The 144,179-nt window shown below is 35.6% G+C and overlaps 1 protein-coding gene, 3 non-coding genes and 1 pseudogene across 5 annotated transcripts; 2 read left to right on the forward strand and 3 right to left on the reverse strand.

Moving 5' to 3' along the window:
* Positions 1-8,836: 8,836 nt before the first annotated feature.
* Positions 8,837-95,074, reverse strand: LOC150099292 (DBH-like monooxygenase protein 1). The gene is made up of 15 exons (XM_090404304.1): positions 94,751-95,074; positions 79,895-80,041; positions 67,758-67,931; positions 66,378-66,464; positions 66,069-66,260; positions 64,052-64,151; positions 50,130-50,296; positions 38,836-38,893; positions 37,100-37,185; positions 32,908-32,946; positions 24,065-24,124; positions 15,641-15,774; positions 9,314-9,479; positions 9,047-9,233; positions 8,837-8,925 (listed from the first exon to the last, which is right to left on the reverse strand). Exons 1-15 carry the CDS (start codon positions 95,012-95,014, stop codon positions 8,837-8,839), a joined length of 1,950 nt encoding a protein of 649 aa, XP_090260430.1. The 5' UTR covers positions 95,015-95,074.
* An 8,320-nt stretch (positions 95,075-103,394) lies between these two features.
* Positions 103,395-103,467, forward strand: TRNAF-GAA (transfer RNA phenylalanine (anticodon GAA)). Its single transcript has one exon. It is a non-coding gene; the product is annotated as a tRNA-Phe (tRNA).
* Positions 103,468-112,497: 9,030 nt separating this feature from the next.
* On the forward strand, positions 112,498-113,258 carry LOC150099294 (large ribosomal subunit protein eL36 pseudogene; annotated as a pseudogene). The gene is made up of 2 exons (XR_016549351.1): positions 112,498-112,631; positions 112,864-113,258. The product of XR_016549351.1 is annotated as a large ribosomal subunit protein eL36 pseudogene (transcript).
* Positions 113,259-113,632: 374 nt separating this feature from the next.
* TRNAF-GAA (transfer RNA phenylalanine (anticodon GAA)) lies at positions 113,633-113,705 on the reverse strand. The gene has a single exon. It is a non-coding gene; the product is annotated as a tRNA-Phe (tRNA).
* An 18,939-nt stretch (positions 113,706-132,644) lies between these two features.
* TRNAF-GAA (transfer RNA phenylalanine (anticodon GAA)) lies at positions 132,645-132,717 on the reverse strand. Its single transcript has one exon. It is a non-coding gene; the product is annotated as a tRNA-Phe (tRNA).
* Positions 132,718-144,179: the final 11,462 nt, after the last annotated feature.

Consider the following 144,179-nt stretch of genomic DNA (forward strand, 5'->3'; position numbering starts at 1 on the left):
CGACAGACTCATCAACGGAGGCCCTAACATCATGTCAAGAACAACTATTCGACATTCATACAGTATCTATTATACCTTGCCTTGAACTCATTCACAGTCGTAGCACCCACAACAGACTCTGGCAGCTTATGACACTCATTCACCACTCTCCAAGTAAAAAACCTAGCTCTAACACCCTTGTTAACCACATTCTTTCCCAGCTTCCATGCATGGCCCCTAGTCCTCCCACCACCAGTCCTATTTTCAAAAATATCTTCTTGATTAATCTTATAGTAACCCTTCAGTAATTTGAATGTCTCAATCATATCACCCCTTTTTTGCCTATCGACCAATTTTTGCAACCCAAATCTTCAACCTATTCTCATAAGGTTCATTCCACAGACCTGTTATCATCTTGGTCACTCGTCTCTGGATCCTCTCCACTTCCTCCCCATCACGAAGAAACCCTGGCGCCCATAACTGGGCACAGTAGTCCAGATGGGGTCTTATAAAGGCTCGATACAGAGGAACAATAACTTGTTTATCTCTGCATGTTAAAGTATTTTTCAGAAGCCAAGTGGTTTGATGAGTTGATTTAGCCACTTTTGCAATGTGCCCCCTAAACTTCAATTCCCTATCCACCAACACTCCCAAATCCCTGGCCTCATCAATCTCCTGGAGTATAGTTCCACCAATGTGATATACTGCTGCTATTCTTTTCATCCCAAAATGCATAACCTTACACTTTGCCACATTAAATTGACATCCATTTTAACTAGCCCAGTCCTCCAAACTATCCAAATCATCCTGTGCACTCACAATTGCTCTACCCAACTTTGCATCATCAGCAAACAAGTGAACACTTCCTCTCAGATCCTTTCCTATATCATTGATGAAAAAATTGAAAAGTAGTGGTCCAAGAACAGAGCCCTGCAGCACACCACTAGTCACAAGCTGTCTTTTAGACTCAACTCCTGAATAAACCACTATCTGGTATCTCTCCATCAACCACCCTCCTATCCATCTCCATCTGCTCCAGTTTACTGATTAGGGTTCCATGTGATATCCTGTCAAAGGCCTTGAAGGTCCAGTAGAATCACTGTAAACCCATTACCCCTATCCAGTTCGCCGTCACTGTGTTATAAAACGTGAGCAAGTTACTGAGGCATGATCTACCCTTCATAAAACCATGTCGTCCCCCATACAATATCCCATTTTCATCTATCCAATCCTGTATTCTTTTTTTTGACTAATTTCTCTAAGACCTTGACAATGATTCCTGATATGCTAATCAGTCGGTAATTTACAACAGCAGTCTTGGAACCACCTTTATGCAGTGGAACTATTTTCCCCTCTTTCCACCCCCTCGGGACTAACCCAGACCTGAGACTTAAATTAAACAAAATGGTCAAGGGTACTGACAATTCTTTAGCCGCTTCTCGTACGACACAAGCTGGTATACCATTCAATCCCACAGATGTATTGACATTGAGGTTATGCAATAGACTACTCACCTCCACTTCATTCACCACAATTCCCATATAATCTACTGGTTCATTCATTTCTGCAATGTCACCACCTGGATGATATATTCTTGCAAAGTGCTCACTCAGTAGTAACTCAACTATATTAACTGATTCAGTTACCTCCCTACCATCGGCATTCTTTAAAATCATTCTGTCATATACATTTTCCCTTTTACTTGCAACATATTGAAAAAACTGTTTAGGATTCTCTTTAGCCTGCATGGCCAATCCTTTTTTGCTTTTCTTACCACACTCGTTACCTTCTGGCCTGCGCTTTATACCTTTCATGTGCCTGCTGGTCACCTTTCTCCTTAAATTCTCTCCATAGTTGTTTCTTTTTTTCCAGCTCAAGCTTAATGGTGTTATTCATCCATTTAACCCCTACTTGATTTATTATTCGGACTCTAGGTATACAGTCAGTCATTGCTTCATGCAAACGCTTCTTAACTGCCTCCCATGCACTATCAACTTCTAGTCCTTGCAGTTGTACATGCCATAGCACTGAACCAATCAAACTCCTAAGCTTGTCATACTTTCCAGCCCGATAATTCCACATGTACCCTGTCTTAATTGTAAATTCCACACCTTTAGCCACCTCCCAAGTCAAGACCCTATGATCACTCTCACCAATTGGTGGCAATGCGGTCATATTTGTTACAGCCAAATCCTCAGATGTAACTGCTAGGTCAAGCACTCTCCCCTAGTATTTTCCATTACATACTGTCGCAGATAGTTATCCCTTAATAACCACATAAAATCCAATTCCTTCCTCCCATGTGTCCTCTCCTCACTCCAATCGATGCGACCATAGTTGAAATCTCCCATAATAATTACCCTCCTTCCACTCATTTCTTCTATTTATAATAGATTTAGTTTAATCCTTTATCCCAGTGAGAGCAAACAAAGTTTGCGCCTGAAAATATCTTCAGGACTAAATATAGTGTTGTACTATCTTATCCAGTAAGTAGTGCAACACCAAGGCAACTCGTGGCAAAGGTGGAGCAAGCTACCAGGCACTTCTAACCCAGTATCTCCCATAATGCAAAACACATTTCCTATGTGGATATGTATACTGTTATGCATTAAAGGGATTGGCCATCTACCCAGACTAGTTTCGACCTTTATTGAGGTCTCTTCAGTGGGAGCCAGGCCCAGAGCTGGAGATACCAGGCGGAAGCAGTAGCAAGTCTTGCTCCACCTTTGCCACGAGTTGCCTTGGTGTTGCACTACTTACTGGATAAGATAGTACAACACTATATTTAGTCCTGAAGATATTTTCAGGCGCAAACTTTGTTTGCTCTCACTGGGATAAAGGATTAAACTAAATCTATTATAGTCTAACCTAGTGATAAATAAATTTTCAATTTCTTCTATTTGCTTGTGCATACTGTCTCCACCATTTTTTCCATCACCTGGTCTATAGCAGCACCCAATTGTATATTTTGTTCTGCTAGCCACAATCTCACACCAAATGGCCTCAAATGTGCTCTTTTCTCTATCCTGCAATTCAACTTATATTTTCTTGGTTGCAGCTCATCAGCTATCATCAACAATACTCCTCCCCCATTTTATTCTCCCTGTCATTCCTGAACACACTATACCCATCACATTCAATTCCACTAGCTATATCATCTACAGTCAGCCATGATTCACTAATGCCAATAACCTGTGGTCTGGAAGTGCCAACCATGGCCAAAAACTCTTCCTTCTTGTTCCTAATACTCCTAGCATTAGTGTACATAAATTTAAGACCCCATTAGCCCCATCCCTACCTTGATGCCTTATATTAACTATCCCATTCTGATTTGTTGTCCTTATTTGCTCTGGCATATTATACTCATTCATACATTCAACTGCCTCCCTAAGGACTGTATATCTACTCACCCCCTTAATAAATCTAGTTTCCCTGATTTTGCACATCCACTACATTCAGCAACACTTTTTCAAGTCTCCTTACACCGTATCCATTCAAATGCAAGCCATCCATCTTATATAGATCCTTTCGCCTATCGAACTCACTCCACACGTCCGCAAATTCCACACCACTCGTCATACATAACCCACGCATAAAGTCATTTTCAATTATGGCCCTCCTTTTAAACACTTCACTATCATAAGACTAATCATCCTAACTCTCTCACTCTTTTCTTTTGCTACCTCAAACAATTCATTCAGGTTCTCTATCATTTCCATTTTATCTTCTTTCAAATCATTCGTACCTGCCACAGCAATCATTTCTTTCACCCTTTCCTTTTGCTCTCTAATAGACTCAGTTACATCCTTTATGGTCGCACCAGGTTGGTACGATTTTGTCAAATCCTCTACTAACACACCTCGTACTAATGAGTCTCCATACAGCACTCTCTCCTTCATTTTGTTTATGTTCACACTCATATGCTTATTTTTCCTATCATACTTTTTATTATTGGCTGGTACACTCAGTCGACTTTTGTTCATACACTCTAGCTGCCGCTTTGCCCTTTGTATCGCTCTGCTCAACAACGTGATCTCACTCATTGCATCTATCTCATCTTTTTTATTCTCTGTAAAACCATTAATTTGCTCTGAATTAATACCATCATTCACACTTTCTACATTCACGCCCTCACAGTTCTCTGGTACAACCTCGCCATTTCTTGTCATATCACTATTTTCTTCATCCTGAAGTTTGACAAAAATATCACACTCACGACCTGAAATACACTTTAATTCCTCATTCTCCTTACATTTTCTACACACATTCACTCCTTTATTATCATCTAACCATATTCCGACCGCACTCCGCAAAGCGTTTCGCAGATAGTACAATGAATCATCTCCTTTATATTACTGTTAATGAATAAAGATGGTGAACCATTATTACTGGCCATCATTTTCCTTCGTACGGGAGCCATACTCACTTCTAACGTATTTTATCAAATTATAAAATGAAACACCAAAAACACACAAATAGCCACACTAAGATATGCAAGGCAAACAAAACTACGTAATATTCAAGTAAATTTATCAATGATAACTTAAAATAACACTTATCTTATCAGGAGCTCTCAACAAACACAAACGACTACGAATCCCTCTAGCCGCAAACTTATATAAGCAAACAAGTTTGTGCATGAAGTAACTTTACGACTGAGCTACCTGAATATAGAGGCTATTGACTTCACATCAATTGCCTTAGTATCCCATAATGCACATAACCTTACGGACATGTATAATGCTACGCATTGTGAGAAGGGCCACTATTCAGACCACTTTTGATCTTTATTGAGGTCTCATCAGTGGGAGCCAGACCCAGAAGAGATACAAGGTTGAAGTAATGCAGAAGTCATATATTTCCCATCTACAAGTAGTCAAAAGGTGTCACACCTTATTACTAAAATACTCTGGATTAGAGATAGATGTCGAAATTTTTTTTCACTTGGTTATTCTACAAATTAAAGATGGCAAGAAATTATATTTCTTGTTTTTATGATATTTAATGCCAATTCCTGTTTTAAAACTTGTAACTGAATAAGTACCAGAGAATGGCTAGCTTTTAGATGATATTTAAGAATAAAGTTTCCACTTTCAAGTGGAGAAAACTTTCAACAACTTGCTAGTGAAATGTCAGCTTTTAAATAAAAATTAGCTAGTAAATTATTTATTTTCACTCCATGTCTATACTTTCTTGTTCCAGAAATTTTGACATAAATAATGGGAACAACTGCAGAAATTTAAACATGGAAATACAGCAGAGTAGCATTGTGAATTTTGATTATTATCATACACCCATTTTGTCATTCATCATGAGAGGTCTTTACTGTCATTCACAAATCGCAATAAAATGTCTTAAATTTCAGCCTGGTTGGCTGAGCAGGTAGTGTATCTGTTCTCCAGCCAAATCCTGCCATGGGTATGGATGTTTGTGATTGTCTGTGAAAATACTAGCGCTGGTGGTGGGGGGAAGTAGATGCAGTTCACTGTAGTTGGGTGGACTGAGTGGTGGAGATGGAGAGCTGTAGAGTAGGTGCCCTCGCTCGATGAGTCTTTAGACTCCTTGGAGGTGTCATGTAATAATAATAAATTCATTCACTACTTGCTGTTTCAAACTTACCATGCTCTCAGGCAATACATTCCTTCCACCAACCATCCTCCATGCAAAATAACCTGCTCTCCACTCCTTATACAGATTTCAGGTATGGCTTATTGTTCTGCCTGCCCTTCAGTTCAATGAAAAATGACTTCCACGTCACTATAGCAATAATTTCTTACCAACTTTGAGTTAAATGACAGAAAAATAAACCTTATCTATATGTTTTTTTAACTTAGGCTGCAAATTACTACACTAGTCAACAAGAATTTTGTAATCAGGATCGAACAGGTATATTCTGTGTATTTAGGGCACAGGATTTAAAACATGGAACTTTTTGTTTACATAAAATGAGTATAACTTTGTCTAAGTATTTTCAGTGATTAATAAAAAGTATTTTGTAAAATTAATATAACCAGCCAAAATTGAACCATTTGCATATTTGTATATTTATCTATATGAATCTCACACACAGGAGGTTTCAGAATCTATAGCACATTAGTACTGTGTAAGAAAATGTTAAAAATAAACCACTGCATCTCTCTTTAAAGTAACCAACAGTAGTCTCTGCCATACTAACATTCTGTTTACCTTGATATCATTGCTCCATTATCACTCCATGCTTTTCAGAAATCCAAGTGGGAATGAAGGAAATGCATTTCCAGTTGCATTCTGCTTCCCCCTCCCCAGCCTTTTATTACTTTGCTATAGGTTGATCACCTGTAAAGTTTTATATAATTCTCACATTTTATATATCTGCACAATTTACAGATTTAGTTCTGTTTTAGTGACACTATTTTTAAATTATTCATCTTTTAATAGTATCTAATTTAATTTCTAAATGGCAGCCTTCATTTAGTTCTTTAACATAGCTTTGAAGTCAAAAAAATCTCAGAGGAATAGAAGGAAGGAAGGCAAAATAGTTCCACTTTACAAAAGTGGGTGATAAGACTAAAGCTTCAAAATCACAGACCAATCTGTGTATTGAGTTTGCTGTTAAGAAAGTTGGTGAGAACTCGGAGCTAGAACTAAGTGATAACTGCAGGACACATTCTTATAATATGTGAGTAAATTGCTAAAATACAACGTCCTCTTAACAAATCCTTGCTGACAAATGTATTGTAAAAATAACTATTACAGTAGGATAGTTAGATTTTACAAAGGCCTTTTGACATGCTACTACATAAATTGATATTTGAGTCAGGGTGGATAAGGTTAGATCAAATTAGCAAGTTGGACAGGAGATAGTCTCTGATGGGTATCAAGTTGTGTTTTTGAAACAGTTCTGGGAGAGGAAAACCACTAATGGTATGTTGCAGGATGTGTTTTAGGCCCATTATTGTTGAATTTATTTTTATTTTATGTGAATCCCACTCATAACAGGCTGTTAGCCTATAGTACATTAGTATTAATACCATGGGTGGGCATAGAGTAAGAGAATCCACAACGTCATCTGTTCTAGAGACCAAACAAAAACTTTTTCAAGCTACTTTAGGCCTTCAATAAACAGGATGGTAGTCACATTTCAATAAACAGGATGAGAGTCTAAGTGGGAGATGAATGAAATTCATCTCCCACTTAGACTCTCATAAAACATCTATGCCTACAGTGATTTGAACTCGCATCCTGTTGGTTAGAAAGCAGATATGCAAACTGCTCAGCCAACTGGGACAAACTTAAATTGAAAATGTAGTGTGTGTGTGTGTGTGTGTGTGTGTGTGTGTGTGTGTGTGTGTGTTTTGCTTACAAATCAAATGTACTGAAATCTGCTTAGACTGTTGTAGATTTATAACATAACATTAAAGTTGAGATATAAAAGCTGCAAGCACCAATTTGTGTAAAATTAAATTATTTTAACTAAGTTCTCTTAATGAGAAAAACAACCCATAAAATGACACCTCATTTGAAGGTCCTTGCAACCCTGGATTTTGGGAACCACTGCCCTCAGCTGTCATCTAGTGCCAACTTCCAAATATGTCTCTGAGCTTATTAATATTATTTTTAATATTCTAAAACATAATATGAGCTAACATAGGCATTCTTAACAACCTCTTCTTAAGCTTTCCTCTGTGATATTTGAGCTTGCAGTACTGATGAGATTTGATTAAAAGTTAAACATATCAAAAAAGTGACATGCTGTAATACAAGGCTACCTCCTTAGAGCAGGGTTTCTCAAACTGTGTTCCGCAGAACACTAATGTTCCACGGAAGGTGAACAGGTGTTCCGCAAGAAGTTCTGGAATTTGTCATTTTAGTTTTCTAAGCATTTTTCATGAATAAATATTTTATAGTAGAAACATTCTGAAGAGAATAATATTCATGAATATGTTGAAAAGCTCAGACCCAGAATGCCAATAACATCTGTGTATCATTAATTTTCACACATCGAAACCTTTCAACATTTGGGAAAGGGAATACCGCTGTTTATGATGGGTCATAAAAATTGCCTGCAAGTGGATTATAACAATGGGTGGCATGTTCTCAAAACTGAACGAAATAACATCTGTGTTGCAAATATCAGTGACCAATCAGCAAGGAAGTATAAAGAAAATTTTTCCATTGAAATTGAAGATCAAGATAGTCTGTATCCGGTTCTCAAATCTATTAATACTGAATACTTTCTTCGCAAGTTCATATTGCAGTGTGTAAGTGCTTGTTCTGAAACCGGAGTGCAGTGATTTTTTTAAAAGTAATAGGAATACAGATTTAAATTCTAATATGAATAAGAGACAAGGCACTTTGTTTAATTTTGGTATTAAGAAATCTCTTACTGAAGGTGTTTGTGACAGAAACAGATAGTGAGTCATCCACCTCAAGCCTACAAAGATCTCCAGGATGTACAAAAGGAGGGGAAAACTACCAGTACACAGGAGAAAAAGTCTGCATTCACTCGTAAGTACTTTGAATAATATTATAAATATATTCGGTGATCAGAATGGGATATGTCAATGAAAATCAGCACAAATTAATTTAATGATGTTTATGTTTCATTGATGTTTAATTCATTATTAATTAATAATTAATAATAAAAATCAAGTAAATTACCAATTAATTATTAATTAATACATTATCAAATAACCAAGGTGTTCTCTGAAAATTTCAGGATTTGTGAAGTGTTCCGTCATAGAAAACGTTTGAGAAACCCTGCCTTAGAGAATGCACTTTACAATTTATTTTTATAGATGGAAAGTAGTTTGATTCGCCATTAGGTATCCTATGTATTTGTTAGCCTCCATATCTCAGATTATTATGATGATGTCCTTTAAATGTAAAGAATTAAACTGAATCCTGTTTGTGAATCTTTATAAGGGCATTCAACTGAAGGTTTTGATCCTGAAAAATCTGAAAAATCTGAAAATCTGACAAAATCAGCCAGAAAATACACATAATATATGCTCAGCAAAATGAACATTTAGATTTCTTTGCTATCTACACTTTTTATTTTTTCACACAATTTACATGTATTACTTACAAATGAAACACAGTATAGTAGGCAATAGGACAGGAATGATCTGCGCATGATAATGGTGTCCTTGATTTCCAATATATTTATTTACTTTTTCCAGTGATGGCGTTCTCTTGGTTGTTGAAGATCTCTTGCACACTGAAGGTTCTTGATATGGGTGAAATTTCTTTGGATAAGTAATAAGACTGGGCATCTAGTAAAGCAGAAAAGATAATTATTAAAAGTTAACATTCAAAATGTAACACAAATAGAAATATTAATATGAATTCTTACTTCTAATCGCTCTCCATTTCCAAGATAGCATTCAGATCGATGATATCCAAAACGCATTGCATCCTCAACAATATTCACAAAACTCTCTTCCCATGGGGTTGTTAAAAAATAGTCATAGTATGAAAGGTTAGCAGCACTCTTTGGGGATGCTACCAACCCTGTTTCCCTGAAAAAAAAAATCTATTTAATTGGCATATATATCATACTAGTACATTATACACTGGTTCTCTTAATAACTGCTCATTTATACTAATAATTTTTATATTTATTTATTTAATAACAGATGGTAGATGAACTGCACTGCCCAGTGAGACAAAATCACCTTGCTTACTGGAGGTCTGTTTGGTTTATAGACTAAGGACCAGAATAAAGGAATGCTAAACATACTGTGAACCCTTCCATTTAATGGAACAGCAGTAAAACAGTTCTGCATTCCAGATGCTAGATAATAACACACAGAAGGTAACTTCCTAACTAGTTACTGTATAATCTCACTACCATGTGCTTTGCCAGAATCAAGTCCGGAGAGAGTGAGGAGTGGGGGGAAATAACAGGTGGTATATGGGAAATCTGTTCAAAGGCACATTATGACCAAGAAACTCTGTGCTCTCTCTCTGTATAGGAAACATGTCTATCTCTTCACATTCCATGTTCCTCTTTGACTCTTCCAACATCATGAAGACAGACACAAATAATTATAGTTTACAACTAATATGTTTATTAGAGACTTCAAGTAGTTGAAAAAAGTTCCATGCTTGGTCTCTAGAGCAAGGTTTCAGATATCTAACCCTTAATCGATTCATGTCACATAATGCTAGTTAAAAATTTTTATTTTTAGCTGGCACTATGTCAATCTAGCACAACAGCACTTTTAACCAGCACTATTAGAAATTTCAGCATACAATACATTTACAACATTTCTTGAGTGGAATGTATGTTTAAAAAATAAGTTACCTCCACTTTCCTTTGCACTGTATAGCACCTACAACATCCTACGGCAAGCTTTTCTACTATGGCTAATTAGGCTGGTCAGTTGCTATAAAAATGCTATGTCTTCAGAAATGTCTGACCATTCCAACAACCAATGCTATTATGTAAGTAGACCCATAAGGTGCTCCAAATAGGATACTAAGCATACTTCAGCACTGCATTTCCTAAACTTGACAAAGATGGGGACCATAATTTTTCGCTGTCCATCACATCTGTATGTGCAGTTTGCTAAACTGAATATGTAAATTTGTTAATACAGTAAAAATAACATTCTTACTGGTATCTAATATCAGTTAGGCAAGAAGCCCAGATTAAATGTTTTCCATGTGTGTATTGTGCATATTATTAAACTATAATAAACAACAGTTACACATTTCTGTTGTTTGACTATACCTTTTATCCTTTAAAGCTTGGTCTCTACAGATAGTTCAGGTGTTATTTGAATTTTGATATTTTCTGAGGACTGGTAACTTTTTTTTTTTTTTTTTTTTTTTTCAAAGGGCCACTTTGGGAAACTGTTTTTCTATATGACATTTTGGTCTAAGTTAGAGTATGCAAAACAAACTAAGTGAATTTTAGTTCCATCCATGTTCTCTTTGATTAAATCCTTAAGTAAAATTTTATTTTTAACCAGCACTGTTAGAAATTTCAGTTCCAAAGCCTTTTGTGGTGGGCTACCATTAAATAATCTGGAAACCCTGCTCTAAACTAGAATGAGAATGCAAGATGGACAGGAAACGAGGGAAGTCAGGATGGATAGGGAAATATGGTATAGGAGAGTGGATGTTGTCAGTAGTAGTGAATACGTGTATGGGAATGGTCAGTATGGTAATGGGATGGGCTGGTATGCATGGGATATAGTTGAGTCTGAAGAGATAGATAAGGTAAGTGGTAATAAAAGCAACTGGGAATAGTTAGGTGTGAAGAAATCACAACCTACAAGTGGCATGGGCAGAACTCATTATATACCTAAAAGTAAATTACCATGTTTATTTACAAATGCCAAGAGCAACAGAAATAAGGGAGATGAAATGGTTTTGCTGACTAAGTTTATTTGCTCCAAAATTGTTTGGAATAACTGAAACATTGTTAGATAAGGAACAGAAATGGAAGGGCATGATGTTTTCAATGAGGATAGAAAAGACAAAGGACAGGAGTGCTACTGATGACAGAAAGCAAATTATGTCCATGCAAAATGAAGATATGAGATTTAAATAGTAGCAATGATTTTGAGTCAGTATGGTATGAGATGGAGGTTGACAAAAAGAGATATTTAGTGAGATGCTGCTATAGGCCAGAGAACATAGAGGGTAGTGATGAAGAAATGTACAAGTAGCTTCAGTTAGTGAAGAAAGGAAGGGTGATTATTATGGGTGATTTTATGGCAGCATAGATTGGGAATTGAATATACAGCATTTGGGAATAAGGAAAATGAATTTCTTGAGTTCTTGAGAGATAACTATCTTAGCCAGTATATAAAAGAGGGTACACAAGGACTGAGAGTTTTAGATCTGATCATTTCATCAAAAGATGTGACCATGAGTGAGGTTTTGCACTTTTGTCTAGTTTTTGAGAGTGATCACGAAGTGATCACCTGGGTTGTGGCTAGCCGTATGAAGACTTCTGTGAAGAAAGGATATATATGGAATCACAGAGCTGGTGATTATGAAAAGCTTAGGAGAAAGCTTGGAGCAATAGCATGGAATGAGGTGTTAAGTGGGAGAGAGATAAATACTGTGCAGAAACTCATAAAAAGATATTTAACAATATTGATTTGTGAATGTATTCCAAAGGTCAAAAGACTGAATAAAGTAGGTGTCAAATAGATGAATGAAGCAATTTGGAAGAAGAGGATAGTATGGAGGCATCACAAGACGAATAAAAGTAGCAAACAATTGCAGAAGGAGTATAAAGAGCAGGCCACGAAGGTGATTCAGTTGGTAAGAACAGCAGCACTACAGTATGAACAGAAATTAGCAAATTAAGCCAAGAAAAACCTTAGAGAGTTTTTCAGATGTGTGGCAAGTAGAAGAAAGAATGATTATGATAAGATGTTAATGAATGAAAATGGTAGAATAACAACTGCTGCAGAAAACATTACTGAGGTCTTTAGTGAACAATTTATAAGGGTGTTTCACCCACATCAGGGTGAAATCATGAAAAACTCAAGTGTACAGGACATAGAAGAGAATGGCCTAATTGCAAGTGAGAAGGAAGTATATGAGAAAATAAATACTTGATGTGAATAAGGCAATAGGATTTGATGACATATCACCACTGTCTTAAGGTAATGTTCCAGGGAATTGGCAATACCATTGGAATGCCTGTTTAATAAGAGTCTTACAACACCAGAAGTTCCAGGAGTGTGGAAAGAATGTAAAATTGTTCCACTGCATAAAGGGAATAAGACTGTGGGTACAAATTATAGGCCAGTCTGTACATCCAGAGTTGTGTTAAGGTACAATAGAGATTGGTGAGAACTGCAATACAGAAATGAGTTCATAACAGCAGCATTCTCTGTGCTTGTAAGCATAGGTTTATAGGTTTGTTAAAGGGAGATCATGTTTTAGTAACTTAATTTTAGTAACTTAGTACAAGGTGACATTTGTCACCTTGTACTATAACAAGGTGACAAATGTCTTGGACAAGAGAGATGCGTATACAGTAGTGTACTTAGATTTTGTAAAGGCTTTTGATAGATTGCCACACCACAAGTTGGTCATTAAACTGAAGCATATGGGATTGGATGATAGATTAGTGAGTTAGATATGTGAATGGCTACCAGATAGGCATCAGCAAGTTGTGTATGAGAGAGCAGTATCCTGAAAGAGGAGAGTCACTAGTGATGTGACACTAGGATCTGTATTGGGGCCATTGTTGTTCAATTTGTATATTAATGATAATGGGATGGGTTTAACTAGTGATATGCAACTGTTTGCAGATGATGCAAAATTGGGGAGAGGAATGCAGAGTCAAGCAAATGTTATGGCCTTATAGGAGGACTTGAATAGATTGTATGAACACGCAGGTAAGTGGAACTGTCGTTTCAAAACCTTACACTTGCAAAGTGTAAGGTTTTGAAATTTAGTGAGACAATGGGATATAAAGTAAACACTTGGTGGGGAAACTTTTAAAAAGGTAGAAGAAATGAGAGATCTGGGAGTGGTAGTGGACAAGGACCTGAAATTCAGGGGCCACATTGCACAAGTTGTGAAGTCACCACATTGGATAATGCAATAATCTAGAGGACCCTGATGTACAGAAATAAAGCAGTTATGATTCCATTGAATAAGTCTTTGTAAAATTTCATATGGATTAGTGTGCACAGATTTGGTCACCTGGTGACAAGGATATGGAATGTGGAGTATGAAGATAGATTGAAAGAATGTAAATTGCAAAGCCTTGTGAATAGGAGGAGGAGAGGGATATGATTGAAACATATGAGTTGGTCAGGAGGTGGTTATCAGATTGACATGAAAGAAATTTTTCCCAGAATAGGAGAGATAGAACAAGTGGCCATCCCTGGAAACTGCATCAAGAAGGTGTGAGGAGAAGGTTCTTTGCATGGAGAGATTTTGGTAAGTGGAATGCATTGCCTGAGTATGTTGTGAATGTGGATACACCGAATCAGTTTAAGGTATGGTTGGATGTGCTTCATGTGTTATAGTGTCTACCTCTCACAATGAGTCTCTTACTCCATGGAGTTCAGATGTTAATAATAATAACAATACACTAAACATGATATTTTTTCAAGCCACTTTATGCAAGGTGGTGTTTCACAATACTGAAATTGACCTATCAACTAAACACAACTGCCCACAGTGGGATTTAAATTATCAGAGCAGATATGCCAACCTGGAAACACATTATAGCACCCCCCCCCCTCCCAAGAAGATTGTAAAATCATGATTTATGATCACTACATTGCTATAATCAGTGATAGATGTGTACATTCTGTACTTTTAAATAAGGTGAAATAATTTCTGATATATGTCTCTTACAGATTATTTCATTTGGCTTTGATAGAATTAACAGAAATTGTTTTCTTTAAATAGATAAAATAATGGGTGTTCTTATATCTATTCATATATCTGCATCAAGTTACTCTGGATGCAAGTATAATTTTTTTAATGTTAATCCCAAATACAAGATCTTAACCTTAAAGCCGTAGTGCATTAATAATACATAAGCTAATGCATAAATCTTTCTTTAATATGTGTACTTTTTGCAAACCACTTTAGAAATCCAAGGTAGTGGTCTCACACTGCATGAGACCACATTTGTATGTAAACTACATAGATGGGACACCATATTTTTAAATATGGTGTCCCATCTTCCATTAATGTAAGTCCAATGGCCTATCATGGCCAAGTAACTTATTTTCATAAACCTATCAAATATTAAATATTAAATATTAAATAGCTATTATAAGGCAGTTAATGTTATCACTATAGTCTGGTAAGTCATTTGTCAATGTGTATATTCTCTGGAATGATTTATTTTTTCTTTTTATTTTTTTTTGGCAGGGGGGGCACTTCCATATCAGATTGGTTGAAGACTGCTTATAAATATTTCAGATGGTGCAGATGGCTGAAAAGTGCTTATAAATATTTCTTGTGTCCTCAATAGAATCCAAAGGTTTTTCCAGCAAAAAGACATTGTGATTATCAACTGTGCTATGAACCTAATTATTTTGTTTTCACCCTCTCCTCTCCAGTGCTAGTGTAAAAACTCTTTTCTATAATATTTATCTATTTTAAAAACATATGCTAAACTATAAAATTATTATCTCAGTATGAACTATAGCATACTGCTAAATGAAGCTGGAGTGTAGAAGTTAGTTTTTTAATACTCAAGAAATAATACAGCACTATGCAAAATACAAAACACATGCCTTTTTTTGTTATATATCAACTATATGCATTATATAACTTCTGATGTATGGCAGCTTGTATTTTCTCATCATTATATTTCACTCCATATGTTGAAATTATGTTAAAAAAAGTGTAGCATTGTTAGTTAACAAAGAATGGGAACAACAGCATATTATTACAGTGGTAATGATGAATGTAAAAAGAAGTTACATATAACTTCTTTTCAACTAAGCAAAATCCACACAACTCTAAATTTAAGCCCTTAAAAGAAAGTCTGTCTACTCCTGACATAGATGCTTCATTTAAAAATAAAATGTCTCATACAATAAAGAATGCAATAAAAATAAATAAAATAAACATGTTAAAATAAAATTCAAAGTATGTTTAATGGCTCCATTCCTAAGAGTCTGCAGCATGTGAAAATTTCTAAAGCAGATAGTTTAACTTTTTTTTAATGGCTTACGTTAAGAAATTTTCAATTCCAGCCAAGCCCATAACCAAGCTACAGGTGGCAGCACTTAATGCTCGTGCCCTTGCAATTCTTGGGTAGTAAAGAAGAAATGCCAAACACATTTCCTGTTTAGTTCCAAGTCCTCCCTAAAAGAGAAAACAGATAAATAAAAACTAGATTTTTTTTTATTCAGTGTTATATGCAATCTGCATTCGATAATACAAATAATACAATGTTATATGCATACTGATTCATCTTTAACTGGAACTATCGCATATTGGATTATATCTGACACAAAAGTTACAAGAGATTTAAGGGTCTGAACACTAACCATTCAATCATTAATAAAGTTTGAAAATTTGTCTACACATTGTTACATTTGATCAAATGTTTAAAATCCAGTAGTAATGTTTATTTTGCTGATGCTGTTGCAAGATATGTGCAATAGAACCAACACTCCTGAGCTTTGCAAACTTTATTATTATTATTACTGTTATATAACAATAATAATAATAAAGTCTGCAAGTGCCTGGCCTCCCTGGAGGTGTTGAGTCTTTGGACTACTCCAGGGAGTAGTCCAAAGACTCAGCAAGGAAGGGCACTTTTCTACAACTCTCCGTCTCCAGCACCCAATCCACCAACTACAATAAACTGCAACTACCTTCATCATCTACACCAACGCCATCTACCACCATCCACCACCACCACCAGTATTTTCACAAACAATTACAAACATCCATGCCCATGGTGGGATTCGAACCTGCAGCCTTTTGGCTGGAGAGTGGATACGATAACTACTTATTGATATCAGCAATAATCAAAATTGATATCAGCAATTGAAAACATTTAAGAAAAAAAGTATTTAGCACAAAAATATAAAAGCATACACCTGTTCAGAACAGCAACTCAGTTTTTTCAGCTATGCTTATGAAAGTTCAGTGTGCATAGCATGTATCTCCCTGCACACATCAAAAGGTACTGTATTTCCTGCCAAACAGATAATAATGTCTGGTGCTTAAGTGTTACAACAATCCCTTGTATGTAATTCTTCCATGTATGGTGGTACATGCAGTGTCCTTTACATAATGCCAAAAGAAAAAGTCGAGCAGAGCTAAATCTGGTGACTCTGCAGGCCAGGCACTTGCATATTTGAAAGGATCATTACAGTATGATGAATGTGAGGGATGCTCCATCTTGTTGAAGATGGCATTAGGTTTGCTCTCAAAGAGCTGTAGCATATCACAGTATGCACTTCTAGGTACCGTTTTTTCAAGAAAGAAAATGACAGTCCATAAACTTTATTGTATGTCTGGGCATAAAGAATTAACTTTTGAATTGTCCCTTGAATGTTCAACAGCAAATGTGTGGAATTTCAGAACCCAATATATAGATATTATGTCTGTTCACTTTTCCTGACACATGAAATACAGTTTTGTCACTGAAACACATTTCCTCCTCTTTGATGCAGGCCATCATGTGCTTGCACATAATGAACAAACTATTGTGTTGTTTGATGTAATGCAGTGGGTGGATTACAAGGCGCTTTTGCAGAGTTCACTCTTGTGCCCATGTAACTTTCCACTCATGGCTACACTGCCATGTTAACTTTTGCAGGCTTCATATAAATGAATTTCAAACATGATCAACTATTTCTTCATTCACTCATGGTCAGCCAAGAGACTCTTCACTTTACAGATGTAACTAGTCTCCTGAAATTTACACTTGAAGGATTCTTTTCATACTTTTTTCCAAATGTTCGCTGAACAGAGACAACAGAATTCATGGAATGAAACTCCAAGAGACAAAAAAAAAGTACAGTCCTGTCCACTCACCATCATTTACTTTACTAAACTGGCAGCACAGTACATTATGCATTCTAGTAGTAACCATTGGAAATTAATTCTTGTGCCCATCTAACAGAAATTCAAACATAATTTGGAATTCAAAGACTTTTGAGTTCCTATTTCAAATCATGCATGTTGCATATTTTTGCTACTGATAATTTCTTCATAAAAAAAATTTATAATTTTTTTTTTATGAAGGTGAAGAAGAGGAGATGGTGAAGGGTGAGATGGAGGAGATTCACTTTTATTCTGGAAAACATGTCTTGAGAGTACATGTTATGTACTGCATATCTTATGCAGTGCATAAGATGATCCCACTCCCTAGTCATAAATTTGAAAGGCGCATTCTATACCTTAAAATCCCAATAAATATGAGCCTGGAAACATTGCATTTCTAAGATATATTCCTTTGTAGTTGCAGCATGAACATCGACCGCATACAAAGCAGATTGATGCAAACTCAATAAATCACATGACTGCAAACAACTCAGAAGCACATGCAAGACATGCCTGTTTGTGCTCATTATAATAGGTTCACCTCAAACAAGTGGCAGTTACTGGTTGTTGCAGTGTTTCTAAGTCATACATAGTGTTCTGTGATGGAGGGAGAGTTCACGTTTACTGAAATGGATGATATGCACTTTTAGCATGGACTTGCCAACAATAATGCACATGAAGCACATTGACTTTATCAAGAGGTTTTTCTTGCTCATTAGTCCATACTCTCAAAAGTTCACTATTTCACTAAATTTCATCTTTATTTTCATCACTGTGCCATGCTCACAATGGTGAGCATGGCATAGTTTCTGAACCATGAAATGAAAGAGAGAAATTAACTGTTATGGTAACAGAAACTGAGGAAAGACACACTGCATCTAGCAGATTCATGAAATCCATGCACATGAGAGAACTGTAGTGGAAGAGTTTTGGAGAATGCAATGTCTCCAAAAGAGTTGCATGGAGGTTCATTAGCTTTAATTGAAAATCGGCTTTACTTATGTCATTTTCAGTTTGTTCAAGCACTTTATCATATGATTAAAACAGAATCCATATTACTATGTAGATTCTATAGATCATCATTTATTGACTGGTATTTTCTCAGTTTTTATAACAGCATATGTAGAAACAACAATTTCTCTCCTATCTCTTTTTCACAGATGAGGTGATGTTAACTCAAGTATTTTTAATTATCACACAATCATATGCAGGATAATCAAAAAATCTACATGCAGTTATTTAGTCAAACATTAGCAGCATTCTCCATCCACATATGACAAGGTATCTACAAAGGTCCTGTAAGTTTGCCAAAACAAACTTACAGGACCTTTGTAGTATGACTTCTTACAAAATTTGGTGGAAAATATCTTAAATGATGTGCTTGATAATGTTCCCTTAGCAGAGGAGAAAATATGTGGTTCATAAATGATGGAGCTCCAACTACCATAGGATATGTGTATACTTATGTATATATAAATCTACCATAGTAAACGTGTAGACTTATGTATATAAGGGGCTCACAGAAGAGAAGAAAAGGAGAGAGAGAGAGAAGATATGTCTGTTTTGAAAAATATCATACAATTGCTAATTTTGAAAGGTTGATGGAGGTGGAGCATAATTTTCACTATTGCATAAAAATATTGAGTAAGATTTTCAATAAAACATAAGTTATAACAGTCACAATTCTGGTTAGCTCTGATTTGAAAACAAATTACCTGAAGTTTTATATGTTATATTTTAATTTAAATTATAAAAGAAAATTTGAATTCCACAAAACTGGCAAACCAACCAGAAGAAAATATATGGAACAAATATATAATAATATCTAATACATTAATATAATATATAATATAATAATATACCTCATAGCTTTAGTTGTTTTAGCTGTAAATCAAAAACAATGATCAAAGATTTTCATGTGACCACAAAATTAGGAAATCAGATCTGTTGGCCTAATATTTCAAATATGAACTGATTAAAGCTTAATACAATGAAGCAATCACCTTATTTCTACTTGTCAATATACTTTTTGTCATAGTAGCCAGAATCTGTGTTAACTTCACTATCTTTGCAATGTACTCTCAGAACGTTAATGTTCTTCCTGCTATTACTCCAAAGACCTCTAACCACCTCCTCCTCCATTACTTCCAGCATAAACAGATCATGTAAGAATCTAGATCAGTAAGTAAGTAAGATTAAAATAAAAATCATAGTAGAGAGAAAGAGAAGCACATAGCATGAAGCAGCTACTGCAAGTCTAAGGTATCAAGTAATGGTTGGAGTATTGCTATGCAGAAGGAAATGGTACCAACTAAACAATCCATATATATTAGTTAAAATTATAAATAAAATACCTGAAACCTTGTTCATTAGTCCCATTGAAGTTTTTAATATCCAAGGCAGTGTTAAGAATCTACAACAATACCAAAATTAACATGCAGAATGCAAGAAGGAGCGGAAACCTGCCAAACCTTATAAAAAAGAAAAGAGACTACTTTAAACTGAATTCAATTTAGTGAAAGTGAAATGAGATGTATTATATTCGTGAAACTTCACTCCAGAAGGTGGAGGAGGTAAAGCATCTAGGAGTGATGGATGGAGAGTTGAAGTTCAGGAGACACATTGCAAAAAAACGACACTGATAAGTAGGGATAAGGAGGTGATAGCATAGTGCCACTATAAAACACTGATCATATTGCATCTGAATTTCTGCATAGATTTGTCTGGATGATAGGAAAACAGAGTCTAGAGACAAGTGATGCTCTCAGGACTGAGGCATGTTGAGTATGAAGACAGAATGAGGGAATGTACTCTACAGAGATTGGCTGATGTTACTGAGATATAAGTTGGTGAGAAGATACTATCAGAGGAAACATTTCATAGAATAATATGTAGTGGGAAAACAAAAAATCATCCATGGAAGCTGTACAAGGATCATGTGAGTAATGAAGTGAAAAAGAGATTTGCATTTATCTTGGTCTTTTTCCTGGAATCACACACCTGTTTTGCTAACCTTTCCTCTCCTGATCTATTTAAGTGACACTACTATTTTTGAAAAATCAATGTTTGCATATTCCTAAATGATAACAATGTCAAGTTTCTTTCTCCTATCTTCATTTTTAATATAATTTTGCCATTGTTGTTATCTGTTCACTCCTCATTCATTTTTATTAAAACTTTTATATCTTGTAATCGCTAGTGTTTGGTCAACTGTTTTATTTCTAACCTAACATTCAGATCCATAAGTTAAATCACTATACTGTAGTTCAGTGCTTTGGCTAATTTCTCTTATTCCATTTAAATTAATTCAATTGGCTCTCCATTATATGAACTCAGCTTATTCTACTGTCTATTTCCAAATTTTATGCAGTTGAGGTTTTCCATGTTCCTGACTGCTATTATAGTTTTTGTTATTTTATTGCTGACTTTCCATACCAAATTGTTACTGCACTTATTCAATTTAGTTAAAAATTCCTAAAGACTTGTACTGGATTTACAAATGTATTGAGAAATCTGCACCATTATCTGCACAAAGTTAAAGAGATGAGTTCACTATTTCTGATTTTCATATCAGATTTAATACCACTTTCATTCATAAAGTGTTTCATTTAGATGATGGACAATGTCATTGATGAAAGCTATATCTTCATGCCAGTTCAGGATAGATACAAGAGCATATAGGGATTTGAAAGAGAAATGACCACTATTTCATTTTTCATTAGTAAAGCAATGATAATCACAATGAAAAGAAAAATGTGTATGAAAGTTTTTAAAATGATCAAAGTCAATCAGCTTTGAATTCATTGACATTGAATTCAATATACAAATATTATTGATAAAAGAAAAAAGCTTGAAAACAAGAAAACATTTTGCCACAGTCTTGGAGAGAGAGTGACAAAATGTAAAAAACATGCTGACTGATTCACTGAAGCATGCAGCAATGCAATCATCGAAAAATATGAAATTCATGGTGGATTCAAGAAATTAAGAGGCAATTACAAAAGAGAAGAAATCACAGTGATTTCTACACTGGTGAGTCAGCAAGTGCCATTTTTTCTAATTAGTTTCACTTCTTTTCAATTGATACATCTTACATTTATGATGCCTGTCTTCAGTTCTGCTGATGTGACTTTGTTCCAGTAGCTGAATTTTCGCTCTATGCCTTAATTCTCTGACAAAAATAAGCCCATCTTTGTTTATTCAGTCTCTACATGGATACCTAATAACAGAGTGCACCACAAGAAGCTAAGGACTGGACATTGGATAACATGTGTTGTTTCTGTTCTGCATATTCCATGTAAGTTATGTGGAGGTCTCCTTCACATTATCTAGCTCTGATCCTTAAGTGACCTTTAAAAAATAAGGTTATTTCTTAACCTAAGTGACCTTTAAAAAATAAGGTTATTTCTTAACCTTCTTTCTTTCTTAAGAAATAATGATCCTAAACAAACTCCTGTGCACAAACCACTAATTGATTTCTACTTTGGGGACAATGCTTCTCCATACATAACTTACTGATACCTATCTTATATCCAATCTCCTATTCCAACTCATTATCTTTTATTCAATCTCATCTGCACCAGTTTAAATTCTGTTAGTTTCAGATCATTTTATTTAAAGAACAGCAAGTGTTATTGTAATGTCTTTTCTTATATGGTGTATCTGAAGGATGAAGGAAAGTATAAACAAATGATGAAGCAATGGAAACAAAACATGAGTGCAGACTGGAGACTGCAGATATGAGACTTCTTAGGAAAATTACAAAAGTCAACAAATGGAACTAATAGCAGACCCATATTAAAAATTGAAGACATCAAAAAAGAACTTGAAATTATTAACATTCAAGTTAATAATTTGTAAGCAGAACTGTATGGTCACTTAAACATAATGGAAGAGAAAAAGATAAGCAAGACACATTCTTAATGCAGTAAAAAAACTCAGAGGTAGACCAAGAAGACACAGAGGGGTTGATATGATTAGAAGTGCTTAGAGCAGTGTTTCTCAAACTTCAGATATCTGCATACCTCCTTCTTAAATTTTCATTATTACCAAGTACCCTCTTATCAAAATAATAAATAAATAAATAAATAAAGCATATTTCATTGTAAATGTCTATTTTATTTGAATTTATATGTTCATGTAAACATAAAATATGATTTATTTTTAATAGAACAAAATTTGGAATAGGTTGCTCTTCATTTCCCGTCCATGAAAATCCACATTTCAAGTAATTCGTATCATACTTATGAAGATTTTTCATCTTCTTCCTAGTTGGTTCTCTAGAGATGTCAGACGACACACCCTTACCAATTTCAATGATCCAGATACAATATCAACGTTTTCTTGTTGCTTACAGCTACTTGTATTTGCTATATTGCTCTCTTTTGTACGTTTTATAAATCGTCTTTAACTAATGATCCATACTTAAGAATTTGAAAGCTAAAAAAATTACCATATTTACTCGAATACAACTCGCACTTTTTTTCACAAAATTAAAGCTAAAAAATCGTGGTGTGAGATATATGCAGGGATTTTCTGAAACTAAAGTTTTCAGAAAAAAAAAAACAACTGAAAATGGTGTGACTTACCAAGAAGCTCCTGTTCGCTATCGCTACTTTTGACATCGAGAACAGTTTCCTTGTGTGCATCGTCAAAGTCATCTAGCCAAATAGCTTCATCTTCTTTCCCATTATTTCAAGCAAAAATTACCAGTAATTTACAAGACTTGAGATATGTAATGAACAATCCTACGAATGATTAATGAGAAATCATTAGTATTCTTTGGTACAACGACTTATAAAGTCATTGTGCCAAAGAATACTAATGACTTCTCATTAGTATTAGGCAAGCCAACAGTTGAGTTGAAATATTAATTCTCTTCAACCGAATTCCATACTATCTGAAACACATTCACAATATATTTCTTAGTTTTAACACGTTCACGACAGGGTGATGTCAAACAAAACCATATGTTGCACTGGCAACATATGGTTTTGCTTGAGTCCATACAGCAGTTTCTGTTGGAGGGGAGATGCGATTCATTAGTTAGTGCCGTTTTTATCTCAGTTGTCAAATAGTTGCACTATTTGTTGAGAAATATATTACACAGACTGCAAATGTCTCTGTACCTTATTCAGTGATATACAATAAAACTACTTGTTTTTCTTGCGTCTTCAGTACAGTGACACTGTTGGGGAGGGCATGTTGTTTACCGCAGGGAGCGAGTTACTATCGCTAGGACGTGAATGCTGTGCCAATAGTAACTATAAATTTGAGTAGGAGAATTCATTCATAATATATAATTTATTGAGAAATATATACGTTTAAAATAATTATTTTTTTCTTAATAATGATTCCATATGTTAATGATGCATAGCCGAAAATTGCCACATACCCCTGAAGACCTTTCGCGTATCCCCGGGGATACGAGTACCACACTTTGAGAAACACTGGCTTAGAGGATCAAAATATAAGAGTTGATCAAATCAGAGACCTGACAAATTTCAATTTGGAAAGCTGCTGATGATGAAAACTAGTCATTAAATAATAATTGTTGAACTATCATAAAACAGCAAAACTTATAATTAAAACTTACAAAAGTGGTGAAATTTCTTTGGGAAGAGTCATAGGTACATTCCACTACTAGCTGATCTCCCTGAAAAAAAAAAAAGTAAGTAATGTCATAAGTTATATTACTGTTATTTGAAAAACAATACTTTTACATATACAATATAGGTATTTTATGGTTACTTCATTCATATACGGTTGAATCTCACTATAAAAAACTTAATACCACAGAATTGATTCATTATAATGAACACTATGCTAAAGTGAATTTTCTTTTTTAGTAGGCTAGAGTCTCGTTCGTTATCGGAATTAACCAGACAAATCGCTCCACCAACTAAGAACGGCCATGCACCACCACCCACTGAATCAAGAAAGAGCTCTTAATCTATCAATCCTTCCAGTGTCCGGGCCGGGTAAGTTTTCCCATGTTGAGTCAAATTAAGCCGCAGGCTCCACTCCTGGTGGTGCCCTTCCGTCAATTCCTTTAAGTTTCAGCTTTGCAACCATACTTCCCCCGGAACCCAAACACTTTGGGTTCCCGGAAGCTGCCTGCCGAGTCAGTTGAGGAACTTAAGCAGATCGCTGGTTGGCATCGTTTATGGTTAGAACTAAGGTGGTATCTGATCGCCTTTGAACCTCTAACTTTCGTTCTTGATTAATGAAAACATTCTTGGCAAATGCTTTCACAGTTGTTTGTCTTGTGACGGTCCAAGAATTTCACCTCTAGCGTCGCAATACAAATGCCCTCGTCTGTCCCTCTTAATCATTACCTCTTGTTCTGAATACCAACAAAATAGAACCGAGGTCCTATTCCATGCACCATTATTCTGGCGTTACGCCTGCTTTAAGCACTCTAATTTTTTCAAAGTAAATGTGCCGGTCACCCAAGACACTCGGTGAAGAGAATCAAGGAAAACCAGCGAGATTGTTCAGGCCAGGCAGTAACCACCAGAATTTATTTATTTAGCATTTGGCTAAGAAGAATAAATGCATATTCCACCACACACACACACACACACACACACACACACACACACACAAAAAGGACATACAAGACAATAAAATGTATAAAAGAATAGAATAGTGTGAAGTGACACTGTAGTCATATATGCAAATAAAAATGTACAAATAAGCATAAAATTAAAATTGAATGTCTAAGTTTGACAGCCAATCAACAGGATCTGTAGAAACTTATAAAGTCAGTTACAGCTCTTGTGTAGGCTCTGTGAGGACAAATGTGATATGTTGTATAGTTTGATTATCCTCACCACAGTCACAAGATGAGTTTGGTCTTATTCCCCAAGTAAACAAGGAAGATCTGCATCTACCATGGTTGGTGCGAACCCTATTCAGTGAGGCCCATATTTTTCAAGGTAGGCCAAACCCTGATGGAGGGCTGTTTGGGTTAAAGACAGTCTGCCAGATTATTGGGACTTGGGCAGTCCTTTCTGTGTGCCATGCTCTTATTGCATCATAGCCCTCAGTCGTTGTGCCATTATAATAGGTGGGTGTCTTGACTTAAGCCTCTGTGATGTAAAGCTGTCAATATCAGAGTGTATAGGACGCAGTGGACTCCGTTAAATTTTTATATTCGCGAATCAGGTTGTCTTGGCATCATAGTTGTGGTAGTTGTATGTGGCTTAAAACTGGTAACCAATATGATGAAGTAGTCTTTATTGTTCCAGAAATGATATAATTGTCTGATACAGGATGGTATCAATTAATTTAATGTGTGCACTGTTCAACCAGATAGCTAAGTTATTCTGCAGCTCAGTAAACTAGGCCCAGAGCAGATGTCCTTAATGTGGGAGCACAATCCCCCCCCCAGGTTGTTCCAGCAAGTTTATGCAGTATGTTATTTCTAGTCCTGAGTTTGGCAGCAATATTGGAGAGATGTCTATTAAAGGAGAGGATTCTGTCCAGGGTTAGTTATGTCCAGATACTTTGGATTAAAATTGTGCCGTAGTATGTTCCCATTTAGTGGCACTCTTAAGATGTCACATGCCATGCTACTGTTCAAATGGAAACAGCATGTTTCAGTCTTGGTAGTGCTTGGAATAAGATGCCATTTCTCAAAGAAGTGGTTTAGCTCCTCCAGGTCACTAGTTAGCATGTGCTCTATAATACAGAGGTTCTGGTGTTTCATTTACATTTGCTTTACTAGTATTATTATATAGTTATTTCCATGGAGTCAGAAAACTCACTGCAGGAGATCCACACTAACCTTTATACACACAATACCTATCATACTTCTCCTTAAACTTGTTCACTATCATGGTGCTCAACTAATTCTGGCAACCAATTCCACTCATTCACCACTATCAAAGCAAAAATGCTAGTCCACACTTACTAATTACACTCATATACAACTTCCAAGGGTGATCCCTAGTTCTCTCTCTCCCTATTCATCACATATTGAAAAATTTCCTTTGTGTTAAGCTCATAAAACTCCTTTAATAACATAGGTTTCTATCATGTCTCTTCCTTTTTTTGCCTATCTACTAAACTTTGCAACCCACACACTTTCACATCCTATCCTCACAGGGAGTATCCAATAGACCTGTCACTAGCTTGGTCACTCATCTCTGAATCCTCTCCACCACCACCTCCTGATTCCCCAAGAAACTTAGGTAGTCAAATCTGTGCATGGTGGTCAAGATGCAGAAGAATCATGACCTAATAAAGAGGATAATAACCTCCTATCTTTATTTGTTAGTGTATTTTTCAATGTCAAAATAATCTTCTGAGCTATTTTGCTCTCTGAATTTCAGCTATTTATCATTACTCCAAAGTCCCTAGCCTCATCAATTTCTTGTCATCCAGTACCATCCATATGATGCACAGTATATAACCTTTTCAACCCAAAGTGCATAACTTTACATTTTGCAACATTAAATTGATTACCATTATCCTTCATCTACAATACTAATTTACTTAAATCATCATGCCAGATATCTATCACCTTTTTCAACTATTGCCCTCTCCAGTTGCATCATCAGCAGGTAATTGAATCTCCCCACCCCCAAATATTTCCATATACCATTATTGTACAAATTAAATAGTAGTCCCTGGTACAGAACCCTGAGGCAGACTACTAGTCACCTCAGGGTGACTAGTAGTCTGCCTCAGGGTTCCTAGATTCCTCTCCACCACATACTACCCTCTGGTGTCTGTCAGCCCCCTTCTTCCTCCCCCCCCCCACCAATCCATATTACCAGCTCTTATCCTTAGCTGCTGCATTATTCCAAACTACCACAGTCCAAGATAATAATTTAAGAATAATTTAAAACTTTTCAGTTCAATCTGTTTTTCACTAGATGTCAATTAGATGCAACAATTTTTACCCTAAAAAGAAAAAATATTAAAGTGTATTAAAACAAATACACACATATTTTATTATAGACTATCACATTTTTATAATTTATTATGCAAAATTTGTTTCATTTACAGGAGACTTATTTATTTATATAGGGTTTCCCTGTTTCTCCCCATCTCTTTGGGGAAGCAGGTTGAGCCCTCCTAATGAGGGAGTAGGTATATATATTTTATGACTGTAAATCCATGTGTGTGTTCACAGGACTGGTTTGTCTGTTCTGAGGGATGAAAAACCTGAGTTTCCAAGTTAAAAAACCCACTACCTCCATATGAAACTGATAACTCACCTTTAGTGAGTTAGTCAATGTCTCATGGTATGGTATGGTATTCAGAAACATCCATGTTAGCAGTTGTGGTACTTTTATAGCAATAATAATATTGTTATTGAGACTAATGTACAGATAGCTAAAAAATTACCTCTTTTGTTAATTTATAATGTTTGGAAAGTTTGGCTTTAACTCATGGATTTGAGAGTTGGGTTTGAAATAAAGTAGTTCATCAAAGACTAGCGATCACAGATATGGAGTGCTGAGAAAAATTAGGAGAGTGAACAGATAATATATATCAATGTCGGAGTCATATTAAAAATGAAGATATTAGGAAGAAACTTCACTATTAGCATTCAGGAATGTGTGAGCAGAGCTAATTTAAAGTAGCATGGACATGGAAGATGAAAGGTTAGCAAAACAGGTGTTTGATGCCAAGATTACAGAAAAAACCTAAAGGAAGATCAAGATCTAGGTGGATTGATGCAATAAGCAGTGCCATTAATGACAGAAGTATAAGATATGACAACACCGAGTGCTAACAAGTGATAGACTTGTTAGCACTCGGTGTTGTCAAGTAAACAAGGAAGGATATCAGTATCTTATTGCTGTCGTTTAGAGTAGTGAAGCGCGATTAACAGTAGTTCAGTTAAAGCGTTGGAGAATTTTATTTAATGTGTTCCGCTAGCTCAAATAAGTTAATTTATAAGTGTGCTCGCAATAGATTGATGTATTGAAGATTATATCTGGTAAGAGTAGTCATACATGTTCATTCATTCTAACATTAACTATAGCTTATTTTAGAAGTTCAAGGTCCGAAATAAGATTGCTTGGAATATCGTCTACCTTGATTAGTGCCTGCTGTGAATTTAAACATTAAGTACAACTGATAGATGTGTGCAGACTGATCAAATGAGAAGTTTTATTTTATTAACTTGAGTTAAGAAAACTTGTAATTTTGAAGCAGTGAATTGTATGTTAAAGTTTAGAACATTGAATTGTAATGATTGACTTAGTGAGATGTATTAAGTTAATTGTATTGTTTCATTTAAAAGTAGAATTCATGTATTTGCTATATATCATATATTAAATGTTTTATTTTGTTAGTCTAAATATTGTGTTTGCATGAACTCCTTTTTATTGCACCGTTCATAAAAAATTCGAATCTTGCAGATGTCCCAAGTAGAGAAATAAATAATTCGGCCTAATGAGAAGACTGCTAACTTAATTAAGAATTGATCCTACTATTTTCTATAGACTAATCTAAAAATAGGGTGGCGCAGTATAATTATAAATTTCCCTACTTTTGGATCGGTGATCAATTTGAAATTAGTTGTTATTTACAGGGTGTTCGGGATAAATTTGACAGTTTCGTAAGGAAAAAGAAAATCTTCTTTGTATCTATTAAATTTAATGAATTGACAAAAAAACATTACAGGCAGAGTTAATTACAATACTATCAACAAGATTTACTCAAAATAACCATCATTAGCATCGATCACAGCTTCAATTCTGCTTCGGAACCTCGAACAAGCTGATGCTACAGTCTCCCTGGGAAGGGCCGCAAAAACTGTTTTAATTTTATCCATTAACTGGGCTTTTGTATTACTGGAAGTGCGATTGGTGTCTTTTTCAACTGCGCCCCATACAAAATAATCCATGGGGTTAAGGTCTGGGGAGTTTGGAGGCCAAACATTTGTACTGGTGAAGTCGTAGAAATTTTCAGACAACCATTTTTGACTTTTCCCAGAGGTGTGGCAAGGGGCCGAATCCTGCTGCCATACATACGGCCTACCATTGGCTACCCTTGTTATCCAGGGCTTGACTACAGTTAGCAACTCCACGAACAAAGCCCGAATTCCAATGCCAGGGTTCTTCAACACCTGTTCCTGCAGATTTGCGAGGAATTCTGCTGTACGAACGCAATCAGATCGTCTGCTAGGGATCTTTCTTCTTGCTACATCCTCGTAGTCACCATTGCAAGTCTCTAGTTCATGCCTGATTGTTTTTACTGTATTCAGGGAGCATTGGGCAGCAGTCGTAATATCCTTATTTTGATGGCGGGCACGAATCATCATGATACAAGTTATTCTCTTCCATGATTCAGGTGGGTTCCAGCTATCCATCCTTTCTGACATCTTGTATATGAATGAAGAAGGGTCCAAACTTTTAAATGAAGAGAAGTGTGTGTTAATACATGTAACTTACGGAAAAATATAATTAATTATAAATATGTCAAATTTATCCCGAACACCCTGTATAAGAGTGACTTGAAACTAGATGGTAAATTAGAACACAACATGAAAATAGAATGTCATGACAATACTATTAAAAAAATTACGGGTATCTCCATGGAGTCAGTAGACTCATCACGGGAGACCCAAACTATCAAAACAATATCTATCATATATCTTCTTGAATTCATTTACAGACGAAGAACTCACAACTGAGTCAGGCAATGCATTCCACTCATTCACCTCCCTCCAGGCAAAAAACCTCGTTCTCACACCCTTGTTAACCATGCTTTACCATAATTTCCAGGAATGACCTCTTGTTCTTCCATCACTATCACACAGCTGAAACATTTCCCCTGCATCAATCTTATAAAAACCTTTTAGTAATTTAAATGTTTCTATCATATCCCCTCTTCTCTGCCTATCAACCAACCTCTGCAATCCACAAGCTCTCAATCTATCAATGTAGGGAGCATTTTTTACATCACTCACCAACTTAGTCACTCTCCTCTGAACCCTCTCCACAACCTCCTCATCTCCAAGGAATCCAGGTGATCAGACTTGAGCACAGTAATCTAAATGTGGAATGGCAATTTGAATTCAAGAAAAAAATTAAGGAGCTGGTGATAGAACTTCTCTTATATAGCATCTACTCCATATTGGACACCATCTGATTGTGATGACCTTACTTTCTGAGCATATGGTGCTTTAACGATGATGAGCTAGTCAACACTAGTTGGCAAGAGGTGTTTTTCTTTTTTTTTTCTTCCCCTATGGACTAGGCTTAATAGAAGCCACTTGCAGCAATATAACAGCTTATCTATGGCTGAATAATGATTTCAATTGTAATTTTATAAAGTGTTTAAATAAAAATATCAAAATCTGAACATATTCTATTCATCCTAGTTGTTCACAAGAACACAAATAGACTTGCTGAATCATATTGTTAAATTGTGAATGAAAGTATTTTGTAAATTATAATACTTCATTCATGTTTAACATAATCTTCCATGTCATAAGCAAGACTTGTAAATATTATTTGTTGTTAGTCTCTTGCTTATAATGTGTTATTCATATAGTTGCCTTGAGTTTTGTTTGTTATTATTTAATAATATAATCTTAAGATATGTCATAATAATGAAAAGGCTCTGTATTAAATGTCATTTATTTCATTACTTTATTCCTTTAATAATATTATAAGAAATGGTATGTATGTAACTTTTATGTGCCTTATGTGAACTGTGATATATGTTTTTTATTATTTTAAATGAAAATGAAAGTAAATTCAAGGAATTCTGCTAATGAGATTTAATTGGTCACTGTCAAGGAAACGGAGTTATTTTTAGGTAGCGTGTGATTGGAGCGTGGAGTACTGTATACAAAGGGAGAAGCGAGTTGTTATGAGCAGAACTGGTCAGAACCGGATTTTGGCAGGAAAGAGGAGAAAAGAGTTAATTCGAAAACGAAAGTAAGATATAGGAGAAGCCCTAGAGACAGCATAGAGATAGGTAGTGAGTGGCAGAAGGGGAATTAATATACGTCGATATTCGACTAGGAAAGGACAAGGAATTAATAAGCATTTTGAATTACTTCTATGGGAGTTCTGATACTATGATAATTTCCAAATGGTTAGTGGAAGAATAGTGCAGAACTGAAGTTAACTGTTATTGCTTCACACAGGTTATAGAAAGGACAATTCTTACCGGGCTACAGCTTTTACACATCGAATTTACATAGGCACATTTGAAATTCTTGTTGACTTATACTTTATGGCAACACAATTCAAAGAAATCTTCCACTATAATAACTGAATTATAGACACAGAAATACACAAGTCTTGATGCACTTGGTTTAAGTTATCTACTAATTCCTTATTGTTAAGAATTGTCCTTTCTATAACCTGTGTGAAGCAATAACAGTTAACTCCGTCGGACATGTTTTCACCTTGGCTGTAGATTATATAAATTAATCGTTGGATGTAAGATGTATTGAAGTACTTTGCCTTCGAAATGATAAGCGCTATGTTGTTCTGTTAAGTGTTAACTGACTAAGAGAGAATATAGAAATATTTGTCATAAGATTAGCTATTGTTACATTTGGAAAGTTAAACTTTTAAGAACTATTTTAAATCTGATTGACTGAGCATAAAGAACTGAAGGGTGAATGTTTGTTAGTTAATGGATTGTGATTATTCTGAATACTTTAAACTGAGCTAATATATTTATGATTTAATTCATCTAATTGGGTAGAGAGAACTATATGAAAGAATTACTGATGCTTTAAGAATTAAGAAGTGTCAACATTAGCCATAATCTTCAAACCTAAATAAGAAGTTACTAATATCTGAATATGAATTTTTGTAATTGTTCAATTTGATAACCTTTTGCAGATAGTTATACTTGAATGTATATGTTGTACTATTCCACATTAAATGTTTTCTTTTGTTGAGTTAAGCTTGGTGTTTGCCTGATTTTCTTTCATTGCACAGCTCATAAAATTAATCGGACCTTTGAGGAAGCCTTAAAAGCTATCAATAACCTCGGCCTGAAGATAAAGTGATAAAATAAGTATAGTTGATGATTGATTCCTCTGTATTATTAAGACTAATCTGAATATAGGGTGGCACAGTATAATATAAATTTCTTTATATTCAGATGAGCATCAATCAACAACTAATGAATAAAAACAGAATTTAAAGAGGTAAAGATAAGATTAACAAACCAACAAAAATGGAACAGTCAGTTAAGTGGGACATTCCAACAATATTGCTGCTATCATTTATTCTCTCTCATATTTCCAAATAACAGATGATTTCTTTTCTTTAGCTGCTTCTTTACAATAAAGATGGTCCAGGTAGAAAGTGTATCACATAGCATTGTGTAGTGTGGAGTAGTTTCCCACAATGAATCCTGGAATTCCTTTGAGGTGTTGCATGTAACAATAATAACAACAACATATAGATTTAAAAAAAAAAAAAAAAAAAATCATTTTCTTACCGGGAGTACTGCGACCTCTTCTGGTAAATATCTGTATTCCTGAAATGCGAAGTGCATGTTTAAGCTTATAACGATTACAACCTAATAAACTTATAAAACTATATGATTAATTTAAATTAGCATATGAATAACATTAGTCAACAAGGATTTTGTAACTATTGTTTAATGATAAAAATTAAAAACCTACTATGAACATTCCAGGTAACAACAGTGATTTTTTCATATATCTGTCCAGTATCTTATCTGTTCCCTGGTCTTTATCCAGAATGATAGCACAGTGACACTGCTTTTGAGACTTCAAGTTCTACAAGTTGGATACTAGCCAAAACAAATGTCATATGAAAGGTTATCCAGAAAGATAATGAATTATAGACAAAAGAGACTAAGAAATAGAGAAAGACTTATGAAATAGGCCACCTGGCCTAAATTCATGAAAGAAAAAAGGAACATAATTGTCACTGTCTCCAAAAAGGCTATCTACATTAGGACAATAATGAATTCTATTCTTTGTCTCAAAGTATAAAGGTAGGATATTTTTCCTATCTTTGTTCCTGAAGCTAATGATTTCCATTATTGAAGATGGATCCAAGCAGTTTCAGATTGTTGTTTAAAGAAATTTAAATTGGCAACAAGAATATTATTATTATAATATTCTTGCTGGTAATATGAATTATATTAAATAATAAGAATATTATTTAATATTATTCCTTCTGTTCAAGAAAAAAAAAATCTGTTTGACCACTTCATTATTATTATTATTAACATTAGACCTCCAAGTATTCAAAAAACTCATTGCAGAAAGACCTTGCTGTCATCACACATCTCAGGCAATGCAATTCACTTTACATATAAAGAATCTGATTCTCACATCCCTGCTCACACCCACTTTCTACAAATTCTAAAGATGGCCTCTTGTTCTACTTCTGTTGCTCTCCATTATATGAAAAATCACTTCCTCAAGTAAGAACCTCATACCAACTTTATATGTCTCAATAATATCACCCTTCTCCTTCTATTGACAAGGTTCTGTATTTGGCATTTCCTCAATCTGTAATCATATGCAATATTCCAAAAACTACACATAGTCTTAGTCAATCTTCTGTGGAACCGCTCCAGTCAATCCTTATCCTCTGAAAACATCTGTCCACACTAGTCCATGTGGCCTGATGAAGGCTTATACAATGAAACCATAACCTACTTCTGCATGTTAAGAACCTCCTCATCATTGTCATAATCTGTTCTCCTTCACTTCCTTCAAACTTTTCCTACCAATCATATGTTCAGCATCCCATCCCTGCACATCAAATTTAAAAAGCTTTCACTTTGCAACAATGAACTGAGAGATACACTTACATGCACACACACTCACACAGTCTATTCAGATCATCCTGTAAAGCCACAACATCTGCTCTATCCTCACAGTTCTCTCTCTCTCAACATTTGCAATAGCTGCAAGTCTCCAGTTAAACCTATTCATACTAACATATAAGTTAAACAATAATGCCTCCAAAAACAGATCCCTGTGGTGCACTACTAATGAATCTCCTCTTTTGGAATACTGCTCTCCATACACAACTTGCTATACCTGGCAGCCAATCACCTATCCGATTCACTAATCTAGTAGTAAACCCCATTTGTTCCAATGTAGTTAGTAATATGTTGTGTGGCAATCTATCAGAGGACTTTGAAACACCTAAATATACCACTGCATATGCATCTACCTTCTCCGATGCATTTGCTAATTTGTTGTAACACATAAGTAGATTGCTAAACACAATCTCCCTTTAATAAACCCATGCTGACTATTGCAGAAAAAATGCAGTTATCAAATTCTGGATCCTAGCTCACTATCTTCTCAACATCCTCAACACAACTCCAGACACTAAGATTGAAACATCATAATTTGAAGCATTAGCTTTATTGTTCCCTTTGTGAATTTACAATTTTATCCTCTTTCCATCTCTTTGAGGCTGATCCCATTGCAAGACTCCGGTTAAACAGTTGTGTTAAGACTACTGTTAACTCACTGGAATATTCCCTTACATGGTAACATATGAGTGAGTCCTACTGCCTTATTAACATCAGATTTATTTAATCCCTCATATACCTCCTGCTCTCTCATCATCAATCCATCCTCTACTACTTCCTATATATATATATATATATATATATATATATATAAATCACTGTAAGGATTGAGAACATTTATATTGTTAATGTAATAAGTCACCAAATAAACAGTGGTTTGAAGATATCCTGTCAGTATATGATGATCCAACCATGCATAAGTGATTTTAATAGTAATCATGACTTGTGGAAGTGAAAAAGGATAGCTTGTTTCAGTAACCTAATTGAATTTTTAGAAGTAACAGGTCTATTGGACAGGGGAGATACTTATACTGAAATTTTGCAAAAGCTTTTAACAGAATACAACATGACAAACTACCACTGAAATTGAGTTGGATAATCAAGTTGGTAAGCTGGTTACAGAGATGGCTAATCTATAGGAACTGTGAGTTGTGTATGCGGTGCAACGTCTCAAAAGGGAAAGGTGACAAGTAGGGAACTACAGGATTCTGTTCAGGAAATGATAGTGTTTAATCTATATATCAATGATATAGTTCAAAGTTTGAAAAGAGATCATAATGGATCATACTTTTAGGAAAGAAATGACAATGTAGATGGTACAGTAACTAAAATCATTTGCTTATTATTTCCTACATTTCTGCAAAGTCAAATTGGCAATATCAGGAAACAATATACATGGCAAGATATGTAAAGAAACCACTGTGAAGAAATAAGGCAAACTCCAAATTGTATCATCAGGCTGAAGGTCTGAAAATAAGTGTTTTTCAGATTTGAGGCAGTTTATGCATCCAAATTTATCTAGGTTAGTATTGTGTTTTTTTTAGGACAGAGGCAGACTCAAGAAGCATTCTTTCATACTAGCATTTGTTTTCTGTCAAGTAAGTGGCCTTCTTCCAATGGATTCTGTTGTAGGTATCCAAGATGTGGTCTGCAAACCTCATGTTACAAGAAGATTTGACACTTTGGAAAGATGAATGGGAATATCAATTCAGTATTGCTAAACATAAAGTCATACACTTTGGCTAGAGTGGATGGAATAAGATGTATTGTATTGGAGTAACTTTATTCCAGGAGGTGGAGAAGGTAAAGGATCTACTAGAAGAGCTGAAATTCAGAGGACACACTGCAAAAAATATAAAGGTGTCCAAAATGAGAAGGACAATAAAAGTAGAGATAAGATAGTGTTAGTTCCTGTACAAGACACTAATCAGACCACAAAAGAGGCCAGAGGTCACATCTCTACAGATGTGCAGAGATCTGATCACACCTAGATATTGGAAATGTTAGAGGATAAGGAAATGTTAGAGAGTGAGCAAGAAGAGATTGAGCACAAGAAATAGATTAAGGGAATGCGGCCTGCCGAACTTAGCATATAGTAGGAGATGATGGTATGATTGAGACATACCAATGCCAAGTTGAGGAGCAGAATTATAATAGATATAGGGAAGATATTCTTAAGATATATGGTAATAGGTGGTTGGAGAACAACAACAACAAAGTGAAAAACAGATTTTTTTTTGCATAGTGAGTGGTGGATGAGTGGAATGCATTGCAAGAATATGGTGAATGATCTAATAATGAATGCTTTTAAGGCTAAGTATAATATTATTTTATTATGTAACACCTCCAGGGAGTCCAAAGATTCATCGAGGGAGAGTGTGCCAACAGCATCGAACGAGTGATCCCCATCCAACTATTAACCGCGCTCAAACTTGCTTGACTTTTTTGTGAGCCATTAATAGCAGAGGCTCTACCAATTGACCAACCTTTGCTGGCTTGATACATATGATACAAACTATGATACATATAATAATATGTATCATAGTTTGTGAGAGTTTGCCTCCTGCAATGAATCTTCTGAATTGGTGGAGGCCTATAAATAATAACAGTAATACTAATAATATAACAGACCAAATTCACAAGACAATGACCAATACCAAAATATTTAAGTAATAATAACTGATTCAGAAATTAAAATTATAATACAAAAATATTCTAATTTTCATTTCTGTCATTCAATTTCTTAATATAATAGCTATATATATAAAGAATTGCCCAGTTTTTCATAACAAATATCTTTAACTGATATGAAAAGATATCTTACTTGATAATTAAAATCGTAATTCCTATCTACAGCAATAGGTGGCAATTCTTCTTGGTTACGAAAATGTCTCACAATCATTTTCCTTCCTGAAAAAAAAAAAATAATGATAATACTACTTCATGCTTACTCTTAATACATGAACTTGTATTAGTGTTTTAGTAATGCAATGAAAAATAAGAAAACAAAATTCATGCAGCAAGATTACTTTTACTTTTTCTTATGATTTTTAGAGGAATTTCCCTGTTGAGTGTTCATGGTAAGATTTATGTAAGTATGACTGAGAAAAGGCAAAGAAAAATTGTGGAAGGGAAGCTTGAAGAAGAAGAACAAGCTAGGAACAGGTAAACAGAGGGTGACAGAATCAGATTTTCACCTTAAGAAACAACTGTAAAATCTTGAGAATATAGCAAGAATCTGTATTTGAGTTTTGTAGATCTGGAAAAAGGCATATGACAAGGTGTCAAGAATAAAGTTTTCAAAATGTTACAATTATGTGGTGTAAATGGGATGTTATATCAAACAGTTATATATATATATATATACATATATATATATATATATATATATCTTGGAAAGGCTTTCATCCAGCAGTGGATCGATAATGGCTGCTGATGATGATGATGATGATATATATATATATAGTTGTAAGTCAACAGTTAGAATTTAAGGAGGTATAGGAAGATGGACTAATGTTAAATCAGGTGTCAGACAAGGGTATACATTGTGTCCACTGCCATTCATCATCTACATGGATCACATTATGAAGGAACGTGACATCAAACCTGATATCAATCCAGTAAAAGTCTGCAGTATTCCTTGACTAAACTGAATAACTTCTGTAATAAATTTAATATAAAAATCAACAAAAAAATGATAGAAATAATGAAAATAGGCAGAAACATTGAATACTTCAACTGTATTCTGAATGGAGAGAGAACCTATAGAACAAGTAAAACATTTCAGCTATTTAGGAACAATTTTTAGCACAGGTGGCAAATTAAATATGGAAACACAACAGAATTAGCAAGGTGGTATGGTAAGAAGTCAATGAAATAAATTTATATAGAATAACAGAGAAATTAGTCAAAACACTAAACTAGCTATAAACAAGAGTGCTCAAACCAATTTTAACATATGGACTTGAGAGCTGGATCAGAAATAGAACACGTGATCAAAGACTAGAGACCACAGATATGAGAGAGTTCTGAGAAAGATTAGGTGAGTGAACAGATGGCATCAATGGCAGTATCATATTAAAAACAAAGATATTAGGAAACTTGACATTGTCCGCATTCAGGAATGTGGTAGTAAAGCTAATCTCATCTAGTATGGTTGCTTAAACAGAATGGAAGAGGAAAGGTTAGAAAACAAATGATTTTTGCCAAGATGGCAGGAAAAGACCCAAAGGAACACTAAGATCCAGGTGGATTAATACAGTAAGAAGAAAAGCCTTAGATGACAAAAATACAAGATCTGATAATACTGAAGAGATAACAGATTATTTTAGAGAAAAATTTGTCGATAGGAAGTTAGTAATGATGTAACTTTTTCATGTTAGTATATTACCATAATATCCTGTACACTCCCTGAGGGTACATATAAGGAATTTGATGATGATGTTATTATTTTATTAATTTATTTTTAATATAGTTTTTAATCAGAATGTATGTATTTACATATATGAAGGTGGATGAACATACTTGATACTTTGTTAAAAGAAAAATTAACATACTTACCTAAAAGATGTGAATGTAAGAATACTGCAAAGATCTTGATACCATTTTGAGGTATAGCCTGAAAAAATAATGATGAAAGAATAAATATAAATATGCAATTGAATGCTTGAATTAATAACAGCATTAGAAAGAAAACGAAGCATAAATACTTTTTTTTTTTAAAAAAAAATATTCTATATTCTTTATATTCTGAAATTATTTTCACTTCCACTTACTTTCAATAATGTTCTGCTCTTCACACATGATCAATTTTTCTCTTCTTGCATTGCCTTTCACATCTGTAGCCTCTGCCTAAAAAAATCAAAAAACTTTGCGTTTTTTTTTGTTGTTGTCCCAAAATGCTTCTTGCCTGCACAAGGCCTGCCTCCTAGCACTTTATAAATCCCAAATCTGCCTGATCTTAGAATATTTTCCTCACATTTGGAATCCACCTACTACAAACACCACACACACATTATTTGCATGTGGACACACACGCAAATAATATCTGTTTTACATTGTCTTTTTAAGCTAGTTTCATGGCCACCGGTCCACTAAAATGGCCAACTACTATTACTCTGCTTTCCTCTAACCATGTAAGAACATGGATAGCAGAGTAAGAGTAACCACTGGTCAACATTCACATGCAATTCAACTCCAAACTTAGAATCAATGTCTTTGACCTTCATCTCATCTACCTCTGTTTTTTTTTTTTTTTTTTTTTTTTTTTTTTTGGAACAGCCTTCCTCATACCATTTTCCCCAATGAACACAATCCCCCAACTCTTCAAGAAACACATTAGGAGATTCTTTCTTTCTCTCTAACCATGTGCCTACATAGCACTATTGTGCTATAGGCTTTGGGTCTCTCCAAAGGAGAGACCCAAAGCCTATATATATATATACATATATATATAAAATAATAATCTTTGAGCAATTATTTTATTTCTTATTCACCTCTCAAATCTATATATTAGAACTTATATACTGCTGCTCAGTGTTTTTGGCTGATTCCTCTCTCTCTCTCTCTCTCTCTCTCTGTCTCTCTCTCATTCCATATTCAACTGGCTTCCCGGCCTTACTTATTCTATTATCTGTTTCCATATATTATTATTACCAGAGATGTCCTTTTGACCTATTCAAAATATTTCAGCTTTTTTGGAAGGACGCAGGGGACTCTGCACAGAATTAACTTTTGCCTTTAATCCATCCTGGAGTCTATCAAATACCTTGCCAGTGTGTGTGTGTTATCATACTTTGGCCAAACAGATATATCAGCAGCCATTCATCATGATGAATGGCTGCTGATATATCTGTCCCTATATCTTGCCAAAATATGAACACATCTGAAAGAATGTAATGAGTAGGGGGTGGACAACATATGAATGATACTATGAGAAAAATGATGGGAGATCAGGAAGAATGGCAAAGTAGTAATGATGGAAACTGTACTTATATTGTGTCTGCTCACAGAACAAAGCACACAGTTCAGGACTACAGAAATATCTGGCAAGTGATGCAGCAAAGAAGAGACATAAAGAGAAAGAAAGGTGCTAAGAAGACATGGTATGAAACAATAAAAGAAGGAGAGTAAAGAGAGAGTACTTTATAGTGATTCATAGAAAAGAGGAGTGATCAGTGAAGGTATAATAAAATTATTTCCCAGGGACAAATATTATGAAAAGTGTCACTCATAAAAAGTTATGAGTGACACGTTTAGAATATAAAGAGGGAAAGCAAAAGAGTTAATTGTTTTAGCAGGTACAAATGATTTGAAAGATGAAAAGTGTGGAATGAGAGAAGATATGAAAAAGTTACTGGAAAAAAGCAAAAGAGAAGAGTGAAAGAGTAAAGACTAAAGTTTTCTGAAACAGTATAATAGAAGTGAACTGAGGAGGAGGAACATGATTACAAATGAATCAAGGCATATGGTTGTGTTAGAGAAATAGTGTCCAGTTTTAGATGTTTGGAGAGAATCTGAGATGGAAGGCCTCATATAAGACTCACAGATTGAGCTTAAATGGATATAGAGTGAGCAGACTGGAGAAAGTATTGTAAGAAAGTGTTATTCATGGAAATTAGATCGATCTACGCGAGGAATGTAGGGTTAGCATGAGTGCAGGCATCCTTGAGGTAAGCGATGGAAATTATCAAAACACAACGAATGTAGTTCTTTTTGAATTTGAATGGGATAGTCGATACAAAATACAATAACCAAACAAACACAAGGATGCCAACATCCTTATCCAATCTAAATTCTTTAAAAGCAATATTCCACAAAAAGAAATAGTGGTTCTTAAGAAGTTATACAATAAAGGCAAGGAGATTTACTTTAACAGATGAAGATAAGAGTAATGCTGCTGCCATAAAAAATCAAACAGCATAAACAAAAAACTTAATTCTTTAAAAGATCATTATACAATTTATCAAATTATAGATCATGATCCCGCTAATTAAAAAAAAAGTTCACAAATTACTTTTAAAAAAGTTACTGCTTTACCCAGAGAAATCAAGCTGAAATCTCACTATTCTTAACCATTCTTGATATACATTGGAATCTCCAAAATAAAAATGCCCCCCCCCCCATACACGCACTCTTTTCATCTGGTCATTTAGAGTATGGAAAGTCCTACTTACAAACTTGAAAAATGGTTATTAAATTCATCCCACCCCAACAAGATTTCTATAAACAGAAAAAAATGAAAGATATGTGACTATTTGTCAAAGTTGACTTTCCATAATCTGTTTTTCTCTTCCATACTGTGCTGGTCATCCCACTTGCTAATGTTTTGTACTCGTTAGCTTACTGATCACAGCTTTTTTTTATAATCTCCCTGCAATCTTCTTTCTTTACAGCTCTTGTTTAATGAATGCTACTCATTCATTTTAACTCCTACCTTGCTTATCCTCCTGATCCTAGATATGCAGTTGGATACTTTTCCCTCAAACATTTCTCATATAAGTTTGTCATAATCACTGGCTCTGTAGTTCTATATACCTCTTCTAAACTGAAAACTCCACATACCTTACAGTCCCAAATCCTTCTCTCCAATAGAGACAAAGTTGATTATAGACAAATTCTCTGATGCCACCACCAAATACAATATTCCCAAACTTAATATCTGCATTACCATCATACTGTTTTTCAGTAATTATCTCTCAGTATCTGCATATATTCCATTTCCTTTCACATGTGTCTCCTTTTTCCACTTTCCAGTCTATGTTCCCATAACCATATGTTTTTAAGGAATAACAATTTAGACTAATATTAATTACAATAAATTTAATTAATATTTTCAATATTTTGGCAAAGTCAAATAGCCATCATCAGAAAAAACATGGTACAATACATGGTTAGGCAATTATAACAAGCTTTGGGTGAGCTTGCAGTCATCCCATGGCAGAACATATTGCAGAGGAAAGATGTTAGCAGTGCATGGGATAAAATCAGCGGGTATCTGAGGAAAGCAATATCAGATTGTGTCCTCATGGTCAGGAAGACAAACAAAGGTAGGCGTTAGACAGATGAGCAGCAGTATCAAGCTTGATCTGCAAGAAAGAAAATGTTATGGAGAATGTACAAGGAGAAATGTGATCAGTACAACCATGAGCAGTACAAGACTCAAGCTAGGAAGGTTACTAACATAGTAAGAAAAGCTAAATCAGATTATGAGAAGACCTTAGCCAAAGAGATCAAGGGTAATCCAAAAGAGTTCTTCCGTTATGTGGCAAGTAAAAGGAAGAATGACTTTGGAAGGATAACTTTAGTGGGTGCTGATGGTATTGAGGTGACAAAATCAGATGTAATAGTCGAGTTACTGAGTGATCACTTTTCAAAAGTCTATCACCCAAGTGAGTTTATCTCTGTACCTGTAGCAATAACTAATGTGAGAATTGAAGCTAAGAAATCAGAGGTATTTAATATATTGCAAAATTTAAATGCAAACAGTGCTGTAGGCTTAGATGGAATATCAGCTCGGGTGTTATGTGAATGTGCAAAGGAATTGTCAACCCCTCTTACTTAAGTTTGAACTCTGGTATCGTCCCTAGAGTGGAAGTTAGGCAAAGTGGTTCCTTTGCATAAGGATGTCTCTAAAACTGTGGTAGTTAATTACAGAGCAATCACCATCTCAGGAGTAGTGGTAAAAGTATTGGAAAAGTTGGTTAAAGACAAAATTCAAGAATGGGTGGATCAGGATATGATACTCTATAGAGGCCAACATGGTTTTGTTAAGGGTAGATCCTGCCTTAGCAATCTATTAAATTTTCATAATAGAATGACATCTGAGTTGGACAAAGGAACTGGCTATACAGTGGTGGATTTTGCTAAGGCATTTGACAGGATACCCCCATGGAACCTGTTACGCAAATTGGAGCAGATGGAAATGGATACTAAATTGGTGATATGGATAGGAGAATGGCTCAGGGAGAAATACCAGAAGGTGGTGTATGGAGGAGCCGAGTCCAGGATGAGGCAGGCGACAGTGGTGTGCTTCAGGGCTCTGTGCTTGGGCCATTGTTGTTTAATTTGTATATAAATGGTATAGGAAATGGCTTAAAGGGAGATATACAGTTGTTTGCTGATGATGCAAAGTTGGGTAGCGCAATAAAAAATCAAGCTGATGTTGAAAGTTTGCAGGATGATTTAAACAAGCTGGTAGAATGGGCAAAAGGTAATGGATGTCAGTTCAATGTGGAAAAGTGTAAAGTCATGCATTTTGGGATTAAAAGATTACCAGCTGTGTACTACATTGATGGAGCAGTACTCCAAGAGATTGATGAGGCTAGGGACTTAGGGGTGTTGGTAGATAGGGAGATAAAGTTCAGGGGACACATTGCTAAGGTGTCCAAGATTGCACATAGGATTACTTGGTTGTTGAGGAACACACTGACATCCAGAGATAAAGAGGTTATTATTCCCCTTTATAAAGCGTTAATACTTCCACATTTCGATTACTGTGCTCAGGTCTGGTCACCTGGATTCCTTTGAGATGAGGAGGTTGTGGAGAGGGTTCAGAGAAGAGTGACTAAGTTGGGGAGTCCAGGTGATGTAAAAAATGCTTTGATAGATTGAGAGCTTGTGGATTGCAAAGGTTGGTTGATAGGTGGAAAAGAGGGGATATGATAGAAAAATTTAAATTACTGAAAGGTTTTTATAGGATTGATGCAGGGGAAATTAAAGAAGAGTGTGGTTAACAAGGGTGTGAGAACAAGGTTTTTTGCCTGGAGGGTGGTGAATGAGTGGAATTCATTGCCTGACTTAGTTGTGAGCTCTTCGTCTGTAAATGAATTCAAGAAGAGATATGACAGATATTGTTTTGCTAGTTTGGGTCTCCTGCGATGAGGCTACTGACTCCATTGAGATACCCATAATAATAATCATAATAATAATAATAAAAATATGAAATGTGCATTCAGGCACTACACCGAATAATGAGATTGAAGCATAGTAACCAAAAATGAGACTAAAGTCCTAAATGTGTACTAAATTAGATGATCCTTTCAGATGTCTCTAATGCTTCAGCAGTTGAGGCTTGAAAACTCTGCTTTCAAGCCTCAACAATCTCAAGTAAACGTATCATCTTTCACCTTCAAGCTGAAGCAATTAGTGCACTTGATAACTATGCACTTGCACCTAAAAAAAATTCTTAGAGAAAAAATTTAGGATTCAGATTAAATGAGGGATTCTCAATCTTCCTACCCATATTGCTAACAATATCAGACTGAACGTGGCCAATGTACTGACAGCACAAATAAGCCAAAAAAATATCCTTCCCACAGGGAATATGAAGCACTACTGAAAATGAAGAACAACAATAGAATAGTAAATATGAAAACTGATAAGGGGAATGCCACTGTAGTACTGAACCACTATGATTGCACATTAAAATTTGCCTCTTTACTTAAAGATCATTCAACTTATCTTCCCTTAGACTATGATTCAACCAATACACAGATCAGATCAATTTGCAGGCATATCTTTAAATCCATATAGTTCTAGATTGCGCCCTCCACTTCCCCAGATATACAGGCTACCAAAAATCCACAAACAGAACATGCTATATGCCCAACTGTAGATGACACTGATTCACCCACATACAAATTAGCCATCACATTGAACCCACATATCTTTTAATGACTTTCTTATTCAGACCAGACCTGAGAAACCACATTTAGCATTCTTTGATCACTGCCATTCTCACTCATTTGCCTTATAACTACTTCTGAATCACATGTTCTCACACATAGTTACATGCTCTCTCACCAATAGCCCTGGTGTTTTGACCTCATGGGTGGCGAGTAAGTGCAACTTGCTATCACAGTTGGTAAGTGGAGGTAATAATGTGGATTTGTTTATTGTGAGATAGAATTCAGGATTATTATAGTGAGTCAGCACAATGAATCAGTACATCCCATAGAGAACATATATATGTGTGTGTATATAATATTGATAAATGTATGAGGGATGTCCAGAAAGTAAGTTCCGTTTTTAAATATTTTCACTGCAGCGCTGAGATCGCAATGGTGAGCATGCGTGCTTCGTTTGTTGATTCCTTAGCAAGGCGTTGGTGCCATTTTCACACATTCTCAGAGTGCATAAGCTTCTTGGTGTGTGTTTATAATGTCTAAGAAAATCGAATCGCCCGCAGCATGTGAAATTAGGTCAGTTATCCATTTCTTGAATGGGAGGAACGTTAAAGCATCCAAAATTCATTGGTAAATTATTGAGGTTTATGGAGAACACGTAATGAGTTCAGTGGTATGAAGATGGGTAAGACTTTTTAATGAAGGAAGGACAGGTGTGCACAATGATGAATTGAGCAGGCGACCATCTTTAGTAACTAACAATTTGGTGTGTTCAGTTAAAGATAAGATTCGACAGAATAGGGGATTCACTGTAAAATTCGATGCAGTAGGATTTTTTTTTTTTTTTTTTAACTTTGCATCGACTTTTACAGAGGTCACAAATATTGTACATAGAAGGATACTGAAATTTAACACTGATTATGGAATTTTGTTATTAGGAATTTTGTATATAAGGTTTATATTAACTGTAGTTATAATAATTTTTATGATTTGAAAAACCATGCAATTATGTATTGAAAAGGTAGGAATGTTAAACTGTGTATTTCAAGGGCAATGCCTTAGAAAGTGGCCTTTCATTTTTAAGTGGTTCCAATTTCAAAGAAAGAGCTTAGAAGCTTTGTTTATAAAATGTAAAGTGCCTTCAATTGTTTGAAACTTATCTTAATGCATGTCTCAAGAAGAGTGCAACAACAGGCAGCGAACAACTAAGGATCTCCCACGTGTAGTGAATAAGATTGTTTTTGTGTGTTCCGGGGGAAACAAAAGTAATCAACAACTCTGAAGGTCATATCCCCCTTTTGAACGGGAATGTTAAGGGTTCTCAAACCTTAATCCAGGGACCGCAAGATGACATATAAGAAAGGATCAAGAAAAGATCCAGGGGCTTTTTATTGAGGTATCCAGAGGCATCAGATCCAGTATGTAGTAGGCGGAGGCAGTATGCTGGTCTGCAGAGGCAGAAGCGAGGAAGGAAGCAGGTATGTAGAAGGAAACGCAGTCTCCTCTTGTAGTGTCTCAGAATCCAGCATCACGGGGTCCGTTGGACATCCGAAGAGAAGTAGAGAAATGTCTAAGGAGAAGTCGAACCGTGAAGAATGCCCATCAAGTCCTGGGCATTCTTCACGATGCGATGATGCTAAAGGAAAAAAGCCCGCACGAATGTTGAGGCCCAAGAAGGAGAAGCAATCGAATTCGATGTAGTGTGCTCCAGGCCCTGAAAACCCTTCAAGATGTGACGGTGGTAAAGAAAAAAAATAAGCCCATACGAATGTTGAGGCCCAGGACAGAAAAGAAGTCAGTGGAACCAGATAAGAGATGAAAGAGCCAGTTCAGATATATGTGTGTCAAGAGAAGAACTGTGAGTATAACCTTTATGTGTATGTTTAACAATTCAGAAGATTGACTGATATTTGGCGGGACAATTCCAAAGTTAATGTGTGGTTATATGTTCGGACTAAGAGGTTAAAGAAGTATTGGTATTAATTTAGATATGGTAAACTTGTTGCTTCAAGCATATGTATATATTCAGCAGGATATTTATAAAGTTAAATTATGATTGTTTCGGACTAAGAGGCTAAGGAAAATTAGTGTAATTAGATATGAAAAACTTGTTGTTTTAAGTATATGATAGTATTGCTGCATGTGTTTTTTTTTATGTATGTACAATGTATGAGATATTTTAATTCTTAGCTTAAAAATTTTGAAGAGCCAATTCATTCATTAAACTGTATTATTGCATCCTAGTTTATAAATATGTTTGTTATGTTTAAGAATGTGTATTCACTGATCCTTGATCCAATGCACTGTTTCTAAATAAAATGCGAACCTGTGTGCAAATTTAAATAAGAGTAGCCATGACTGTCAATAACGCTTGAGATAGATCTAAAAAGATATTGCAAGTAATCCTAATTATATTCAATATCCTTAAAGGGGAATCATGGTGGTGCAGTCGCAACAGTAAATAAATTTTCCAAGGTTTCCAAGGTATTGAAAATTAGATAACCAGTAGTAATTTAGGTAAAGTGTAAAGTAAGAATAGAGTATAGAGTAATAAAGCAAGTAAAGTAAATAGAGGGAAAAGAAAAATAAAGGATAGAGAAAGTTAAAACAAAGATAAATTAGAGAAGGATTAAAATAATTGATAGAGACAGCAGTGAAAAGAAATAGAGCATAAACGTTTAAGTAGAAGCATAAGATATACAATGGAAAAAAAAAAGAAACATCCACATTTTACAATGGCGCAACAGTTGACACAGCCAACTGTTGTTTACAATCTGCATAGAATTTTACATCACTATGACATCACTCTCACTGCAATTTTCAGAAGTTTCATGTTCATGTCTTCATGAAATTGTGTCAGAGAAACTGAATTATGAAATTGTGTGCACACTGGGTGCTGAAGTTGCTTAAAAAACAACACAAAGTGAATCGGCTGGGCAGTGCGTTAGAATTCTTGACACGCTACCATGAGGATGGCAATGCTTTCCTGGGCAGACTTGTCATCGGGGATGAGACTTGGGAGTCGCACGCAACCCCTGAATCCAAACAACAGTCCAGGGAGTGGAGGCACACCTCATCGCCAGTCAAGACAAAATTGAAGAAACGGTTTCCACTTGGAAAATCATGTGCACTGTGTTTTGGGACAGACAAGGAATTTTGCTGGTAGACTTCTTGGGTCAAGGCTCCATAATCAACGCGAGTACGTACTGCCAAGCCCTTAAGAAACTGCATCGTGCGATCCAGAATAAACGATGTGGCATGCTTACCGGGGGCGTTGTTTTGATTAATGATAATGCCCGCCCACACATGACCAGTGTAACACAACAACTTCTCACTACCTTCAGGTGGGAACAATTCCATCATCCCCCATATAGTCCTGACCTCGTGCCAAGCGACTTTCACCTGTTCAAACATCTGAAATCTTTCCTTGGTGGCCGACGGTTTCAAGAAGACGACGAGGTCAAAGAAACAGTCAATATGTGGTTTACATCACAGAGAAACAAGCGGCAACCTTCTATAACGAAGGTATACAATTCTTGGTCTGAAGGTATCAACACTTGGTGCCCCATTATGATAAGTGCCTGAACAATGGCGGAAATTATGTAGAAAAGTAGTGAAAGATGTCTACTTTAATTTCCAATATAGTTTTTTTTGTAAGTATATTTTTGTTTTTCTGACAGCCCATCAGAACTTACTTTCTGGTAGTCCCTCGTAGTTATATACAGTTGACCCTAGAACAACACAGGGGTTATGGGTGCTAACCCCGCACAGTTTGAAAATCCGCATATAGCTTTTGATTCTCCAAAAACATTACTAAGAGCTTACTGATCTGGAAGCCTTACAGATTAACACATATTTTGTATGTTATATTGTATTCTTACAATAAAGTAAGCTGGAGAAAAGAAAATGTTATTAAGAAAATCATAAGGAAGTGAAAATACATTTACAGAAATGTACTGTATTTATCAATACCATAAGTTTACGTCATCTGTTTACAAGATGAATCATCTGTCCATCAGTACCTACATCAATATTGTCATATGTGATAGAAAACACTGCAGATGCTATATGTATTAATAGCACTAGACATCACAAATGAAAAGATAATGTGAAAAAAAATTCATATTTATTTATAGACATAACGATGCATGCATTGATAATGAAGCAGTAGCAATATGATTGCTTTATGGTAGCCTAGTGCAATCGATACGACTGCGTCGCGGTAGCCAAGCCTATACACTAATGAATGAAAAAAAAAAAAAAAATCAGCTAACACCTTTTTATTCCCATATACGGAGAGTAGGTGAGGCCATTTAGCCATATCTAACTTTGGAGACTGAGTGGGCAGTTCAATCTCCACTGGTACCAATCAGAGATGGATGACCCAAGGCCATCGCTAACTAAGCGGTACACAGTGAAGAGAGATGGCTCAAATGTGCCGCCATCTCGTGGTCCCTAACACAATATATTTAATGTCTGAAAATAATGTGGGTTCTACGGTCGATTTTCTTGAGTTTACAGGACGAAAAACCTGCTTGCCCGTGCCAGAGATCGACTAACTTGGGAACCGGTCGAAAAAAGGCTTACAAAAATTTCCTCTAGTCGCCGACTAGACTCGAAAACAAATCTTCCTTCGTGCGGCCAAGCGGCGTGGTGTGCAAACGCCACATCCACTGAGCTACACAGGCTCCCACTAATGAATGAATCATTATAAAATTTTTATTTTATGGTAATTAATTAATTTAGATAATTAACTAATTAATAACAGTAGTTAATTTTATGCAGTTATGATTTAATGCTGCATCTTTACGTTTGTTTACATTTCTCTTGAATACGAATGGCCATGCCATATACATTCTGTAAGCATTTGTGTGCGTAAGGTTTGATAAATTTTAACTTTTTTATAATATATTTGTGTATATTTCATGGTAGTAAATTATAAAAACAGACTATTGCCTACATATATTTTATGCATTTATGACACACAGAACTTTTTCTTAATTTTTTTGATATTTCTTGGCTATGTGGGTTTGTCCGCAAGTTTTTTCAACTTGTCGCAAATCTCCAAAAAATTTTTCAATATATTTATTCAAAAAAATCTGCATATAAGTGGACCTGCGCAGTTCAAACTCATGTTCTTCAAGGGTCAACCATATATGCCATATAACTTATCAATAGTGCTATGACTTTCAACTAATTCAGAATTTCCTCAATAATTTTAAGACTTACTGGCTTCAGACATGCAGGATCAGAGTGTCCAATAATTACAAATTCCTTAGTCCTTGGAGGTACAACAACACAGGGATCTATAGAAGCTCCAATCATTAAGGTTGTTGCATCATATTTTCTGAGATCAGGAGTGAAGTATACACGAAATCCAGACTGATCCACGATTCCTGGGAGAAAAAAATGTTTTTAAAGAGTTCTGAAAATTTAAAAAAGAATAATACTATACTAACTGAGAAAATCTAAATATTATATTACCTTTATTTGGAAAGAGCACATTCAGAAAGATATGAGTGGATATAATTTACACTTGGTGAACAAGATAACACTCTGGTTTTTAATATCCTCGTTGTAGCAGTTCTTTAAGCTAAAGCAACTTTGATAATGGGTTTAGAGTTAGTTGATGAAGTGAACGATCAGAACTCTGTCACTAGTTCCTGCCAGTCAAAACTGTTATCTTTTGATGTATGAGAGATATGCAAATCTAACACAATATTTGTGATCAACAACTTTCTTCAAAATTTAACAGACTAATTTAATAGACTCAAAGACCTTGCAACTAATAGTTGTAAGGTCTTTGATTTGATCTTGTAAAGCAGTCTCAATCAAACCATTCCTATTAAATATGTCAATCATGATATTTTTCTCTCTCTTTTCTCCTTCATCAAAGGATGAGTTGAGTTCCCTAGTTAAGAGTTTAAGGAGATTTTTAATGAAGCTGTTTACCATTTCTCTACTGTCCCCTCACCAAGAGTGGATATGTTATCTATCTGTTGATATATGTGTTCGCAGAGACAGTTTGCCCATTTTGCAGGATAAAAAACCTGAATTTCTGGGAGGGGAGAAACCTTCTATCCTGAACTCACTTCATTTGAAACTTCTCCCTTATAAAAGGTATTTGCATTCCAGACAGGATTCAAATCCAGATCTTTAGCTTATACAAGCAGAAGAGAACTGTATGAGCTCACTCTTATCTTATTATCAGAGACCTCTAGGGAGGTGAGGACCAGTGGCGGCCTGTACATAAGCACTGCGACACTGCAGCACCTATCTATATGTTCACTGGACATACACAGATGTCGTATGGTCACTCCGATGCACGGTGATGTGCCACACTAGGCCTCGCCATGTAGTCCTGTTGTTTGCTTTTCTGGAAACTTCAACTCTCTGAAGATTAGTTGCTTCACACACACCATCCATCCATCTCTTTGATGGTCTACCCCTTCCTCTTTTTCCAGGGACTTTACCTTCTATTACTGTTCTGAGAAACCCTCCTTCCATCCTTTCAATGTGTCCAAAATATTTTAACTTTCTTTTGTCGATATCCTTAAGGAGCCTTAAAGTTCTACTGATCTTTTCTAACACCCATTCATTTGTATGCCTTTCACAGTATATGATATCCTCAACAGCCTTCTGTAGCACCACATCTCAAAAGCAGATATCCTTTTCTTATCTGACTTCTTTAGGTTCCAAGTCTCACATCCATAAGTTGCTGTTGGAAAAACAACTGTATCCAAAATCCTCAACTTTGTTCCCATGGAGGTAGATCCATCCTTCCAGATTTTAGACAAGTTTCTGACTGTTGTTTTAGCCATTCCTAACCTTCTTCTGATGTCTTCTGAACAACAATTCTTCACATTAATAATGGATCCCAGGTACTCAAACTTGCTGACTTCCTCAATTCTTTCTCCATTAAGATACACTTGTTTCTCAAGAGCTTCTCTGTTTGTTTTTCCTTGGAGAACCATGATCTTTGTCTTGCTAGAATTGAGTTGAAGTCCTCTGTTATTACTGATCTTGTTAACTTTGTCAAGAATTAGTCCTAGTTCTTCCATGTCATTACAAAGGAGTACTGTATCATCAGCGTACCTCAGATTACTGATCAATCTACCTTCTATCGTAATTCCTGTCCTGAGCTCATCCAATGCTTCATGCATGATGTCCTCTGCATATATACTAAACAAGTGAGGAGAAAGTAAACATCCTTGTCTAACTCCTTTTCCAACTTGAAGCCAGTCAGTCAATCCAACACCTGTTCTTACTGTGGCTTCTTGCTCCTTATACAAGTTGGCTATCAACCTGATAGTGTGTTGAGGTAAACCCATTCTTTTCATTACTTCCCACAGATTCACATGCTGAACATAATCAAAAACTTTAGAGTAGTCTAAGAAACACATTACCAGAGGAAGTCTAAATTCTTTATATATTTTTCTATGATTTGTCTAAGGCAAAGGATCTGATCTCTGGTTCCCTTACCTTTCCTAAAACCAGCTTGTTCGTCTGGCATCTCTGCCTCAACTTTGGTCACAATCCTATTTAGCATGATCTTCAATAAAATTTTGCTTGCATGAGATATTAAACTAATAACACTGCAGCACCTCCAAGGAAAAAATTAAATTTTGTTTGTGTTTATAAATAATAACAATGCTTACAATATTATATAAATGCAATACAACAAGTTAAAGGTTACAGCTTATGTTTTGACATTGATTGAATAGTTTATAATTGGAATTGTTCGATTAACGCTTTAGATTACAAAACAAATGCACTGCTATCTAACTTTGCTTGTTTGGCTTGTCATTGCACGTTACGTCATTCCCACACTGCTCAAATGGCAGTGTATCTTTAGTATGCTTACGCGCGTTATTTCTGTGAGATATGAAATGTTTATTATTGGTGCGTGTGCGTGGTGAACAATTTTTTATAAATCTGATTTTTTTTTTTTTGTTAAAATAACATATAATTATTTATTTATTATAGATACAAGGCTGAATTATGATGAGTGTCACTGTTCAAAATATGAAAAGAATTTTTTTTTCAATTATCGTTACACAAAACAAATGCACTGCGATCTAACACCGATATTCGTTTGGGCTTGTCATTGCTATTGATACGAAACTTTTATTATTGGTGAGGATGAAATATTTTTAATTTTTAATAAAGCAATTTTTAATATGTAAATTTATTTATTAATAGATTCGTTACTGATTAGGAGAAAAAAAAAAAAGTCTTTTTTTTTTCTGTCTATGCAGCACCCCCCAGTTAAAATTTTCACCTGCCGCCACTGGTGAGGACTTATTGCAGAAGGTCATATTTCATCTATACCAGCTGTCATACCTTCTCTTGAACTCATTCACCACTTCAAAAGGCAAACTGCTCCACTTACTCACTGCTCTGTAAGAGAAAAATCTAGCCCTCACACTCTTTTTAACCACATGCAAACTCAACTTTTATGGATGCACCTGATCCTCTCCTTACCTCATCATCATCATCATCATCATCAAATTCCTGACATGTAAACTAAAGAGGTGTACAGGATATGATAATACTACATGAAAAATTTACATCATTACTAACTTCCTATCTACAATTTTCCTCCAAATCAGTCCATTACTTGTCAAGACTCCAAATTATCAGATCTTATATTTCTATTATCTAAGACCTTTTGTACCGTATCAATCCACCTATATTTTGGTCTTCCTCTGGGTCGTTTTCCTGCCAACCTGGCAGAGAACACTTGTTTTGCTAATCTTTCCTCACCCATTCTGTTTAAGTGACCATACCACCTGAGATTAGCTCTGCTAACGCATTCCTGGATGCTGACAATGTCAAGTTCTTTCCTAATATCCTTTTTTAATATGATATTGCCATTGATGTCTGTTCACGCCTCTAATCTTTCTCAGGACTCTCATATCTGAAGTCTCTAGTCTTTGGTCAAGTGTTTTACTTCTGACCCAGCTCTCAGATCCATAAGTTAAAATTGGTTTGAACACAGTCTTGTATACAGCTAATTTAGTGTTCCGACTAATTTCTCTCTTATTTCATATAAATTTATTCAATTGACTTCCCACCATACCAGCTTTGCTGATTCTGTTGTCTCTTTCTATATTTAATTTACCATCTTCAGTAAAAATCGTGCCTAAGTAGCTAAAATGTTTTACTTGTTCCACAGGTTGTCCGTTCACAACGCAGTTGACATTTTCAACAATTCTACCTATTTTCATTACTAAATCACTTAAGGAATTGACAATGTAGATACGAATATAAATTAGATTACACTTTAATAAATATTTCCGATATTTCGGCAACGTCAAGTTGCCATCTTCAAAAGGAAATTACAAAAAAAGGCACATGCACGTAGGCACTACAACACAGTAACTGAGAATGAAGTGATGAAGCTATTGCTCTCCTAAAAGTCCTGATGGTGCCCTCTAGCGGGTTAAGTGGTGTTCATGGCCATTGGGCTGAAGGTCTGCTGATGTAAGCCTCCCAAATTTGGGGCAGTCTCATATAACCAAATTTGTTGAGGTTTGGAGAGTTTCTTAGGGCTGAGGCTGATTCCATAAATAGTCTTTCGAATTTGTATTTGCTACGGTGTATTACTGTAGCTTTTTTCCACTGTATTCTGTGGCGTGTATCCAGAGCATGGTCTGCAAGACCAGAATGGCTGTACTTGTGAAAACAGATGTAGTCCTTGTGTTCAGAAATTCTGATATTCACTGTCCTGCCTGTTTGGCCGAAGTAAGACAGTTTACAGCTGCAAGGGACCTGGTATACACCAGGTAGATCTAGGGGAAGTGGTTGGTCTTTAGTGGAGCAGATAAGGGATGCCAATTTTCTGTATGATCTGTAACAGGAGGTCAGGTCATGCTTTTTTTAAGATTTTGGTAATTTTTTCCGAGGTGCCTCGAATGTAGGGAATGGTGATGGATTTAGAGTAATCCTTGTTGTGGAGGGGGGGATTGTTGTTGGTGAAACCCACCCATACAGGCAGGTACATTCACCAACAATCGCCCAGAGTGGTAGAAACACTATACAACAGGGCTAAACTAATCTGTTCTAACGACATGGCACTAAACACCGAACTAAATCACATCCTCAACACTTTCTCAGACAATGGCTACCCTCAAAAAAATCCAACAAATATTGAAACTTACAAACCACAATCCCCCCCCCCTCCACAACAAGGATTACTCTAAATCCATCACCATTCCCTACATCCAAGGCACCTCGGAAAAATTGCCAAAATCTTAAAAAACATCACCTGACCTCCTGTTACAGACCATACAGAAAAATGGTATCTCTTATCCACTCCACTAAAGACCAACCACTTCCCCTACCTACCTACCTGGTGTATACCAGGTCCCTTGCAGTCTTACTTTGGGAAGTAAGACTGCAAGGTCTCTAAACTGTCTTACTTTGGCCAAACAGGCAGGATAGCGAATATCAGAATTTCGGAACACAAGGACTACATTCATTTTAACAAGTACAACCATTCTGGTCTTGCAGACCATGCTCTGGATACACGCCACAGAATACGGTGGAAAAAAACTACAGTAATACACCGTAGCAAATACAAATTCGAAAGACTATTTATGGAATCAGCCTCAGCCCTAAGAAACTCTCCAAACCTCAACAAATTTGGTTGTATGAGACTGCCCCAAATTTGGGAGGCTTACATCAGCAGACCTTCAGTCCAATGGCCAAGAACACCTACTTAACCCGCTAAAGGGCACCTTCAGGACTTTTAGGAGAGCAATAGCTTCATCACTTCATTTTCAGTTACTGTGTTGCAGTGCCTACGTGCATGTGCCTTTTTTGTAAGTTCCTTTTGAAGATGGCAACGTGACATTGCCGAAATATCGGAAATATTTATCAAAGTGTAATTTAATTTATACTAGTATCTACGTTGTCAATTCCTTAAGTGATTTAGTAATGCATAACCAACGCCTGTCAATGAGAATCTACCTATTTTCATTGTCTTTGTCTTTTTATTGCTGACCTTCATACCATATCGATTACAACAGTTATTCAATTTAGTCAGAGAATCTTGCAGACTTGTAGCGGATTTATTTAGAAGTATAACATCATCCGCATAAAGCAAAGAGCTGACATTAACATCTCCAATTTTGATATCATGTTTAATACCACTTTCCTTCATAATGTGATCCATATAGATAATGAATAACAGAGGGGATAACATACATCCTTGTCTCACACCAGATTTAACATTAAACCATCTTCCTGTACTTCCTTCAATCCTAACTGCTGATTTACAACTCAAATAAAGACTAAGTATTACTTGATATAATGCCCCATTGACACCATATAACTGTAGCATATTGAATAGCCTCTCTCTCTCTTGGCACCTTGTCATATGCCTTTTCCAGATCGACAAAACTTAAATACAGATCTTTGTTATATTCCCATGCTTTCTCAACTATTTGTCGTAAAGTGAAGATCTGATCGTGACAGCCTCTATTTGGCCTGAATCCAGCTTGTTCTTCACCATGCTTTTCTTAGACAATTCTTCTCAACCGTTTCTCAAGTATGTTTGCATAAATCTTGCCAGGAACACTCAGTAGGGAAATACCTCTGTAATTCTCACATTCAGTTTTATTTCCCTTTTTATATATGGGTACTATGAGAGCTCTATTCCAATCATTGGGAATTCGTCCCTCTGTCCAGGCTTTCTGAACTATGCAGTGCAGCCACTGTAAGACTTTTATACCACCATACTTCAGTATTTCTGATCGAATATCATCTACTCCTGCTGCCCATCCACATTTCAAGCCTTTGATGGCTTTTTCTACTTCAAGTATGGATATGTATCCCTGACTGTATGCCTGTTGCGTGTTTTTTACCATTGTGCTATCACTGCTTGTTTCATTTAGCAATTTTTCGAAGTAATTATTCCATACTTCAAGAATATCTTTTTCTCCTGTTTTCATTTCACCTTTATCATCTCTAACTTCTTTAACAGAACTCTTTCCTCCATTTCTAAGCTTCTTCAACAACCTACAGAATATTTTGCCACCTTCTTGATATTTATTTTCTATGTTCTTGCCAAAGTCCTCTCATGACTTTTGTTTAGCTAGTTTTACACAGTGTTTAGCTTTCTTACATTTGTCTCTGTATTCTCTAAGTGCACAAGCTGATTTATTTCCCAGGAACTTTTGATATGCTTTCTTCTTTTCCTTCACTGCCTGTTTAACTTCCTGTGTCCACCATGGAGTTCTGATTTTTCTGTCCTTGCAGACAATCTCACCACATGCTGCTCTGGCTGAATCAATCAGTGTTTTCTTCAAGGCTTGCCACTGAATCTCCAAGGTTTGGCTCCTGTTCTCAAACTCTTTCATTTTTTCTTCAATAATCTTTGTGTATTTTAGTCTACAGGTCACATCTGAGAGCTGCTCAACTTTTATTCGCTTTAAAACTTTCTTACATGTTATTCTTTTCAATATGAAATTCAATTTTATCCTGATCAAGACTAAATAGTGATCACTTCCAATTTCAAATCCTACACCTTGGTGTCCTGCACCAGGGAGAAAACATCACTATCAACAATAACATAGTCAATGAGACTTCTCTTAATCCTTGCCTCTTCTCTCCATGTGATTTGTGCACATTTTTATGTTGGAATATGGTGTTAGTAATAACCAGTCCATGTCCTGAGCAGAAATCCAACAGGTATTTGCCATTATTATTAGCTTTGCTCTTTTTCTCCAAATTTTCCCAAAATATTTTTGTATGTCTGACAATCATTTCCTACTCTGCTATTTAGATCCCCAACAAGGACCAACTTTTCCTTTTGCATTGTTTCAGATGTCTGCTCTAAAGCATTAAAAAATTCTCCACTTCTACCTTAGTAGAACCTTCTGTGGGGCTATAGGCACAAAAAAGTCTCATTGTCCAATTCCCCATTCTGCTATTTGCCCACATCACTCTTCTTGAGACTGCGTGCCATTCAAGATTAGTCTCGCATTTTGTGTTGAATACTATGGCTACTCCTTCTTTTCCTTGATTGTTATTGCCTGAATATAACAATTTGTATCTATTGCTCAGAAAGAAGTCACCAGTTTTTGTCTTTTTTGTTTCAGTCACCCTATTATATCGATCTGGTACTTATCTAATTCCTCAGCTAGCTCAATTGCTTTGCCATTCAGGCTTCTTATGTTGATAGTACCGATCTTTAACTCTGGTGATGTTGAGTTGGGGTGTGCTTTCAGATTGGTTCCAGTAGCTGACTTTTCGCTGTTTGCCCTGGTTTCCTGGTGAAAAAAAAGGGGGCTTTGTTTAACCGGGTGAAATCCCACCAGGCATGAAATTTTGTCATGTTGTACCATCATTTTGTATATTGGTTTAAGCCAATAAGAATACAATTTGGTCAGCTAAAGCACAAATTGCCAGCCCATCCTCGTTCGTTCAATATCCAGATAGATACCCAACAGGGTGCACCATGAGAAGGTGAGGATTGGACATTAGGTCAGAAGCCCTGGTCGGTTCTCCACATTCCTTTAAAAGCTATGTGGAGGTCTCCTCTCAGTTATACAGCTTTGATCCTTAAGTAGTACCCCCCCCCCCCTCTCCTTACCTTGCATATAAAAAAATAAAGTAAAATAAAAAAAACCTGCCATATAAAAAAAAAAAATCCTATTATAACACCCTTTTAGAAGTTTATTAGGTCTCATTTTTCTCTTATTTTATTTTATTTAATTTTATTAGGCTTCACTAAAAAGCACTCATTTTTCTCCTGTTTACCAGCATCCACAGTTTACACACTCTCAATCTGTCCTCATAAATTAAATTCCAAAATTCTGACTCTTTTTTTGAATCCCCTCCACAGCATCTTCATCCCCTCAGAACCCAGGAGACCAAATCTGTGCATGGCAGTCCAGGTGTAATTGTATCAAGGCCTTGTTAAGAAGCAAAATCATTTCATTATCCTTAAAAGTCCATGTTCAATAACAGTACAATATTATTATTATTATTATTATTATTACCCCAAAACCTCATGGAGTCAAAGACTCATCTGGGAGGTCCTTTTATCACACACACATCTCATCATACCGTGTCTTAAATACATTCAAACTCCTTGCAGACACCTCTCAGGCAAGGCATTCCAATCATTCACAACTCTGCACAAAAAAAACCTGCCTCTCACTCCCCTACTCACACCCTCTTTACACAGTTTCCAGGGATGACCTCTGGTTCTCCCTTGATCTCTCACTATTCTCTGTAGAACTTCTCCACCATTGATCTTATAACAACCCCTTACCAACTTGTAGGTCTCTATCATATCTCCCCTCTTCCTCCTGTCCACCAGACTCTGCAAATTACATCTTCTCAATCGTTCCTCATACTCGACATTCCAGAGGTCAGAAACAACTTTAATCAATCGCCTTTGGACCGTTTCCAACATCTCTTCATCCTTCTGAAAACCTGGTGACCAAATCTGGGCACAATAGTCCATGTGTGGCCTAATCAAAGACTTATACAATGGATCAAGAATCTCCCTACTTCTACATGTCAGTGTCCTCCGCATCATTCCCAGAAGCCTTTGTGTTGTCTTCACAATTTTGACGTGTCCCCTAAATTTTAGATCCTTATCCACTATCACCCCCAGATCTCTTATTTCCTCTACCTCCAACAATATATTCTCACCAAGCATAAATTCTGCATCCCATCTTTGTTTTCCAAATTTTAAAACCTTACATTTTGCAACATTGAACTCACATCCCCATTTCCATGCCCAATCCCTCAATTTATTCAAGTCTTCTTGTAAGGTCACAACATCTTCACTACTCTTTATGGTTCGTCCCAACTTTGCATCATCTGCAAACAACTGAATATTTCCATCAAAATCTTCACCAATATCATTAATATACAAGTTAAACAGTAATAGCCCTAAAACAGATCCCCTGAGGCACTCTACTAGTGACTTTCCTTTTCCTGGATATCACACCCCCATACACAACTTGTTGATACCTATCAGATAGCCAGTCTCCAATCCAATGCACTAATCTAATATTAGTGCATTGGATTGGAGACTGCAACTCCACAATGCCCTTTTTCTCTGTATCACATGCTTAAGCTCTTTATTCATCCATCTCACACCTACCTTATTTAACCTTCTCACCCTTGGTGAGAAGGTTGAATAAGGTAGGTGTGAGATGGATAAAATACATTTAGACACTATTAAGATATATAATTTAGACATATTAAGGTAAAATACATTTAGACACTGCATCTACTAGATAGTTTTTGAAAATCCCCCAAGCTGCATTGATCTCTTTTCCAGCTAACTCCTCATTCCACGCTACACCTGCAAGCTGTCTCCTGAACTCTTCATAATCACCCCCCCTTGTAGATCCACATATACCCTTTTATATTACCCTTTTCTCACAGGGGTCCTCACACTGCTGGCAACCACCCAGGTAATCACCTCATTGTTACTCTCACCAATTGATGGATGATTTGACACGTCATTTATAATTACATCCTCTGATGAGATGACCAAATTCAAGACCCTTAATCCTCACGTGCCCTCTGTTACATACTGGCTGAGGTAGTTATCCCTCAAAAAAACTCATTTTCTTTACTTCCAGTTGCTATCTCATCATTCCAGTCTATATTGCCATAATTAAAATCACCCATAATGATCACCCTTTTCTTATTTGCCTGGCTAATTTGACTATACATTTCACTATCACCACCATCCACATTACCTGGTCTATAACAACATCCCACCAAGTATTTTTGATTCCATTCACCTCTATCTCACACCATACTGCCTCAAAACCACTGGCACTATTCACATCTTGCATCTCTATTTTGTATGGACATAACTCTTTCTCTATCATCAATAGCACTCCCCCTCCCTTTTTACCCCTTCTATCCTCATGAAACACATCATACCCTTCCATCCTATTCCTGTCAGTATGTCATCCTCTTCCAACCATGTCTCACTTATTCCGACAATCTTTGGGTGAACAGACGCAATTAGTGCAACCATTTCATCTGCCTTGTTTCTTATACTTCTAGCATTTATATACAAACACAACAGCTCATTTCTGGATCTACAGCTAGTTCCACTAATACCACTCACTCGATGTGATCTCTCCATGCTCGACTGGGACCATTTCCCTTCCTGCTTCTTCATTTTAAAACCCTTTTCATTTCCAACTGTTTCCTCTTGATCCCTGGTCATCCCATTCCTTTCCTGCCTACACATGCTCATCTCCTCTTGGAGCATCCACCTTTCTCATGCTGTGTACCCCTGTCCACCCTGAGCCTCCCCGTTTCCCTGCTCCTCTTGCACACCCATTCTCTCATTTTCTATACTCATACCACTCACTTCCCCATTCATATCCACCCCTTCAATCTCTCCTGTCTTACTCTCCTGCTCTTCCACATCACTCCCCTCTTGATCTGATTCATTCTCTCTATTCACTTCTCTACCTTCCAGCAGTAGTCTCTCCAAGCGACTCACACCATAACCACTCAAATGCATTCCATCGCTCCCATACAGCTCACTTCATCCCTCAAACTCATTCCACACATTAACAAACTGTACTCCCATCTCCTCACACATTTCAGCCAGTATATCATTCATAATACTTGCTCTCCGCCTCATTTCACCATAGTCATACCTAGGCAACACACTGACTACCCTTCCTGTCACAATTGCTGTTCCATATGCAATTGTTTGCAAATATATGCAAAGTTGTAGAGAGAGCTATGAAGAGTTAAGGTAATGTTGTAATTCTCTAGAAGAGGATTTAAGTAGAATGTTTGCATGAGCAGATAAGTAAGCTACCAGTTCAATGTCATTAAGATTTTATAATTTGGAATTAAAGAGAAAAAGGTGTATATCCACTTAATGGGATATATTGAAGAGGTAGAGGACAAGAAATCTGGGAATGGAGGAGGAAATTAAAAAAAAAGTCCACTAATGCCTTTTATCCCTTATTGGGAATAGGTGAGACCATTTTAGCCTTTGGGAGACTGGGGAGGCAGTTCAATCTCCACTGCAACCAATCAGAGATAGCTGGTCCAAGACCATCAGTAATTATACATACCATCTGGTGAAACCTGTGTAGCTCAGTGGAAGTGGTATGTGCATCCACAGCACTAGAAGAAGACCACAAGAAGAAGAAAGAGTGTTCTAAGTTCAATTCTAGTCACTGACAAGAGAAACTTTTTTTATCTGTTCTTCAATCAGTTCCAGAGTTAGTCACTCTCTGGCATGGGCAAGTGGATTTTTTTTCTCCCAGAAAATCAGGTTTTTGTCCCATAAACTCAAGAAAATCAACTGTAGCATCCACACTATTTCAGACAATAAATATAATGTTAAGTTTAGGAACCGCACTTTATTAAGGAGATGGTGGCACTTGTCAACCATCTCTCTCTTTACTGGATGACGGAGGAGGAGATGAAATTTAATGCTAAGACTGCAAAAATACAATAGATTATGACAATGATGATTAAGACATTGAAAGGTTATAATTACTAAATGGTTTTAATCAAGCCACATTTGACTTGTGCGTGTGCATGTATACAAATTTGGACACTTTTTTTTTTTTTGAGCTAATGAAGAAATTTAGAAAGAATCCAGAGAGAACTTTAGTGTTAGATTTCTGGAATGTCAGGGCTGAGAACATATTGCAGATGGCATCCCCTTAATCTGTTGAATGAAGATGAAGTCAGTGAAAGAGCTGGTATTTCACTGATATAGAAAAGATTATTTTTAGACTGGTGGGGGGAGAGAGAGAGGGGGGGGAATAAGAGACTATCCCTAAAAGTTCTATAAGGAGGGTATAAGTAATGTTTTGTACTTGAAGAGTGTGTGTGTGTGTGTGTGAAATGCATTAGTAGAGGACAGTAGCATAGCTAGAGCTGCTGCTGCTGCCTGGGGCAGTCCCTGAGTTTGCTGCCCCTCTCAATACACACTAAAAATATTACAAAAAGTCAAAACGATGTATAGGGAAATAAATTAAAACACTATGTTTATTCTGAAGTAAAACTTTAATTTCAACATTCTAAAATGTTATTTTTCTTGCCTTTCTGTTAGCAAAATCGATGACATTGGCGAAGTCTATTTCATAGTAACGTAGGTAATTCTTAATCAAATTTTATTTAGAAAAACTCCTCTCACAACTAGCAACACTAACAGCAATTGTGAGGAAAAGTCGCAGTAGTATTACAATATTTGGAACTGAGTTCTCGAGACTGTATTTTAGAATTAACTGCAAAAGTTCAAAAAGGTTCAAAGTGCCGCCAGGGCAGACTGCCCCCCCCCCTAGCTACATCACTGGTAGAGAGTATGATTAATGGTATGATTACAATAATCACAATAGTATGGTCCTGCCAATTTAAGAAGGAATGCTAGATCCCCAGTTTTTCCGTCCTTCAGTGGCTAGAATGTCAACTGATTCCTATAAGCACTTTGTAATCATATGTTATGCTAACTATATCTTTAGTTAACTAGCCAGCAAACCAATTTCTCAATAACTGAACGATAAGTGCAATAATATTTTCCATACCTATTAAAACTACAGAAAAATTCCCTTAGATTTCTTTTGTCGTGCTATACTAGTGCTTTCTCTTATCGATATTTCTCTATACTTACTATACTTATTACTCTCCTGGACTGCAATGTATGTTCTTCATGCAACTGCTCACTGTTTTCCCATTTGCATTTCTCGCATAACCTCTTCTGTATTTCTTGACTGTTCTTTCTATTCATTCATTTCTCTCATATCCTATTTATCTTTCACTAACTTTCTTTCCAACTTCTTTCTAACTCGAGATATAAATCTCTTGCCCTGTATGGCCACAGAAAAATCCTAAGATATTTCTGTGGGCATACTAATGAAATATATTACTAGTAATATAAGTGATTGGGCAGAGTTTAGATAAACTGAGATCCTTCAGATGGCTTTTTTATGTGGCATCAGGCCTTCAAAAAGTGGCACACCAGACAGTATAAAATATCAAAACCAGTAAAATATTAGTAACATCAATAAGCTAATTATTTTTTTCTGTTGTTATTTATACCATGAAGCACTGTTATAAAGACTTCAAATTTCAAATTCAGAGGTTTAAATTTTAAAAAATGCAAAAATAAATGCACATCTACTAACCTTTGTTATAAGCTGAATTGTCATAATGAATTTCCATTTTAAAATAAAGATTGCTTTTGTCTCCAAGGGATAATCCTGCGTGAATGGGCATCACTAATGTCTTCAAGAAAACAAATATCATTATATTCAATAACATTTTCAAATTATCAGCAAAAACAGTAACTTCACTATTATAAAGTCGACTATCACTCAGTAAACACCATTACAACAGCTTGCTCACCATAAAAACATTACTGAAAAGTTCTGGCCAAGGTGCCATAATAACAATGATTTTAAATGAAATACATTACACTGAACTTTATACTATAACTAACTTACACTATAATGAACCAGACCATAATGCAGTAAGATACCAGAAATACTCTCATTAGGATCCCTTCATTCAGATAAACAATCAACATCTTCAGTGGTTCTTCTGAGAGACTTGTTTTCTATTTATTTATCCTGGTGATGCCTACCATATAACTGTTTCACTGTTAGTTATTTGGCAACATCACTAGGATGAATAATTAGAAACAAGGAAGAAATCTTAGAATACTCACAGGAAACAGCTATGTTTAAAAATAACTGTTTTTACTATTTTTAAACCTAAAACATTTAAGAGTTGAGAGCAAATTCATACATACGATATATCTAACATCTGTCATGTGCATCTGCGTGGTTAGCCGAGTGGCTATGCACCTCACAACCATATGCCTGGGAAAAGAGTGTACTGGGTTTGATTCCCGTAGCTGACGTAAGGAGCTTAGAATCTTTCTCAGACATAGCCAAGTTAGGTTAGGTCAGGTCTTGGGGCGATCCCAAGACTGGCTAACTGATGAAAAATCCCAGATCAACTGGGATTTTTCATCCCACAAGCAGGCAAACTGGCCTTGAGAATTCAATGCTTCTACAGACATAGGACCACCTTATCCTTGAGTACACTTGTGGTTAAATGAAACCCTTGACACCGCAAGGTAAAAGAAGGAAAAAGGAAGAAGAAGATCTGTCATGTGCAGTTCATTGTTTCACACTCCTGGTATGAAACAACGAATGAGCTAAGCTACATAGTTTGTAGGCTGTAGATGACTACTGGCATGGAAAAGATTTATGTACTGCTATAATGAATGACTTCCAAATGTTATGTAGAATGACAGGACTCTGGTTCCTGTTTCAGATTGCTATGCAAACACACCATTACTTGAATTCCTGCATCTCCTTCAAAAGATGAAACAGGATACTTTTTTTTTTTTTTTAAAGAGATAAGCCACAAGCCAATCCATATTATTATGTTCTCCAAAGACAAGATCAGTGATGACTGACTTAACTTCACCCAGTCTGACCTATTGTAAGTCTTACCACAGGGAGACAACAGATTTCACAGACCCTAAGATATTTCTGGAAAGGAACAGTCTTTATATGGTTATGCTATGAACACAAACTGTTAATGTTTTATACAAACTACATTTAAAAACCTGTTTTCTGCTATTTTACACTTGTTTTCCAATTATTCATGATCATAATAGATAACGATTGACTAAGGTGGTTTCTAGTCTCTGAAATATTGAGTATGCAAAAAGATTGAGGAAATGCAATTTGCAGAGTCTAGTAGATAGAAGGTGGATGAGGAGAAGGAGATATGTTTGAAACATAATTAAGGGATTGAGAACAAGAGGAGGGTGTGAGAGTAGGTTTTTGGCATGGAGAGTAGTGGGTGATTGAATTACATTACCCAATAGTGCTGCGTGTATGGAGATGGTGTGTTTAATTCATTATGTGTGTGTGACAGTGGGACCATACACAATAAGTCTTCTGACTCCATGGAGGTCAGAAAATGACAATAAAAATAGTTTAATAATAATAACAACTGACAGTGAAACATGTCAGTGTTCTATTTAATCAGAATAAAAGTATCCAACAAGAGTATTCTAAGTAACTTATCGATTTATAATCTCCCTCATTATACTTTCCTTCAAAAAAGAGATTTGACTGCAGCATTGTGTGAATTATTAAAATAATAAACCAATGTTAAATTTACCTTTCCTCCCACGCCCCAAGCAGAATACACACTCTCACATTTGCTAAAGATTGATGGCGTATGAGGAGTGTAGCATTCATGTCCATCATGATGGACATATGGCTCTAGTTCTCTGCCTGAACTTCCAAGGCATCTATACAATACAATGTGATGAACATAACCTTCATTGCCTGGCTGTATCAAGGGGTCAATCTACAAAAAATATTTAAAAAAATATCAGTGTAAAGTAGAAATTTTAAGAAGGCTTGGATTGCACCTCAAAAGAAATCAAAATTTTACAGCAGTATTTTTTATAAATCAGCCACCTACCTTGATCACATGATGTTTCTTGTTGAGTAGTGGAGCTTTAATCACTTTACACCAATAGATAGTATCAGTGTCATCTGCAATACTGATCTAGTATAAGATCAGTATTCAAAAGTTTAGTCACAAGCACTTTAATGTAAAAATATAAAAATGTCTCAAACAATATTTCATTTCAGTGAAATATTTAATAAGAAAAAATTAAATTATATATCAACTGATTTGCTCTACATTAAAATAATTTATATGAACTAGTATTTAAGTCTAAGCATCTAACTAGTAGTGAAGATGTTGTGGCCTTGCAAGAAGACTTGAATAAATTGAGTGATTGGGCAAGCAAATGGGGATGTGAGTTCAATGTTGCAAAATGTAAGGTTTTAAAATTTGGAAAACAAAGATGGGATGCAGAATTTATGCTTGGTGAGAATATATTGTTGGAAGTAGAGGAAATAAGAGATCTGGGAGTGATAGTGGATAAGGATCTAAAATTTAGGGGACACATCGCCAAAATTGTGAAGACAACACAAAGACTTCTGGGAATGATGAGGAGGACACTGACGTGTAGAAGTAGGGAGATTCTTGTTCCATTGTATAAGGCTTTGATTAGGCCACACATGGACTATTGTGCCCAGATTTGGTCACCTGGTTTTCAGAAGGATGAAGAGATGTTGGAAAGGGTCCAAAGGCGACTGACTAAGGTAGTTTCTGACCTCTGGAATGTCGGGTATGAGGAAAGATTGAAAAGATGTAATTTGCAGAGTCTAGTGGAGAGAAGGAAGAGGGGAGATATGATAGAGACCTACAAGTTGGTAAGGGGTTGTTATAGGATCAATGGTGGAGAAGTTCTACAGAGAATAGTGGGAGATCAGGGGAGAACCAGAGGTCATACCTGGAAAGTGTATAAAGAGGGTGTGAGTAGGGGAGTGAGAGGCAGGTTTTTTTCGTGCAGAGTTGTGAATGATTGGAATGCCTTGCCTGAGAGTGTGGTGTCTGCAAGGAGTTTGAATGTGTTTAAGACCCGGTATGATGAGATGTGTGTGAGATAAAAGGACCTCCTAGATGAGTCTTTGACTTCATGAGGTCTTGTTTAATAATAATAATAATAATAATAATAATAATAATTTTATTCTTATCATCAGCCTTCCACTAGCACACATAAATCATCTAGAATGACAATGGCATGAACTACTCATAAGTATTCATTACATAAATAACATATTACCCAATTCAAAGATCTAAAATTCACATTTTCATAATACTTAAAAAAAAAATTTTTTTTTGTTATTTAAGTAAAAATAAAATTACCAAAATCACAAGACAAATCAAATATTTTTGAAGTTATTTGAATTAGGGTAAATAATATTGCTCAGTACTGCTATTACATACGTTTGGTGAAAGGATGTCCCAGTATCTAACATTATCTAGTAACATCTCTTTCTGAACTCGTGCCTGGAGTAACATTACACTCTTTGAACCACGATTTGCTGTGTGGTATGGCAAGTTGTATATGGAGGATGGATCATCATGATGATAGGCATAAATAATCCGTGCAGTGTTATTCTACAAGAAAAAGATTTTATTGTACTTAATGCATTTATTATGTATTGCAAAAGCTTACTTATTAGTATCATCATAATACAAAATAAAAAGGGTCCAGATATGAACATTAAAATAGTCATACAAACAAAAAAATTGGTATAGCATGAGCAACTGATAAATAAAGTTAAAAGGATGTTCAAACCCTTCATATATATATATCCGTTCTGTTCATATTCTAGGGCTTTGATTTTAAAACTATTGAAAATAAAGTATATACCCAATTTTTTTAAAAAAAAAAAAAAAAGAATTGTCATTCTCTTATGAACATGCTCATGATACACTCGTTGACAATCTTCCACACAACATCATCTCTCGCCTTGAAATCCTCATGCCATAGCACTGTGGAAAGTCAACTTCTCAGCTTATCATAATCACCGGCCTTGAAATTCCACATATACTCCTTCTTAACAGAATATTCAGCACATCTTACAATCTCCCAGGTCTTGGCTCGCTATTAAAAAATACCATTATAAAATCCATCACAGCCATTGAGTCACATGGACCAAGAATGATCTTGATTAGAATGAAAGCTAAGGAAGAGTGGATATACATAAAAATAATCCAGATCTATGCATTAGACCATTCACATGATGATGAAGAAATAGATGTCTTCTATCACAAACTACAAGACCTCATAAACAAAACTAATAATAAAAAAAAAAATATCTTAATAGTCATGGGATATTTCAATTCCAAAATAGGGAAATACTCACCAGATATGAAGGGTGTCATGGACAAATTTGGAATAGATGAAAGAAATAACAGAGGAGAAAAATAACTTGAATTCTGCAAACAAAATAATCTATTCATTTCCAACACCCAACTCTATCATAGGCCTTCCTATAGATATACTTGGACATCACCCGCACCAAAAATTGTATTGATTACATTTTAATAAGAAATAAATGGAAAGCATCGATCCAGAATGTCAAAGCCCTAAAAAAGCCTGATTTCAAATCTGAAAATTATACCCGCTCAGCAAAGATTAAATTAAAATTCAAAAATAACATTCCAAAGAGCAACTGTAACCTAATAGACATAAGCAAAATAAATGAAGAACATATAAATAAATTATATGAGAATACCATAGAAACAGAACTGCAAAACATACCGTTTGCTAGTGTAGAAACTGCATGGAACCAGGGAAGAACAATAGTCAAAAACACAGCTATGAAGATTCTAGGCACAGCCATCAAACCAAATAACAATTGGATCATCCCTGAAATCTTAAAACTCCTAGAAGAAAAAAGAGAGGCTAAAAACATAGTAAATCAGAATAATTTTGAAGAAAGTAAACAACAATATAAAAGGCTAAAAAATAAAATCAATAGAATGTGCAAAGGAATCATGGTTAGAAGAAAAAGTAAAACAAGGTGAGGAAGCAAATAAAAGACATGACACTAAAACTATTTACAAAATAATAAAAGATTTAACCAAAAAATATAATAACATCCTTAAAAATGAAAGATTCTAATAATATAGAAACTGCAATTCAAGATATACAAAAAATATGCAAAGAATACTACCAAACACTATTCCAAAGAAAACCAAACGTGGGATTCACCAAATAGTGAAGAAAAAGAAAGAGCACCTGCTGTCCTAAAAGATGAGATACTTAAACTATAAACCAAATGAAAACATCCAAAACTCCTGCAATTGACCAAATTCCTATTGAACTCTGGAAACACAGAGGCCAGGGAACCACAAAATATTTACTGAAACTTTTTAACCAAATTTTATTCTCAGGAGAAATACCTAAGAATTGGAAAACTGGGATCATAATACCCATCTATAAAAAAAGGTGACAAACAAAAATGTGAAAACTATTGCCCTATCACCCTTTTAAATCATAGCTACAAGATACCCATTTGAATTATACAAAACCACATGCATAATTAATGGAAGAAATCGTTGAGGAGGAACAAGATGGTTTCAGACCCACAAGATCTACAACTGATCAAATCTTCACACTTAATACTATAGCAGAAATGTGCTGGACACAATCTACCACTGTAATGCAGCTTCATTGACTTTAAACAAGCCTTTCATTCCATAGAGAGAGAGAGAGAGAGAGAAACTGATCAACATCCTAAACTCTAAATCAATAGACTCTGAATTGTTGACCTTCATTTCAAACTTTTACAAAGACATCAAATTTAATAATATAAAAACAGAAGAATTTAAGTCCTTTCCTTCATGCTTACATGCTGATCAGAATACATCATGAAAATGATGGAAACAAAGGCCAAAACATCGAGAGTTTAGTTTGATTTATATTAAACTAAAGTTTTACTCTAACATGGTAGTTGTTTCCATAATTTTCATGATGTAGAAGAATTTAAGATGGAAAAAGGAGTCATGCAGGGCTGCCCACTTTCACCGCACTTATTCAACATATACCTAGATGATATATGCAAAGAAATCGCCAATGAACCAGGGATAAATATAAATGGAAGAAACATCAACCACATCAAATACACAGATGATATAGTAATCCTGGCAGTATCCCAGCTACAATTAGAAAAAACAGTCAGTCTTTTAAATGAAGCATGTAAAAACTTTGGAATGAGGATCAACAGCAGTAAGTCCAAAATAATGAAAAGAGAAGTTAAAAACATCTCAATAACCCTGGAGAACCAAACCCCTAGAACAAGTAAAATCCTTGGTTAGAAAGCACTATTACACACAATTTAGACAGCACTTCAACAGTAAAACACAGAATTAACAATGGATGGTTGAACAATAATAAATTAAACAAAATATGAAACAATGACAAACTCACAAAACATCTTAAAATCAAACTATTCAAAGTCATGATCGTCCCTACAGCAACATATGGAAGTGAGTCATGGCGACTCACTAAGAAGCAACTACAAAAAGTAAGTGCACTCAAGGGGAAGTGCTTAAGAAAAATAAACAAAACACAGAGGACTGAACATAAAACCACAGAACAAGTAAAGCAGGATCTCAGCTACCAGGACAACCTCACAGATTTTAGTCTTCAGCAACATCTCCGATGGTTCAGCCATGTCCAGAGAATGCCTCCTCACAGACTTCCAAACATCATGTTAAATGGAAGAACAGGAAAATAGCATCCACCTGGAAGACTGAAGAAAAGATGGCTAAGATCCTTAAAAGAAAGAGGCAAATTCATTACTGTGTTTGAGGACTAGAAGTAGAACCATTTGGAAACGGATTGTACAAAGGGGACTCAACCCATCACCAGACAGATGAGATGAAGAAGAATTACTTGACCTTCACTCATCATGATAATTTGCCAATGCATATATCTTCATCCTCCTGGATTATAGCAGCAACCAATTACATATTTCATCCTATTGATCTCCATCTCACACCAAACAGCCTCAAATGAACTGCTCTCTGCATACCTGTCATCTTTGTCTATCATTAGCAAAACCCCTTCCCCATGCTGTCCTCTCTGTCCTGCCTGAATACTGTATCCCTTACATTCTACCCTTATAACTATAGCATTCTTAATTAACCAAGTCTCACTAATTCCTATAATTTTTGGTCAAGTTGTATTAACTAATGACAAAAATTCTTCACACTTATTCCAAATACTTCGGGCATTAGTATACGAGCTGCAATACTCCCTTCCTTCCATAATCTCCCTGCATGTGAATTAGCCACTATGTATCCCTCTCTGTATGCCCATTCTGTAAGTTTATGCAAGGAAAGAGAATATCAGTACGTTGCTCTTTGCAACGTACATATTTACCACTTACACAATATCATGGACAGAATTTTCAAGGAATGTACAAAAGAAGTAGTAAGTAAGCCCTTGATCTATCTACCTCTGATTGTTTATTGAGGTCTTGCATTAGGGAGGATTCTCAAGTAGGATAAAGAGTGGAAAGAAGGCAAAGTACTGCTGTGCAAAAATGGTGCTAGGACAGATGTTCCTAATTATAGAATAATCTATATATTTGCAGTTGTGGTTGGGTTCTGGAGAGACTGGTTAGAAATAGAATACAGGATTTGATTGATACACAATAGGATTCTTTATGATGGTCGGCATATTTATAATATAGTGATGAATGTATTGGAGGGAGAGCCATATATAGTGATATTCTGAGACTTCACACACAAAGATGGATAGCTGCAAGATAAGGCATTTTGATATACAGGTTGCAAAAAAAGGTTGGCTGACTCATTAATATCAGCAGGTTGTGTATAGGTATCTCAGCAAAGAAAAGTAACCAGTGGTATGCTGCACAGTTATCTTCTTGGGCTCCAACTAATTTTACTTATTTGTTAATATTTCATATGGATTGACAAAAGATATTCAGTTGTCTGTTGATGATGAAAAGCTAGTAAGAGTTACAATGAGTGATGCTAATGTTGAGTTCCTTCAGGAGGATTTACAGCTGGAACAAATTAATGGTGTTACCGTTTTAATGTTAACAAGCACAAAGTGCTGCATTTTGGATTATCAAGCTGTGTACTATATTGGTAGAACTTTATCTCATCCCTAGATTTCATCTCATCCATCAGATAGCGAATAAGACAAAATCTAGGCAATGGTTGACTGAGGTTCAGAGGGCATATTCAAAACAGCAGTACACATAGATGATAAGGAACATACTGACAAGAAGAGATAAGGAGTAGTTGTACTAATGTACGTAGTCAGACCCCACATAGATTTCTCTTCTTATTATGCACTACAGCCCAAACAGAGCCTTAGCCTACTGGCTTTGTTGCCTCCAGTCCTGCCTGTCCAGAACTTTACTTCTTCAAGTTTGGACACTGTAGTATGATGTTGCTATCTTGACTAATGGTGTCTATCCATCTTGTTCTAGGTTTTCCTTTTGGTCTTTTACCAATAATTTTACTATTGATTATCTTCGTAAAGAATATATGGATGCTGTGGGTTCTTTATAAAGTTGATATAACCCATGGTTGTATCTGACTCTCTAGAGACAATTATTCACTGGTCCAAATATTTTTCTAAGGATTTTCCTTTCAAAAGCTGAAATCAAATTCTCCACACTTGCTGCAAATATCCAGGTTTCACATCCATAGGCAATACTCGGATGAATTATCAATTTATATATTTTTAATTTAGTCCTCCAAATAATATCTTTTGAACCGAATACACATGAGAGAGAAAACAGAACACCTCTTTATATCGATTCTGCACTTCCACCATCTCATTTGGTTGGCTAGTGATCATTACTCCTAAATATTTAAATTGTTCCACATTTTGGCTCCCAATTTTCACACTTGTGTCAGTTAACTAATTCTTCCTAGTACTGATTATTATTTTAGTTTTTTGTCCTATCAATTGTGCTGATTTTTATAGTTCCAAATACATGGACCACCATCTGCAAATTTTGTCATCTAGTTTCCATTATGATGTGAAAGTCGGAAAGGGTGCTAGAGATGAGTTACTAAGGCAATATCATGATCTTGTAATGTTGGTTATGAGGACAGGCTAAGGAAATGGAAATCAAAGAATCTAGCAGATAAGCAGAAAATAGGTAATATGATATAAATGTTTAAGTTGGTGAATGGATTTCAAAGAATTAATACAGCATGGATAGAGTAGTGGGTGAAGGGGGAGGAGGAACAAGAGAAAATCTGTAGAAGTTGTTTAAAAGAGTGAAGAAGGAGAATGAGGAGTGGATTTTTTACACGGAAAGTGGTGGGTGGGTGAGTGGAATGTATTGCTGAAATAGGTAACAATTATGCTAGGAGTGTGAGTGAATTTAAGGTTCAATAGCCGGCCCGGTTGGCCAAGTGGTTAGCATATCTGCTCTCCAGCCATGGGCATGGATGTTTGTGATTGTCTGTGGAAATACTGGTGGTGGTAGGTGGTAGATGGCGTTGGTGTAGTTGTGGTTAGTTGTAGTTGGTGGAAAGTTGTAGAGTAGGTACCTTCTCTCAATGAGTCTTTGGACTCCCTGGAGGTGCTACATAAGAATAATAATAATAATGATATGAAAGATATGTCTTATTGACTGCGACCTCCCACAATCTGCCAACGATGATGATAATCATCATCATCATCATGGGAAAGATGGGGAGAGAGGAATAAATAAAATAAAATGGAAGAGGAAAATTATGATCCTTATTGTGCAACAGAAAGAAAGAAATTCATGAAGCTGAGTAAAAGTATGGTTGTCAAAGAAATAAGGAGCTAGCATCCTAAAATAAACTTTCTTTTTGAAAAAGGATCAAACTGTTTGCCTTTCTTAGACACTTAAATCACTCAACTTTTAAAATGGTTCATTTTTTCTGTTTATAGAAGGCCGGCACTCACTCACTGGAAAATACATACATAAACACTCACCCATCACAACAGTTAAGATCTTTAAAACACTGACATATACAGTAAGACAAGTATTTTAAATATTTTTAAAATGCTATTTGTTTCAGTGACAGAAATCTTGTTGCAGGACTCATTTATATACATCACATTTTTTTTTTTTTTTTTTAACCCATGGTTACAGACTTCATAAAACAGATAAAATAATACATGTCTCTTGCTCTCCTATTGTACTTGGGGAGGGAGACTGAATAGGTTGTAATGTGGAAGGTGCTGTTAAGGCCAAATTACAGTGAGGAGACTGGCTGCTCTCTGTATTGTGTCATGTCCAAGAGTATCACCTTTAACTGCATATCCTTACTCTATTCTTTCAAATTCATAATCAATAATGAAACATACAGTAAAGAATGTTAGTAGCAATTTAAAAAACTTTCCTCAAAAACCAATTTCAATGAAAAAGACAAATCACACACAAATAAGCCAAAATCCCTACAAAAAAAAAAAACTCTCTTTCAAATCCACTTTATCAAGATCTCTATAGCATAAACAACAACATAAATGACATACACCATGATTTACAGCCATCTAGATCACCTTCTCTATACAAAAATCCAAATTGCACAGCTACATCAACCACAGTCCACCTTCAATGTTCAAATTATACACTTCATGATTTCTTTTGTCACAAGGGTGACATCTGTGCCTATGTAAGAATTCCCAATTTAGAATCCCCTACTCTTGACCTCTGTCACAAAGTTTCCTTATCCCATTCAGTAACATTCCTCTGTGTATTTATTGCCTTCCAAATTCTGAAAACCCACTATGACCTCTTCACTTTCCTATCCATGAGCTTGACCTTCTGCAATCTAGCTATCCATATATTGAATTTTTTCTCCTGGGTGACCTTAATGTCTAAAATTCTGACTGGCTCCCATTTTCCACCATCACTAACAAAACTAGACATGATGTAGAAGTTTTTGCTATAACCAATGACCTAACAAAAATTGTTCATTTAATTTCTTCTGCAGTCTGTACAACTTCTGTACTGACACAGAAGCTGTTCAAAGCCTGAGAATTTTTCAAATTTACAGGATTCCAGACCTCAGAATGAACAAAAATTATCCCAATAAAGATAGATCCAGAAACTTCACATTTCCAAGGCAAAGATTTAGCATATTTCTTGACATTTTGCATTCTATTTACATTGCAGGCTGTTGGGTTTCATGTCAGGTGACCATATGACATGTAACTGAGCCACCTCAACCAATCCATCCTTCAAGAAACCTTTGTTCAAAACAAAATACTCTTCAATTGTTGCAACTGAAGTGTGGTGGAGCTCTGTCATGATCTACATATTTCTTCTCCATTCCAACAACTACAACAACACAATCTTTTAGAACAAATCATGATGCAAAGCTTTTGTGAGCTTATTTGGCAAAACATACAGTCCTATTAATCTGTTGTCAAAGATACCTGCCCACATAGCAACTGAGAATTAGTGCTGATGTCTTGAATGAATATCTGCATGTAGATTTTGACTGGTCTATATGTGACTGCTGTGATAAATGAAAATATCTTCTACAGTGTATACTGTTTTGTCTGTGAAGAGAACACAAGAGAGAAACTGTTGGCCTCTCATACATCATTGTAGAAACTACTGGCAAAATATCAGTGGATGATGATTATCTGGTAACTTGAAATCAGCCTCATAGTTATAATTTTAGTGCCCTTAGCAATTCATACGTAAGAGCCTTTCATGGTGTGACAATTTTCAATAACTGGTAAAATATTCTGCTACTGGCACCAATGCCAATGCATTCCTATGCCACCGCTTGAAAAGTGCTGGAAGTGGTATGGGTAAAGCCAATTTTTGTGCAGAATAGTTCATAGAAACCCTCTTTTGCTTCAATCATCAATGTGCTAATGTGTGGATTCTATACCACTAGATGCATTATATTTTCTTCAGTTTCTGGTAATCATAAGATTCTTTGTCCCTCCCCTTTATTTTGTGGTGCAGTTTCTGCACCACACTCACAAAGGTAGCAATGAAGATGACTGAACCTTGGGAACATTGAATTCAACAACTAGGGAAAGCCTGTTGATAACACTGACATGCTCTGTGTGCATTTCTGTTAGTGCCCACTGTAAAAATACATGTGACCTGATTTAGTAAATGTGAACTCGCCTGTTTGCATTTACTGAACAAAAACTGATGTATTACTTAGAAACACTAAAACAAATAGCAACTGCTACCTATTCATTACAAACCTATTAGACTAAATGAATACAACTCAGGAAATACTTGCATGTGATTCTGGTTATTTACAACCACATGATTCAAGTTGCATCTTTTTACTTTGCATATCATCAGCTGATTTCTGCAACTACAAAGGTATACGGATTTCCCAGCCATGTAGAATTGGTACCTTTTCATTAGTTTTGTGATGTAAATACAGTTATGACAAGGATATGAAATCACACTCTATATAAAAAATTCAATATTTATAAAAGCTATTTTAATTTTTTTTTATTGGTTTGAATGACTATATTAAAAGCAACTATGCTGCAATATACAAAAACAGGAATTACAACAAATATTTAATATGATGAATGTAAAGTATCAACGTATCCAACCTGCTTAATAGTTAGTTTCAGTAGACAAGCCCTCCCCTAGCATTTGCGGGATCTGGGGCAAAAAGTATAAATGGATGCCTATATACCATATGTCTATATTTTTTTTATATCAAAGTCAATGAACTGTTAAATAAAATACGTTCTGCTCTTCTTCCTTGACAAATATATCTTCATAACAACAAATATCGAAAAAGATGTGTAAAGCTATGGTTTTTATATCACTGAAAGTCGAAAAATATCAAAGATGACTAAATTTAATTATTATCAACAGACCTCCATGAAGTCAAGAGCCTCATCGTGGGAAGTCCCACTCTCACATTCACAGCTCATCATACCGTGACTTAAATGCATTCGCTGCCCTGCACTCACCACACTCTCAGGCAATGCATTTCAATCAACAGCCACTCTCCATGTAAAAAAATCTACTCCTCATCCCTTGCTCATACCCACTTATAACAGCTTCCAGAGATGGCCTCTTGTTCTCCTGTCTCCAGATATTCTAATGAAAAATCATATCCACATTAATCTGGTAATTGCCCCCTTATCAACTTATATTATATATATTTGGGATTATATGGGATATATTACTATTAATATTATTATGTGGCAACTCCAGAGAGTCCAAGGACTCATCATGGGAGGGCACACTACTCTCCCAAATACATCTCATCCTCCACCACCACCCAATTCTCCAACTATGGCACTACTATCATCAACGCCATCCTCACCAACAACAGTATTTTTTGTCTGTAAACTGCGGGTGTCCTGAAGGTTGATATGTCTGTATGCAGGATGAAAAACCTGCTACTATCATATGAGATCGGCTAACTCACCTAAGGTGAGTTAGCCAATCTCATATGATAGTAGTATGAAAAATCGAAAAATCTCATATGATATCATATAATAGATTGAAAAATCGAAAAAGCTCATATAAGGATCCCCTCATCACAACAAGAATCGAATTCAAGTCTTTTCTAATTGAAGTAATTGAAGGGCACAATGTTCTGCTGTTTTTCCAATTGCACTACAGCAGCTATCAGCTAGGATTTTGCGAGAATGTGCAAGGAAACTGGCAATGCCTTTGACTAGGCTCTTTAATTTGAGAGCCTAGTCAAAGTTTAAATTAATTAATTTAGTTCCAAGGGAGTGGAAAGAGAACAAAATAATTCCTTTGCATAAGGGACGTCCAAGATTGCAGTAGCAAATTATAGACTAATCAGTATCTCAGGTGTGGTGGTAAAAGTACTTGAAAAATTGATAAGAGAATTCAAGAATAGGCAGATAAAAACATGATACTGTATGAGGATCAACATGGCATTGCAAAGGGTCAGTCATGTCTTAGTAATTTATTAACTTTTTAAATAACCCACAAATCTTTCATCTCCTCCCCACCAATCCTATACTCTGCATCCCATCTTTGTTTCCCAAATTTTAAAACCTTACACTTTGCAGCGTTAAACTAACATTCGCCCATTCACACAATCTATTTAGGTCCTCTTGCAAAGCTACAACATCTGCTCTACTTCTCATAATGCTCCCTAACTTTGCATCATTTGCAAACAACTGTATACCACCATTTACGCCATCTCCATAAATCAAACAACTATGACCCCAAAACAGACCCTTGGATCACATCACTAGTGATTTTACTCTTCTTGGATATCACTCCTCCATACACAACCTGCTGATAAATATCAGACAGTCAATCTCCAATCCTGCGCACTAATCTAATATCTAACCCCATCTGTTCCAATTTAATCACTAGTTTGTAATGAAACCAGGAAATTACGATTCTAGATTGGAGTTTTAATAATGAAATATCCATACCAAACTTACCTCCTTCTTTAGCTATTAGTAAAATAACTAACTGGAAATTGTAAACAAACTTTGAGCGTTTTGATAGCGATATATAATTATTCTCGCATTTATTTATACAGTATATACATTCTATGGATCATTTTCTATATTTCTATAGTGAAAGATCATGAAAAAATTATTAAATTTTCTTCTAGTAATAAATTCCTTTCGTTCTCTAACGTCTATTTACAATTCTTAACAATCAGTGAGAAATTGTAATCCGATATTGTAAACCTATCCAATCATAGTACCTTCTGTAATATTATGCACAAATCTACATGATATTCTGGTACAATGCATTCCTTAGCAATTAGCGTAAACGTAACGAAAGCGCATTGCCCTTTATGTTTTAACAAGATAAGTTATGTGAGACATCCTGTTGTTTAAACGTCCAAAGCATGGTTCATAAATTATCGTTACACATTTTAATAATTGCTGGAGGGCACATATTTGCATATTTCGTTGTTAAAAACATCCAGGGAGCAGGCAAAAATTTGCTTTCATACAACTTAGGAACAGTAAGTGGTCACATATCCACTGTAAGGGATATACCAATATAGTACTGATGTTATTTAAAACTTATGGTGAGCTAACCTCGGTGAGCTAAACTCGGCCAACCAGGCTGCTGGTTGGCCGAGTGGTTAGCGTATCCGCTCTCCAGCCAAAAGGCTGTGGGTTCGAATCCCACCATAGACATGGATGCTTGTGATTGTCTGTGAAAATACTAGTGGTGATAGGCAGTAGATGGTGTTTGTGTAGATGATGACGAAGACGGAGAGATGTTGAATAGGTGCCCTCCGTCGATGAGTCTTAGGACTCCCTGGAGGTGTCGTGTAGTAATAATATAAGTCAAATATATAACCCTTGCAATGGCACGTCCATTTAATTCATGGGATAGGTAAGGGATTTAACAAAAGTATTCTAATAAACCCACAGAAAGCTTGTTATCCCACATGAGCCTTTGACTCCATGGGGTCTTGGGTAATAATAATATATACATATATATATATAAAAATATTTATATATATAATATAATTCAGAACATATATAAATGAATATATATAATTCAGAGAACATTAACTGCTGTCAATGTTCTCTGAATTAATTACATTGTCTATGGCAATAAAACCAACTGCCCACTTACCGAGATGGGGATGTCTTGATCATCACAGGTATCTAGTTTACGACGAAAACGGAGTGTTGTATGCGTTCCATTTTCCCATCCGCTAAGCAACAGCCAGTCTTGATGGTCATCGATTTTTGGAACACCATTACGATCAGCAAAGCGGTCCTGTAAAATGAATAAATAATATATGTGTTACTGCATCTTGAGTGGTGTCCATAGAGCCAGGGAGGAAAAAAATTTCACCTCTATATCAGACCAATAACTCATTCTCAATTGAAAAGTCTTCATAAATACTTCTCGCTTCTTATGCTAGATTTCAAGTCATTCGAACCACAAAAATGATAGTTACTAGCTGTAAAACCTTTTCCAAATACACTTCTTAGACCAATGACAGTGTTTTTCCATACACCAATCATGGTGATCTGCCTCTGAACATAAATGTTCCAGAGATCTTCAACATTGGAATAATGTTTTTATCTTCAATGAAGACTACAGTTCATGGTAGCCAATTTACATATTGTTGAATAAGTTATTTCTATTAGGTTCGATAGCCGGAACTCAATTGCTGATATCGTGCTTGAACATTTGTTTGAATAACAAATAGCTTATCCATAACGTCCGTAAAAGTGTGCAAGATGGAGCATTTCTTTTACCTTCCCTGGAATTTTAAAATATTATATTTTTAGTAAAACTAAATAGGTTACATTGAAGTGTAACCGTGAAAATAAACTATACCCTTTAAAATTTACTATAAGCTTGCCGGCTTATTTTATTACCGTTATAAGCATATGCATTATAAGCGCCTCCGTAGCATATACATTATACCTTATAAGCGCCTCCGTAGCGCAATTGGAAGAACGACGGTACATTACGCCCTTCGATTGGAATAGGCCTAAGTTCGATTCTCTTCGCGACGGGAGGGATCTTTATCTGGACGATTTCAATCGAAGGTGAGTTAGCCGATCTCATACGGAGGTAGCAGGGTTTACTCTCCCGGAAACTCGGGTTTTTCATCCCTCATACAGACAAATCGGACCTTCAGAACACACCCAATTTGCTGACAAAAAATACTAGTTGTTGTGATGGTGGTGGAAGTGGGCGGTAGATGGCGTTGATGGAGATGATTCGTAGTAGAGGTTCGGTATAGTGGCTGAGACAGTTGTAGGTGTCCTCCAGCGATGAGTCTTCGGACTCCTTGGAGGTATCAGGAATAATAATAATAATAATAATAATAATAATAATAATAATAATAATACATAGTCGGAAGCAATGACAACCAGACTTCCAGGTTGTAGATGTCTGGCGAAACACCACCGTACTGCTTATTGGAGATATGAAATGGCAATTGCTATTTTGTACTCCATAGCAGAGTCTCTGGTTTCTTTCTCTTTCTTCTCATATGCAGTGCAGACGATGGCCTTGCTAGGCGTGCTCATCATACTATTATTAAAAATAAAGTATCGTGCATCTTTGCCATTTCAGGGTACATGAGGGAAGCAGTTTTCTAAGGCCAGCCAACAGTACATAGGACATGGTAATATCCTATGTACTGTTGAATCCTATAGTAATACGTACGGGTTGTTGCTGTTTACTTTACCATGTTGTGCCTGGAGGGAGTACAATATAAACCAGTGTGGAGGTAGAGAACTGTCAAAACCAAGCCTAAATTGGAATCTGAACACTCTCTGTATGAATATATTCACGTCTCTCACCTCTGCTGCATGCCGTTGGTCTATAAGTATCCTGCATTAACTCAACCATGAAAGATGGCCACACGAACGCTAGTTCAACTGCAAAAATTAAAAGAAACTTCCATAAAAAATAATGCAAAAGTTGCAAAAAAGTAAAAAATATACAAAAAAAGCCGAAATAACACTGAAACCTCATATTGTTCTTAAACCCCATTTGGCATATTTCATGACTACAGTCCACCTCAGCTATTGCGACTACATATTGCATACCTCTATAAAAAGGGAATATGCTTTTGACAAATCGGACATTCCTTGCCAAAAGTTATCAAACCTACATCCCCACTTTATGATCTGCTGTCGCTCAAAATTTCCTTACCTCACTACAAGTTTTATTTGCTCCTCCAGACAGTCAGGTTGCCTGCACTATTAGTAATGCGGTCTCATAAGATATTAAATTTTTAACATCATTATGTGATGCGAAAAATATGCTGTCTTTCTTTCGTTTTTTTGAGAATAGATTTCAAGATTTCAGAAAAAAATATCAATTTTTTTATATATTTTGCGACCCCATTTTCAGTCGACATTAGCTTCGAATTTTCAAATGAAATGTATAGAGTTGCAATCAGATATTCAACTCAAAGAAAAATTTGATCATATCTCTTTGCTAGATTTTTATAAGACCTATCTCTCCGGGGGGGGGGGGGATATCCTTCGCTTCACAAACACGCTTTATTCAAGTCATTGCTTTTTGGTAGTACGTATATTTGTGCACAACTATTTTCAAGAATGAAGCATACGAAGAGTAAAGTTAGATCAAAAATTTCTGACGAGAACCTTGAGAACTCACTACGAATTGCAACCAGTTCTATCGAACCAGACATTGATTTCACGTAAACAAGGCCAAATATCTCACTAGTTTTGTGTTTATGATGCCCTCTTTTTTTTTAATGTTATAATAAAAAAAATTTAAAAAAATAAAAGAAATTTTGTTACTTACATACATTAACTATATTATAAATTTTATATGTGGCTCAAGACAATTCCTCTTCACTCAATTTGGCCCAGGAAAGCCAAAAGGTAAGGAACCCATGCTATAGCCTGACACAAGTAAAAAAAATTATCAAATCCCAATCAGACTTTGTAAGGGCAAAATACAATAATCCTTTCCTCCTGCTCAATTGGAAATCGAATTTTCTGATTCCTCACTAAAGCTATTAAGCAGAACTTTGCCCTTCCACCTCTCACATCTTATTGGTACCATAGTAACCCCACCGAAACATAAACCAAACCTATTGGCATCATTCTTTTCTGCCAACTCTTATTTAGATGATCAAGACTAAATCACCTCCCGCAATGAAGTCTCGTAGTTCAGTCGGTTTCGACGATGTCCTCTGTTTGAAAAGACCTGAGTTCAAATCCCATCTAGAATGCGAAGAGCTTTTATCACGACTTTTCAATTGAAGATGAGTTAGTCAGTGACGGTTATAAGGCAGCTGTAGGGTTTTTTTCTCCAGGAAACCTCTGGTTTTTCATCCCGTAACCAGTCAAAACGACTAGCAGAACACACTTAATTTACAGACAAAACTACCTTGCAACCAATAGTATTACATTGGTTTCATAAGATGGTGTCATACCTACCTTATAGGCCTCATGCCATTATATCTTAATACACTAACTGCAATGCTGAATATTTCTCACATGTCTCCTCTCTTCCTTTAACAGAAGGGCATCAGGAAAATCCTCATTAGTAGTGATACTGTCTCCTAGTTCAGGTGGTTTCATTCCAGTTGTGCGCAAAAAACTTGTATTCCACAATTAATATCCAATCCTATATAGCCTATATAAACTGTTGTATTTATCTGGCATTTACTAGAGAGCATGGAAGCAAGCCTTTATCCAGAAAGTCTCTAAAAAAGAAAGATAAAAGTCAATCATCAGACTATCGTCCTATCTCTTCAAATCCTATTTATAGTTTTGCTGATTACACTACTGTCCATTCTTCTCTTCTACTCGAGAAATACTCTAATGATTCAAGCTTCAAGACCTTCCATAACTAGTGTCATAAATCATGCTCTCTCTCTCTCTCTCTCTCTCTCTCTCCTGATCATTCTGAAGTGAAGTAAAGATAATCTAGTGATTTAACAAATCCGGTCGCCTCACTTCACCAAAAATCCAGGAGACCATCACCATGAGAACTCCATTAATATTCTCTCACCATACCCATACAGGGCACCAGTTAGGATTGTAAGATCCTTTCTCCCAGTTTTGTGTTTCGCCTTCCTGTTAGTGTATCCTCATGTACGTGCTTAGTGTATTTCTTTGTGCCCATGGAGATGCCTTGATGGGCATTGCGAAATATTGGCATAATAATTGTTGATTAGCTAAATAAATTAAGTCAGTAATTATTATCTCTGGACATGTGTTATACTAGATGGAGTAAACTAGTCCATGCTTTCCAGTTCAGTAACACATCATCGCACTCCTATACATTGTGTGTGTGTGTGTGTGTGTGTGTGTGTGTGTGTGTGTGTGTGTGTGTGTGTGTGTGTGTGTGTGTGTGTGTGTGTGTGTGTGTGTGTGTGTGTGTGTGTGTGTGTGTGTGTGTGTGTGTTTCTCATCCTACTGCAGTGATATGGTATGTGTCAATCTATTTCCTCTACTTCTCAGTAATCAACTAAATATAAAAATGTAAAAATATTATAATCAAAATGAGCAGGCTGAGGTTTTTTATTTTAATTACCGAAAGCTTGTGTTTTTCATTCCACAAAATAATCCCGGCCATAGCGCAATATTTGCCCACTTATATAATTTTGGTGACACCCTAATTTAAGGTAATTAGATATTAAATATATATATATACTAAAATTGTGAGGAACCTTTATTTGGTCTCTTTCGACTAAAGGTGAATTAGCTGGTCTCATACGGAAGTAGAGGGTTTTTTCTCTCGGAAACTCGGGTTTTTCGTCCCTCAGAACAGGCAAACCGGCCAGTAGAACACACGCAATTTTCAGACAAGTATACTTAAAGGCATAGGGATAACTGCCTTATCCTGGCATTACAGTTAGAAAATCCAAAGATACTTGGAGAGATGTGGGTGCTTAAGTGCCTGTTGAAGTCCCTGATAGAATAGATAGAATATATTAAAATTAAATAATTTATTTATGGATTATTTTCTACAAAATAAATAAACAAACGAATTTAATTATGAAGAAAATTTTTGCGCTTTTTATCAGCAAAGTGTTCCGTAATTTTATCAAAATTTAAAATTTCTTTCTTCGGGATATTATTGGTTCAATCAAGATTAATGCCAGCCCTGCCTCAAAACAACTGAACACTGAAGAACAAACGCAAATATGTATACAAATATACGCAAATATACTAACGTCATTGTGTTAACTGCTTTAGCCTAATTCCAATCAGGGAATAATGATCATTTCTCTCTCTCTCTCTCTCTCTCTCTCTCTCTCTCTATCGGCTCTCCTATAAAGTTATAAAATTGTGTAATAATAATAACAATAATGATAATAATGATAATAATAATAATGTTATTATTATTGTTGTTGTTATCCAGAAAAAAACAAAAATTAATTGAAGTTTTGATAAATTAACAACAAGGAGTTAATAACCGCTTTCACATAACTTTTAACATTATTAATTTTTATTACAATTTTTAATTTTAATTAAAATTGCTCACTTCATAAGGGAGGTGATATGACTAAGGCTTCGAATTATAGGCCAATCTATTCATCTGGAGTTGTGCTTAAAGTATTAGAGAGATTAGTTAGGACTAAGATTTATAATTGGGTTGACAACAGTGCATTACTCTTTGATATGACAGCATAGGAAGAAATTAATTTTGATAGATTGCCACATGATAAGCTGGTAATTAAATTTGAACGCATGGAGTTAATTTGTAGATTAGCGCGCTGGATTGGAGATGGGCTCTCTGATAGATATCAGCAAGTTGTGAATTGAGGGCAGGGGATTTCCTAGGAGGAGAATCAGATAATAATGAATATTAAAGGTTTTTTTTTTTTTTTTTGTCAATGCATCTACCTAGCAATGATAAGGTTGCAACACTTTTTGCAAATCAAAACATATACATCATCAACCGAGCAAAATTAAATTAATTCTATTGTTTTGCGTCATTCCTGAAACTGACTTAGAAAAATTCCGTGAAGGTTATTTTTGTCGCTGGGGAAGTATAAAGTCGGAATCGTGGTTTGACTTTTTTTTTTTTTTTTTCCCCCTTGTTCAACCACTTCTCTCACTGATATATTCTAGAGTGAAGTCATATTACACAGAGTTTTTACCTCTCTGAAAACAGTGTATTTATTCCCTCAAAAAGACAGTCCGAGAATACACAAACTCTTCAGAGGGAATAAACTCATTTCCCATCTTGAACGGGATGGGAAATGAAGTAAACCGCCACCTGTTAATTTATATTCTAATATATATTCAAGAATATATTCCAAAAACCTAACTGCCTGTAAATTTGTAAAGTTAAAAAAAGGAAAAAAAAACTCTTGAGTCAGCAATCCTGATGAAAAAGTATAACTGAAATTTTACTCAGTAATTTAACGCCTTTTTTGAGCCCAACACCGCCTTTTCTATGCATTGCTCTCTAACGCCCCCTTCACCTAAAGAATGTATGTTACTCTCTCACGAAAACTAAACAGTGTCATAAAACGTCTGCTCCATGTAACTAGGAAAAGGAAAATATTATGAGCCATTTATTATATTTACATAATGACAATTAAAAGTTATTTTTTATTCGTTCCAACATATGCTATTGACAAGGTTTTTAAACGGAAAGAAATCAGACAATACATACATACATACATCTTCAAGGCCCACTCTTCCTAATTGGATTGTGGGGGCAACAGCTGCAAGAGGAACTTCCAATGGTCACGATCCTCTGCCACAAAGCTCAGGTGTTCTGGTGGGATTCCCAAACGTGTCCACCCAAGGTTTTGGATATAATCTATCCAGCGAGTCCTTGGCCTTCCACGTGGCCTCCCACCCTCTGGCTTGGCAAAGAGGGCCTGCTGAGGGAGCCTCTCTTGTGGCATTCTGACCAGGTGCCCATACCAGCTTAACTGTGATCTCTCAACACGGAGAAGCAGCGGTTGAGTATTGAGGGTTTCCCGAAATGCAGAGCTTCTGATTCTGTCGAGTTTTATCAGCCCCGCAACCCCTCGAAGGAACCTCATTTCAGCCGCTTGGATTCGTGTCCGCATTCTTTCGGTCATTACCCAACTCTCATCACCATAGGTGAGGATGGGGACATAGACTGTATTGAAAACAGCCAACTTTGCCTTCTGGCTTAACTCCCGCTTCAATACTACCAAACGGCCAAGCTCCCGCAAAAAGCCCTTCCACAAATGATCTCCAGGGTCCGCTGGAGATCATTTGTGGAAGAGCTAAGCAGAACTAGGTCATCTGCAAAAAGCAGACGTCCAATGCTACATTTTCCAATTCTGACACACTCACTGCCTCGGCTGTGCCTATCAATCCGGTCCATAAATATTATGAAAAGGAGGGGGTGAGAGAACACACCCTTGGTGGAGGCCAACGGAAACTGTGAAAGGTTCAGACTTTGTGCTGTTTACCCCGACACAAAACTCTAGGCATTCATACAGGGACTTGATGGCAGCTAATAGTTGACCATCCACTCCATACTCCTGTACTACTTGCCAAAGCTTATCCCAAGGAGCCTGGTCATATGCCTTCTCCAAGTCCACAAAACATGTGTAGACATTCTTGGCATATTCCCAAGATTTCTCAAAGACTTGCTTTAAAGTGAAGATTTGGTCAGTTGTGCTTCTACCAGGACGAAAGCCACATTGTTCTTCCTGGAACTTTGACTCAACTATGCTCCTGCACCGTCTTTCCAAGCACTTAGCATACACTTTCCCAGGCACGCTGAGCAGAGAGATGCCACGATAATTACTGCAATCCTTCTGGTCTCCCTTCTTAACGACTGGTATTATTATGCCTGTCTGCCATTGCTTTGGTGCTAGCTCAGATATCCAAGCAGCCTGACACACTCGAGTCAGCCAGAGAACACCGTCTCGATTAAAGGCTTTTAGCATTTCGGGCCGAATTTTATCATTGTCAGCAGCCTTGCCCGATTTTAGCGATTTTATTGCTAAATGGGCCTCTTCTGCTGTGAGACTAGTCATTGCCCCGATCTGCACCTCTTGGATGTCCACAACTGCTGGGCCACCCGGGTTAAGAAGGCTCTCAAAGTATTCCCTCCATCTGTTGAGGATATCCTTCTCGGTTGTTAAAAGTGCACCATCAGAGGCCTTAATTGCCCTTGCTGTGCACGATTTCCTCCCTCGAAGGCGGCGGATGGTCTGCCAGAATATTTTGTTTGCATTTGCATAGGATGAGTCTAATCTTTCTCCAAGGGATTCCCAAGCCTTCTGCTTTGCTGTCTTTACTGCCTTAGCAGCAGCTTTTCGTGCCTCAGCATACCGCAAACGCATCTCAGGTGACATGACTCTAAGCTATGTTAGGTAGGACTCCTTTTTTGCCCGGACAGTTTTTCGGACTTCTTGATTCCACCAAGGTGTCCTTTTCTCACCACGCCGAGCTGCTTTCTGCCACAACATGAGAGTGCAGAGGCAGTGACAGCTGTTCTGAACAGCTTTCATACCTCCTCAACATCTGCAGTATGCTTGGGAATCTCTTTGAACCTGGAGGAAATGTCATCTGCAAAATTCTTCCCCACAGCCTCATTTTCCAATGTCTCCCATTTCACGCGGTATAGCTGTTTAGGCCTACCAGCGTTGATGGTAGCATCTGGTTTCTGAAGCCGTAGAGTGCACACAACAAGGTGGTGGTCAGTTGACAATTCTGCCCCTCTTCTCAAATAGGTCTGCTGAGACTATAAAGAAGTCAATCAGAGACCTTTGTTCTAGTGTATCCCTGTACCAGGTATACTTATGAACTTCTCGGTGCTCGAAGAAGGTATTCATTATGGACAAGCTGTTAGTACAGTGGAAGTCCAATAATTTCAACCCATTCGCGTTAAGGTCAGGGGCACCGTTCCTCTCAACCACACCCCTCCATGTCTGGTCATCTGTTCCAACATGACAATAAAATGTATATTTTTAATCATTTACTGCAAATGAAAATTTCGATGTCGATATTTACGAAAGAAAATAATGAAAATAAAGAATATAATCAAACTGTAAACGTTCCCATGATGTAAACTCATCGATGAATCTCTTGAACTTTAACGAATGTGTCATAATAATAATAATAATAATATATATCTAGGAGTGTTGGTGCCTCATTGATACCACTAGTCTACATACTGGGGATAGACATACAGATTTATTATTTTAGGATGCAAAATGTCTAATGATTATACTTACATCGTATGAAATATTGGATGCTTATCGACAAATTAAAAACCAGAATAAACCAACATTTAAAACATTAAATATATTTTTAGTTTCTTTTATTCATATGATTTGAATTTTGTTTTGTTAAAAATTGTACGATATTTTAGAGCGCGAGTATTTATATATTTCGTCGATACATTTTCACTTAAAATTGACCTTAAAAAGAAACTAAGAAAGGACTTCAAGAAAATTACAGCCTGCAAGTGTCTGTTTATGTGAGAAAATGCATTTAGTGGAACAAACAGGAAGCCGATAGAGGGCACTACAGTAATCTACTTCTTATGGGTGTCAGTAGGCGATTTCTGCATCGGTAACATGTCACACACGCCCGCACATTTACAGTAAGTGAGGTTGGCAGAACCCTCAAGAGATAAAGTGGGGAAATCTTGGGAAAGATTAATAGGTTTCGTTAGCCGTAGCTTGACCTGCTAGCGTTCCGCATAGTGGCCCCAACGGGCACAAGGTATCTACAAGGCCGCGCCCGCAAGACGGGAATTATCCCTCAGGTATCTTAGGGGATAGTATTCCCCCACCTCCTCCTGGCTCCCCTCATATCCGATCTACACTTAACAGATTTCGGCTTCTTAAAGGACCACGTGACTGAATCCCACCTGGCCGACCGCATCCCAGGCAGGTGGCGACAGGAAACGTTCGTTACGGCTCTGTTCACATGGGTAGCCACTAGCAGAATGCGGAGGGGGGGGGGGGGGACTAGCACATGCTTCCTAACGAAGAAAGCAGAGGAAGCAGAAACCAACTCCACCCTGTCTGACATTTTAGTGCAGTACAGAGGCGCGTGTCTGCTTATAAACCTGTACAGTTATCCTGTTGTGTATGCGCGCAGGGGTAGTTAAGTCAATGAGATTCTTCACTTCGGCCTCATTTTTCATCAGCGATGTACCTGTTAACAATTCTTTCAATACGCGAATATTTAACAACCCTGCTATATTCCTGTCATCCTAAATGACTGCAGGGTCCACAAACTTTGAATGGAAATGCATTCTGTTATAACTATAAATGTAATTATGAATGACTCGTCAGCAAACTAGATTAATTAGTTGATCTGATTAAAAGATCAAATTATTTCAAGTTGTGAAATCATATAAATATGTCTGCAACGATTTAGGTTTGATTCCAGTAATATATATACACGAAACAGACATAACAACATCGTGTGGTTTAATTACATATTTCTAGAATTATTATTATTTATATTATAATTTTTTTTAAAAAAATACAAATTAAAAATATTGAATACAGCAATTATCCCAAAATAAATTCCGAATAGAAGAATAAGTGTATTGTTCTATTAATTTTTAATAATAACAATAATGATTGTTCGAAATTTGTTCTCAAATTTTAGTTAGAATTTTAAAGAGATTGAAAAATCGCTACTTCAAAAATCAGGTCAGATGATTATTGTGACATTTTACCTAAATATTTTTGACAGCAATTAAAGCATGTATTTCAGTAGCGATATTTTATATCGATAATGTGTAAATATATGTAAACCATGTTGCAATGAATAAATGTTATCTATATCTTTTTTTACAAATAATAACCATTTTAATAATTTCTATTATTATTATGAAACTATTTAAAAATTAAGGAAAAGAAAACCAGGACGTCCTCTTAAACGATTCAACGATGACTTCTAAGACCGTAACAGGCCAAGCTAGGCCTAAATCCTTGATATGCATGATAATGAATAATTTTAATTATTTAACCAAATTATTTAAATTGTTCGCACAAATTACTAAAATATAAAAAGTACAGTAAAATAAAAGTATTAAAATTTTAAATAAATGTTTAGATCTCAACATGTAACCAATTTATTAATACAACTAGAAATGTTTAAAAAAAACTTAAACAGTTGTCGTGAAGTAATCAAGTTTTTATTTTTTCAGGGTTTCCACGAGTGTATTATATTGAAGTTTAGCGTCAAGATTGTACTGAAAATTGAGGAAAATATCATATTAAACGCTTGTCTTAAGTATAAGATCCAACCACTTAAAAGTATTATCGTCTGCCGCCCAGAAGTATGAAGGAATCTGCAAGGCCATGCATTTCCCTCTTAGTATTTCCTATGTACTAAATATTTGTAAATTGCTCTTTTCTTTTTCCTTACACACACATAGAGTTTAGATCTCAAAACTTTTGGTTTAATTATGCAACTAAATTTGGCTATTGAACCGCCAGGGGTTCTGTTAGGTTGCTAATTGTCGTCTTACAAACAAAGTTCATAATAGTTAATGTCGTAGTTCTGTTTAATATTTGAATATTATTCTATATATTTTCCTTTCTAGAGAATTTCTATGCACGCATTAACTTTTTTTAATAATAATAATAATTCGTTTCCCATTTGATGTATATTTTTTTCTACAGAAATTTATAATCGTACAGAATTTACAATTAAATATTCTCACTGTTCAGAATTCAATGGCAATTAAATGCGCCTGACAAAAGGTTGTTTTCGACTGGTTGTTTTTCATATACAGTAAAGTACAAATTAAATAACCAACGAAATATAATCTCGATATCTGAGATTATCTCAAACATGATCATCCAAACAAGCAAATAGTGCCAATGCAAATATATAAATATGTATTCAATACGCTTACACGTAGATTCCTACTGCAGGCTTTCAAAATCAGATGTGACAAGAATAAGGATGGTTAATCCTTATTCTTGTAGTCTCCTATGTCTGTATATTTCGTTTGTGTTCTCCTGCTAGGCGTGCCTGTTTTGTGGAGATAAAAAACCGAGTTTCAGGAAGAAAAAATCCTCCACCTCCGTATGAGACAGAAACTCATCATCAGATGAAATACCCTGATAAAGATGCTTCGCATGCGAAACGGGATTCAAACTCACAGTGCACTTATGAATTTTAAATAAATATATTTACATTTATTTGTTAAATTAAATATATTCATTTAAACAAATTTATTTTTGTAATACGTCGTAAAGAAATAACCATCCAAGAAGCACATAAACAAATGTTTCATAACAATTTTTAATTTAAAAAATATTGAATAATTTTATTATAAATTTGCTTCAGGAATCAACTTAATACACTTTAACACCACACCCAATCAATATTAAACAACATTAGCGAAAAATATTGGCGCATGTATAGGGAAAAATTATTGAATGATGTGCGACAGCCAAAAGGGTATTTTAAGAAGATGGCATATTTGCTGAATTTGGAAAAATATTTCTTATGTAACTCCCACCCATGAAAGGTTGTAATCTTACAGTAGTACATTGTACCGTGGACGTACTAAGGATTTTTTCTTTCTATTTTTATTAATTTTCAAGTTTTTCTTTGTATTTTTTATTTCTTTTTTTACCTGGTCAGTAAACCCTGTTATATTGGCCAAACATGAAGCATTTTCAAGCCACTTCAGATCTCCAATAAGAAGGATTTGACCTGAGATGAGATTCATCTTCCACCTAAACAAAATCACAAACACCGATGCCAGGATTCGAACCCAATGATTTCATTTTTCTTATTTCAGAAATTCCCAATAGATTTTGGTCTGCTTTCTCGATGGAGGAGCGATTTCTTCAGTTGTCTCCATGTGTATCTGCCACTGGTGGTAAATGGCATATGAGGCCCCAAATAGGGATAGCATCAAGGTTTTTATTCGTAGAAGAATAGTCCTTGAGGAGAGCTACTAGTACTCTCTTTCTTATTCCATCCCCCCTTCAAATAACTCTTTCTAATGTTTGTTGCTTTTCGCTATTCTGAGAGTTTCTTTAGCTATAAATAAGCCTAGCCTTAAAGCGAGGCTTAATCTTTTATCTATTTTTTTTTGAAATCTAATTTAAGATTTATTCCTTAAGGCTGGTTTCATTCACCGTCGGAGTGAATGGGGTCCCAAAGTACTTATTTTAGTCTAATACTCATTACAGAGTGAAGGGTAAGAATGAAAAATGTGTCTTTTTATTTCATTTCCTGCCTTTGCTTCTATCACTCTTATACCTTTCATTGTGAGGATTTTGTTGAGCTTCGCAACATGAACTTTTCTTTCTTTCTTTTTTTCTTTTTTTTCTTTTCTGCTTTTATCAGATCCATTCGAGCTACCCATCCGGAAAAGGCAGCTGTTTGGGGTTGTCGACCGGTTGTTAGACAAACACACGCACAAACACATTGATCTATATCTGCTCTGATATAAATGTTCTCGACTACATAATACCGAAAAAAAAAAAAAATTGTATTTTCCTATTTGGAGCAATTTTAAAAGATGGCAGCACTGTTCCATGAGAAGATGAACAAAAATTGAACGTCTAGATCCTAATCCAGATCCAGATCCTAAGAGAATAGAAATAATTCAGCATTGCCAATGGATTTTGAACCTTGTGAAATATCAAATTTTATCTATGATTTAGAGAATGCATATCGTTGGTAGAGGGGGGGGGGGAAATAAAGCACTTCATTGTCAGTTTTATGAATTGATCATTGAATCAAGATTTGATAAGAACAGACCGACATAATAGTGAATACGATTTTAAACTATGTAGGGTTTGTTAGGATTTGCACATAGCCTTCCGAGATATCTTTTATGTGCATACATAAAAGTTCTGTACATATTTAGGTTGTACTGTAGTATATATATTATAACTAGTCCAGCTCACTGAATTGTGTTATTAGAAGTATTGTACCTAATATCATAATAAGCCACGAAGTAGCTAACACTGTAAAGTATTATGTTGTGTGAAGTTTTGTTTACTATCAACGCTACGAGTTCAAATCCAGTCAAGGGTTTGGGATAGCTTGCTAGAGACAAATACGTATAATTACTTAGGAACGAGATCAATTTCATGAGATGGATTATGAAAAGAATAAGAGAAAGAAAGTCTTCTGTTTTCTTGATTACAAGAAAGCTTTTGATTGAGTTGATCATAATCATAACAGACTGTAGAATGTGATTGGAGCAACGGGAATACCTGAGCATCTAACTATATGAGAACCATAAAAACTTTTTTTTTTTAATATCTCTAGTGAATATATTATGAGAATGGTTGCCTTAGACAAAGACCCAGTAGGAATTAAGATTGATGGCAGAAAAATAATTTAAGATATGCAGATGATACAACCTTCTTAGTAGAAACTAAGGAAGATTTATATATGATGGTGACTAATTCTTATACTTCGGTTTCATGCCTTAAAAAAATAAGAAATAAAAAGAATAGGAGATGACGTTTTGCTAGATGGAAGAGATACTATCCCATCAGGATCGTCGCAAATCTTTACTGTGAACCTCTATGTGAAGAGGAGAAGAACAAAAAAAGCTTGCACGCTCCAGTAACTATGATAACAACCCACTTTATTCTGATGATTCCCTTTCTCTAAAATATCCAGATGATTGGTAAAAACAACTTGCCAAGTAAGCGGGATTGACCGGATGAGTGAATAAGAAGGTGACAACCTTAACAGAGAATTTGAAATCGACATCCGCTAGAGGGCGACAGTATGTTTCAGAAATTAAAGTTACATAAGTATAGCAGGTTAGATGATGTGAATAGTTATGATGATTATAAACAACATAATAAGCAAGTATCATTACACATCGTATATATGAGCACACAGAAACACGTTCAAAGGGAAGCATAATAATAATAATAATAAACTGGTATTCTTGTCTGTTAAGAAGAATGCATGCATGAAAAATTTTAATATTAATATTCACCTCAATTCAATTTTTGTATTTTATATCGAACAATACAAATACAGCTGACTTATAACTAAAAGAACTACTTACGTGAAAAAATATTTCACCTTCGCTAACCCACCCAACAACAATATCACTCCCAGACATTCCTCCATTGGGCGATAGACCAAATCCGACATAACCCGTAGTTGCTGCAGTAACTTCAAAAGTAATTAACTGGTCATCAGCAGTCCAAAACACATGAAAGTGTCCTTGTCTGTCAAGCACCACGTGATGATTCAGTTGTAAAAAGTCACCTTCTGCACACAGCAGAAGCCACAAGACTGTCGATAACTGCACGTATAGCGCCCTCATATCTAAGCTGGGAAAAGAACACAGGCGTCAGGTGTCCGTAAAAAGTGTGCACCACAAGAGACGCACCCTATTTCACTCTTTCTCTTTTTTTATTTCCCGTAAACTTATATATGAAAGAATTCTATGTCACCGTCAACGGGGCTAAGTGGCAAAGGCTTCATACTTCCTAAGGGCCCAGTGGGCTACGAGTCTCATGCGATTCATGGCCACCAGGAGTGCTTGTGCTTGCGGTTTGTGGCGTTCTGCTCCCTTGGCTGCACTGATCCACAGGTGAGCCTTTTCGTTCGCTCACTAGCCTGTGCTCTGCGTTTCCGGTCTCTAAGCCTAGTCGTGGAAATCAGGAGGCCAACAGGATGCGGCATCACCTGGACCACACAAAAGAGCCTGTAATGGTAATATGACCATACCTCCGGCGGGACACACTTCCGTTCTCTACAATTCTGGCGGTCCACACTACTAACCTTTGATCTTTGACACAAACCGACAGCCTGACTGCGGAAAACGAGGTTTTTTCTTTCTTTTCACAGAAAAAGAAATTACCTGTTTGTTACCTGCGAGGAGTGGAGGTAAGTTCCCCCCCCCCCCTAAAAACACTTCCTCCCTCTTCCTCTTGTTAGCTTACACAACAAATCTTATTGGAGATACGTCGCGAAACCTTGGTGTGAAGAAAACTGGAAATAAAAAATAAAAATAAAATAAAAACCGACTGGTAATTATCCACGGAACATGGCACCAATACTAACACGTGTGCTCGCTTCTTTGTCCTGGTTTTTATAAGGTTTCACGGCATCCTAAAGGCCATAAAAAGTCTCCCTTGACCTTCGCGAAATAGCTCGCACTTAAATCTTATTGACTTTTGTTGTTGGCTGTAAGAGGAAGACAATCAGCCGTCTAGCGACTTGTTAAGCTATCAGAATACAAAGAATGAATTGGTAAATATATATGGGCGCTCCAAGGAGACTAATAAAGATAAAGATTAAAAAAAAAAAAAAATCAAACTCCTCATAAAGTAGAATAACCTTTATGGTATTCCGATTAATTATAGTGCAAGGAATTGTGTTCATTATACTAGTCTGGTTTGTTGATTGTGCACGTGAGCTACAAGACACCCTTAGTCTTTTAATGAATACCAGAGGGTATGATACAAGTCAATTGCAGTTGGAGGTATTTGTATTTTTTAAATTTTATTGTCTACTATTGGATGAGTCCATATATGCTCAGACCGATGGCGCCCAAGTATTTCAGCTTGGGGGTGGGATGTCTTTTCTTAAACTCACCGATGGCCATAAGATTCTATCAACTGGTAAAAATATTTAAGTGATAATAGTGGGGATATAAGCTCACCTCTCTTAACATCAACTGTATATTTCTGGTTGATGTCTCTGTTTTTACCAATGTATGGCCATTGGTAAGCCATTGGTATATATATATATATATATATATATATATATATATATATATATATATATGTAGGAAGTATTTTTACCTTGGGTATAAATATGTTAAAGATACCAAGTAATTTTAAACCTGGTTTTACTCCATTTCCCAAGTAAGCAAACAGACTAAAAGTCAAGTTTGCGCCTGCAATTGATGCAAGTCTAACTGATCCCACAGGTAGTGCAGGACCAGGACAACTCGTGGCAAAGGTGGAACAAGCTCCGATCACTAATCTTAATATTTACCCTTAATGCCAAAACACATCTCCAAGAAGGGGATGTATGATGTTTTGTATTAAAGGCAAGGGGCATATATATATATATATATATATATATATATATATATATATATATATATATATATATATATATATATATATATATATATATATATATATATATATATATATATAGTTTAACATAACCGCATAAAAGACGTATACCTGTTTTTATATTTCTAGCAATATTCTAAGTATATATGAAGAAAATGAAATAAAAACAAATTAATATATCCATTCGGAAAATGCATAACACAATATTGACCCTATCGCCAATACTATACAGAGGTTGACAGATTATGCAAAATCCTATTCACCAAAAAAAAAAAAAAAAATGAGTGCTCGTCCATGATATTATATATCTCCCAATAAATTAATAGGAGCTCCATAATTAGTGACGCTGTAGGAAGAATAGGAAGAACAAGAACAGTAAAAACATTGATTTTTTGAAAAATATTTGTTACATCATTATTATTTTTTTTTTTCTATGTTATTCGAGTGGTCTTTAAAATAGGATTTCTTTAAAATAAGATTTTTAAAAGGCCTTTAAAATAAGATTTCTGTGTTGGCTAAAATATATTTTGTTTAGAAAGTTTTTTTTTTTATTCAGGAAAAACTATTTTTAACCTTTTGTAGCGTAAAAATATTCAGCAGGTGAGCGTATTTGTCGAGTCGTGTGTCTGTGGACGTTTCACATGCGTCCATAGCGATAGACAGCCTAAAGAAAGACTGCTATTGGTTGGATTCCAGCTGTCAACCAGAGGAACTTTTTCTATGACTTCCTTCGACCTGTCCCAAGTTAGCGAGTTCTTTTACAAATAAGTAATCATCCCTCACCTCTGAAAAAATAGAATTTTCAGTTCTACAGCTGAAAAAATCGCCCATAGACCAACAATAATTTAAACAATATACCAATTAGGGTTTAGGGCCACGAGACGGCAGCACTTGTCTGCCGTAATATCTCCCCTGAAAGCCTTGCTTCATTGATAACTGCATCTTACTATAGCGATGGCTGAAGGATGAAGACCAGCTGTCCACCGACTTTCAAAAAGAAAAAAAAAAAAAAAAAGTTTGTTAGGGCTAAGGGAGATACTCATATTCCATTTGGGAATAAAAAGCAATTTTTTTTATTTATATATTGAATCAATAAATAGGATGGAATAATTTAAATAATATTAAAATTTGTTTTACACATGTTGGCTAACAGAAATGGCCTCATAGTTGCAGTTGCTTTGGCTATTATTCCAAATAACAAAAATAACACAAACAGGCGACTTGATCAAAGAACGCTTCTGCAGCTTAGTCGTTTTTGATACCCTTTTTTTGGAAATACCTGGATTTGAATCTCATTTTGGATGCGAAGAATTTTTATCATGGCATTTCAATTGCCATGATAAAAATCCTGCCATCTCTATATTCTCATATAGAGATGGCAGGATTTTCTATCCTGCAATCGGGCAAACAGGATAGGAGAACACAAAAAATTTACACATAAAAATACAAAGTAATCAAAATTAAAGTATCCCTATTTAAGACCTTGTGGAGCGCCACCTAGTGCTCTAAATGCTGCGAAACTTCGCGGGAACGATATTTGTGAAAAAAGGTAGTTCCAAAATTCTCCACCAGGGTGCTGTGGCGATGTATGATGCAAGCATAAATAATACATTTTCTTCACTTTCCATTATGCATTTATTGGCTGTACTGTTCAACGTTCTGTCCTTCCTGGTATGCCACAAATGGAACCCTTTGCACAGTCTGTTCAACGGCAGAATAGATGTTGCGCCCATGCTGCGTTATGCTGTCTTTCGGTGGTGGCAAGTCACCAGGATGATCCCGATAAATCCTCTCTTTGAGAAATCCCCAGAGCCTGAAGTCACAGGGGATCAGAGCAGCTAAACGAGACGACCATGCAGTGGGAAATATACGGCTGATCACTCTGGCTTTCGTGAAATGTTCTCGAAGAACCTCCTGAACGGATTGACAGATGTGGGGAGGGGCCACATCATCTTGCATGAAAATGACTGAATCCATGCACAGACGCTGCTGAAGCTATGACACAACAAAATTGTTTATCAGATGTTTACCTCTCGCCAGTAACTGAGCAAGTCACAGGACCCCGACAGGCTAATGTACTCAAAGAAGAATAATCCAATAATAAAAGAAGCTGTAAACCCACACCAGACAGTAACTTTGGGTGAATGCAAAGGAATTTGTTGGATTACATGCGGTTTTTGCGTAGCCCATACCCGGTAATGGGTATTCACAGCTCCGTTCAAGTGAAAGTGAGCCTCATCTCCCCACAAAATCATTCACGGGAACGCAGCATCCAACTCCACTGAAGCAAGGAATGGTAAAGTGAATGTCAGTCAACTTGCAAAGTCCTGAGGGTAAAACTCCTGTAACAGGATTATTTTCAATAGGTAGAAATATAGAATTTTCCGTAAACGTTTCAGACGATTATGTAAGGCACATCCATGTGTCTTGCTATAGCACGTGCACTGCAGGAACCAATGCTGTTATTCATAGCCTTCTCCTCAATGGTAGTAGTAACTTCATTCACTTCTTTTGAACTGATTAGTTTGCGACCTCCGGCAGGTCTAACTCCCAACGATTCCGTTTCTTCAAATCGACTTAACATTCATAGAACATATGGAGATGGTGGACCTTTTCGACATTTGTTCAGTCCACGAAATTCGAAGAGTGCAACAACAACATTGCAATTGTTTAGGTAGTACGGCTTCAGAAGCAAAGCACGTTGGGACAAGGTTAGTGCCATCGCTGTGGACGGTATTAACAACATTAAACCCTCCGCCAACTTTCCAAGTTACGTGATATGGAAATTCCATGAATATTACTACTTTTTTTTTTCAGATATCGCTTCCGCATGACGCACAATGTATTTCTGCAAACGTTTCGCAACATTTGGATCACTGGATGACGTTCCACAAGGTCTTAAACAGGGATACTTGAATTATTACATATATATTTAGGCATAACACTAATCTCATTATCCAAAAATTATAGTTACCAAAGCCAGGGTGGCAAATCGTAGGTCTCAAAGATCTTAGTAATATAGATGATGATCATTATCAGTATTAGATGACTTTAACGTAACCAGATGCACCGAATGTGAAAATGGCATCCATTTTGTTCCATCAGAAGATCTGTGTGCTTCGTGAGTAACAGTTTTTGATTTTCCATAATGCCAGAAGAAAGACCATTATTGGTTCGATTTGAGGAACCGATTACAGGAACTTTTTACTAGTCCTTTATTTTTTTTTTTTTTTTTGTCCGTTCTCGAGTTAGTTGATTTTTCAAGCAGGCAAACAGGACTCTTTTTCTACCAAAAACTCTGATTTTTAATACTGCAGCTCAAAAAACTTGACTGTAGAATTAATACTATTTTTATACCTGTTTAAAAATAATATACCTGTTAGGATTTAGGATCAGGAGATGGCAGTAGTTGTCTGCCATACTCTCTTCATCACTGATGATTTCAAAATCATCAGTGATGACAAAAGCAGGTATTATCTCTCTATTAATTTCTAAAGGAAATAAAACAAAGAGTGATTAGAGGATTGGTTTTATTTTTGTATATTGCTTCATGATATACACTTTGCCTAAGAAAACTTCCTTAGAAAAAAAAAATCAGTAACGTTGAGGTATACTAGTCAGTTGAAGCTCGATACTCTCCATAGCATGAAGGCAAGCAAGAGTGGTATTTATTACACGACGCGTGTAATAAAATAACCAAACTTGCCATTACTTGCGAGACCAATACTTAATAAAGAGTACATTGTTCCCCCCTACACTACCTGAGACATGCATTGTAGATGAAAAATAACGCTACCAATGCATCTGAAAGGTTGTTTTCTTGAACAGGATGAAGATATTCACCTATCAATATTCTATGATGACTCAAGCAGAGATGGATGATTTTGTGAAAGACATGAATCTTGCCAAAACGTCAGATGAAATCTTAAGACTGCAAGGTTGGAACTTCTTCAGTGACACGATCATTACCTCCATTTCGAAAGCCAACTAAATTTAGAATTATTTTTGCTTATGAGTGGCGATCTTATGCTTTGCAGTGATGTTAATAGATTCATGGAAACACTGATGCGAAAACAAGATCCCAATGAATGCCGTGTGTGTAGATACAACAAAATATACTATATCTATATCATCATCATCATCATGCATATCAAGGATTCAGGCCTAGAATGGCTTGTTCCGGCCTTAGAAGTCATCGTTGAATCGTCTAAGAGGACGTCCTGGTTTTCTTTTTCCTAATGGCTTGTACTTTAAGGCTTGTTTTGGTTATCTTTCTGTTTTCATTCTTTGAACGTGTTCCATCCATTTATGTTTATATTTTTTAATTTTTTCTATTACTGGTTCTTGGTTTAATTCTTTCATAATATCTTCGTTTCTTTTGTGATCAAATAGGGTATACTTTGCAGTTTTTCTCATAAACTTCATTTCTGCTGTTGTTAATCTTTGTCTTTTTGTTTTATTGTCCAGATTTCGCTTCCATACATTAAGACCGGTAGGTAGGGCTAATGTATTGTATACTTTTAGCCTGGTTTGTTTTTGAACTAGGTTTGGTTTAAATATAGAGTTAATTACACCTGTTATTTTTAAATATTTTGCAATTTTTACGTTTATATCTTTTTCATTTTCATATGTGATCATACATCCTAGGTAGTTAAATGAATTCACCTGTTTTAAGATCTTGTTGTCCATTACTATTTTAGTTCTTGCTGGATCTTGTCCTTCAAAGGCCATAGTTTTTGATTTTTCTGTTGATAATATCATACCATAATCTTTGGATATCTCATTTAGATCTAAAATAGCTTTCTGTAAGTTATCTTCAGAATTTGTAATTATTATTTGGTCGTCGGCAAAGAGGAGAGTGTTTAAGTTAACTGTATGAGAAAGTTTAATTCCTTGATGTAAATTTTTACTCCATTTTATTATTATTTCATTTAAGTAGATATTAAAAAGAGTTGCTGAGAGGGGGACATCCCTGTCGGACTCCTTGGTTTATCTCTCTCTACACGATAGTTCATAATTTAATCTTATTTGTATTTGATTATTTTCATATATACTTGTAATTGCTTTTAGGATATTATTTGGTATTTGTCTTTCTTTTAATATGTTAAATAATATGTTTCTTTTAACTTTATCAAATGCTTTTTCAAAGTCAATAAATGCAATATGTGTTTCTAAATTGTATTCTCTTCTTTTCTCTCTTATTAATTTTAGGCAAAAGGCCGGGTCTATACATGATCGTCCTTTTCTAAATCCATTCTGTACTTCTAAAATAAAGTTTTCGGAATATTTCATTAGTTTGCTATTTAAGATTCTGCTATATATTTTGTAACAGGAATTTAATATACTGATACCTCTATAGTTTTTAGGGTCATGTCTATTACCTTTTTTAAAGATAGGAATCATAATTGCTTTTTTCCATTCTATTGGGGGGATACCAGTTGAGTAAATTTTATTTAAAAATAATAAGAGTCTTTCTTTGAATCTTGTTCCTGCATATTTATATAGTTCTGAACCTAGCTTATCATCTCCAGGTGATTTTCCGTTTCTTGTGTCTTTCAGGATGATTTCTAATTCTTCTTTAGTTATTTCTTTTTCATTTTCGTTAATTCTTTCCAGTTGTCTTTTTTAAAATATTTGTCTGTTCACAGTTCTGTGTAGTAATTTAGAAATTCTTCTAATTTCAATACATGTTTAATTTTATGTTTTCTTTGGTATCTGCATTTAAGTGTTTCAAAATCTTATATACATTGGGTCTTATTTTATATAAATCATGTTCTAAATTAGAAACAAATTTATTCCATGATTCTCTGTCTTTTTCTTTTTCTGACTTCTCTTTTAGCTATGGCTCTTATTCTTTTATATTCTATTTCATCTTCTAATCTTTTACTGCTTAAACATTTGTGATAGGCTTATTTTTTTCTTTTTTGATTATTTTTTCATTGTATCATTCCAGATCTTCAGTTTTTTCCTTTTATTGAATTTTTTGGTCTTTCCTAAACTTTCATTTGCTGCAGCATTTAGTATCGTTTTTATATTAAGCCATTCTATTTCCATTTCTTCATTTTGTTTTATTTTATCTAGATATTGGTTAATTCTTTGTTCATTAATTGATTTGTGTCCTTTATACATTTGTGTCATTCAATAGTCTAGTTTTATAAACAAATGTTTCAATTTTTCTTTTTGTTCTTGTTACTTGAAGCCATTTTGGTGGTAATCTTAATTTCATTTTAACAAGGAACAGGTCGCTGCTTATTTCATATCCTCTGTGAACTCTAACATCTGGTGAAAATTTTGACATCTTTTCATTTAATATGAAGTAATCTAATAATGATTTCCATCCTCTTGCTGCCCAAGTATATTTATGTATGTCTTTATGTTTATAGAAGGAATTCATCATTTTTAGGTTATTATAAATTACAAAGTGAATCAATTTTTTACCATTTCTGTTTAGAGTGTGTTCTCCATGTATTCCTATATTATTATTAATTTTCGTGTTTCCAATTCTTGCATTTAAGTCTCCTGGCTAAAATTATGTAATCATTTTTATTTATTTTATTATATATGTTTTGTAGCTGATTATAAAAATCAATATTATCCTGTTCTCCATCAGACGCCGAAATAGCTCAGTTGGGAGAGCGTTAGACTGAAGATCTAAAGGTCCCTGGTTCGATCCCGGGTTTCGGCAGGAGTACTCTCTTTTGTTGGCCGAGTGGTTAGTGTATCCGCTCTCCAGCCAAAAGAATGCGGGTTCGAATCTCGTCGTGGACATGAATGTTTGTGATTGTCTGTTAAAATACTAGTGGTGGTGGGCGGTAGATGGCGTTGGTATAGATGATGCGGTTCTCTGTAGTTGGTGGATTGAGTAGTGCAGGTGCCCTCCCTCGATGAGTCTTTGGACTCCCTGGAGGTGTCACGTAATAATAATAATAATAACATATACTACCAGTAGCATAATACTATATATGGTATTGGAATAGAGAACTATTTATCCACATGGAGAATCCTATGATAATATTATTTTGCTTATTCAAGACAAGGTTGGGTGGATAGAGTCAAAGTAATAGCACTTTTAATAGGCATGCAACTGGGTTTCATAAAATATTGTTCCTTTTATAAAAGTGCAATAATTGGGATAACCCTCGTAATGCCACATCACACGTTTTGTTGAAGAGGTTCTCAATGAAAGAAACTACTGATGAACTAATACGTTCCCATATGCAATTTTGAAATGTAATTAGTATCTCAACCTAGTTTTTGATTCCTGAAAAAGTGGAGGATAATAAAGGAACTTGAAGTTGTTATTCGAATTTAGTACGTCAAAATTAATCATCCTCCCTCTAGTCATTACAAGATTAAAAACAAACATTTTAAAACCATAGTGCAATCAAGGAGTAAATAAATATTGTTTGTAGACGATCGAGTGATATTATAAGGCAGAGGAAAATAAACTACAAATGATAACGTTTGGTTTAAACTGGAACGGTCTGAGGAAAAAAAAAAAAGCATTTTATGGGCAAATCCTTGTCAGCAGTAAAATAGGTTATCTGTAATAAAGTATAGAATGGAAAAATACTTTTAATTACTTTGGATGCGATATCACACGAAAGCTTAAAAAAATCTATTCAAATTAAAACAAAATTTTATAACTAATACACTGAATAATAATGCTTTTTAATTTAGTACAAAAAACACTTTAAAAATATTATTATTATACTGTATCTCCATGGGCTCTCGAGACTCATCTTGGGGGAACCAAACTAACTATTATACAACAAAATCTATCATGCCACTCCTTGAATCTATCCACTATCATTCACAACCAATTCTGGCAATCCATTCCACTCACTCACCACGCAAAAACTCTGGTCCGCGAATCCCTACTAACCACACTCTTCCACAACTTCACGGATGGTCTCTAGTTCTCTGACTATTTGTCATATATCGGAAAATTTCGCTTGCATCAATTTTTTTAAAACCCCTTTAATATCTTAAAAGTTTCTGTTAGGTCATTTCTTTTCCACCTACCAACTAAACTTTGTAACCCTCAAACTTTCAACCTATCCTCATAAAGAGCATTTCATAGACCTGTCACTCCTCTCCGAATCCTCTACCACTTCCTGGTCCCCAAGAAACCCAGGTAAGCAAATCTTTGCAGTGTAGTCAAGATACGGCCGAATCGCAGACTTATAAAGGCTGTGATTCGGCCAAATTGCAAAAGTTGATTTATCAACTTTTGCAATTTGTCCTCTGAACTTTATCTCTTTGTCCACCCTTATCCCCAAGTCCTTACCTTCATCAATTTCCTGCAAACCAATATCATCAATACGATATGCAACATTTTCAACCCGAAGTGCATAACCTTACATTTTGCAACATTAAATTAACCATCATTATCCTTTTCCCACTATGCTAATTTATTTAAATCACTCTGCAGGATATCTACATTACCTTTATCATCAATTGCTCTCCCCAGTTTTGCATCATCAGCAAACAACGGAATACCCCACTTAAATCTTTCCCTATGTCATTGATTTGATAATTTGATATACAAATTAAAGAGTAGTGGTTTTAGTATAGAGGTATTCCATGGTTCTAAAATATAAATATATATAATAATACTACTAAAATATACATATTAATAATAATAATTAATATTAATAAAAAACCCCACTTAAATCTTTCCCTATGTCATTGATTTGATAATTTGATATACAAATTAAAGAGTAGTGGTTTTAGTATAGAGATATTCCATGGTTCTAAAATATAAATATATATAATAATACTACTAAAATATACATATTAATAATAATTAATATTATATTTTTATATTTTATATATTTTATTTTATATTATTATTATATTATATATTATTATTAATATTAATAGTAATTAATATTATATTTTTATATTTTTATATTTTATTTATTTTATTATTATATCAAAGTGAAATATGGGTATTAATGCAACTAAATAAAGAATAAAAGCAACGAACGAAATTTACCAGAACTGCAAAATATGCATTACTTGACCTTATTAAATTAGGATATATTAAAGGAATTCAAAGTCAAATCAACAGACGAAAACAAAATGAAAATAACCAGAATTGGACAGAGCATGTAAACATCACTACAAATATCCGATATCCTAAAATAAATATTAAATTATAAACTAAAAGGGGAGAAAAATTAAAGAAAAGGACCGAAATGATCTGGAGGTTATTTGTAAAATAATTGGTTGATAATAAATTTAGTTTAATCCTTTATCCAAGTGTAAGCAAACAAAGTGTGCACCTGAAAATATCTTCAGGACTGAGGTAGGGTAGTGCATCTGTGTCCATCTTTGTGAGCTTGGTCCACCTTTGCTCGGAGTTGCCTGGTGTTGCACTACCTCCAGTCCTGAAGATATTTTCAGGTGCAAACTTTGTTCGCTCACACTTGGATAAAGGATTCAACTAAATTTATTATAGTCTAACCAAGCGAAAAATAAACTTCGAAATTGGTTGATAATTTCTAAAAATTATTTGTAAACATTTAGAAATAATTTCTAAAAAATTGCAAGCGCTAAATGTAAATCCATGCATAAATTTGATTTTTGCTTTCAAACATGCAAACTCGCACTAGTTCCAGAGATGCTCATAATCTATTCAAAAGTTACCTTGTATTTTGATAAATAAAAAATAAAATAAAATAAAATAAAAAATCGTGTTTTAAAGAGTCTCTGGAACCAGTAGTTGTTAGTTAATCTGGTTGGCGTGTTAAGTATTACAGGTTATGCCGTTCTATTCTTGACGGGACAAGTAAAAGCAGCTGGATTATATCGACAGGTGGGCACCTGACCTTGACGAAGTTCTTTCACAGAAAAATACAAGTGAGATTGTATCGTCAGCATTTCCTTGCTTATATGAATTTCAATGAACTACTAATTGCTTCAATGGGTAATCACCCAAACACAGTTTATCGAATAGTAATCAGTTTAACTGCTTCCATTTGATTGATTACCGTCAACGTATTTTAGTTTAATTACACAGAGTGTGCTTATTACACAAAGTATACCATACATATGTATGAATGCATAATATGTAATTATGTAAAGCTCAGGAAACAGCTTGCAAAAATAAATTGGAAAGAGGAACTGGATGAAAAGGATATCAATGCTGCTTGGGCCGTACTCAAGAACTATTTGGTGGAGGCAATATCAGAGTGTAGTCCAAAGTTTAAGATATAATAGAGTAGGTGTAAAATGGATGAATCAAGAGATAAGATATGCAATCTGGAAGAAGAAGGTATTATGGAAGAAACACAAAATGAGTATTTATAACAACCAGTTGCATGAGAAGTACAAAGAGCAGGCGAGGAAGGTGACTAGCTTGATAAGGTAGCAAAAATGCAGTATGAGCAGCAGTTAGCTAAAGCGGCCAAAAAAAAAAAACCCTAAGGAGTTTTTTCGATATGTGGCCAGTAGAAGAAAGAATGATTATGGTAGGATGGATTGATTGGTGAAAACGGAGGAATGATAACCGCTGCGAAGGATATGGTTGAGATATTTAATGAGCAATTTATAAAGGTATGTTATTCTTGTGAATATGACATCATGCAGAACGTGAAAGCAGTGGGAAAGAAAGAGGAGGAATTGCTAGTAAGTGAACAGGAAGTATGTGAGGAATTGGATAGACTTGATGTAAATAAGGCTGTGGGACTTGATGCTACGTGTTTTGAAGGAATGTGCCACAGAGTTAACAACAGCTTTTGCATATCTTTTCAACATGAGACTCTCACTGGGTCAAGTTCCAAAAGAGTGGTAAGAGGATAAAATTGTTCCAATTCATAAGGAAGGTGATATTTTCATAAGGAAGTAAGGCTTTGAATTATACACCAGTCTGTGTGTCTGGAGTTGTGGTTAAGGTATTAAAGAAGTTAGTTAGGACTAAGATTCAGAATTGGGTTGACAACAGAAAAATACTCTTTGGCGGTCAGCATGGATTTACTAAAGGAAGATCATGCTTTAGCAATATGCTTACTTTTTATAATAAAGTGACAAAAGCGTTGGATAAGGGCGTTGCATGTACAGTGGTATATTTAGATTTTGCAAAGGCGTTTGATAAATTTCCACATGACAAGCTGGTAATTAAATTGGAACGGGTGGGGCTGAATAGTAGATTAGTTTGCTGAATTGGAGATTGGCTGTCTGATAGGTATCAGCGAGTTGTCTATGGAGGAGCGATATCCCAGAAGAGGAAAGTTACTGGTGGTGTACCTCAAGGGACTGTTTTGGGTCTAGTGCTGTTTAATTTGTATGTAAATGATATTTGGAGAGGTCTGAATGGTGATATGCAGTTGCTTGCAGATGATGCCAAGTTGGGGAAAGCTATCAGAAGCGGATGCTGTAACTTTGCAAGAGGACTTGAATACACTGGCTGAATGGGTAAATGAGTGGGGATGTCAATTCAATGTTTCAAAGTGTAAGGTTTAGAAATTTGGGAAGCAGAGATGGGATGTAAAGTACACAATCGGTGGAAATATCTTGGAACAGGTAGAGGAGATGAGAGATCTGGGAGTGATTATAGATAAGGACCTAAAATTTCGGGGACATGTTACTAAAATTGTGAAGACAACACAGCGGATAATGGGAATGATGCGGAGGACATTGACTTGTAGAAGCAAGGATGTTATGGTTCATTTGTATAAGGCTTTGATCAGGAAAAGGCCACATATGGATTACTGTGCACAGATCTGTTCACCTGGTTTTCAAAAAGATGAAGATGCATTGGAAAAAGTTCAGAGGCAATTGACTAAAGTGGTTTCTGGTCTCTGGAATGTAGAGTATGAAGACAGATCGACAAAATGCAATTTGCAGAAATTGGTGGATAGAAGGAGGAGGGGGGGATATGATTGAGACATATAAGCTGTTAAGTGGTTATTACCAGATTAACGTCGGGGAGGTTTTGCACAGAATGGGTGAGGATAGCAGGAGAACAAGAGGTCATTCCTGGAAGCTGTATAAGGAGGGTGTGAGCAAGGGAGTGAGGAGCAGGTTTTTTGCAAGGAGAGTGGTGAGTGATTGGAATGCTTTACCCGAAAGTGTGGTGAGCGCAGAGACAGTAAATATATTTAAGGTGCGGTATGATAAACTGTATGTATAACAGTGGACCTCCCACGATGACTCTTTGACTCCATGGAGGTTTTTATAATAATAAGAATAATAATAATAGTAATAATAATGCTTTTCATATTGTAGGTTCATTACCCGCCCTCTATCGGTAATAAATGAAGTCATACTTTTATTTTTGAAGCCGGCACTATGTTATCGATTTTCGACTTTAAGCATTCGCAAGGGGGGTAGGGGCGTTACTAAGTGATTATTTCCTAACTAATTTAATTATTAGCATAAAAGCAAAGTGCACTAAATTTCTGAAGATTACAACCGCAAATTCAGACGAACCAGCTAGTGGCAGTTTGCATAACATGATTTCGAGTAGTAAGTGGATACACATTCAAATTTTCGCATGATCCATAAAGGTGTCACGTGGTATACTCGGCAAGATAAAAAGAAACGTCCGCGCTAAGTGAATTGGATGTCTTGTAATATCTCAAAGACATCATCTAGAGTCATTTTAGTTCTTTCATTCGATTCTAGCCGAGACTTGATCTGCCGTGAAGGTGGTACTGCTTACCATTGCGAAAACGTTCTTGAAAGGAATAGATACGGCGGTGATGGGGGTCATGGTGTGGAGAGGCATTATGCTTAATGGACGCACCGAGCTGCAAGTGCTGGAAAAATGGACTATAATTGGTGAACGATACAACGAAGTTCTTTAACGTCATGTTCGATCGTTCCGTGGTGTTGTATAATTTATAACACATTTTTTGTGTAATATGATTTATTAGTATGCTGGCAATAAATTCATGTCCACATTTGTCTGTAGTCGTGAAAATATTTTCAAATGCAGATAAAATGTAGTTGATCCTTAGCTTTTGGACACCAGTATATATCTTGATAAATGTCTTTTAAAGATGAAGAACTACCTTATTATTTAAAAATATAACTGACTTCAATTTTTCATTAATAAAAATGGTTTCAACTTTATAATTTGTATTATAATCCCAAAGGCAATTTTTTCCTACAGTCTTCCTGCTGGATGACCGAGTGGAATAGAGACCGTACCAGCTCTTCCATGAATAATCTGCGAGTGAGTTCGAATCTCACCGTAGACATGAATGTCTGTAAATGGTTTTAGTTGAGAGATGAATTTCAGTTCATTAGTTTTCTTATTGGAGGCCTGAAGTGGCTTGAAAAAAAGTTCACGTCTTTAGAGCATGGTTCTAGGATGTAAATGGTTTTAGTTGAGAGATGAATTTCAGTTCATTAGTTTTCTTATTGGAGGCCTGAAGTGGCTTGAAAAAAAGTTCATGTCTTTAGAGCATGGTTCTAGGATGATGTAACCCTTGATCAACCATGGGAGCATCAGTAGCTCAGTTGGTTTAGATGAACCCTTTGGAAAGATCTAGATTCAAACCCTGTTTGTGACGTGAATCACCTTTATCAGGTGTTTGCAATGAAATGATGAATTAGCTAGTCTCATACGTAGGTAGTTGGAGGGGTTATCCCTAAAACTCGAGTTTTTCGTACCTCAAAAGAGGCAAACCGACCCCCGTGAGTACACAAACAGGATACTAACTGCGAGATGGAAGAGATTAGAGCCTCACCATATTATCTTTCTACTGTACATCCTGGATCTCAGGGAGAGAGATCATTAATAGTCCACCTGCTGGATGGAGATGATATTTGACAGGACAGCCAGCCATGGTACTATGTACTATAGGATTATCAATTTTCGTGGAATGGAGTCACATAAAAAAAAATAACTCGAATTTCGTTGTTTAGTTTATGTTGTATTACTCCTACTAGGACAACCTACTCCACTCTGTTATAAACACCTCACCATCTCCTCTAGTAATTAACTCTCTCAACCATTAGCTACCACCAACGCCATCTATCGCCCATCACCACCAACAATATTTTTTTGTCTGAAAAACCCGAATTTCTGGAAAAAAAAAATCCTGCTATCTCCGTATGCAAAAACTGTGCATATTGTCGCTTTTATGATTTATATATTTTGTTTTCATTTATCACTACTTTACTGAAAAAACAAACAAAGAAAAAAAAAACGATTCATCTGCAAATCTCCAGATTCACTGGTACTTTGATTAAAAGACAATCTCTCTCTGTTTCTCTCTCTCTTAAAAACATCAAATGAAATACTCAGACCACCTTACGACTTTCAGGGATCAAAACATGAGGAGGGGCCTACTAACTTTTATCATAATTACCCACTTCCTTAATGGCAATTGTAAGAGTTATTTATTGGCTTAACTGGAAACGAGCGACATTTGAGTCCACCAGACTTCAAGTAGACTCTTTTACTTGAGATTTCCTTTTTATCTTACAATATTTTAACTTTTTGCTGTACACGGAATTTATGGTGTTTGTTACAAGAGCTAAAGCGAATCTCACATATGTAAAAAAATAAACAATTATTTTGAAATATGACAAGAGATCAGCCTTGGCAATTTATATATTTACTAATTGGTCAATTGGCTGCCTTTGATTTTCCAAATGGGGCCATAGACCAACATAATTTATATTTCGTTTTCTTCACTTTTTAGAATATACCATTATATGGATCGTCATGCTATCGTGCTATCGGATACGCGTTTATTTTTATTATATATATATATATGTGTGTGTGTGTGTGTGTAGAAAGTATTTTACCTTGGGTATAATAATAGCAAATATAATAAATAGCAAATTAAAATAGCTTGGTATCTTTAACATATATATATATATATATATATATATTTTTTTTTTTTTTTTTTTTTTTTTCGGTTGTAAGTAATTTTAATTGTAAGCGCTGAAAAAAAACCCGAATGAGTTTATATATATGTATACTATACTTTCAAAATGGAAAGTATATATAATATATATTCAAAACAGAAAATCAAAACACTGAAATTATTATTATTATTATTATTTGAAAATATATTTACCAATGATAAAAATGAAATTAATGTTTTTGAAATATTATAGGCATCAAATCCTTCGAGAGAACTGCATGGTGTTTTGTGGCACAAAGCATGCGAACTCCACTGAAGAATTAATCGTCATTGATGCGCACGCGCATGACGTTAACAAACCGAGCATGCGCAATTACTTCAGTAATTATCTTTTCCATTTCTGTTCTGCATACCAGCGTTCAAATATTATAAAATGCGATTTACAGTGTGATTTTATTTTTTATTCATTTAATTACTGCTTGTATAATTGTTGTATATCTATAAATATAAGTATATAAATATAAAATAAAAATATTAAAAATATAAATAAAATATAAAAAGTGTATATATATAAAAATATACATTATGTATAAAAAAATAATTTCTTTTAAGATTGATGTTGTATATTTCTAAGTTTTCGGAAATTAGGTTACAGGAAATGACCTCAATTTATGCAAACAGAAAAATCGTTCTCATCCGGGGAATTAACAACTAATTTCGTACTTGAATAACACCTAGTTGTGTATGTTTAAAATAAAATAAATTTATTATTCCTAAATGGAATGTTTTTGTTTGTTAAATAATAAGGTCCGTTCAAACTCAGGTTTGATTGAAGCTCTTTTTGCCGTTGTTCTCTGTGTATTATACAGGAAAATATTCGTACGCCGAAATAGCTCAGTTGGCGTCTTTTCTGGTAAGCTCTATTAGAAGTAGTTTCTTCGTTGTATTTTTATGTGTGAGTAAATTACTTTAATCGTTTTTAATCCATTGGATTGATAGTATCTTTACAAATAGTCAGGTAAGAAATATAAAAAATGTTAGTACTTTAGTAGTTCTAAGTTATTTTATCGTGATGGGCAAGGATTCCAGATAGGAAAATGCTTTTTATTATATATCGGTTTTACCGTTTCCAAATTGTGGCGAATATTCATTTATCTCTTGAATTAAAAACATTATTTGCCAATATATAATACAAAACAATACTGTACTTGTGACATAACTGCAGAATGGAAAAGAAGTGTAGTTGTGAGATATGGCTCCAAGGTATGAGATGTGTGTTGGTCTTAAGGGCCAGAGTGGCCATAAGGTAACTAAAAATGTTACTAAACCAAGACCTTCCCGAAGAAAGGGAGCTCTTACCAAACATGCCCGTTTCATCAGAGACATCGTAAGGGAAGTTTGTGGATTTGCACCATATGAAAAGAGAGCAATGGAATTACTTAGGGTTTCAAAGGATAAACGGGCATTGAAATTTATCAAGAAAAGGCTTGGAACTCATCTGCGAGCTAAGCGGAAGCGTGATGAATTGTCTAACGTGTTAACAGCTCAGAGGAAAGCCGCTACTGTTCATAGAGAAAAAGATGTGAAATAAAATGTGGAATGACTTCTGTAATTTTGTTACAATAAAGTCTTCAGTATTCTGTTATTTTATAATTATTATACAATTTAAAAAAAAAAAAAAAAAAAAAAAAAAAAAAAAGAAATAGCTCAGTTGGGAGAGCGTTAGACTGAAGATCTAAAGGTCCCTGGTTCGATCCCGGGTTTCGGCAGTTTTTTTTTTCCCCCACCTTGATCCTTTTTCTGATTATGTCATTTAATTTTACTTCAATTTTAATTTAATAACATTGCGATTAAAAGCAGAAAGAATTTTGTCCTTTATTAATTTAATTAGCGTCATGTAGTGATCTACAATATACTATCTGAAATATCAAAAAAGAAAACGTTGTATTTGTGTGAATTTTTTTTTAAATTCTGGATGCTGTTTGCTAGTACTACATCCAGAAAAAAACAAAAAGCTGCTGCCGAAACCGGGGATCAAACCAAGGATCTTTAGATCTTCAGTCTAACGCTCTCCCAACTGAGCTATTTCGGTATATTTTATTAACCGTAAAGCATCTACGTACAATCCAAATAAATATATATACATTTGTACATAGAATGCTTATTCTAATTGACATTTTGATTTACATTTCTTGATCTTAATAATATATATTATGTACAATTTATTTTTCCTTATTTTAACATCAATAATCTCAGTGTCTGCTTCTTCCTACAGTCCTTTTTACATGAGTTGAGCAGTATTTTCCTTTTAATGTAACATAACTTTACTATCCATGGAATTCTGTATTATGAATTTAAGTTACCAGTCATTTCTCTTTCCATAATTTCTATTTCTATTTCTATTTCCATAATTTCACATTTCTATTTCCATAATTCATATTTCCTTTTTATAATGAAATTCCTATAAGAGACACTTTTCCTTAAACCTATGTAAGGTTTGTTTTAAAATATACAATGGATTTTATATTGTTAACTAGCCTGACAATATTCATATATAAATGTACATATTTATACATGTATGTACATATACACACATATACATATATACCTATTACTATTTTACATATAATACATATAATTATTCTTTCGGAGACACTTCTTTATAGCCCTTTATTATGTTTGACTTGACCCTTTTACATTTGGACTGTAAACATTTTGGATTGTACATTATACATATACAGTTTGGATTATACATTATTAACTTATCATGAAGTGTTAAGCGCTATTTACATATACCATATTTATACATACACATGTAGTTATTTTACATAAATATTCTTAACATATAATTACTAAAACTTGTTTTTGCATATCATTACATGATTTATTGCTTCATTATTATCATTTTCAGATTGCAAATGTCTATATACATATGTAGTATTTTTTTTAACATAGAAGGAGAAGGTTACATTTTGGCAGATATTTGAGTTACCCACCGGATCAGCAAAATGTCATCAAGTTCTTCCACTATATAAACTGTCATTGACATTTTTTGATACATAAAAATAACCTACAACCTCTATAATTGACAAATATTATGCACAGAACTACAACTAATCATAGCATAAAGCAATTAATGTACAAATGGTTATACAGATTAATGAAAAAGTTTACAATATGCTTTTCTTTCGCTTATGTATATTTATTTTATCGTGTATATGTGTGTTTTATGCTTCTTTTTTAAATTTATTGGTGGGTCCTTTATTTCTATGATTTGCAGTTGTTCTTCGAATTCTGAGATGAGACCTACTTGCTGCCATTGGTGTTTTGTTATTTTATTTTTGTTTATGGTATCTGTGATTGTTTCTTTCAATATGTTGTTTATTTTCCTGAGTATGTCTGGTCCTGTTTCCCTTCCGTAAATTTTGTCGCATCTGTATGTCCAAATCGAGTACATGGTTGTTGTAATAATGATTGCTTTAGTTATACTAAAGCAATCATTATTACAACAACCATGCGTGTTCTGTAAGGGGTTGTTTGTGTTTTATGAATGTTTGAACCGTGTTCCATATTCGGGAGGTGTGAGGACAGTACATCATTAAGTGGTAAAGTGTTTCTGGTTGGGGACAAAAATGACATCTGGCAGGGCCTTGAAGAGGAATCCCTTTCGCTGTGCACCATATTTTGGTGGGCAAACAAGCGTGGTGTACTTTGTAGTAGAAGGTTTTTAATTTGGGGTTTATGGGCAGATTGAAAGCTTTTTTAAGTGCCTTTGATAGTCTTAATGTCCCTCTTTCAATCTCCCGGTGTTGTGGTGGTGGTGGTATAACTGTGCGCGTGAGTTTGATGTGTGCTGCTTTAGGTCTCATCTTCAAGAATTCGTTTATTCCTATGTATTTGTTAATGAAGTTGTAACCTTCCGCAATCTCGTGGAACATTCTTGGTGTTTTGCCACTCGAACGCGGAAGGGAACATATTACTTTGTCGGGCATTATCTTCTGCATATAATATATTATATATGCGCTCCACGCTTTTTCCTCCGTGTAAGCTCTCTCTATGATTTTTGCTCTCGCACTTAGAGTTTTTAGGTGTACGTTTATTAAGCCGAGTCCTCCCGCCTCAATGTCATGGAATATTATGGATCTTCTGATGGGTTCGTATTTGGAACCCCAGATGAACTTTGTGCACTCTCTGTGTATTCTGTCTACTGCTTGACCGTTGTAGTTGGTATTGTTCATGAGGTACCATATCTTACACAGTAGGTATTGATTGCATATTTTAGCTTTACTTGTTAGTGATAGTTGTCTGTGTCTCATCTGTGTAATTTTCTTGCTTATTTTTGTATGTGCAAGCTCCCATTGTGTGTTGTGTTGGATTTGTTCCCCTATGACGATCCCCAGTAGTGGTAGGTGTTTGTCTATTTTTATGTCGTTCGGCATGGTAGGCCTTTCTACCCACCTGCCGACGAACATCGCATGGCACTTGTGAAGGTTTACTTTCAGTGCTGACGCTTTTTCAAATTTTTTGAGTATGTTGTGAGCGAGTGTGAAGGACTCGGCTGTATTTACGGTTAGTATTACATCGTCGGCATAGGCGAGCACTTTTGTTTTTCCTTCACCTCCTATGTGAGTGCCCGCTATGCCGGGATGCTTAGATATTTCTCGTATCACCGGCTCTAAGGCGAGACCAAAAAGGATCACAGAGAGATTGTCTCCTTGTCTGACCGAGCATTTAATTTTGACCGGTGCAGACAGTTTCTTGTTTATGATTAGGCGAGACTCTGCTGTGGTGTAAATATTTGAAATCAGATTTTGAAATTTTTTCCCAAAACCTGTAGCTTTGATGACTTCATGTAGGTAATGATGACTCACTGAGTCAAAGGCCTTTTCAATGTCGAGACCTACCAGTAGACATGGTTGTTGTGATGCCTGGTAGTGCTCGTATATACATCGAATTTGAAGGATATTGTCTTCTATTTTGCGGCCTTTTATTTCGCAGGTTTGGGATTTGGATATGATCTGGTTTATGTGTCTCTGCACTCTTTCGGAAATAATTTTAGTTAATATTTTTTGGTTTGTATTGAGGAGTGTGATTCCTCTCCATTGTGTCTCTTCGTTGTTTGCTGTGTCTTTCTTTTTTGGGAATTAATGCTATGTAGCCGAGGTTGAAATGTTCTGGGATGCTCTCCGAATTGTCTATTTCGGATAGCATTTTCACAAATAGTGTCTCAAACAGGGGGTAGTACGCCTTGTAAAACTCCGCAGTGAGGCCGTCGGGACCTGGGGATTTGTGTAATGATAGGGATTTTATGATTTTCTTGCATTCTGTTGGCGTGATTGGTGAGTCTAGGTGTTCTGCCTCCTTGTCTGTGAGTCTTGGTAGTTGTGTCAAGAAGTTTTGTGTTACAGTTTCGTCGTTTTCTTTTTCAGAGAATGCTCTCCCCAACTGAGTTATTTCGGCATATGCTTTATGTGCCATCTGTTTACTCCTTTCTTTAAAATGTCGATCATTTCTTAGTAAAATATATTAAGATAATATTAAGAGAAGCTGGGACCCTTTATATTACGCCCAGTGGCATTGGAACGTCGGTGTATTAAACACAAACGATTCATACGTACCTTTTTTAAATACGACAACTCTAAGCCACATATGTTGCTTGCAGAAAGATGAAAGAATTGGATATCAATTCCAATAATTCCATTCGTTGTTTTGTACGCAAGAGCTCATCAGAAAATCGACGGTAGAATACATATGAGTCATAAATAAATACTATTTAGGATTAGGAACACCAGATGGCAGCAAATGTAAACAAATGTAAACAACTATAAACAAATAAAAAGAGCATTATTCGCATTTTTTATTTGTTTATAGTTGTACACCCGTAGACGGTGATCTGCGGGGATGGAGTGAGTGATTTCGGATATAAAACAAAAAAAAAAAAAAAAAATAGAAACCTTCGCTTTTCATGCTCATTCTGATTCTCTCCTGAGTGAGTATTTCTGATGGTGTGCTATTATTTTTCTTACTACGCTGAGAACAATTCCAAATACAAACTACAAATCTTACATAAATTAAGTTTACATAAACTTTTTCTGTTTTAATTTTTTAAGAAATAGTATCACAATATTTTATACGATCTTTCAGTTACTCTGCGAGTCATACAGCGGTTTCAAATGGGCACGCGAATGACAGTTTAGAGCAGACAAATCGGCCAGATAACACACAATTAACAGGTTAAACAATGTCATCAACGGTACTAAATTGTTCGCTGATGATAGATGGATAGACAGAACAATCCAAGTCTGATATACTGCACTTACAGAATTATCTGAATAGAATTGAAGGGTGGAGAAATTTATTTATTTATTTATTCGTATGGAGTTTCCTTCCTTTTCTTCACCGTCCCTATTGAGGCGAGTTGAGCACCTCATTGGGGGGTTAAGTATTTATGGCTGTAGATCCGTGTGTGTTCACGGGGCCGGTTTGCATGCTGGCGGGATGAAAAACCCCAGATGAACTGGGGAAAAAAAAACTCCTGTCCACGCCTAAGACCAGCTAACTGGGCTCTGGCTGAGGAAGATCCTTAAGCTCCTCACGTCGGCGACGGGATTCGAACCCAGGACACTTCTTCTCCAGGCATATGGTTGCGAAGCGCATAGCAACTAGGCTAACCGCGCGGACGGTGGAGAAATAATGGCTGTCAATGCAATAGTAGTAAGTGTAAAGTTATGAACTTCGTCATGATAAGACGAAATCTCGGTGTAGTTCAGGCGTAGTCATATTACTCTGTCTTGTGAGGAGGCCAATTACTTATCCTTATATGTCAATGTCCGTTTGAACTTCTAATTCCTATCCACCATGACTCCAAGATCTCTAGGAATCTGAAATTCAAAGGTCACATAGCAAAAACTACAAATGTAACTCAGAGTGTGAATGTGATTTTGAAAGGAACATTTTGTAAAGATTAGGAACTAATTTTGTCTCTATACAAGGCTTGATACAATTACAAGTACACTAGTGTTGGCAAATTTCGTCTCTCTGGGTTCGAGAATACATGGACTGTACACAGAAGTAAAAGAGGTGATATGATAGAGGTCTTAAACTTCTGAGAGGGTGTTGTAGGATATCGTCTGATAAACGTTTTCGTTATATGGACGATGGGAAAAGGCCAAGGGGCATCCACGGAAATTTTCTGTGTACAGTTAAGAAAGGAGCAGGGCCTGACAAGCCAATCAGAATTCTGTATATACATTACTAAAAATGACGTCAATAGGCTGAAATTGTGGACAAATGATAATGGCTATCAGTTCAATATTTATCAGTTCAATACACTCATTACAGCCATTAACAGAAATGACCAAATTACAGGAACAGACAGACGGAAAAAGTGACGCCAAAATTTTAGCGAATGCGATGACGTCACTTTGACATTAGGAAATTAAGAAATCTTGGATAAAACAGCAAAATCCCACTGCAGAATAATTGGCAAGTGGGATCTTCGAACCAAAGACACCTTCAGGAATAAAAGCAGGCAACCAATCATCTACCAGTACTGGGCATCAAAATCGAAGGCATAGAAACACACGAAGAACAGTGGAAAAAAAACTCCATGACGGAACAAAGAAAACAATACATGTAATGTCCCCTAGACAGCTATTCATCATACGGGAAAGCTCGGGTAAGTAACATATACCTAACGTCTCGCCTGTGGTGTAAGTTACTGGACATCCCGAATCACTGAAAGTGGGCAAAGAAAATACACGGGGTCTGCGCTATACACATCTGGGGTTCTCAGGACGAACCCATGCGCAGGTCAACATTCTTTCATGAAGTTGAAGCTGGAGGTTAAGCACTGCTAAATATTCATGTGAAAACTCTCATCGCCAGAGCAATAACAGCAACACAGACACACAAAAACGTACCATGCATACACAGCAACATTCCTACAAAACTGTCTACCCTTCAGGTTTATCTGTTCACTAATTAGAAATCAAAACACCAAGCCGGAAGATGTTTATCGAAATAGCTGGGGGGATACTCATACGTAGTGAGACATGCCGATATTGAAACCCTATTAACAACCAACCCAAGAAAGCTTTATAAAATTATATTACACACTTTAATATAATTCAAAATTACTTAAAAATTACTATAACAAATGTTATGCCTTTAATTGTAATGTCCAAATATTGAAAAAGACGGAGTAATCACGATAAGCACTACGAACACTCTACTACTGGCGCAAACTGCATATAAACAACAGTGGAACTGCGTGAAGAACATGCCGAATTACGCTAATAGTTCGCATCTCACTATGACGTGCTTATGCTTGCGCGTGTAGTAATATGACACTGTGGTAAACACAGTAATGCTAGCGTCCTTCGTTCTCCTAAGTGCTACAAGATGGATTTTTATTTTTTTTTTATACAAAATAAGAGACTTGTATAGGATTGTTGATGATAAAATTAAATATTACGAGCAAATATAAATAAATTAATAAATATATTTATATATCGAAAAAAATTGGGGGTGCTACAGTTCCGCAATGCCTATATAAGTTCCGCCCCTGTTAATCAATAATAACCCCTGTTCATAATAACCCCTGTCAATAATAACCCCTGTTCATCAATAATAAGAATGCTAACAGAGCCGCCTTCCTTCCTAATATCTTCATTCTTAATACAATATATATATATATATATATATATATATATATATATATATATATATATATATATATATATATATATATATATATATATATATATATATATATATATATATATATATATATATATATATATATATATATATATATATATATATAATTGATTTTTATTATATTATACAAGATATCTATAAGTAAAGAAGAAACTACTAATAAGAGAAAAGATGAACAGAAAACATGGTTTGGTGTTTTATTGATTTTTATTTCATATATTAAAATATATTGATATAATATACGAAAATAGACATGGCATGCTTCTAATAAGAACAGGGGTGGATTGGAAATTCTTTATTAGAAATTGTCAGGAACGTTCAAACTCTCATCTTCGATAACACCTTGGCTCGTCTCTGTTTCCGTAATAGAAGATTATCTCCTTTGTCGGACCACCATCTTTTTCACTGGGAAGGTCCTCGTAAGACCACCAGATGGGAGGTGACGAGTTATTCTGCTTCGTTCAACCTCATTTTCGAAGCATTCCGTAAAAAGTTGAAGCCTTTTTCAAACGACCGATTTACATGTTAGCGGGATGAAAAAACCCGAGAATCCGGGGAAAAAACCCTGCCAACTGGAGAAGAGAATCGGCTATTTCACCTTCACTTGAAAAGTGCCCTGAGGGATGTTCTTCGCTTCTAAGTCGGGAATTCAACCCCCACGGAGATTTCCAAATGAAGGGAGAATTTTGCTAAAGACTTCGCCACGGTGTTGATTTCGATATTTAAATGCATTTCGAATATATAGGCATAAAGAAAATGATTTCAATTGCAACTGCTGCAGATAAGACCAGTATAAGAAATCTGTAATCTATTGTATAAGGAATTGTTTCAAAATATAATCCAGTAAACACATAAGATACGACTTTAGTGTTGAATCATCCTATCTAAATATGTAGAATATAAAATATAGCAAAAAATAAAATACAGTGTGAAATGTTAAATATTATACAGACATAATATATTTGATAAATATATCATATTTAACAAGAGAAACGTATTCGCATATATTGTTTGTAAGGGTAAAATTCTAATTACCTTCAAAGTTTTATTTAAAAAAAAAATCTGAAAATATTAGCCTTTGCCTTTCGTGTTTTAATCCGAAAAACCTTTCCACTGCTGCAATCTTTATGAGCGATGATGCCAACTCTTGTATAAAGTATATGTTACAGTTAACAGCAGAGTACATTGCAATGGACTCCACAGTGATCGGATATATGTTAAAATGTAGTCATCGTTTTAAGCCTTATTTGCTGCAGTTTGCCTCTTATATTCCTAAAATTATTTCCAAATGAATTTTTCAAGCACATTTATGTAATGTTACCGCGCTCGTGTCTTCAGTGTCGGTAGAAATGGCTTCCACCATCCGTTCCTTCAGCTCCACCTCAACCACTTCCGCACCGCAAGACGATGGCCCTCGAAGGGGTATCACTGTCCCACAGAGCTGAACGTGTCGCCGTGAACCCCCACGACCACGCCTCGTATCACGGTTAGAACAGGTGGATCACCCGAGTGGTTCCATTTCCACTGGGCTACTGCGCAGCTGATAGAAAGAATGAGGGAGCATTGAAAGGGATGTGGACCCACAAGAATCTCACGCATTGGTCCAAACGAAGATCTTTCGCGTTTAATAGAAATTAGCTCAAAGACATCTAAAAGGCATAAAGAGACATTCTGAGATTTACTTGCGTTCACCAGTTGGTTTGTTATTGCCGGCAGGAAAAAACCTCAGTTTTCGAGAGAACACACCGACGCACATTGGCCGAAACCAGATGCTGCCGGCATCCATCTCAATGGGGAAAAAGGTTTCTACCTGCTGACTATGAGTAAAGTTCGAAACTTGAGTAGTTCACAAACCTTTCAAATAACCCTCTTAAGACCGAACTGCACAGCGAAGCCAATTCATGTTGGAAACTCCGACACGAGTTTCCGTAGACAAATCCAACTAACACTAAAGGTTGGATTAATTCCATTGTAGTCCACTTTCACTGTTGCCATGCAGACGAGAACAAAGTCATTTCTATTATGATTATTACCGAATATCTAAATAGCAGAGTCAAAATATTTGTTGTTATCCTCTTAATTTCTTTGTTGGGTTTGAATATTTTTTCTCTCTCCCTGATTGGTTAAACATTAAAGAACGCAAACTCAGTTCAATCTAGAAATAAAATAAAAAATAGACCTCTGAATATTGATCTAATTCTCTGCTTACGTATCGACTTAAAGTTTTCATTCTATTACAAATGCAAAACTGGAAAGCACCAGTGGCGGTTGGTGGCTTGAAATTGCCATCGTTCTCCACGTATTATACAGAAAGCGATTTGCACGCCGAAATAGCTCAGTTGGGAGAGCGTTAGACTGAAGATCTAAAGGTCCAGGATTTCGGCAATTTTTTTTCCCACCTTGATCCTTTTTCTCATTATTTCATTTAATTTAACTTCAATTTTAATTTAATAATAGCGCGAATAAAAGCAGAAAGATTTTCTACCTTTATTTATTTAATTAGAGTCATGTAGTGATCCACAATATAATATCTGAAATATCAAAAGAGAAAACGTTGTATTTGTGTGATTTTTTTTAATTCTGGATGTTGTTTGCTAGTATTACATCCAGGAAAAAACAAAAAGCTGCTGCTGAAACCCGGGATCGAACCAGGGACTTTTAGATCTTCAGTCTAACGTTCTCCAAACTGAGCTCTTTCGGCATATGCTTCTTGTATCATCTGTTTACTCCTTTCTTTAAAATGTCGATCATTTCTTAGTAAAACATATTAAGATAATATTAACAGAAGCTCAGACCCTTTAAATTACGCCCATTGGCATTGGAACGTCGGTGTATTAAACACAAACGATTCATACGTACCTCTTTTAAATAGGACTGCGCTAAGCCACATATGTTGCTTGCAGAAAGATGAAAGAATTGGATATCAATTTCAATAATTCTATTCATTGTTTTGTACACAACAGCTCATCAGAAAATCGACGGTAGAATACATATGAGTCATAAATAAATACTATTTAGGATTAGAAACGCCAGATGGCAGCAAATGTATACAAATGTAAACAACTATAAACAAATAAAAACTGAAGGGCAGAGGATTATTCACATTTTTTGTTTGTTTAAAGTTGTACACCTGTAGACAGTGACCTGCCGGGATGGAGTGAGTGATTTCGGATACAAAACCAAAAAATGAAAAATAGAAACATTCGCTTTTCATGCTCATTCTGATTCTCTCCTGACTGAGTATTTCTGATGGTGTGCTATTATTTTTCTTACTACGCTGAGCTGAGAACAATTCCAAATACAAACTACAAATCTTACATAAATTAAGTGTACATAAACTTTTTGTTTTCATATTTTAAGAAATAGTATCACAATATTTTATACGAACATCCTGTCTTTCAGTTACTTGGCGAGTCATATAGAGGTTTCAAAATGGCTAGATTAGCACGCGAATGACAGTTTAGGAGTAGGCAAATCGGCCAGAGAATACACACAATTAACAGGTAAAACAATGTTATCAACGGCACTAGATTGTTCATTGGAGATGGATGGATGGACAGAACAATCCAAGTCTGATATACTGCACTTACAGAATTATCTGAATAGAATTGAAGGGTGGAGAAATTTATTTATTTATTTATTCGTATGGAGTTTCCTCCCTTTTCTTCCCCGTCCTATTCGGGCGAGTTGGGTTCCCTCGTGGGGGGGTTAAGAATTTATGGCTGTAGATCCGTGTGTGTTCACGGGGCCGGTTTGCATGCTCGCCAGATGAAAAACCCCAGATAAACTGGGGAAAAAACCTTCCTGTCCACGCCCAAGACCAGCTAACTTGGCTATGGCTGAGGAAGATCCTTAATCTCCTCACATTGGAGACGGGAATCGAACCCAGGACACTCCTTTCCCAGACATATGGTTGCGAAGCGCATAGCCACTAGGCTAACCGCGCGGACGGTGGAGAAATAATGGCTGTCAATGCAATAGTAGTAAGTGTAAAGTTATGAACTTCGTCATGATAAGACGAAATCTCGGTGTAGTCCAGGAGTAGTCGTATCAAGGTCTTGTAAAGAGGCAAATAATTTACTTATCCTTATATGTCAATATTCGTTTGAACTTCTAATTCCTATCTACCATGACTCCAAGATCTCTAGGAATCTGAAAATCAAAGGTCACATAGCAAAAACTACAAATGCAACTCAGAGGATGAATGCGATGTTGAAAGGAACAACCTGTAAAGATTAGGAAGTAAGTTTGTCTCTTTACAAAGCTTGATACAATTACATCTGGACTAGTGTTAGCAAATGTCGTCTCTCTGGGTTCGAGAATAAATGGACTGTCCACAGAAGTAAAAGGGGTGATATGATAGAGGTCTTAAATTTCTGAGAGAGTGTTGTAGGATATCGTCTGATAAACGTTTAGGTTATATGGAAGATGGGAAAAGGCCAAGGGGCATCTGCAGAGTTTTCTATGTACAGTTAAGAAAGGAGGGGGGCCTGACAAGCCAATCAGAATTCTGTATATACATTACTAAAAATGACTTCAATAGGTTGAAATTGTGGACAAATGATAATGGCTCTCAGATCAATATTGGTGAGTGTATAAAGTTATGTACTTTGGCTCGATGAGATTTCCAATTACCAGTTATATTAGTGGGATTATATTTGGAAAAATTGATGAGACTAGGGCTTGGAGTTATGGTGGATAGGAAATTGACATTCAAAGGTCACATAGCAAATATAACTCAGATGTTAATTGCAATGATGAAAGAAACATACAGAAGCTGTGGAGAAGGTTCAAAGATTTAGATGATATCGGCATTCTAGAATATAGATTATGAGGACACGCTCTCACTCTGTCTCCTCGTAATATACATTCCATAATCTCAGTAGAAATTGAGTATCTAAGGATTACGGAAATAAAAAATATAACAAAAAAATTCCATCAACTGGTATTTACATTGAATACATTGCACCTCTTGGATGTGCCGCATAATAATAATAACAATCGATTCGAGATCTCGTTATTAAGAATAGAATAGTGATGCCTTTTGTTTCCCTATAGCAAGTGGGCGAGCTCGTTTTAGCTCTGTCCAATTTTTAGAGACTGACGAGGCAGTTCAATCTCCACCAATAGCCAATCAGAGATAGCTGGCCGAAGACAGTCACTAATTATAGTGCACCAGTGAAGAGATGCGACTGGCAAGTGTAGCCATCTTGTGGTCCCTAATCCTAACGCTATGTTTTACTGTCTGATTTGATCACGCAGTGCCTAATGCTGCTTTATTCTTGTTTATTAAAAATAAATAAACAAAAAAAAGGCTTTATCGGACTTAGATGTTTCGAAAATTTTCACCAATTATATACACCGAGTTTTTACTGATATTATAGACTTTTTTTCTCCAGTGGAATGAGATTATATTTGTAACTGTTTTCCACGTTATATAAAGATGAATAGGCAAATGCCGAAAATAGCTCAGTTGGGAGAGCAAAAATATGCAACTAATACTTATTATCGAAAATATGGTACCTCATAAACAATAGTAGTAATAATGGCAACGAAGTGGAGAAAATACACAGAGAATGCGCAAAATTTATTTGGGGTTTGAAATACGAACCCATGAGAAGGTCAACAATATTTCACGATATAGAAGCTGGAGGACTTGGACTAATAAACGTACACCTAAAAGCTCTAACTGCAAGAGCAAAACTCATAGGGAGAACTTATTCGAAAAAAAATAGCATGAAGAACATATGTCATATATTATATATATACTTATGTATATATATAATATATGACATATATATACTGCCCCCATACCTCTCCAATACGGAACACTTTTCAGAAATTAATAAACTACAAAGAACCTATCACAGAACACACACTATTCTGGTTAAATGAAGGAGACATAAACGTCACCACAGCAATCATCATCATAACAACAATGTATTCCATCTGGACGTACAGATGGGACAAAATTTATGAAAAAGAAACGTTTAGGTCCAGACGTACTCAGAAAACTCAACAGTCAATTAAAAGAAATCATCACAGATACAATACATAAGAAAAGAAAATCAGAAGACACTAATGGCCGCAGATAGGTTTTATTTCAGAAGAATTCGAAGAAAAAGTACACATCATAGAAATAAAAGAATCACCGTAAAGAAAAAACATTAAAACAAGTTGGAGGACTTGGACTAATAAACATACACCTCAAAGCTCTAACTGCAAGAGCAAAACTCATAGAGAGAAAGGCAACAAAAATCACAAAATAGAAAGATGACAAGTAAAAATGTAAATGTACATGTGTATATATATAAGTGTACAAGTATTGTATATATACGGGAAGCAAACATTGAATATGCCAACAGTAACTGATCCCTTTAAGATAAATTAATAATATTGTACTAACTCAACATGTAACTTATGATATACTGCCAAAAATATATATATCTACTTGTATATATGGAAGCAAACAATGGATATCCGTTAGCAACAACTTCTACCATAAGATAACCTAATAATGTTATAGAAATTAATATGCAACCTATGATATATTGAAAAATAGGTGGAAACTGTAGGTGGAAATAAACACTGAGCATGGCATGCTATCATTTTCTAAATGAAAATGAAATGTGAATAAAAAATGTTAAGTAAAATAAGTATATTATCTATACATTGTATATATATCTTGTAAATAGTTCCTCCAAATGTACATAGATGCTATGGTGAAAATAATATATACTTAGTTGGGAGAGCGTTGGACTGACGATCTAAAGGTCTGTGGTTCGTTCCCGGGTTAAGGCAGTGAAACGCGTTTACTTCAATTTTTTTTAAAGATATTTATTCTCTAAATATTTTTAAGATCAATGCACCTATTGCATTAGCGGAACGGAAGTGAATGACTTTACATTTACTGACATTGAACTAACATCCATTTTCCCATACCCACAATTCTGGCCTATTCAAATTATTCTGCAAGTACTGCATATCACCAAGGGTGGTGCATTCGTGTACAGACATAATAATTTACCTGTTTTTTTTTCTTTTGTTTTGCCTTGTTTGTTATCTGCCCGAGACAGTTGGACACCTTATATATTTGATAAATATATTATATTTAACAAGAGAAACGTATTCGTATATATTGTTTGTAAGAGTAAAATTCTAATTACCCTCATAGTTTTGTTTAAAAAAAATCTGAAAATATTAGCCTTTGCCTTTCGTATTTTAATCCGATAAACCTTTTCACTCTATTGGCAATGATGCAAACTCTTGTAAAAGGGGATGTTACAGTTAACAGCAGTGTACATTGCAATGGACTCCACTGTGATCAGAAATATGTTAAAATATAGTCATCGTTTTAAGCCTTATTTGCTGCAGTTTGCCTCTTATATTCCTAAAATTATTTCAAAATGAATTTTTTTAAGCACATTTATGTAATGTTAGAAATGTCTTCAGTGTCGGTAGAAATGGCTTCCACCATCCGTTCGTTCAGCTCCACCTTAACCTCTTCCGCACGGCAAGACGATGGCCCTCGAAGGGGTACCACTGTCCCACAGAGCTGAACGTCGCCGTGAACCCCCACGACCTCGCCTCGTATCACGGTTAGAACAGGTGGATCACCCGAGTGGTTCCATTTCCACTGGGCTATTGAACAGCTAATAGAAAGAATGAGGGAGCATTGAAAGGGATGTGGACCCACAAGATTCTCATGCATTGGTCCAAACGAAGATCTTTCACGTTTGATAGAATTTAGTAAATAGAATTTAGGCAATAACAAACCAACTGGTGAACGCCAGAGATTTACTGGCGTTCACCTTTTGGTTTGTTATTGCCGGCAGGGAAAAACCTCAGTTTCCGAGAGAAAACACCGACGCACACTGGCCGAAACCAGGTGCTGCAGGCATCCATCTCAATGGGGAAAAAGGCTTCTACCTGCTGGCTATGAGTAAAGTTCGAAACCTGTGTAGTTCACAAACCATTCAAATAACCCTCATAAGACCGAACTGCACAGCGAAGCCAATTCATGTTGGACACTCCGACACGAGTTTTCGTACACAAATCCAACTAACACTAAAGGTTGGATTAATTCCATTGTAGTCCACTTTCACTGTTGCCATGCAGACTAGAACAAAGTAATTTCTATTATGATTATTACCGAATATCTAAACAGCAGAGCAAAAATATTTGTTGTTATCCTCTTAATTTCTTTGTTGGGTTTGAATATTTTTTCTCTCTCCCTGATTGGTTAAACATTAAAGAACGCAAACTCAGTTCAATCTACAAATAAAATAAAAAAATAGACTTCTGAATACTGATCTAATTCTCTGCTTACGTATCGATTTAAAGTTTTCATTGTATTATAAATTCAAAACTGGAAAGCATCAGTTGCGGCTCGTGGCTTGAAATCGTGGAGGTGATGCAACTTTCGAAATATCCATACACACTGTAAGTACAATGTATACGTCGTGTTTGGATAAAATGTCAAAATTATGGTAAAAATAAAAAAAAATTAAAAATGTAAAAATATTGTTTATTATCGATAAAATGATACAGTTTAGTATAATTCAAAATTACTTAAAAATAAAACCCATTATCATAACGCCAAGAACGTTCTATAATAAAAATTATAGCAAATGTTACGTCTTTAATTGTAATGTCCAAATATTTAAAGAGACGGAGTAAACACGATAAGCACTACGAACACTCAACTACTAGCGCAAACTGAATATAAACAACTGTGGAACTGCGCGATGGACAGTGCCGCATTACCCTAATAGCTCGCATCTGAATAATATTTTTCATGTTTCATGTGTTTGAGTAGGCGGAGATCACCAAGTCCAGCTTCTCTTCTGTTGAGTAAAAATAGATTTAAAAATTTTTTTCCGAATCTTTTAAGAGCCTTCGTAGAGCAAGTGGAAGAACAACAGTACGTTACTCTCTTCGATTAGAAAAGGCCTAAGTTCGATCCTCGTCATGCCAGGAGGAATCTTTATATGGTCATTTTCAATTGAAGGTCTGGTAGCTGATCTCATACGGAAGTAGCAGGGTTTTTCTCCAGGAAATTCGATTTTTTTTTATCCCGTATATAGACAAATCGGTCCTTCAGAACACAAGCAATTTACAGACAAAAATACTAACCGTGTTGATGGTTGTTGTGGCCAGTAGATGGCGTTGATGTAGGTGATTGGTAGCAGAGGTTCTTTTTAGTAGTGGGGACGGGAAATGGTACAGTAGGTGTCCTCCTGCGATCTTCGGACTCCTTGGAGGTGTCACGAATAATAATACTAATAATAATCTTTAATTTTTTAAAAAAGTTTTACCATAATTTCGATATTTTATTCAAACACGTATACATACACTGTACTTACAGTGTGTATATATATTTCGAAAGTTGCAGCACCCCACCACAATTCAAGTCACGAGCCGCCACTGACAGTAACTATTACTAATACATTATAAAAAAAAAAGAAAAGAAGACAAAATTATATGAAATTCATTGTTAAAAAAAAAACTAGACAAAATATTTTGTAAATGTATAATATACAATCATAATTTTAATAATAAAAATGATTGAATCAAAAAAAAAATTATTATTATTATTATTATTATATGTGATTTTTATCATTTTTAAAATTTGTAATTTCTATAATTTTATAATGTAATCATTATATGTGTGCAAGTCATAATAAAGTGTTTTTTTTTAAAAATAATTTGGCATGATCTATTTTGTACGAGAACATCCGAGTATATAGTCATCCTTAAAATCACTTTCATAATAAAGCAAGCGTATCAGATTGTACTATTCAAAGAAGATAAAATAGAAAAATTAAAACAATAATAATAAATTGGAAGTTGATCACCCGTTGAATGCCTGACTCTCGGAGCTGCTGTTGGTACTTCGGTTGGTAACTCTTAGTTGGAAGGATCTGAGATACCCCCCCCTCCCCCAGAATGTAAAGAATCATTACTTGTTTAAGTTAAGGGATATTACATCCCATGTAGTTTCTTAGCCGAATAAGAAACTCAAAGAGTTTCATGCCGAATATAGTAGAAACTATATAAAGTTCGGCGATTCCAAGCGTAAGCAAATACCTGGATACTGCAGCACTGGTCCCAAAGGGTAGTGCAAGCTGGGGCAACTCGTGGTAGAAGTGGAGCGAGCTCCGATCACTATTCTTGATATTTGCCCATAATGTGAACTTAGCTCCTAGGAACTGTATTTTTGTTCACATTATGAGAGAAGGTCACTACCCAGACCGGTTTCGACCTTTATTGAGGTCTCATCAGTGAGTAGCCAGACCTAGTTAATATCAAGATTGTAGCGAACAGAACTTATTAACTAGGTCTGGCTACTCACTGATGAGACCTCAATAAAGGTCGAAACCGGTCTGGGTAGTGACCTTCTCTCATAATGTGAACAAAAATACAGTTCCTAGGAGCTAAGTTCACATTATGGGCAAATATCAAGAATAGTGATCGGAGCTCGCTCCACTTCTACCACGAGTTGCCCCAGCTTGCACTACCCTTTGGGACCAGTGCTGCAGTATCCAGGTATTTGCTTACGCTTGGAATCGCCGAACTTTATATAGTTTCTACTATATTCGGCATGAAACTCTTTGAGTTTCTTATTCGGCTAAGAAACTACATGGGATGTAATATCCCTTAACTTAAACAAGTTATATGTCGCCGAATTGAAGCCTTTGGCTCTTCACATATCTAAGAATCATTACAATCTTGGCAACAAAGTGTTCCTTATAGTTCCCAGCGACGAACTCTGTTCGTCGATGAGTCGCAAATATTCCACAGCACTCCACATTTCCTCCTTCGCTAACATATGATGAGATTCGTACCCATCCTAGATGGATAAGAAATTCCATCTAGGATACAAAAAGGACTTTTATGAGGGATTTTTTAAGGTGAGTTAGCCAGTCTCACACTTTTGTGGAAGATATTTTTCTCCCAGAAAAAGAAAATCAGCTAACGCCTTTTTTATTCTCGTATAGGGCTAAAGCGAGGCCGTTTTAGCCCTATCTAATTTTTGGAGACTGAGTGAGCAGTTCAATCTCCACTGGCAGCCAATTAGTGATAGCTGGGCAAGGGCGATCACTAGGCATGCAATGAAGAGATGACTAACAAGTGCCGCCATTTAGTGGTACCTAACCCTAACACAATTTTTTTTTATTATTGTGAAAATAGAGTGGGTTTTACGGTCGATTTTCTTGAGTTTAAGGGACGAAAAATCAGTTTTCGGAAGCAAAAACCTGCTTGCCAGGACCAGAGATCGACTAACTCGGTCGAAGAAAGGCTTAGAAAAAGTACCTGAGTCGGCGACTAGAATCGAACTCGTGACGCTCTTTCTTCAGTCGGTTTATTGCTGAGGAGTATAAACACCACTTCCACTGAAACAATACGCATTACGAAAAAATAAATCCTGACGTATTGTTGTAGTTAGTCTTTGGCACAAGTAAATGCTATGTAAGTGATACGTCACAAAAGAATCTTAAACACGTGCAAACTGGAATATGCTATTAGCATATGATTTGTCTAAACCTGCTTCCTGGTAATTGTAATTAATGTGTTCGTTCCTTTCTTAAATTTGGTTTATTCTTTAATAAATTTTTGAATGAACACCTATAAAGATATTATCCATATTTCATTTGTCTGTTTTGCATAAAAACTAACAATGCATTTCTCATCAAGGAGGGCAGATTGCGATAAATGAGTTACGCCCTGCTGAAGAACTCTCACGTTTCTTTTAATGTTCGTTAGCCAATTAGGATTTCTCACGTTTAAGCTTAAAAACGAAATTTATATTTTTTATTTATTTAATTATTATTTTTGTTTTTTTATTCATGCAAAGTTTTCTTCCACTTCGGGAAGATCCACAGTTTTGTATAAGTGCATTATTGTAAGTAAAAAATTATAAATAATAAAATAAATAAATCTGCTGGCGTTTTTTTTTTTTTTTTCCCGAAAGGGAGCGCAACATTCTTTGAGCTTTAGCTTTTGTTAATCGGCAGGCGACTATACTCCACCCTTGCCTTTTGTGACAATGACTTGTTGACTATAGTTCCACCCTCTTCCTAGAAGAACGGCGACAAAAATATGGTCTACATCTGCTGCCACCTTGTGTTCTTAATCGCAATTAACTATTCTTAAGCCGAATCCTTTCAAGATAACGTTTCAAATTGTTTCTACTGTCGATTTTTTGGAGTTGCGAGGTTAATTACTCAAGTTTCTTCCTAGGGGAGGGAAAGCACTTTCCATTTTTATTTTCGTACTATATTAAAAAAATAAATAAAAAATGCAAGTCTGCCGAAACCCGGGATCGAACCAGGGACCTTTAGATCTTCAGTCTAACGCTCTCCCAACTGAGCTATTTCGGCATCTGTTCCAAATACTCATTTTTTATTTATTCGTTTTTGAAATCAAAATATCACGCATACAAAATCAGGATATCCATAATTTATAAATAAAATGCCTGTGTAGCTCAGTGGAAGTGGTGCATATAAAAAAAAAATAGTAATATGCGAAATAGACACCTTTCTGTGAGAGGCAAACTAGGATTTCCAATATGTACTTAGCCACTCGACTGTGATCCAAAATACATAACATTCCATACCACGAACAATGGGCAGATAAAATTCATAGGCTCTTTACGACACACATATGGGGGTTCACAATATGAACCAACGCGCCGTACAACGCTCTTCCACGAAATAGAAGTTGGTTAACATACACCTAAAAACATTGATAATCAGAGCCATAACTGCAGTAAAAGCAAATAATAAATCATACCACGGATACGCAATTGCTTTTCTACGAAAGTGCTTAATGAAAGAACATCAGCTCTCTTCCTTCGATCAAAAAAAGACCACCAAGAATGTTCACTGAAATTGGCGAAGGATACTGGTTTATATTACAGCATTGAGAAGTTATTACATACCCAATCAAGAACAATATACGCAAAGCTATCTAGAACCATTTTCCCAGTATACCTCAGCATCGAGAACGAAACAGAGGAGGGGTCAAAGTTCACTTTTAAACAACGTATTTCGTCTTCCAAGAAGTAAATTCTAAAAAACCTTTTTTTTTTTTTTTTTCAAAGTTCATCATGCATGTCTGAAAATCGAAATGTGGGTTGTGGCAAAAGGAATACTGCTGGATCGTCTTCTCAACTTGTGAATTCTGTAAACAGCCAGAAACACTTTACCACATAATGATTTATTGTAAAAAAGCAAAATAAATCTGGAATCTTGTGAAGCAATGGATGCCACAGAATCAAATAATAAATGAAAATCTAATATTTTGGCTAAACGAGAAAACGTTAAGCAGAGTAGAAACAATCATAATTATTATTATAACTATGTATACTATATGGACATACAGATGTGACCATATATATGACAGAACAGGCGGTGATAATATCCAAAGTTCCATAGATGCCTCCACTCTCACTCTACATATATATATATATTATATATGTTAAAGATACCAAGCTATTTTAAACCTGGTTTTACTCCAATTTCCCAAGTAAGCAAACAGCAAACAAGTCAAGTTTGCGCCTGCACGGATTACGAGTCTAGCTGACCTTCAAAGTAGTGCAAGTCAAGGCAACTCATGGTAAAGGTAGAATAAGCTCTGATCACTATTCTTAATATTTACCCTTAATGAACAGCCCATCTCCTTGAGGAGATGTATGATGCTATGTATTAAAGGCAAGGGGGCCACTACCCAGACCGGTTTCGACTTTATGAATAAGTAAAGCCGTCTCTAAAAATTCGGACGATCACTAGGCCACTCAATTATGGGCGAAAGACCGTCCATCTCAGCGTTGGCTCCACTCAGTGATGGCCTTCCACCCACCACCACCACCACCAAGCAGAACCGCTCATATTCCAAAGAAAAGCATTCACCGACAAAGCCCCTCACCGGGCCGTGCCGGAAAACACTTTCCCCAGAGACTCAAATTGCTCCCTTAAGGCAAAAATCTTAAGAGAGCGGACTCATAATAGCCCCCACCGGTTTCGACCTTTATTGAGGTGTATTTAAGTAAAGACCTCTCTAAAAATTAGGACGATCCCTAGACCACTCCACAGTGGCCGAAAGACTGTCGAACTCAGCGTTGTTCCACTCAGTGACAAGCTCACTCCGTCACCGAGAAGAATTTCTCAGCTTTGGCTCTTCCCAGTGGCAGGCTCACCCCACCACCAGCCAGAGCCATAATCTCAGCGGTGGCCCTACTCAGAGACAGGCAAAAAACCTATCCCCAAGCAGAGCCTCTCAAAGCTAGCCCCCACCAGTTCCGACCCCTATCGAGGTCTCATCAGTGGAAGCCAGGCTAGAAATACCAATATTTTAGTAATACAGAGCTTATAAGTATTTTATCAGAACAAGTTACCATAAGGTGTTTTAACCTTATTAAATAAAAATCTCAGGATGAGATATAAATGTAGAAAGTATTTTAACTTAGGTATAATAAATGTTAAAGATACCAAGCTATTTTAAACCTGGTTTTACTCCAATTTCCAAATTAAGCAAACAGACAAACAAGTCAAGTTTATATATATATATATATATAAACTTGACTTGTATATATATATATATATATATATATATATATATATATATATATATGGAGAGAGAGAGAGAGAGAGAGAGAGAGAGAGAGCAAGACAATTATTTCTGGAATGTTAAGTGAACTTTAAGAAATCAAAATGTGTAATCGAATAACAGTGTTAAAATAGCTACCAATTAAATAGTTAATAGTAGTAAAATAACGTTAATTAAGAGTTAAATCTGAATGTAACTAATAATGTAATTAATGTCATATAACTATTCACTGTTAATGACTATAGTACGCCCACACTTTGTAGAGCTTCGCTTGGCAATTTACCAAGAATAGTCGATTCATGCTGAAGGGGAGAAAGAAATGAAGGATGTACGAATTGGTCGCCAACATGCGAAATCACGTGCTTTCTTGTCTGTCGCTGTACTGGTACTAGCTTGATTTTTGTTGTCGCTTTTTTTTTTTGCATTATTTTTTCATTATTAATCTGTATGATGGATCCGGTACAGTCAAATCCGGTACAGTTCTGTTGTTAAACGTTTCAGCAGTTCTTGCAAAAAAATATTGAATAATGTGCTGACATTCTACGAGAAAGAATTGTCAGAAGGCCATCTCCTTGTTCCCTTTTCTTAAGTCATAAAACGTGCAAGTGCAATTGCGGGGTATCCGGGTCGACTGTTAAAAGAATTCGTAGGGAATCAAAAGGTGAAGGTAAGCCAAAATTTAAATTTAAAAAAAGCGTCAGAGAAAGAAAACCATCGAAACCGTAGCTTTGAATGAATTTGATGTAGACGTTATAAGAAGAACTATTGACGAATTTTACGTGGTCGAGAAAAGAGTGCCAACTGTTCCGAAATTGATTCCTGTGCTTAAAGAAAAAATTAATTTTCCTTGCAAAAGAGAAACTTTAAGGAAAATACTTCATGAAATGGGATTTTGTTTCAAAAAGTCCCAGAATAAAAGGAAACTTATCAAGAGCGAAGTGACATTGTTTTATCTAGAACGCAGTATTTGAGAGCAATAAGAAGTTTCAGGGAGAAGAAAAGACCGATTGTGTATCTAGATGAAACTTGGATTGATAGTAATTTAAATTATGGAAAATGTTGGCAATCTAAAGAAGAATGTGGAGTGCTACAAACTGGAAATGCCTCGCAGCGCATAATAATTTTGTGTGCAGGTGGAGAAATGGTTTTTTTACCGAATTCAAACTTACTATACAAAGCCAATTCAACTACTGAAGATTACTATGGGCAAATGAATTCTGCGATCTTCGAAAAGTGGGCAGGAAAAAAAACTGATTCCAAACCTTCCTAAAAATGCTGTTGTTATAATTATGCTTCATATGATAATGCTTCATATCCCTCCATTCAATTAAACAAAGTTCCAAATTGGTCTAATCAGAAGCAAGTTCTTATGGATTGGCTCCCCTGCAAATAACATTTCTCATTTCACAGATATGATTACCCTATTATCAGAATGGATTCTCCTTTTTGTGATATGCGCAGAAGTGTCGAAGGGTCTCGAATCTGTGGGCGTACTATAACATAGGCGTTAGCTGATTTTTTTTTTTTAAATAGTAATACTCTTAAGGAGGTAAAAGCATGTGTAAATATATGATGTATGTATTTATGATGTACTGATTTATTTTTACTACTATGTATTTATTTGTTATTGGTTTAATAAAATATACTCAGTAGAAGTGGCTCTTGCATCCACTGCACTAGGCCGCAAGAAAACTCTAAGTTAAAGTCTAGTCGCTGATTTGGAGGAACCTTTTTTAAGCCTTTTTCGACTGGTTCCCAAATTAGTCGATCTCTGGCACGGGCAAGTGGGTTTTTTCTCCCGGAAACTCGGGTTATTTCTCCCATAAAGTGAATAAAATAATGTGTCATAGTCATGGGCAAGCTATCTCTGATTGGCTACTGGTGGAGATTGAACTGCCCACTCAGTCTCCAAAAAAGCTAAATATGGTTAAAAGGCCTCACCTACTCATTATAACAAAATAAAAGACATTAGCTTACTTTTATAATTTATAAACTCCGGCAGATAATTAAATGAATAAAGAATAAATAATATTGCCGAACATATATGGAAAAACAAAATGGCTCAAGAGAATAAAAAGAGCTAACTGCTAAGGTTAACACTGTTCTGCTTCATTTAAAGGCTGTGTGCATGAGCATTATGGAAATTGCTTTCAAAAGAGCACGAATTCTCATCCTTTGTTTCATAACACCACAATATTAAATGATGGTACAACATGATAGAATTTCATGCCAGCTGGGGAGTCGATCGGTTAAATAAGACCTCCGTTGTTTTCGAAAGGGAACCAGTGCAAACAGCGAAAATTCAGCTACTGGAACAAATCCTAAAACACACTCCAACTCAATATCACCAGAATTGAAGATTGGTACTATCAACATAAGAAGCCTGAATGGCAAAGAAATGGAACTAGCTGAGCAATTAGATAAGTACCAGATCGACATAATAGGGGTGATTGAAACAAAAAAGACAAAAACTGGTGACTTCTTTCTGAGCAATAAATACAAAATGTTATATTCAGGCAATGACAATCAAGGAAAAGATGGAGTAGCCATAGTATTCAACACAAAATGCGAGACTAATCTTGAATGGCATGCAGTCTCAAGAAGAGTGATGTGGGCAAATAGCAGAATGGGGAATTGGACAATGAGACTTTTTTGTGCCTGTGGTCACACAGAACGTTCTACTAAGGTAGAAGTGGAGGAATTTTTTAATGCTTTAGAGAAGGCATCTGAAACAATGAAAAAGGAAAAGTTGGTCCTTGTTGGGGATCTAAATAGCAGAGTAGGAAATGATTGTGAGACATACAGAAATATTTTGGGATAATTTGGAGAAAAGAGCAAAGCTAATAATAATGGCAAATATCTGTTGGATTTCTGCTCAGGGCATGGACTGGTTATTACTAACACCATGTTCCAACATAAAAATGTGCACAAATTCACATGGAGAGAAGAGGCAAGAAATAAGAAAAGTCTCATTGACTATGTTATTGTTGATAGTGATGTTTTCTCCCTTGTGCAGGACACCAGAGTGTACAGAGGATTTGAAACTGGAAGTGATCACTATTTAGTCTTGAGCAGGATAAAATTGAATTTCATATTGAAAAGAATAACATGTAAGAAAGTTTTAAAGCGATTAAAAGTTGAGCAGCTCTCAGATGTGAACTGTAGACTGAAATATACAAACATTATTCAAGGAAAAATGAAAGAATTTGAGAACAGGAACCAAACCTTGGAGATTCAGTGTCAAGCCTTGAAAAAAACACTGATTGATTCAGCCATAGAGGCATGTGGTGAGGTTGTCTGCAAGGACAGAAAAATCAGAACTCCATGGTGGACACAGGAAGTTAAAGAGGCAGTGAAGGAAAAGAAGAAAGCATATCAAAAGTTCCTGGCAAATAAGTCAACTTTTACTCTTACAGAATACAGAGACAAATGTAAGAAAGCTAAACACTGTGTAAAACTAGCTAAACAAAAGTCATGGGAGGACTTTGGCAAGAATATAGAAAATAAATATCAAGAAGGTGGCAAAATATTCTGGAGGTTGTTGAAGATGCTCAGAAATGGAGGAAAGAGTGCTGTAAAACGAATTAGAGATGATAAAGTTGATATAAAAACTGAAGAAAAAGATATCCTTGAAGTATGGAGTAATTACTTCGAAAAAGTGCTAAATGAAACAAGCAGTGATGACAGCACAGTTGTAAAAAACACTGACCAGGCATGCAGTCAGGAATACATATCCATACTTGAAGTAGAAAAAGCTATCAAAGGCTTGAAATGTGGAAAGGCAGCAGGAGTAGATGATATTCGACCAGAAATGTTCAAGTATGGAGGTATAAAAGTTTTACAGGGCTACACTGCATAGTTCAGAGGGCCTGGACAGAAGGCCGAATTCCAGATGATTGCAGTAGAGCTCTCATAATACCCATCAATAAAAAGGGAAATAAAACTGGTTGGTTTGAATTACAGAGGTATTTCTCTACTGATTGTTCCTGGCAAGATCTATGCCAGTATACTTGAGAAACGGTTGAGATGGATTGTGGAAGAAAAGCTGGGTGAAGAACAAGCTGGATTCAGGCCAAATAGAGGCTGTCAGAATCAGATCTTCACTTTACGACAAATAGTTGAGAAATCATGGGAATATAACAAAGATCTGTATTTAAGTTTTGTCGATTTGGAAAAGGCATATGACAAGTTGCCAAGAGAGAAGCTATTCAATACGCTGCAGTTATATGGTGTCAGTGAATCATTATATCAAGCAATACTTAGTCTTTATTTGAGTTGTAAGTCAGCAGTTAGAATTGAAGGAATTACATGGAGATGGTTTAATGTTAAATCTGGTGTCAGACAAGGATTTACGTTATCCCCTCTGTTATTCATTATTTATATCTATCACATTATGAAGGAAAGTGGTATTAAACATGATATCAAACTTGGAGATGTTAATGTCAGCTCTTTGCTTTATGCGGATAATGTTATTCTTCTAAATAAATCCGCTACAAGTCTGCAAGATTCTCTGACTAAATTGAATAGCTGTTCTAATAGATATGGTATGAAGGTCAGCAATAAAAAGACAAAGACAATGAAAATAGGCAGAATCGTTGAAAATGTCAACTGTGTTTTGAATGGGGAACCTGAGGAACAATCGTGCCTAAGTAGCTGAGGAACCATTTCAGCTACTTAGGCACGATTTTTAGTGAAGATGGTAAATTAAATATAGAAATAGACAACAGAATCAACAAAACTGGTATGGTGGGAAGTCAATTGAATAAATTCATATGGAATAAGAGAGAAATTAGTCGGAACACTAAATTAGCTGTATACAAGACAGTGTTCAAACCAGTTTTAACTTATGGATCTGAGAGCTGGGTCAGAAGTAAAACACTTGACCAAAGACTAGAGACCACAGATATGAGAGTCCTGAGAAAGATTAGAGGCATGAACAGATGGCATCAATGGCAATATCATATTAAAAACGAGGATATCAGGAAAGAACTTGACATTGTCAGCATCCAGGAATGCGTTAGCAGAGCTAATCTCAGGTGGTATGGTCACTTGAACAGAATGGGCAAGGAAAGATTGGCCAAACAAGTGTTCTCTGCCAGGTTGGCAGGAAAAAGACCCAGAGGAAGACCAAGATATAGGTGGATTGATACGGTAAAAAAGTGGCTTAGAAGATAGATATATAAATATAAGATCTGATAGCTTTGACCGGTAACAGATTTTTTTGGCAGAAAATTGTAGGTAGGAAGTAAGTAATGATGTCAATTTTTCATGTAGTACTATCATATCCTGTAAACCCCTTGAGGGTAAATGTCAGGAATTTGATGATGATGATGAAGATGATGTTTCATAACATGTGAATGTAGTATTTTTGGATGTGTGACTCTATAACTTATGGACAGGAAGATGCTCAAATAACGATTAATGAACTAACCAAGAATTCTCTCTCTCTCTCTCTCTCTCTCTGAAATCTGACTGGAAATTATAATCTCCAACTTGTTTGACAGCTATATTTTTCATCCGTTTAAGATTTCATAAATAATTTTGAATGTCCTTGACACAAAAACGTCTTATCACCAATCCAGCATAATTTTTGGTATAATTCTTAATCATAGCAATGTATTCACGATAACTGCGTTGTCGCTGTCGATAATTTAAGAACATCTTAATGGGAATAATACCATCATTGGTGCTAGACGACTGTCGATCAGCAACTGAACAACTTCTTATTGCTAACAGTAAACAAAAGGATGGATCCATCTCATGAATTCATGATCGAACTCAGTCAAAACATAAGAAATGGCCACGACTCAGCATCGAAGTGCCACTACTCCGATTGTTAGTTGAGAAAACAACGAGAATGTCTTTTCTACGTAGAGAAGTACTTTTAATAAATCAATTAGAAAATAACACACAGTTCGCAACTGCAATGAACCGTAATTACCGTAAACTATACTGGGATACATGAACGTGGCGCCATCTAGGAGTAAGTATATAAACCGACCAGTTGGAGTGCTTTGGATTGGTCTGTTTTGAAATATAACCGATGAAACTAAGTGAAGTCAGTGTATTATGCTTGTTAGTTACGTGCATTCTTCTGAACTGTGTATGGCAGGATGAAAAACACAATTTTAGGAAGGAGAAACAGATCGACTAACTCGACAACCAGGGTAAACAAAAAAAAAATCGCCTAGAGAAGTTCCTGAAGTCAGCCGTAGCATCGACCTTATAAGTCTTTCTTCAAGTGCAAGCAAACGTATTTCCAAACGAGTACAGGCCTCTTTTATATGACTTCCATTCACTAGACGTTGTAAACGTATAGTTACATTAGTAATAATCAGCCATTTTTTTTAATATACGATTTTTATTTATTTATATTTTATTTATTTTGTAGTCACAATGACAAAAATAAAACAAACCCTTTTTAATTAATAAAAATTAAGTGGCCACTGCCGAAACCCGGGACCTTCAGACTAACGCTCTCCCAACTGAGCTGTTTCGGCGGTTGACGAAATAATATATAATTAAATAGAGAGCATATAAAGTATAAACTACTGTTATCTTGTAATGTAATATCATTGAAAATATTTTGGTGCATTACTCGAGGAAATTTACAACTTATAAAAAATTAAGAATAACCACAATAGGGTAACCATGGAAACTATTTTTTTTAAAAAAAACTAAAACTTTGATTTATTTTGTATTCATTTTGTATTACATTTTCTTGAAATACACTTTGCGTAATTTTGTCTTTTAATTTTGAGATGTCAAGCCCCAGACATATTTTCATATCGCTGGTTATTTTTGAATTTAAGCTTCGTTTTTGTGATAGAATTTCATGATCAGAATCCATATATATATTTCGTATGGTATAATAATGCTTATTTATTTATAAACTCGGCTTGAACCTATTACGGGAATAATGTTGATAAACACTGCTAATTGTGGCGCCATCTACGAGCAGCTAACGGAACTACTCACTAGTATACTACACATAATGAGAATTATGAATTTATAAAATTATGGAAAAAAATCGTGAAATAACCAGTTTTTTATTTTCGTATTATAAATCAGTTTATGTGGAATAAAGTGCGTATAAATGTACTGAGTCAATACAGTGAACAATTTCGCCACACCATCAGATGAGGGAAAATGAGTGGCATGTCAGTTTGCATATAACCCAGTTTTAATTGAAATCTTTTTTTATTATCCCCTTTTTAATATTGATTTAAGTAGCCTGATATGGTTTCCTATTTTATTCATGTTTTTAATCTGGCACAGGATTTCTAGATAACCTAAATCTTGGTCCACTCAAAATATCAATAGTACAATACGTTTATGGATGGGATATGCATAAAATAAATAAATAAATAAAAATAAAGCTTTAAAGAAATTTTAGTAGATGGATACGAGAGTTGGTTTAGAACTAAAATAGCTGATCAAAGATTGTGCAGGCCCAGATATGATGGAAATTAGGAGATTTCTTCTGTAATCGCAAAAATCGACTACCTTAGGAACTAGCTGATAGACGACCAAGAAAACGTTCCTCTAGTTGGTGACTAAATTATTATTATTATTATTATTATTATTATTATTATTATTATTATTATTATTATTATTATTATTATTATTCCTGATACCTCCAAGGAGTCCGAAGACTCATCGCGGGAGGACACCTACAACTGTCTCTACACCTAACCTCTACTACGAATCATCTCCATCAACGCCATCTACCGCCCACCTCCAACACAACTAGTAATTTTTGTCTGTAAATTGCGTGTGTTCTGAGACTTTGGTTGGCACAAACACGAAAGCGTTCGTTTGTGCCAACCAATATATTGACAAATTAAGAGAACTGTTTCAATATGCAAGCTGTATACAATCTCCCCCATACACACCTTCGCCAGCAGTGATTTCCAAATCATCAATTTTCTTTCCTCTGCTTGATCTTTAAACACATCTTTGCGACCCAGAAGAACTTCTATGATTGCATGATAATATATGCTATCCAGTAGAATCATACATTCCAGTATCTGTCTAAATTGGGATCTTAAAAATACCGGATGTCTAAAATTCTCAGTTAGTATTTATTTTTCTTCAAGCGTTGAATATTAATGCTTGGAAAGACCATCAGATGTCACTCATGTGCACAACTTCAAATAAGCAGGGGAGGGAGGGAAATGTAGAGTACTTTAAGAATCCTCTGGTGTACTGCTTTGGGTGGGTTCTAAGAACAGTGAAGTCGCATCTAAATGTGATAACTTTGTTTTTGGTCATCATCAGTCATGAGATTAAAACCTGAATAATTACAATAGGAATAGGAATTGTCACCTCCAGGGAGTCCAAAGACTCATCGGGAGGGCATCTACTCTACAACTCTGCTTCCACCACTCACAATCCCCAACTGACCGCAACTACCCCAACGCCATCTAGCGCCGACCACCGCCACTATTTCCACAGACATCCATGCCCATGGCAGGATTCGAGCCCGCAGCCTTTTGAATGGAGAGCAGACACGCTAACCACTCAGCCAGCCAGGCTGAACATAATAATAATAATAATAATAATAATAATAATAATAATAATAATAATAATAATAATAATAATAATAATAATAATAATAATAATTATTATTATTATTATTATTATTATTATTATTATTATGATTATTATTATTATTCCGCAGTGGAAATCAAATCTATTAAACATCAGTCTACTTCCTAACACAAACCAATAAATAATAACTAACTGGTGTCATCCTAAGATAAGCTTAACAAATAAGTTTCGAGGATGAAAGCTGAGAAATTATATCTCATCCAAGATCGATAAAAAAAGGGAAAAAATCCAAATCCATATATCATATTTAAGTGCTGTAGTGCTGTAGTTACAACGCTTAAATATACTAAAAAATCAAAATTGTAACTGTTAAATGAATAAATGCTGTATTATTATTATTAATACATTATACAGGAAAAAAAGAAAAGAAAGAAAAAAATGTGTACAAATTTCATTGTTACAAAAAAAAACAGAATTAAACCTGTTGTAAATATGTAATCACAAACATGTAATTGTAATTTTAATAATAAAAAAAATTGAATTTTTTAAAAATAAAAATAGGTAATGAAGTATGTATTATATGTAAACAAATGTATGTAATGTATATATCATATGTAATAATAAAAATTATTATTATGATTATTATTATTAGCTACTTCCATGGTCACTCCAGTGAACTGAC

Source organism: Typopeltis vanoorti, chromosome 14 (genome assembly GCF_054136105.1).
Source record: "Typopeltis vanoorti isolate ZY-2024b chromosome 14, IOZ_Tvanoo_1.0, whole genome shotgun sequence".
Lineage (NCBI taxonomy): Eukaryota > Metazoa > Arthropoda > Arachnida > Uropygi > Thelyphonidae > Typopeltis > Typopeltis vanoorti.

Coding starts and splice junctions, on each gene's coding strand:
- LOC150099292 (XM_090404304.1), bottom strand. CDS start 95,014: ATGAGGGCGCTATACGTGCAGTTATCGACAGTCTTGTGGCTTCTGCTG. Junction 66,261..66,377: donor AGAAACATCATGTGATCAAG/GTAGGTGGCTGA, acceptor TATTTTTTGTAG/ATTGACCCCTTGATACAGCC. Junction 37,186..38,835: donor CTTACATTCACATCTTTTAG/GTAAGTATGTTA, acceptor TTTTTTTTTCAG/GAAGGAAAATGATTGTGAGA.